The sequence below is a fragment of the Doryrhamphus excisus genome, linkage group LG6 (genome assembly GCF_037039965.1).
Source record: "Doryrhamphus excisus strain RoL-2023G ecotype Guam linkage group LG6, RoL_Dexc_Guam_v1.1, whole genome shotgun sequence".
Classification (NCBI taxonomy): domain Eukaryota; kingdom Metazoa; phylum Chordata; class Actinopteri; order Syngnathiformes; family Syngnathidae; genus Doryrhamphus; species Doryrhamphus excisus.
In genome coordinates, this window is record NC_136362.1 from 13,577,900 (window position 1) to 13,700,332 (window position 122,433).

The 122,433-nt window shown below is 41.6% G+C and overlaps 13 protein-coding genes across 22 annotated transcripts; 9 read left to right on the forward strand and 4 right to left on the reverse strand.

The window, feature by feature from the left end:
• Positions 1 to 17,420: 17,420 nt before the first annotated feature.
• Positions 17,421 to 20,215, reverse strand: ift22 (intraflagellar transport 22 homolog (Chlamydomonas)). Its single transcript, XM_058068991.2, has 5 exons — positions 20,161 to 20,215; positions 19,861 to 19,943; positions 19,686 to 19,772; positions 19,114 to 19,316; positions 17,421 to 19,041 (listed from the first exon to the last, which is right to left on the reverse strand). The coding sequence occupies exons 1-5, from the start codon at positions 20,197 to 20,199 to the stop codon at positions 18,893 to 18,895; spliced, it is 561 nt and encodes a 186-aa protein (XP_057924974.1). The 5' UTR covers positions 20,200 to 20,215; the 3' UTR covers positions 17,421 to 18,892.
• A 303-nt stretch (positions 20,216 to 20,518) lies between these two features.
• LOC131125522 (uncharacterized) lies at positions 20,519 to 30,250 on the forward strand. Of its 4 annotated transcripts, XM_078791496.1 has the most exons (18): positions 20,519 to 20,648; positions 20,900 to 21,065; positions 21,141 to 21,306; positions 21,368 to 21,499; positions 21,604 to 21,678; positions 23,159 to 23,230; positions 23,781 to 23,897; positions 23,963 to 24,148; positions 24,217 to 24,326; positions 24,398 to 24,689; positions 24,792 to 25,871; positions 26,330 to 26,437; positions 27,379 to 27,483; positions 27,667 to 27,804; positions 29,155 to 29,255; positions 29,361 to 29,532; positions 29,609 to 29,734; positions 29,805 to 30,250. In XM_078791496.1, the coding sequence occupies exons 1-18, from the start codon at positions 20,579 to 20,581 to the stop codon at positions 29,970 to 29,972; spliced, it is 3,384 nt and encodes a 1,127-aa protein (XP_078647622.1). In that variant the 5' UTR covers positions 20,519 to 20,578; the 3' UTR covers positions 29,973 to 30,250. The 4 variants fall into 4 exon arrangements, with proteins under 4 accessions (XP_078647622.1, XP_078647620.1, XP_078647621.1 ...); XM_078791494.1 differs by having other exon boundaries at positions 24,398 to 25,871; XM_078791495.1 differs by having other exon boundaries at positions 21,159 to 21,306; positions 24,398 to 25,871.
• Positions 30,251 to 30,420: 170 nt separating this feature from the next.
• Positions 30,421 to 32,704, forward strand: bcl10 (BCL10 immune signaling adaptor). Of its 2 annotated transcripts, none has more exons than XM_078791498.1 (3): positions 30,421 to 30,900; positions 31,335 to 31,612; positions 32,002 to 32,704. In XM_078791498.1, exons 1-3 carry the CDS (start codon positions 30,854 to 30,856, stop codon positions 32,385 to 32,387), a joined length of 711 nt encoding a protein of 236 aa, XP_078647624.1. In that variant the 5' UTR covers positions 30,421 to 30,853; the 3' UTR covers positions 32,388 to 32,704. The 2 variants fall into 2 exon arrangements, with proteins under 2 accessions (XP_078647624.1, XP_057923139.2); XM_058067156.2 differs by having other exon boundaries at positions 31,324 to 31,612; positions 32,002 to 32,670.
• Positions 32,705 to 32,862: 158 nt separating this feature from the next.
• On the forward strand, positions 32,863 to 38,079 carry mcoln3a (mucolipin TRP cation channel 3a). Of its 2 annotated transcripts, none has more exons than XM_058067153.2 (13): positions 32,863 to 33,054; positions 33,403 to 33,640; positions 33,704 to 33,871; positions 33,944 to 34,097; positions 35,032 to 35,113; positions 35,443 to 35,539; positions 35,612 to 35,711; positions 35,788 to 35,900; positions 36,870 to 37,019; positions 37,133 to 37,234; positions 37,306 to 37,428; positions 37,496 to 37,702; positions 37,773 to 38,079. In XM_058067153.2, exons 2-13 carry the CDS (start codon positions 33,407 to 33,409, stop codon positions 37,923 to 37,925), a joined length of 1,683 nt encoding a protein of 560 aa, XP_057923136.2. In that variant the 5' UTR covers positions 32,863 to 33,054; positions 33,403 to 33,406; the 3' UTR covers positions 37,926 to 38,079. The 2 variants fall into 2 exon arrangements, with proteins under 2 accessions (XP_057923136.2, XP_057923137.2); XM_058067154.2 differs by having other exon boundaries at positions 32,864 to 33,054; positions 37,776 to 38,079.
• Positions 38,080 to 38,163: 84 nt separating this feature from the next.
• ssx2ipa (synovial sarcoma, X breakpoint 2 interacting protein a) lies at positions 38,164 to 43,728 on the forward strand. The gene is made up of 14 exons (XM_058067155.2): positions 38,164 to 38,475; positions 39,138 to 39,246; positions 39,405 to 39,568; positions 39,955 to 40,152; positions 40,366 to 40,476; positions 40,535 to 40,670; positions 41,462 to 41,537; positions 41,619 to 41,799; positions 41,875 to 42,019; positions 42,261 to 42,376; positions 42,451 to 42,624; positions 42,707 to 42,824; positions 42,944 to 43,094; positions 43,414 to 43,728. Exons 2-14 carry the CDS (start codon positions 39,204 to 39,206, stop codon positions 43,502 to 43,504), a joined length of 1,704 nt encoding a protein of 567 aa, XP_057923138.2. The 5' UTR covers positions 38,164 to 38,475; positions 39,138 to 39,203; the 3' UTR covers positions 43,505 to 43,728.
• Positions 43,729 to 43,777: 49 nt separating this feature from the next.
• On the forward strand, positions 43,778 to 46,201 carry LOC131125526 (guanine nucleotide-binding protein G(I)/G(S)/G(O) subunit gamma-5). The gene is made up of 3 exons (XM_058067157.2): positions 43,778 to 43,968; positions 45,665 to 45,807; positions 45,895 to 46,201. Exons 1-2 carry the CDS (start codon positions 43,888 to 43,890, stop codon positions 45,788 to 45,790), a joined length of 207 nt encoding a protein of 68 aa, XP_057923140.1. The 5' UTR covers positions 43,778 to 43,887; the 3' UTR covers positions 45,791 to 45,807; positions 45,895 to 46,201.
• Positions 46,202 to 46,865: 664 nt separating this feature from the next.
• gpt (glutamic--pyruvic transaminase) lies at positions 46,866 to 65,637 on the forward strand. Of its 4 annotated transcripts, none has more exons than XM_058067804.2 (12): positions 46,866 to 47,066; positions 51,005 to 51,191; positions 57,221 to 57,310; positions 57,693 to 57,801; positions 58,165 to 58,298; positions 58,385 to 58,628; positions 59,806 to 59,885; positions 59,946 to 60,082; positions 60,162 to 60,336; positions 60,425 to 60,580; positions 63,994 to 64,106; positions 65,076 to 65,637. In XM_058067804.2, the coding sequence occupies exons 1-12, from the start codon at positions 47,002 to 47,004 to the stop codon at positions 65,164 to 65,166; spliced, it is 1,581 nt and encodes a 526-aa protein (XP_057923787.2). In that variant the 5' UTR covers positions 46,866 to 47,001; the 3' UTR covers positions 65,167 to 65,637. The 4 variants fall into 4 exon arrangements, with proteins under 4 accessions (XP_057923787.2, XP_057923791.2, XP_057923788.2 ...); XM_058067808.2 differs by lacking the exon at positions 46,866 to 47,066 and adding an exon at positions 50,437 to 50,525; XM_058067806.2 differs by lacking the exon at positions 46,866 to 47,066 and adding an exon at positions 50,557 to 50,736.
• Positions 47,077 to 49,527, forward strand: fuz (fuzzy planar cell polarity protein). The gene has a single exon (XM_058067809.2). It carries the CDS (start codon positions 47,340 to 47,342, stop codon positions 48,645 to 48,647), a length of 1,308 nt encoding a protein of 435 aa, XP_057923792.2. The 5' UTR covers positions 47,077 to 47,339; the 3' UTR covers positions 48,648 to 49,527.
• Positions 65,638 to 78,454: 12,817 nt separating the features above from the next.
• c1ql3b (complement component 1, q subcomponent-like 3b) lies at positions 78,455 to 82,555 on the forward strand. The gene is made up of 2 exons (XM_058068801.2): positions 78,455 to 79,418; positions 79,916 to 82,555. The coding sequence occupies exons 1-2, from the start codon at positions 78,804 to 78,806 to the stop codon at positions 80,093 to 80,095; spliced, it is 795 nt and encodes a 264-aa protein (XP_057924784.2). The 5' UTR covers positions 78,455 to 78,803; the 3' UTR covers positions 80,096 to 82,555.
• Positions 82,556 to 83,141: 586 nt separating this feature from the next.
• pter (phosphotriesterase related) lies at positions 83,142 to 90,161 on the reverse strand. Of its 2 annotated transcripts, XM_058068798.2 has the most exons (5): positions 89,985 to 90,161; positions 89,183 to 89,640; positions 87,286 to 87,551; positions 85,770 to 85,910; positions 83,143 to 84,294 (listed from the first exon to the last, which is right to left on the reverse strand). In XM_058068798.2, exons 2-5 carry the CDS (start codon positions 89,612 to 89,614, stop codon positions 84,084 to 84,086), a joined length of 1,050 nt encoding a protein of 349 aa, XP_057924781.2. In that variant the 5' UTR covers positions 89,615 to 89,640; positions 89,985 to 90,161; the 3' UTR covers positions 83,143 to 84,083. The 2 variants fall into 2 exon arrangements, with proteins under 2 accessions (XP_078647626.1, XP_057924781.2); XM_078791500.1 differs by lacking the exon at positions 89,985 to 90,161 and having other exon boundaries at positions 83,142 to 84,294.
• A 2,644-nt stretch (positions 90,162 to 92,805) lies between these two features.
• On the forward strand, positions 92,806 to 93,906 carry LOC144898564 (uncharacterized). The gene is made up of 5 exons (XM_078790989.1): positions 92,806 to 93,092; positions 93,176 to 93,248; positions 93,324 to 93,440; positions 93,530 to 93,608; positions 93,672 to 93,906. Exons 1-5 carry the CDS (start codon positions 92,986 to 92,988, stop codon positions 93,755 to 93,757), a joined length of 462 nt encoding a protein of 153 aa, XP_078647115.1. The 5' UTR covers positions 92,806 to 92,985; the 3' UTR covers positions 93,758 to 93,906.
• Positions 93,907 to 96,490: 2,584 nt separating this feature from the next.
• Positions 96,491 to 97,626, reverse strand: LOC144898565 (uncharacterized). Its single transcript, XM_078790990.1, has 5 exons — positions 97,492 to 97,626; positions 97,333 to 97,429; positions 97,143 to 97,262; positions 96,948 to 97,026; positions 96,491 to 96,867 (listed from the first exon to the last, which is right to left on the reverse strand). The coding sequence occupies exons 1-5, from the start codon at positions 97,581 to 97,583 to the stop codon at positions 96,779 to 96,781; spliced, it is 477 nt and encodes a 158-aa protein (XP_078647116.1). The 5' UTR covers positions 97,584 to 97,626; the 3' UTR covers positions 96,491 to 96,778.
• Positions 97,627 to 99,827: 2,201 nt separating this feature from the next.
• mmp16b (matrix metallopeptidase 16b (membrane-inserted)) lies at positions 99,828 to 120,167 on the reverse strand. The gene is made up of 10 exons (XM_058068428.2): positions 119,669 to 120,167; positions 116,826 to 116,974; positions 115,592 to 115,708; positions 111,938 to 112,242; positions 108,108 to 108,269; positions 107,666 to 107,883; positions 107,444 to 107,582; positions 105,782 to 105,932; positions 103,772 to 103,887; positions 99,828 to 102,941 (listed from the first exon to the last, which is right to left on the reverse strand). Exons 1-10 carry the CDS (start codon positions 119,795 to 119,797, stop codon positions 102,580 to 102,582), a joined length of 1,848 nt encoding a protein of 615 aa, XP_057924411.2. The 5' UTR covers positions 119,798 to 120,167; the 3' UTR covers positions 99,828 to 102,579.
• Between the last annotated feature and the right edge of the window lie 2,266 nt (positions 120,168 to 122,433).

The following is a 122,433-nucleotide window of genomic DNA, read 5'->3' on the forward strand; positions in this document are numbered from 1 at the left end:
TCACAGGTCATGCTCAACCCGCCCCACATAGCTGGCCAAACACATGCCTGTATAGAATCTATACACACGAGGGAAACCACGAACGCCCGCATGTACATATGAAAAACAGTGATTATTGCAAGCGATAAAAAGATATTTGAATACAACACAATTAAATACATGGATTTGTACGCTTGTGTCTTTGTTGGAATAGGTGTGTATGCTATGTCAGTTGGTTCTTCTGTTGCAGGCATGTGTTTGGCCAGCTATGTGGGGCGGGTTGAGCATGACCTGTGAACCAGGAAGTGCGGGAATCGGTGTGTGTGCTGCGCTCTGGTGGTGGAAGTGTGAAAAATAAAGTTGACTGGAAGCAGCCATTCGCCGTGTTCTTTTTTGGTATTGAAATCCTTAAGCAAAGATTGATTTAAGCTGCTTTTGTATCGATATAAGCAGACCAAATTGGCTGGCGGGAGATGAAAAGGGCATCGTAGTAACCGGATTAACGGAACTAATTATATCATAAAAGACTAGAAATTTGCCGGGAAATGAAAATAGTATCGTAATAAGTAGTAATTCGTTATAACCGATATCGATATAACGAGACTTTATTGTATGTCCATAATATGTTACCTTGACTTTGGCTGCATTGTATTTTGCATAACCATTTTCAATTCTATATGCCTGTTAGCATGTTGGCCATCAGGAAGACATGGGTTCGAATCTCCGTTTGGGCATCTCTGTGTGGAGTTTGCGTGTTCTCCTCGTGCATGTGTGGGTTGTCTCCGGGTACTGCGGTTTCCTCCCACATTCCAAAAACATTCTAGGTTAATTGGTGACTCCAAATTGTCTGTAGGTATGAATGTGAGTGTGAATGGTTGTTTGTCTATATGTGCCCTGTGATTGGTTGGCGACCAGTCCTCTCGCCCAAAGACAGCTGGGATAGGCTCCAGCAACCCCCACGACCCTCGTAGAGGTAGAAAATGAGCGGTAGAAAATGAAATTCCCTCCAAATCTGGAAGTCAATCAAAATCTTGGGATCTTTTGAAAGTAAAGGTTGCCAACCCCTGATCTAGAGAACACAAAAGAGCATCAGTCATTGGGTTCATATATAAGTAGCTTTGGTGTCAGTTTAAGACAGAGGTTTCCTAACATCAAGACCCATATTAGAAACACAGATCCTTACTGGGACTCAAACTTAGCATGTGCCCTGTATCACCCAAAGACAGCTGGGATAGGCTCCAGCATACCCCTAGAGGTAGATCTTTGAGACTTGGTCATTTTAAAAGTAGCTCGCAGGATGAAAAAGTGTGAGCACCCCGACTATAGACAGTGAATTTAACTTACCTATACTTTAGCATAGTACAGCTAGTATAGCACCACAGATTTACTAACACTGGCAACCCAAGTGAGGAACAAGATAAATGTGACTACTGTCAAGCACGGTTGTGGTAGCGTCATGGTTTGGGGTTGCATGAGTGCTCCCGGCACTGGGGAGCTGCAGTTCATTGAGGGGAAACACCCTTCCTTGGGAAACTGGATCAAAACATGTTATGGAACCCAAACACACCGCCAAGAGGAGGAAAGTGAAGATTATAAAGTAGTCAGGTATGGTTCCTCAAGAACTTAATCCAATTGAGTAGCTGTGGGGCATCCTCAAGCGGAAGGAAGGAAGATGGAGGAGCACAAGATGTGTAACATCCACTAGCTCCACCAGTGATGTCATCATGGAGGAGTGGAAGAGAATTCCAGTCACAGCTCGGGTCAACTCCATGCCTAAGAGGATTAAGGCAATTGTGCTCACACTAAATATTCTTCATCTTCACCTTCAGATTTATGGGCTCCAATGCGCTTGAAGGTGCGTTTGGGTTCGCTATCTTGTTGGAAAGCTACCATACCACCCACATTGTCAAGGGAGGGGATCTGTTTCATGACGTCACAGTACATGGATGCTCCCACCACCATGCTTGAATGTTGAATGAAATGTTTCAGCATAGTGAAACCAAACTTTTCCTGAATAACTTTTTAAACTGGTTAGCGCACAGACGTCACAGCTAGGAGACAAGGGTTCAATTTCACCCTTGGCCATCTCTGTGTGGAGTTTGCATGTTCTCCCTGTGCATGCGTGGGCTTTCTCCGTGTACTCCAGTTTCCTCCCACATTCCAAAAACATGCTAGGTTAATTGGTGACTCCAAATTGTCCATAGGTATGAATGTGAGTGTGAATGGTTGTTTGTCTATATGTGCCCTGTGATTGGCTGGCGACCAGTCCAGGGTGTACCCTGCCTCACGCCTGAAGACAGCTGGGATAGGCTCCAGCACCCCCGCAACCCTCGTGAGGAAAAGCGGTAGAAAATGAATGAATGAATGAACTTTTTAAACTTTGAATAAAGACTACTGTACCAGTGCAGTAAGCATAACTTATACACGTAATACAGTGGGAACAGATATTTAGAAAGGTCACACAGGAATAGGAGCACTATTTAGCATTGTTAAAAGTCCCAGATGAAAGCGGCCACCAGAGAGCCTTAAATTATGTTTTACTAAACGCGAGATCAAATAAACGGCAGATTGGCTCTGGGATCGCTTGTGTGTGGTTAACGGCAAACAGATGTGGCCCATACAGTATGATTACCACGCCATAGCATGAAGCAGACAGGAAAAGCAGTGGCAGCTGCGAGCCATCAGCGTGGAGGCACACAACCGCTCAAACACACATGCATGCGGCCGGATGTGTGCTCACGGAGGAGTGTGTTTATATATGTGTGTGTGTGGAAGGCAATGACACACAAACACAGTCGCTGTAATCCCTTTTATCATGGCGGTCTGGTGTTTAGCGCCATCTTGAAAAGCACATGTAAACACGAGTGTTCTGCATATGAGGCCTTGAAAGTTTCTTCACTTGCTCCTCCTCTGCTGTTATTTCAAGAAAACTTCTCCCTTCCTGCCTTTCCCTCTGCTCCCTCCTATAATGGGTGTGGTTTTTATTTTTTATTTGTTATGAGTGATGTGGAGTCTCAGCACTTGCAGCGCTGACCCAGTCCACACCCATTAACTCAAAGAAGAAGAAGAAGGTGGAGCAAAACAAAAAAAGCCCAGAGCAGTCTGTGCCGGGAAACACTGTGGAGGCTTGTGTTGCATGTGTTTGCTGCCTTTTTTTAACTTTTGGATGTCTTCAGTGTCTCTATGGCTTGTTTTGTTGAACCGGCTTGGCATGAGCGGAACCGGAGTTTGAGAGGTGAGTCAAGTCTGCATTTGGTAGATGCTTGGAAAGGTGGGAAAACAAAAGCGTTGGTATTTATACGTGCAGAAAGTTGAAGATTCTGTCCTTCAAATGAATGCCTAATGTGGCCATATAGTGTTGCAGCCTGATGACCCGACAGACTTTATATTGATTTTTCACACACTGTGAAATGATGCTAATTCTATCAAGACAGATATGCATGAAACTCAAGACTTGGAAAACAAGAAACTCACAATATAAACCAGGAACAAGCAACAAGGCAAGGACCTATTTGGACAGTTTTGACTTGATGAGTAATTTTAATGCTAACAGTTTAGTTCACGGTTGTCCAAAGTGTGGCCCAAGGGCAATTTGTGGCACATTTCTCGAACAATGCATTACAACAACACATCATTAGTAAGGTAAAACTATGAATTAAAACCTGAATTATTAGATTTTTCCCTATGTGGTCCTGGCTTGGTATATTTCAAAGTAGATCAAATGTTTATACCCTAATCCAACATGTCCAAAAAGAAGGAAAGTTGCATCTAAGTCCACTGCAGGCTCTGTTAAACGTACGTATCCTAAGGTTGTTATTTATTGGGTCCCCAAGAGTAAAATAATAAAAGCTTCTTGGTTAATGGGTTTTTAATTAAATTAAAGGGGACCTATTATGTTCATTTGTGGCCCTTTATATTGAGACGTGGACTCCTATAGAGCAGCTACGCATGATAACCCGCACAGAAATTTAATCTTTCTAGATCTTCCAGAATCTGCACCTATTCCAGCTGTATTTCCATAGATTTCCAAAAAGGTTTGTTTAAATTTATTCCACCCGCGGCTCACCTCCGGGCACACCTACTTCGCTGCAATTGATCATTTAAAGAAGGTCTACTGTAAAGTTCCACTGAAAAACCAAAACAAGTCCACGGTCAGTTTTTACTGGAGATAGTGAATGCTTTTTTTTGCAGAGGTTTTTTACGTCCATGTGACTTGAGCTCAATTCATGCCTATTGTCCTCTGTATTGGTAGTTTACCTGTATAGGTCACTGTTATGGGAAAACATGATGCTACGTATGTTTGAGTCCCAGTAAGGATCTAGGTTTCTAATTTGGGTCTTGATGTTAGGAAACCTCTGTCTTAAACTGACACCAAAGCTACTTATATATAAACCCAATGACTGATGCTCTTTTGTAACACATTATGTCCCTAGATCAGGGGTCGGTAACCTTTACTATCAAAAGAGCCATTTCACCCCCTTGCTCACTAAAGAAAAATATACTGGAGCCACAAAACATATTTTAAAAACAATAACATATGAACTTTCGGAAGTTTGAATGGTTCTTAATTTTAAGTTTTAACAGCAGAATACAATGAATAGACGTGCAGTGTGCATGTGTAATGGAGGCCAACTCATAGGTTAATGACAGTATCTTGATTAAAATACCTGACGCCTGGAGCGTCAGGTATTGAGAATGTGAGTGACATGCTCACATCCAGAGCGAATTGCGAGTCTCCCAAGATTTTGATTGACTTCCAGATTTGGAGAGAATTTTGGGGTATCAAAGTAGTTCAGAGGAGAAAAAGCTGTGTTGTGATCGAATACTCTTGCTAGTATTGCGTCTCACAGAAAGATGTGTATTTTCCCCATTCAGGTGTTTAAAAAAATACTTGAGCATTGCAAAGGGAGCCACAACAAAAAGGCTGAAGAGCCACATGCGGCTCTGGAGTCATGGGTTGCTGACCCCTGCTCTAGATATATTCATTTTTGTTGAATTGTGATGCATGCCTCCAACAATTAATTATCCCACAAAAGGCTTATGTTGGTTTTCTCAGTTGATAAGTACATTTAAAGACAATTCAAAATATCACTGATATAGATGGCTTGCAAAATGTGTAAGAAAACAAGCTGAGATTAATCTTAACATGCGTACAGTTTGTGAGTCAGAAACTCTGTATTTATCTTAAATAAATCACCACACCTTCGCCACAAAGAAAGACCTATCTTTTCCTCATTGACTTGTCAGCGACACAGTATTTAAACAATTAGTATTGTAGTTCTGGAGTAAAGGAGATGTCGCAGGACTAGAATTTAGCCATAAATTAGCAGCACTGTTGCACTGCCGACGGGGTTCAAAGTTCATGAAAAAAGTTTTATACACCAAAATTTACAGTACATGTGAACTACCTCCCAGTGAAAGTGAACAGCAAAAACAATGCCATTCAATGTATTAAATTATATTTAAGTGTATGTAAATCACAGATGAAGAGGAGTGCCATAAAATCTCATGAAATCTCTCAAGAGCTTGTTAGGACCAACTCTAGCAGTAAGAATTATTTTGGTTGTTTTACTCAATGCCTCCCTTAGCGCTCTGTAGTATAACTATCTTATAAGAATGAAACATTTTCCAATGAAAAACATGCATCTACCAAAAAAAAACATGTGGCAAGACATGCTTTGCATAGGACTCTATACAAAACTGGCTGCACAACAGTGGCCTCAAAGTGAATTGCACCAGTAGGGGAAGCCTCGGAGCAAAAACAACCCGTTACTGCTATTGCATCATGTCATAAAATGAACGATCCCCAACGACCCCTCTTCACTACTGTTTCATTACATCAAAAACACATGCAGTGCAGCTTCATTTTGTCTTATGCGTGGGAAAAAAAACGCGGTCCTGCATCCCGCTGTGCTAAAATGCTTTGAAGGCAATAAAATGAGAGTCGCAGTGAGACTTCAGTACTTTGATTGTTAGAACAAATTCTGAAGCAGGAGAACAGTCAAACCAAACACAAAAAGGCCATGGTGGTATTTTAAAGGTGATGCCGCTGCAGTTAACTGAAATTTAATTAAATGAGGCGATTGTTTCATTGGGCTCATTCAGCGTAGCGTTTTGAGTTGCTCTCCGCTCTTGTTTGCAGGAAGCTGTTTTGGAGTTTTTACACATGGCCTCATTCACAGCCAAACTTTTTATTGCATTTTTCAGAGCCCTGTAAACCTCCTTTGCTTCATTTATGTGTGGGAATGTTTGATTGCTGTCACTTGGCTCGGCTTTTTAAGACACAGTCATCACCTTCTTTATTTTCCTTTTTTTTGGTTGCATCATACAAAATCTAAATTTTTTTAAAAACAAATGGCCAAGCAGGCCCTGGCCCTCATGTGCACCCTTGGCAAGTTCCCAAAACATGGGACATATCTAGTCATAAAACGTGGCTGTTCCAATCACGGGGTAATCACAAGAGAAGGGCCCTGGCTGGTAGATGCTCAAAGAGGGAGGAGAGCACAGTCATGAGGTCCAATTGATTAATATCCTGGCGCCCCCACATTGCGCTGATGTTTGGGTTAGCAAAGATACTTTCTTCCTGTTTACATTCTTTCAGCCAATAACAGACAAGAGAGAGGTCACATGGAGTGTGCACTTTTTTTTCACATGACCGTAAACTGCATTTGTGGTACACCCTATGGGTTGTGGTTATAATGGTTTGGAAGACTTGCTAGCATGCATGACAGATATCCTAAAGTTCATCATTCATCATTAAGACAGTCAATGACTTATGGACAACTTGGACTTGATAGCAATCTTGCTCAAATATGACAGTAGTTTGCATTAGTTTACATCCCATATTTACAGTGCAACAATTCAACATATCTAAAAAGGAGTAGGAAGAATCACACCCTTTCTCTTCAAAGGGGACCTCATATGCTCTTTCCACTTTTCTGACCTATAAACGTCAGTAGAATTTTGTGATATTGTGTTAAACTATGCCAAAGTTTCAGATAATATGGCTCTGAACTTTCGGTTTCAGTGAGTTTTTTTCCAAGAACCGGACTTCTTTATATGGGCGTTCACTAATACACGCTGTAGACCTGCCCTCCCTAGCTCTTCTGCACTGTGAAGATTTCACCGCGTTAGCGCAGAGTGTGACCAATGACAGCGGAGTGAGTAGAATAAATTAAAACAGACCGCTTTGGAAAGCCACGGAAATACAGCTGGAATGGGTGCAGATTCTGGAAGATCTAGAAAGCTTTCTGTGCTGGTTATTGTGTGTAGCAGCTCTACAGGAGTCCACAACTCAATACAAAGTATACAAAATACAAAATACAATACAAAATACAAAAAAATGCATAATTGGACCCCGTTAGGGTGTGTAGCAAATGTCATGGTCCAATACACCCTGATGTTACAGAGGGAGTTTAGTAAAGCCAAAAATGAATGGAACAGAGTGTTTCCATGGAGTTCCCTGATGCGCTACGTCGGACTTCCTCCAAGCAGCCAGAATCAGGGAAGTCAAACAATACATGACGTAACCCAAGCTTTTAAGATGCTAACGGATGTAGAAGTTCGATGTACGTAAAGGTTCAATACACTTCAGGCCTTCAAAATAAATGCGTTTTGGGCTACACCCTGTTTAATTATGTTAACAAAATAAGGGTGTCTTACACCATGTTTAAAACACCATAGGGGCAACACCATAGGGGTGTACGTTTTGCAGCGCTTCAAGCGTATAAGCTATCACAAAGAAATATAGAGAGTGGTGCCAAGAACAAGGCTGGCCTAAATGCGGAGTAATCTGTGTGTGATCTGACCCCATTTCCAATGTTCATTCTGAAAAAAAGCCAACACTTGTGTTCAATGTCCATCAGTGTTCATCAAGTCTGGGAGGACCCTGAAGACAAGCTCCAGTCTTTGTTGGAGTGTTAACATGAAAAAGCACTGCTGTAGTTATCTATCTAAACTCCCATTTGTCAATGCAATAGATATTGCAGTTTCAGCTGTTGTTCCATGGAAAAAAGTACACACTGAGTAGTTTACACGCACTGGAGTCCCTCCAGGCCAGTGGCGTCTCACACAAACATCGCCTGAAGGCAGCCGCAAGCCCGCAGTTAGCAAATACTGTACTTGAAATGCAAGATTTTTATTAACACTGTCTTGTGATTATGTTTCTGTTCCACGGCGCTTCCAAGGGGTAAAGCAAAATCAGCGTCAATTTCAGTTGGTTAGGTGTGCCCAAACGGGACAGATGGATCCGTGAGCCGGCTGTCACCACTAATGCAGTACAATGGGAATGCATTAGTCCAAAAATACCACACTTTCTCTCACCCTCACTCTCTCTGTGCTGTCGAGGGAGATGGACTCATACACATTAGAAAGTCACTGAGTTCCCGTGACTGTGGCTGTCAAAAGCCGAGCCCAGAAAAACAGCAGAGCCTGCGGCTGTTCTTGTCAGCCACTTGTGGATCCTGATAAACCAGACAGAGGACTGGAATGTGTAAGAAGAACAAAGCATGGATGCAAAGCAAGAAGGGGATCAGTAAAACCCTGCTTAATTACTTCCATATACATTATATCACGTTTTTTTCCCCCAAAATTTTCCATTAATATAACTCTATCACTATCAGTATGAAGGAACATTGAAAGACAAATTCTTTTTTGTGGAAAAAAGACAAAATAATGTGGATTTAAGGTTGCATTTTTATGTTTCAAAAAAGCACAATTAAAAAGGAATATAAAAAAGAAAATGTACTATTACAAAAATAATACTTACACACTGAAACATATTCAGACTATAAAGTTGCAGTTGTATGTGGAAAATCTCATAAGATCACAACAACAACATTTACCCCAAAATAAATAAGTAACATTACAAGATGCTTTCAATAATTAAGGTAATTGAGGTCATCAATAGATAAGCATTAGATTTGAGACATTCTCTGTTGTAATATTATAACCAGAGTTAGTAAATAAGTAAGTAATTTTGTGACAGTAAGATTGTCAGTCCAGGGTGCACCCCGCCTCTTGCCTAAAGCTGGGATAGGCTCCAGCAAACCCACGACACTAGTGAGGCTAGCTGGCATAGAAAAAACTATAATAAACTATGAATTTGTTGTAAAAAATATATATATATGACTTAGGGAGTAATTTTATGACAAAGAAGTCAGCATTTTTAGAGAAGTTTCAATGTTATTTATTTTTCAAAAAAGGTTAGCATAGTGTATTTATGAGAGAAAGTCCGATTCCTCAATGAATAAATTTGAGCAGACTCAAACAGCTGGAATTGTATGACAAAACCATTAGACATTTTGGTCATCATATTCTCAATATATTAATGTTATCATTGTAAGAATTATAGCATAGATTTTATGATTTCTCAAGTAAAATGTAATTTTATGGAGTAATTCCAGTACTATAAAATTATCATCCATCCATTTTCTATACCACTTATCCTCACTAGGGTCGCGGGGGTATGCTGGAACCTATCCCAGCTGACTTTGGGCGAGAGGCAGGGTACACCCTGGACTGGTCGCCAGCCAATCACAGGGCACATATAGACAAACAACCATTCATACTTATGGACAATTTGGAGTCACCAATGAACCTAACATGCATGTTTTGGGGGAGAAAACCCACACAAGCACGGGAAAAACATGCAAACTCCACACAGAGGAGCCCAAGCAGAGAATCAAACCCAGTTCTAAATTGTTCTCATAAAACAAATGTATTTAGGTATATGTATATATCATGATGCAATCCTTATGCTATTTTTAGACACAACACACAGTGTTAACTGATCAGGTGTTCCAACTGAATCCAATATATTTCACTTCACTCAACTCTGTGAATTCCATGCTTTTGTTTACTGTCCAAGCTGGGAATAGAACTGCTATTCCCAGGTGACCCATGCCTGTGGGAACCCGGTTTATAGCTCAAGCCGTATCTTATTTACACATTTAGTGGATATAAAGCAGCATTAGCATTCATTTGGAGTCATGATATGATCGCAAACATTTGTTTTTTTTTGCTGTGTTTGCTTTGCTGTAACCCGACTGCCTGCTACAAAATTCTGCAGTACCTTGTTGCTTTATCTGCCGCCAGCAGCAGTATAGGAAACAGCTGCCTGTTTGCATTGGATAATTGCTCGTAAGAGAGCAGCACGAGTGGAAAGGGTGGAGGAAAAACAGCCATAAATAGAAGCCAGCGAGTTTGAAATGAGTCCTAAAGCCTCCGTCCATAAAGTTGCTTCCCGCAACTCTTACGGAGAGGCCACTATGATACTCCCCCATCTTTATTTCATTGTCGTTACAGATGGAAAATACGATGGACAAAGAAAGGTTGTCTGGTTGTTTTGTTGTCTGGTATGTATAGTTTGTACTATGGAAGAAGTGGGAAGACTTCAGGATAGGCGCAGCAGCTTGAGAAAATACAGAAAAACACCTCAAAAGAACTAAGCCGATAATGTTGTTTAATTTTAAAGGCAAAATCTGATATAACTCCCACTCATATTGGGACAAAACAGTATACAGCACTTTTTGCTGAATTTCTTACTTAACTCACATTGTAGTAAGCAGATAGCGCCATGTTTGAGGGTCTCTCTGTGTCGAGGAAGGGAGATGTTTTTTACGTTGTATTGATTTTAACTGCGGTGGAGTTGAACTTCTTTGGTAGCCTTTTGAGCTGTCCTCAAACATTAGATTTCCCAGTTTAAATATAAGACAACGTGAGAGACAAAGCTAAGATTTGCGTCAGTATACTTCAATAGATATGCAGTGTAGAAAATATGTACATGTTGCATAGCCAAGATGGCAGCTATTGAGGTTGGTAAGAGATCATCACGGTGCACTTTCGACATTGCAAGTGCAACGTCCGGCCATTTTGCCGTACTTCTCATTGTGAACACAATCAAAAGACCAAATGTATGTTCAGGAAGCGTGCAAACTGAGTCTATCAGTAGTGAAAATAACACCGGCCACCGGTCGCAGACATTATTGCATAAAAGCAAGCACAAAGCACTAAAAGACTAAAAGAACAGATTCATTCACTGGACTTTTGTCATTAGGAGAGAGTGTAGTTAGTGTAAATTATTCATAATCCTGATCTGTCACATACTGTACTGTCACAGTGCAGTAGATAGTTTACCAGGAGTTCTACTTGTCCAGGTGCAGAGGTGCCGTGTGTGGGCTTCGATGTGTCAACATTTACAAGTGTGTGTGTGTGTCCCATAATGACCAAGTGATGAGATGCTCTGCCACACACACTGCTGTCATTCTGTCCTCACTTGTAACCACAACATGCATTTTGTTTGTTTTGTGTTTTCAGGTGTGGACATGTCGAGCGACTCTCCCTCTCATCTCCCGTTGTCCCCAAACTGGAATTGTGGGAAAGGGGTTGGTTCAGCTGGAGGGATTCCTGGCAGAGTGATTTGGTTTTCATGTAATGTAAATCACATTGCCAGGGATTTCCAACCTGCTCTGACTGAAACACAACGCACCCGAAGAGGATCAGGAGCACACCGCATAATAAAATACTGTCCAAACTGCTGGCGGGCTCAAAAGCATATAAAAGGTGCAGCTTCTTAGAGCCTGGCTTTGTATAAAAGCCACAACCAGCATCTCAAACAGGTGACTAATCAACACATATGATATGATATGCTCTTCCAAGGGCGTAATTTGCACAGGGGATACGGAGGTCATGACCCCCGCAAAAATCAGATCCAACCAATACTTCTTTTCTCGGTGCATTTCATACACATACTGACGATATCTCCACTAGTAAGCATCATTGGTATTCGTCAGGAAGGACATCTGAAAAAGTGCTCAAGTCAAAATGAGTATGCAGATCAAAAGGTCCGCTTTGGCGACTCCATAATAAGGAAAAAGCCGAAAGACACAAATAAAACTTATGCTAGTTCTGTCAACAACCACAGCAGTAACAACACTTATCACATACTACAGTATTAATTGGCCCTGTACCCTAGAAACCGCCCATGAATGATACGGGAAAAGGCCGAAATGATACTGTGTCAAAGCCCAGGGCAGTGATACTGATAAAATACAGAGTTTAACCATGTCCAGTATCAGCCCCCGAAGCTGTCTGCTCTGGTATCGTGCCCGTGAAAACAACCAATCAGAGAACAGAAAATTTTCTGGAAACAAAATGGTCATTTTGATTAAATAGTACGTGATAATAAGCTCATGATTAAATAGTATGTGATAATAAGATCATCACATGGTTTGTCTGGTATCAGGCCCGGTCTCGGGCTGATACTGGCACACGGGGGCATGATACCTGGCCTGATACCAGACAAACCATGTGATAACCTATAATTATAGTGTCTGCTCAAAAAAAAATACTTAGAGCAAACGAGCATCTTGTCTTTGTAGCAAAATTGAGAGCTACAAGTATCCACTCTTCTGTCTGTGAATGACGCTGAAATGAGCGCTTAGCTAGATTGGCAAAATTGTCATTATCATCAGTGTACGTGTTAATGCATGGTCACACCATGCAACTTTGTTTGAGGGTTTTTTGAGATGGGGATCGAAATGTGTACTCCAATTACATTGCAATAAGCTAATAAGCTAATACCTAATTGCATTGTTAGCTAGCTCACATTAATAGGTGTTCATATTTCACATAAAGATTCACATAAAGATTGTGAATGATGGGCAAAATTCCCCTTTAATGTTACGTTGTTGTGTAAAATACCTATATGGACGAGTACAGAGTAACAGTGTACAGTCGTTTCCCACCCCTTTCACGGCTACACTCTATCACACACACACCTTTGATTCTTTAACTTGGCTTTTCGAGATGCTGAGGGGTAGATTTTTCCAGAGCCAGACCACTTCACATATCCTGCCCACCATCCTCCGTGTCTCCATGCTGATGGAGAGATATTGGAACAGGAGTTTGGACGAGGCGCAGGACTTGGCTCGCTCCGTGAACAGTTCAGTGGCAAGCCTGTTGTTCACAGTGGCTAAGTTCCGCTCCTCACAAGCCTTTCCAGCCTTTAACCACCACTGTTGTAACAGCTGTGAGGAGTCAACGTGGGATTAAGGCTTTTTTTATTATTATTATTATTATTATGAAGTTATGCGCTGCTGTGGCAGTAGCCCACCATGAACCACCATCATTTAGAGAAAGTGAAGTGTTTGCTCATTTATCTTCCCACCGCTCTTCGCCAATAATAATGTTTGGATACAGTACATGCCATTTCATTAGGTACACCTGATCCAATAAAAGAGCTGTTTCAAGACAAGAACCCTTAAATTAATTTTTAGAAAGGGAAATTTAATTTGTTTGGCATATGCATACATGCTTTACCAAGATAATGTTCAGTTTTGATTGGCACTGTTATGTCCAACTGCACTGCATCATATTAAAGGGTGTCAATAATATTTTGGGGGCGGACGAGTGGTTAGCGCACAGCTAGGAGACTCTAGGAGACCCGAGTTTGATTCCACCCTCGGCCATCTCTGTGTGGAGTTTGCATGTTCTCCCCGTGAATGCGTGGGTTTTCTCCGGGTACTCCGTTTTCCTCCCACATTCCAAAAACATGCTAGGTTAATTGGTGACTCCAAATTGTCCATAGGTATGAATGTGAGTATGAATGGTTGTTTGTCTATATGTGCCCTGTGATTGGCTGGCGACCAGTCCAGGGTGTACCCCGCCTCTCGCCCCAAGGCAGCTGGGATAGGCTCCAGCACCCTCGCGACCCACATGAGGATAAGCGGTAGAAAATGAATGAATGAATGAATAATATTTTGGTAAGCTGATGCAGCTAAATTAGAGGAAGAAACAGTTCTAAGTTCTATACCTCTATATTACAAGTAGAACCAGAAAAATAAACATATTGTTATTTTATATACAAAATGAGCATTATCACTGTAAAGGCAGAATTGTTGCTTTGGTTATTATTATTTGTTGAATTGATTAAGTGACCTAAAGAACAAACACAATAAGGGTGTCCACTTTGTGGGTATTTGTACTCCTCCTGAATCGCTGCACACAAAAAGGGTAACATTTGTTAGCGCATGTACCTACTGATTTTCCTACCAATACACCACATGGTGGCGCTGTTGTTAAAACTCAAAGTTAGAACCCCATAAGTCAGCTTGACTTGAAATTTCTCACACAGCTCACTGCCCGAGCCTAATCCACCAAATTTGGCACACACCTTTAGGGGGCTGGCAAGCACAATGGTGGCAAATCTGAGCAAGATTGGTTGAACAACATGGGTGCCAAGAAGCCAACCATTTTACAGGGGCACAGGAGGGTTTTAGCAACTATTTATCCATAAGCCATTGACTATATTTTGAGGATAAACAGTATGTATTACATGTATTCCAAAGCATTTTGAAGCCAACTTCAAATATCATATGTCTTGTACTTCTTTATGTTCATATTTTCCTACAACACATCCATCCTTAGAATAGTCATGTCATCCTCTTGGTGTAATCATATTCTGTAATGTGACGTTTCCCTTCCTCAGTTATTTTGTGGCTTCTTAGCCTCAAGGCTAAAAGAAGGACAGCCATGTCATAAGAGAGGAGGAGGGAATGGGATGGTTTACTCACACAGGAAGGAAATACAGTACAGGAAATGTCTCATCACGGTGGAAAACAAGTATCACTGTAATTGTGAAGTTTGAGCTCAATTACTGTCTGGGTGGTCAACAACAGAAGCAGCATCTGTGTGAGGCTTTGACCGTAGCGCCACTAATACACTTATGTAATATATTTGTCATGCTTAGTAAAAGCCCACCGCCGACAATGTAAGACAACCCAATCTAAACACGGCCCGTGCTACTGCACCTTCACCTTCCATTCTTTCATGAGAAAAATACATTGCAGCCATCAACAGACTCAGTGAGAAATAAATTGGGAGTAGTGCAATCAATCATTGTCACATTAAATAAATCAATGGGATTAAAGCAGCAATGGGGGGCAAAGTATCGTTTGTTCTTGAAAGCTTTGGATAAGTCAACCAAGTCAAATTGTGTTTGTTATTTTTGGGTGAGAGAAAAAAGTCTCATTGGTAAAGTCAGAACTATTTCTGGGTGGGATTGCAACTTATTAGAAAAGACTAAAGCCTAATTAATTCCACAAGGAGGAAAGTCATGCCACATCAGCAAAGTATAAAGACGAGACTATAATACATTTAGTAAAAACAGTCTGATCTGGGAGACTAATTTAATTAGTATTGGCATATTATTAGTATAGGATATGTTTGAGTAACACTTTAATGCTCAACTGTCAAGTGTAAGAAAGAGCCAACCACTGTTAAGTCGTAACAGCGATAAAACAGTCTTAACTTGAATGAAAAAGTCATAATTTATTATTGCTTAATGTGTTTCAAGTACAAAAAGACATTACATACCGTAGTAATAAAAACAGTCTGCCTTAACTTTGCTAACACGTGCCGCATATAGTGGCGCTTCAAATATGGGTCAGCTGACTTGTAGTTTCCTGTATTGCAAGACAGTCACCAAAATCCAAAGAAAAAGTCAAATGTTTTTGTGACTTTTGACGTTTTATGCAACTCCCACTGTAGGTGTAAGAGCCAAGAAAGCACAATTGCAGTCGCAACAAATGACCGTCTCTTGTCAGGTAGACTTGACTTGCACGCAGCAGTCCTATTCTTTACAGCTTGCAGTTTGCTTCCCCCTGTGGTGATTTTAGGGAGGTGCGGCTGCCTGGGCTCAGCCTCCTGTGCCTACTGAGCTGATAACAGTTGGATATTCAACAAGCACTGGCTCAGTTCAGCAGGAACCGGAGTTAGGCCCTCTCGAAAACAGCGACGGATCAGCTCAGCAGTTGCCTACAGTGAACTGATCCTCTGCACTTGGGTTCTGGATTTCAAACACGAGAGATGGAGGAAATCTGCTTCTGTTGGTTGGGTTTCACGACGAGATCACAGGAACAGGGTTTTTCCAGTTATATTACTGACATTTTTGGAACTCGGCAACACCATAAGACATTTTTAGACAGATCATGGGTACAGTGATGCATTTGTGAAGATAATGATAGGAAATCTGCACAGGAGCTGGCAAGATGATTCTTCTACCGCATTTTCTATCGTTTATCGTCACGAGGGTTGCGGGGGTGCTGGAGCCAATCCCAGCTGTCTTTGGGCAAAAGACGGGGTACACCCTGGACTGGTCGCCAGCCAATAACAGGGCACATATAGACAAACAACCATTCACACTCACATTCATACCTATGGACAATTTGGAGTCGCCAATTAACCTAGCATGTTTTTGGAATGTGGGAGGAAACCGGAGTACCCGGAGAAAACCCATGCATTCACGGGGAGAGATGGCTGAGGGTGGAATTGAACTCAGTTCTGATGAGGATGAATATTACATGAAAAAAGTTTGGCATCTTAATAGACTAGACGATATTAAAAGAGTCGAGTTCAACAGCGGCTCAATCTTACAGATCCAAATGACTTCCTGTTACATATCTCTGTATCTTATGTATGTGCTGGCAGAACGAAAGACTTTTAGTCACCAAAAAAGCTGTTCCGTTTTTGTCCTCCTGCTGGTGTGACTCATTCACCATGACTGGCGTTCAACAAACGCAGAGACAATGCAGGGTTATATCCAAAGGGCACTTTATACCGTATATTTATCCTTATCTCTTCTTGCAAAGAGAAACCGACTTAATTATCATAGATATGAATGCCATCTTCAGTGTGAGTAATGTTCTTGTGAGGCTCTGTCCTTGAGAGATCCTCTCTTTGTGAGAGTATGGAAATTGATATATGAATATTTTCTTCCAAGGTTTCTTGCTTTTGTGGATGAGTACTGTATGCTTTGGGGTTTGTTTACTGTGTGAAGATGAGTGCTTGTGGCTACTTGGGTACGTTTTAACAGGGAATTTAAATCTTCATTAAAACATTTACAATACCCATTAGGCTGGCTCATACAAATAAAGATGCATCTCAATATTAGAATATCTCTAAAATGTTCATTTAGTTCAGTCAACAACTTGTATAATTTGAAAAATTGGCAAAAAGTTCAACATGGTAAACTTGTGATTTTTGTGGTAGTGCGGGAATTATTATATTAATATTATGGTTATTCTAATATTTCTTCTTTCTTCTATATTACTGCTTTTTTCTTGTTTTTGTTAATTTTCCTGTTAAATTGTATGTCTAAAATATGCAAAGAGAGCATTCAAAATAAAACCTTTGTGATCTGCAGTGTTGTCCTGTTGAAAAGCCCAGTCATTACCACACAGACGAGGGCCTTCAGTCATGAGGTCTTGCCCCTGCAAGATCTCCAGCTGCTGTTTGATGCCCATGCACCACCCGAAGCTCCATTGTTCCATTGAGAAAAAAAACCACCTCAGATCGGGGTGGGATCTTCTCCAGTAATATTGAAAGCCATCAAGACCAAAAATGAATTCACATTTTTGCCCAGGTTTTGGCTTTTAAAGCCTGTGGTCTGAAACTTTTCATCAGCTGGTGAAAAGCCTATTTCACAATAAATTGCAAACTCTATATTTGGGGGTATTTGATATGACCTTGATTTTCAGTCAATGGATGTTATGCTTGAGACGAGCACCAGGAATAAAATACAATTTTGAAATATTAATTATGCTGGTGTTGGCAGCAGTATTCAGCCCGTTAGTCTTCTTATATTAAAATATTTGCTGGAGGAAAAAGCCCTCTGAGGCATCACTCAACTGAAAGAATGCGCTTTTTATTTTAACAAGGGAATAATTATAAATTGATAAAATAGCAACACTGCTATTTAGTGGTCACAACAAGATACAGCATATGGAAAAAATATTGACTATTTCAAACACGAAAAAGACAGCTGTTAAAGCGTTACTGCGCTAAAGCGGCTAAGTAAATGCAAATTAAAATACTAGTAGGGTTACGTTGTATAATAACCAGTGTTAACACCCTCAGGATTATTCTGCCAGCGATCCTCCCTCTCTCACTCGACTGGCGGCAACAGTGTTGCTTTTGGTAGTATATTTCTTAGCTCCTCATAACAATTACTTGCCCAACTTGTATAAAAAAACACCGCTTGGGATTGCTTCATTGTTGTGCGGAAGTCTAATGATGCAAAACACACCCTTTTACATGAATGTGCACCAAAAATAATCGTCACAATACCATTCAGCTTTGTTTACAGACTTTAGTTTTTGTTGAGTTGCATCCTGAGCACAAAGCCTAGGTTCCTGGCAAAATGTCTCTGTGTTTCAGCTGCAAATGTCCATGAGAAGGATTATGATCAACTACATCTCCTCTGGCGTGATTACACAAAACAATTACCTGCCAGACACAACTGTTGCCCTGTGTTCAATTTATGAAGAGCATTTTGACCTGGATGGATAGCAATTTGCAGAAACAATACCGGTCACCTCAGTGACATGGCTACTTTTTTTTTTATCACAGTGTACAACATTTGGTTTCCTCCGTTCATATGTGCTCTACTTTATTCCATAATAGCGACTACTACAACCCGCAATGTGCATACAGCAAGCATTTAGTAATTTCTACACAATAATGACCCACTTGGCCACAATAAATTCTTGGTTACATCCTGCGTAGAGACTGGTACATGCGCGGAAAGCCACATGCAAGAGAGAGAACTATTTTCCAATCGCATAATCTAAGTCAGTAACTGAATTTTTAAAAAGCCAAACAGATTAACTGGTCGCACATTCAGGAGTAGACAAAAACCAAACAACCACTTAGTCATAGTCTGGAGCCATTACGAGTTTTTTCTTTTGATGTTTACTTTATGGATTTACTCATGGGGATATTTAAAACAAAAAGACATCTCTTTTTAGAAGTATCTACGTATAGTACCTTAAGAATTTGATAAGTGGTCCTTAAATGGTTTCATTAAACACAAACACGTGTGTCGTTTTTGGAGAGGTAAGAAAGGTAGGTGATGCTAGGTGATGATGGACATTTCTTCCCTCTCACGACTTTCTGAAAGTGTATTTACCACTTTTCCCAAGTAGCTGCAAAAAGCCCTCCTCAGGTCCTCTGGTTCTTCCTCAACATCAGAGTGAATAAGTGGAAGTCTACTCAGGTGTGACACTGCATCAAAAATAACATGTTAGCAGTGTAGAAACACCATATGTGTTTCATATGTGAAGCTTGAAGGATTACCTAAAGCCAGTCGACCTTCTTCTGCTGCACTGCCGGGCTTGTGGTGAGCTATGAGCAGACATTGGCTGTCCTGCAAACCCTGGTGGGAGATGAACATGGAGTGCCACGTCTCGATTTCTTTGAGGTGACTGGGAATGTCGGGATTAAAAACCATCACGATGCCGCTGCAGTCTTTCATGAGCGCAGGCCAGCATGACTCAAATCTGCAAGACGAAAAAAGCAGTGAAATGTAAAATGATAGATACTTTATTTCATTATTTAAAAAATCAGTACATAACAAAACAATGAATGAATGGCAAAACTGGATACACAGGTTAATTGTGTACTTTCCGCCATCTAGTGGAAAATAATTAATACTTCTGCCTTTCTTTATATGTCTCTGGCATAGCTAATAACAAAGATTCTCTGTTAGTAGTAAATACATCATAATTTTCAAATCAATAAATAAAATTGGATTATTTCCTGTAGCACACCTGATGATCTCTCATGTCACACTAATCTGCTATGGTACACTGTTTGGGAATCACTGTTGTAGATAGCTTTAAATGTATGATGCAGGTAAGTGCACCCACTTGAAATCACCGGAACAGTCCCACAGCTCCACTTCACATGACTTTATGTCACCAGTGCCTTCTAGTTGGGATTCAAATTCTAATATCCTGCAAGCAAACACGGAAAAAAATGTATTCATTTGATCATCAAAAAGATGTTGTTGGTGTTGGGATAGCCACTGTTCAACCTACATACCTGACAGCTTGAGTGGGTCTGTATTCACCTCCCACATTTTCTGTTGCATCCGACAGAAAGTTTGCAAGGACACTTTTCCCACTCTGAAATAAACAGGAGCAATGTAAAATAAATGTAAAAGAAGAGACCCTTTCTTAGTATGCATAGGTTTACAGCATGGTTTATTTTAAAGTCAAGATGCAGTACAATCTATTTAAATGTTGCTGATCTTGCAACTGACAACTGACTTTTCCTTTGACGCTATGTTCTAGTCTCACAAAAGTTACGCTCAAGACTATAGAAGTTATTTTATTTGCTTACCTCGTTTGGACCAATTAGAAGTATTTTGGCTTTGATCATTTCATCAGCAAGGATAGAAAAGCATTAGCAAGTTAGCTACCTTCGCCTGCAGAGAAGTGCCACGAAACGGTAACAAATGTTATCTTGAAATAGTGTTGGTTTGGAATATGGAATATATAGCTATATGTTCTTAATAGAGCACTTTGAATGTAGTAATGCTAAAAAAAAAAAAGAATGCCGATGCCTTTCTAATAGCTTCGCATGTTAGCCAAGCTTGTCACGCTAAACTTCCGGGTAGTTTCTATGGTTCCAGCTAACAACTGCTCATTGGCTCCTTTCGGACAAACAAGACCGCCTTCTTTTTATCTCACAGCGAATCGACAGCGATAAATTACAATGACGTCATCAAAGTGTTGCCTCATGAGCCAATCATTTTCAAATGATTGTGTCAGGCATTGATAAAGTGGGCGGGTGTTTGGAGCGTTTCCTTCGGCATTACAAACAACGCAGTAAGTAAATATCACTCCAAACAACAATCTGCATGTACGCATTTAATTATTATAAAAAAGACCGCCAGTGGATGTGCAATCATGGTTTTTGTTTGAGTGAAAAGAAATGCTTAAACGTCATAAAGGGGTGTTTACGCTACGTTTCCCTGGCGTCGACATAAGCTAATGCCAAGGCTAAAATGTCGCTAATCACATACCATTCATTGAACATTTTAACTGTTTTAACTGTCTTGTTGTTGCACCGATGACAGGTACTATGTGTCCAGAGGATGAGCAGACGAGTTCAGCCTGTGGTCCCAGCTCCCCCAGGTTGGGTGTGACTCTGACCTGCGGGGACCCTGACAACTCTCATGCATCAACAAAGAAAATCTGGACTAGCAGTGGTCTCAACAAAACCCCAGAGGTGGAAATCCACTGGTGAGGTCCAAGTAGGATGTATGTATAGAAGACTTATGGCACAAGCTTCTGACCCACTAATGTCACTGTCCTCAGTCCATGCAGTCAACACAGTCCACACAGTCCACACAGTCCATGCAATCTATCTATCCCCGGGAACAACAACAAAGGATTTGGATCTTTTGTGAAGAGACTGACAGATGCTGAAGCTGCGATCGTCTCTGCAGCCGCACAGCTTGTGTCTTTCAAAGATATATTGAAAGTATGTCTGTCACGTATTGTGAGCAAGTAGACTTCCAACTTCATGATCTACTCTTCTTTAGGATGCAAGATCATCTACAGCCAACAAGCAGCGGGTTGCCAAGCAGAGAGGACTTTTGTTGCAAAAGATGGAGGACTTCCGGCAAATAAACAAGGACGTGCGGCAAAAACTGAACCAGCTACTGGAGGAGGAGGTCAGTCATCAATTCAAGCTCATACACTGCAATATTCAGCCTTATTGTCAAGTTGATGAGTGCTGGTTTCTGCGACTTTTTTATTATTGTTTCTTTTTAAACAGATGGATCAGATTAATGCAGGCACCAAGATTGATGCTTTGCTGAATAAGATCTTGCAAGCTGAGCATGAAATTGAGGTGTGTTATGTAAGCTTTCATATTTATGCAATATACATTTAAAGGGGACCTATTATGCTATTATTTTTTAATAAGAAGTCTACAGTCGTCTTTGGCAGTGAATTAGTTAAGGGAGGACTTATTGTGCGAATTTTTCGGCCTTTGTATTGAGTTGTGGGCTCCTATAAGCAGCTACACACAATAACCAGCTTTCTAGTTCCTCCATAATTTGCACCTATTCCAGCTTATTTCTTTGGATTTTGTGCTCCTCGTGAAAACGGGCTGTTTTAATTGATTCCACCCACGGCGCGCCTCTAGGCACACCCACTTTTCCTGTAGTTGCTCCCACTCCCAAGTGCTTACGAGGACTTCCCGTGTTGTGCTGCTAGCTGCGACCCCACCTTTATAGGAGTTAAGTCCATTGTTTTTCAAGAAAAGAGGTTACTTCAAGGCGTCTCTCAATGGTAACTAGCTTTAGCATTTTAGCGTTGGGTTTTCTAGAGTATCAGTAATGTGTAATGTGGTCATTACACGTTTTTTTGCGGGACTGCCAGTGTTTAAAAAATTTGGGTAGAGAACTGTGGTGGGAAATGGCTATTAGTAACCCTACTCCCTGTATGCACACTCTATACTGCTACACAGACAACCGCTTTTATTCTTTGACTTACACAAAATAAACACCGTTAGCACACTCATAAATTGTTACTTACTGTTTGCTCTTCTGACTCTTCCACTCGACCAAGTAACGTTGGAAACGCATCAGGCTTCAGCAAGAGTTTGTCGGCTAGTCCAGCTGCATACTGGATACTGCATAACGCCCTCTGAAACTGAGCATTTGGAGCCATCTCAAACGTCTTTCAGGGCTCACATCAAAATGTGCAAATGTCATTATCTGAAACTTTGGCATCGTTTAACATGAGAATACAACATTCTAACTACATTTATCAGTCAGAAAAGTGGAAAAAGCGTAATAAGTCCCCTTTAAGTGTACCTTGTCTGCCAACCACTACAAGGTGTACACCACTGCGACCCTAGTAGGATAAAGCGGCATTGAAAATGGATCACTTGATCTTTTGAGTACCAAGAAATGTGATCTCAGTTCTTCATTTTAGAAAGACATTTTGGATAATTAAATGTGTCCAGCTTTGTAGGAACACTTTATGGAAGGCCCCACAAGGCATGATTGGATGAGTTTGGTGGGGGGGGGGGACCCGCAACATCAGTTCTTCTGGTAGAATGGACAAAAATTCTCGCAAACACACGCCTCCACACAACCTCCCTGATGCCACGCTGAATAATGAATTCACAGCTTTGGCTTTTACATCAATAGCTGGCACTGCTCATCTCTCATCTAAAGGGGATCTGTGAATGCGGGGTCACGCCCAGGCAGGATGTAGGGCAGGCTGGTCTGTGCTTGTCACACCATTATATTTGCAAACAAATATTTTATTTGATTTTCAATTCCTGTCAGGTGTAATATGCTTTTGTTTGTCTTTTCTAGCTTCTAAAAGGTGACCTGAGTGTAGCTGAAAAAAGGGCAGAAGAGCTTATGAGTCTACAGCAACAAGAGCAGGTGATGAGTGCATGTTTGCACATTTCAGTATATCAGTATATCAAGGGACAATAATATAGAATAATATAAAAGTTGCACTTTTTTTCATTTTTTTTTTCTGGTCCTGGGTCGACTTACAGTACACTATCACTCCTGTACCACTGAATATGTGCAATGTAAACATCAACTTATGAAGACAACTGGAGCACAAATGCCCCCTAAAAGAAAATCAACGTGACTAAATTTCTCATTGAGAAAAAAATGTCTCATGGGCACTAAGCCTGGGACAATAATAATGAATCACACAATAAATGAAAATGACCTTGATAATTTTGTTGTTCTCAATATATTGCCACAAGCATGCATGTTTTCCTCTTCTCCCACATCCAGGCAAGAGGGGAGTTCACTCATTGGGTTGGGTTGTGCATTGGGTTCAGCACCTTAGCACATTTCATGTGTCATAGGACAACGGCATGAATGGCATACTAAATGCATACTAAAATGTGGGGCTGTACTTAGTTTGGTGAGATACTGAATATTAACCCTGATATCCCATTCCTGATGACTACAGGAGAACATTAAGAGTGCTCTTAACATGGCCAAGTCCGCTGAGGCCAATCGTGCTCGTACACAGGGGCAGCTACGCAGCAAGGAGGCTGATAACAATCGACTGACGGTGCAAGTAAAGGTAAAAAAATATATTTATTTTTATTAGATCTGCATTCTCTAACGTCAACATCCTCCTTTTCCTAGACTCTTGAGCGAGCCCAGACCCAACACAAGGCGGAGATAGAGGAGTTGAAAGTGTCCTTAGCCTCTCTGACAGAGCAGAGCTCACAGGAGAAAGAGGCCTTGAAGAAAGCCTCGCGAGCACACAAGCAGAGAGCCGAGCGATTCGAGGTCGGCCTTGACAAATGCTTCTTCCATCTGAAGGAAAAGGTAGACGAGGTGTCGATGGGGCATGGAGTCTCCTCTTTGCTGTCGTTTGACTTTTTGTCTTCACGTAGGATGTGCAGCTGAAAGTTTTCCAGCAAGAGAAGGAAACATGGATGCGGGAAAAGGAGCAGCTGAGTGAGGAGAACCACAAACTCACTGCTCATGTGGAGTTCCTGCAAAGGTCAGTAGTTGTTAAATTCATATGCACCTTGGAGCCAGTTTTAACTTTGTATTTTGGGAATTTTAACAAAGACAAGCCAGCGACCCTGCGCTGAAGCTGCAGGTGGACGTAGAGAGGCAGACGACCATGGCGGTGTCGAAAGGAAAAACGATGGAGGTGTTGAAGCTGAGGGAAAAGGAAAGGGACAGAGAGATGGAGGGGGAGATGCTGAAAGGGAGGGAAATGGAGATTCAGAGGGAGAAGGAAAGGGAAAAAGAATGGGACAGGGAGAAGGAAAGAAAAGAGCTGGAGATCCAGAAGAAGGAATGGGACAGGGAGAAGGAAAGAAAGGTGGTGGAAAGGCTGAAGGAATGGGACAGGGAAAAGGAAAAAAAAGAGCTGGAGATCCAGAAGGAGAAGGAATGGGCCAGGGAGAAGGAAAGAAAAGAGCTGGAGATCCAGAAGGAGAAGGAATGGGCCAGGGAGAAGGAAAGAAAAGAGCTGGAGATCCAGAAGGAGAAGGAATGGGCCAGGGAGAAGGAAAGAAAAGAGCTGGAGATCCAGAAGGAGAAGGAAATAAGGGAGGTGGAGAGGCTGGAGGAATCTGGCAGGGAAAAGGAAAGACAGGAGTTGGAGATACAAAAGGAGAAGGAATGGGCCAGGGAGAATGAAAGAAGGGAGGTGGAGAGGCTGAAGGAATCTGACAGGGAGAAGGAAAGAAAAGAGCTGGAGATCCAGAAGAAGGAATGGGAGAGGGAGAAGGAAAAAAGGGAGGTGGAGACGCTGAAGCAATCTGACTTGGAAAAGGAAAGAAACAAGTTGGCGACCCAGAAGAAGGAATGGGAGAGGGAGAAGGAAAGAATGGAGGTGGAGAGGCTGAAGGAATCTGACTGGGAAAAGGAAAGGAAAGAGCTGGAGTTTCAGAAGAAGGAATGGGAGAGGGAGAAGGAAAGAAGGGAGGTGGAGAGGCTGAAGGAATCTGACTTGGAAAAGGAAAGAAAAGAGTTGGAGACCCAGAAGAAGGAATGGGAGAGGGAGAAGGAAAGAATGGAGGTGGAGAGGCTGAAGGAATCTGACTTGGAAAAGGAAAGAAAAGAGTTGGAGACCCAGAAGAAGGAATGGGAGAGGGAGAAGGAAAGAATGGAGGTGGAGAGGCTGAAGGAATCTGACTGGGAAAAGGAAAGAGAACAGCTGGAGATCCAGAAGAAGGAATGGGAGAGGGAAAAGGAAAGAATGGAGGTGGAGAGGCTGAAGGAATGTGACTGGGAAAAGGAAAGAGAAGAGCTGGAGATCCAGAAGAAGCAATGGGAGAGGGAGAAGGAAAGAATGGAGGTGGAGAGGCTGAAGGAATGGGACAGGGAGAAGGAAAGAAAAGAGCTGGAGATCCAGAAGGAGAAGGAATGGGACTGGGAGAAGGAAAAAAAGGCGATGGAGAAGGAATGGTACAGAGAGAATGAAAGTAAACAGGAGGTAGAGAAGAAGGACGAGGCCCCTGCAGTAGATGTGGACATGGAACAACTCGCAGAGGAAAACCAGCACTACAGCATCAGCAATGCAACACTCAAGGTACAAACCAATTTACAGTCCACTTCATTAGTGGGAGGAAAGCGGAGTACCCGGAGAAAACCGACGCACACACAGGGAGAACATGCAAACATTTAGTTTTTTTACTAATAATAGGCTATAGTCAACTATGAAACAGGTGATATACAGGGTGTCTCACACTATAAATAATTGTAAACTAGGTGTTTATTATGCATTGCTAAATTATCTAAATGTAACTTAATTTAAATTCATAATTTTATTGTTGTCACCGCCTGTTCTTAAACTGATGTTCGTTCTGGTGTGGACACAGAGAGGCTTGGCTTCCTATGATACATATGCGTTAATTACGCTAAAACATTTAACATAATAAATTGGTTACCGCCGTTACCGTGCTATTTTTGACAGCCCTAATATATATATAGTATGTGTGTAAAATAACTACAATTGTGTCAGAAATCTACATTTGTGTGTGGTTACAGGTCTTGGCACAGTTTGAGGATAAGCTTGCTGAATGTGAGGCGGCCCTGGTTCAAGAGAAGATTGCATCGCGAGAGAAGGACGGCAAAGTTCAAGAGTATCAAATTCAGGTAACAGCCTCCCATAGTTTCTGGGTGCGTGGTCTACAAAAGCACATTACCACCAGGATCTCTAATTAGTCAAAAGACATCAGCATTAACTGTTAGCTGTGGCTGTAGGCGACCCCTTGGACCCACTGGTCAAACGTCTACCTGCATACGCTTTAAATGTTGTTAGTGTTTGTGAAACTTGTGTGTTACACTTGCCGTACTGTTGTTTGCAATGACATCATTAGCACTATTAATGCTGACTCAGCAGTTTGCGCCTTACTGCTATTACAATATTGGTTCTTTTGCTGCTGTGTCGTGCAAAGTACGTTTGTGGCCAAAGAGAGCTACTATTATCCTCTTCAGTTTCTTTTGCACACTAAATCGTTCTTATAATGAAAGAATTAAGTTGTTTTCTGCATTCATTTATTACATTTTGGGGAAAAAACAGCCTGTCTTTGGGCGGCACGGCGGTCTAGTGGTTAGCGCACAGACCCCACAGCTAGGAGACCAGGGTTTGAATCCACCCTCGGCCATCTCTGTGTGGAGTTTGCATGTTCTCCCTGTGCATGCGTAGGTTTTCTCCGGGTACTCCGGTTTCCTCCCACATTCCAAAAACATGCTAGGTTAATTGGTGACTCCAAATTGTCCATAGGTATGAATGTGAGTGTGAATGGTTGTTTGTCTATATGTGCCCTGTGATTGGCTGGCGACCAGTCCAGGATGTACCCCGCCTCTCGCCCGAAGACAGCTGGGATAGGCTCCAGCACCCCCCGCGACCCTCGTGAGGAAAAGTGGTAGAAAATGAATGAATGAATGAACAGCCTGTCTTCAGTTATCATCTGTTGTTTAGACATGATGAGAGAAATTGAGAGATGTCAAATGAAGAGAATATAACCACTGTACAGTATAGTGTAGCAAAATAAAACTAAGATAAAAAACTTTTTAACATCTGTGTCTTGTAGGTTGCAGAGCTTGAAGCGGACTTATGTAATACAAAGCTCCAATGTAAAAATCTGGCACAAGACATTGAGATACTGCAGGCTGCAGAGGAGGCAAAGGTTGATAAGGTAGTCTTTCTTTAAATATCTCATTATGAGGTATACTGGTACCACTGGTTGAAGCTTTGCAGTGTCACCTGCTTTGTTTTCGACCCATGTTTGCTTGCTGCACACCAGATAAATAATCTCAGCTAGCTTAAGCGACATGCGGCACTCCACCCATCCGTCAGCAGACCAGTTTGATTTGTCCAGGTGAGGCAGGAGCTGCAGGGTCGCGTGGAGGAACTGAGAGCCGCTGAAGTCAAGCTCTTGAACTGCCAGGAAAAGCTGGAATGCTCCGAGTGGAAGTGCTCAGCACAGTCCGAGACCATTAGGCAGCTGCAGTTTGAGGTGTGCAAGCAGAAGAGGTTACCGTAAATTCCGGTGTGTCAGCCGCACGGGTACATAAATTGTATTTACTAAATTTAGAGGAAAAAACAGATTTGTACATGCGTCATGTGTCTACATCATGAGCTATGAAAAAACTCAAAGTACCTGTCAACCCACTGGAAATTGCAGGAGGTCATTACTCAATATAACAGTCTGATGCACTGTGTAATGCTCAACAAACATGTACCAATACGAGTTGAAAATGAAAAAAAAAAGTTTTCCCATAATGCATTAATTTGCATTTCACTGGAGGACAAGCAGCATTGAAAATGGATGTATAGGGTGGCAATGCTGCCTCTATCCATCAGAGGGAGGCCCAATGAATGTATTATGACGCAATGTATTATGGGAAAACTTTCATAGAGTTGATTTTTGTTTTTTTTTTTCATTTGAAACTCTGGCACATGTTTGTTAGCCATAAATAATCACCGCTGTATGAGCTACAGGGTTCAAATTTAAGAACAAAGTAGCAGCTTATACACCGGAATTTATGGTATTTAAGACAGCTGGGATAGGCTCCAGCACCCCCCGCAACCCTCGTGAGGATAAGCGGTAGAAAATGAATGAATAAATCAGCCAGGGGAAGTAGCATATTTGATAACCATATTTAGTGGGCTATTTCTCACTGCCAATCAGCAAAGCAGGCATTGTTAAAAATATTACAATAATAGTATGATAATTTTAATGATTAGAATAATAGTAACGTATTATAAGGTACAATAAAATGCAGAATAAAATATGTATGTATAAAATACAAATTGTAATTGTAATTCTGACCAATAGATGGTGCTACAACCTAATTAAAACCAATGCGTGTTCAACTTGAGCCAAAGAAATGTCCTTAATAGATGATTAAGGAAATTAACAAGGTGAAAGGAAAATACTAAGGAAAGAAAGGAGATTTTTAAAGATAATTATATTTACAACTATTAATTAACTTTAAATAAGAAGTGCTTCGATAAGCACTTAGAAGCTAAGGAGCTTAGAAGTGGCAGCAGAGACTGAGGCTCAGCGCTAAATTGCTTTCCTATTCTATTACCCAAGGCAAAATAGAGTAAAGGATCGAAAATGCAGCTGCAATGAGGCGTGAACGTCACCGGCCTGAGGAGCCTCACCCAATTCACCAGGCTGTGATGTTGAAGTCTGCTATTGCCACAGTATATACAACAAACTTATGGTTTTAGTTCAACTTTCTGACTTATATCATGAATATATCAGACACTTGAAGGCAGAATTCAACACAATAACCAGTGTCAAATCTCCAGTGTCAAGTGAGTGTCAAACAGGGCATTTTCCTTGGAAATTGTTCAGGTGGAGACTCAAGGGAATTTTATGAGATCAACTGTGGAGCTGAGAGAGTCTGCAGAAAAGGCTAGTGCAAGGCTGCAAGAGCAAGTGGACGTCCTTCAAAGGTCAGATGACACACACCCCGACTGATGCTTTTGTGGATGCAAAATAATCTTATGTTTAAAATGACTAAATATGTGGCAGATGTAAATATATGTTTGTGTTTTTAGGAGGGTAGACGAGTTGCGTGAAACAAAGCTGGAGCTTGATGAGAAGCTCAAGGCCAAGGAGGCAGCTCTCTGCCACAGTAACCAGCAGCTGGAACAACGCACGTCCGAATGCAAGGCTCTCAACCAGCAGCTGGATCAACGCTCTGTGGAGTGTGAGGCTTTCAGTCAGCAGGTACACTTGTTACCGGATGCGTTGACAAACTTGAGCAATTAATACTCATATAATATTATAATCTATATTATTTCAGATTACAAAGTTTAAAGAGCAAGCATTGTCCAAAGAAGAGGACCTACAGAACACCATCCACGAGCATGAAGCAGAGAAGAAGAGAATAGATCATGAGTTGAAGCTTCTCCGACAGAGCAAGTGCTCGGTGAGAGTCGCATTTTGATCTCATTTGGCAATCAGCTGAGTCAGCCTTAATGCGATTGTGTTCTTTTTAGGCAGAAAAGCAGTTTGAGGTGCGTCTGAAACAGTTACAGCTAAGTCTGGACCAGTGCGAGAGCCACAAGAAGAGCATGCAGAACTACGTCAACTTCCTCAAGAATTCTTATCTCCTCATATTTGAAGATCAAATATCCACTTTTTGGTCTTCTGGTTTTCTAAAATGAGGGTTTATTTATTTCGATTCTCCGGTCAGGCATCTCAGTGTGGAGTTTGCATGCGTGGGCTTTCTCCGGGTACTCCGGTTTCCTCCCACATTCCAAAAACATGCTAAGTTAATTAGCCTGTGATTGGCTGGTGACCAGTCCGGGGTGTACCCCGCATACTCGTGACCCTAATGAGGATAAGAGGTATAGAAAATGGGTGGATGGGTTTAATTATGTGTTGTTTTTTTTAAGGACTGTATTTATTATGCACTTTGGAGAAAATGTGATTGAATAAAGTATTCATAAAAGTGGTCATTGACGCTTGAAGCAAACCTGAGAGTTTAATCAACATAAACAACCATATAGTACTTGAAAATGGCAATGTATGGTTTACCTGAAATCATGTTTAACAGCAAAACCCAGTGGCCAAAGTAACTCAACAGCCATAATAACCCCTATCGCAAGTATGATCAACATAAACACACCTCCCAAATTAATTTAACACACATACAAAGTCAAATAACCACCACATTGAACTAAATAGTATTCAACAAAAATAAATCAACAAGTAAAATGTAGTTTTCGGTTTCTCGTTTAATAGTGACACCCAGTGGTCAATTCAGGCTACTGCAACACCTTTACGCTCTCAAAAGTGTGACGTCCTACGTCTTGATGACGTAACTTTCACTTCACATTCAGGAAGTCCGGGTTCGTCTTTTTCTCTTTTTTTGAAACCCAAACATTTAGTGGACGCGTTAGCGCAATTGATGTATCAAATTAAACATGTTTGGCACCCTTAAATAAAGTTATGAATGTATTTTTTTGTTTTAACTCTACGACGAACTTGTGTTCGAATTTTGGATTACTTATATAGCTGAACTTTTACTTCCTGGAGAGGATGGATGTGCATCAAATCACTGAAGACGAGATGGCAGAGATTAAAAAGGACGTGAGTACACTAGTTGACTGACAAACAATTAAATACGACACATGAAGTTGTAGTGCCGCAAAAGACATCGACTGGATTCGCCCTTTTTTTTACTTTCAGTTGTAAATAAAAGTGGAATGTATCAAACCACAAATTACGTAAACTACTTTCAGGTTAACGTCAAAATGCAGTATGAATATACATGCATTTTAAAAGTGCAATAATGCTCCATTTTGATTGACACTGCCATTGAAGAATGTCTTTTGTAATGGGTAGCCCCTCCTATTCACTCAGGTAAGCAACATATTACAAACAACCACAATAATTAAGCTTTATGATTTATGGAAATTGCAAATATATTGCATTGGATAGTGCAGGTGTACTTCATGTTTTATGCAACATTTATTCAGACATGAGCATATTTTTCTCGATATTTCTCGCAAGGTGCTGAACAGGCTGCGCCACTACCTCTGCTTGAAGATCCGAGCCAGATGCCACCTTGACTACCTGCGCTCCCGACGCATCCTCACCCGGGACGACGCTGAGGAGATCAACTGCAAGCCCACACAGACAAAGAGGACGGGCCTGTTATTGGACATCCTCTCGGAAAACCCCCAAGGCTTGGACGCTCTGGTGGACTCCATCCGGGAGCTGCGAGTGCAGAACTTCATCATTGCCAAGATCACGGACGAGGTGCAAAAGGTCAAGAATGAGAAGATAGAGACCCTAAAAGGTTTGAATTCCAGTGTTTTTACTTATTTTGAAGTAGGTCCTTATAAAACAGTTGTCATGCGGACGATCAGTGACTTGCGTTTTTGTTGTCGGTCTAAAAGAAGAGGCTAATTGGAGAGAGGCTGTAATTTCTAAAAAGTTTTCCTAACTTTCCTAACTTTAACAATGATTTGGAGTGCATGAGAAAGTGGGAAGGAAAATGTATCCCCTTGAACACATAACAAGTATATTGTTTCTTGATCTGGTGCAACTTAAAGCTGATTCAGCGAGCACATGACATTATCACTGAGTAAAATCCTAATCTACCATTATCTACCACAATCTAGCATTATTGTTTGACCTTAGCAGAGGTATGAACACAATTGAATGCTCTATTATTTCACTCTTCAGCTGGAGTATCCACTTCGTCACCCAAAAGCAACGTCACCAGCACAACCCATGAGCCTTCTGGTACATTCTCAAACAACTCCACCTTGCTCTTCCACCCTGATGGTGAACAAAGCCCCTTCACTTCAGACGGCTTTGTTGATTCACGGTTGCAGAACGGTGGCGATCTCTCCTCCTTAGCCGCCTTTAGCATGGCCGCTGCCTCCTCCACAGCATCCTCCAGCCTTCCCAGGCCAGGAGAGCCGGGAGCTCCCCCGCTTCCTGAGGAGGAGATGACAGAAGATGTGGGATCACCGGTGTCCAACAGCAGCAGCAGTGAGGCCGACCCCAACTTTCAACCCCTCCGGTCACGTTCTGTCATTCCGGCGTCACATCAAAGCCGCTTTTAATTTTTATGCAGTCAAAAGGACAAACAGGTAGACACAGTACATCCACTGCTTAACTTTGTTGCTTATGAATATAATCTACTGTACATCATAGTACATTGTACACTAATAGCTGCTTCTTCTCTTGTGCCTTCTATGGTACCTGTGACGTTCTTATTTGAGGTTTGTAAACATAATTTGAACATTTTTAAGGTATTTTTTTAATGTATATTATCGGATCCTGGTATGAGAGGAGCATTAAATAAAGATGGTGCATTTTCTGCTCTTGCCTGCAGATTTATTTAAGCCTCAAAAAGAGGGAATTGAGTCATTCGTCACTTCAGTAGAATGCACGAGCAATGCAAGAGCTGAATACAATTCTATAAAAAAAAAAAGATGCATTGGAATACATAAACATGTCTTGAATTAAAAAATAATCTAGTCCCATAGGAACATTAAAAACACTTACATTAAACAGATTAGAACAGTATTATAGCATTGGGGGGGAAAGGGTGACATGAGAAGTTCTGTTTTTGTTCTGCTTTTTTCCTTCTTGTGTTTGTAAATTCCCAAACTGGAAAAGCTGAAAATGACGTAGATGTACGACAGTCATGGTCGTGGTGACAGCTCCAGACGGAGAAGGATACACTTGTACTGTAGCAGCCCACTGATGCACAACCACTTCTGACAGGTAAGTTCATATATTTATATGGTAAATACATATACACACATACATATCTATTCATTCATTTTGCACAAGTACTTCTGTTATATGTCTAATAGTCTGCCTTTATTATTTAATGTGATGATTTTCACTGCCTTACAGGGTTCTGACTAGTGCAGCGATGATTTCTTTAAAATATTATTTCATATCAACAGAAAAAGTAAACATTCTTAAAGACATATTTTATTAATTTTTGTTCTGAAGAGGTAAAAGTTCATGTAGGAGAACCAGTTTGATAAACATCAGAATGCCTGGAATGGTGGAACTGACTTACACAGTCACTGCGAAGTTCAATGTTTGATTCCTGTCTGTCAGCGTCATGGAGGAGTCAGAGCCCCTGCTGGCGTCTAGGTCAGAGGAGAGGAGGCCCAACAACAACGGACACTGCAGGTGGAGCATTCACACTCCCAACATGGACCCCAAGGCGGTGGAGGACCTGAGACGCAGGCTCAAGTACTTCTTCATGAACCCATGCCAGAAGTACAAAGCCAGGGGTCGCAAACCATGGAAACTGATGCTGCAAATCTTAAAAATTGTTATCATCACAGTCCAGGTAGCCTCCTTACAGTATGTTGCCTGATTATTATTGTTACGGTGATGATGTCTGTTTCCTCAGCTGGTCTCCTTTGGACTGAGCAACGAGATGATGGTCACGTTCAAGGATGAGAACCTGATGACGTTTAAACACCTTTTCCTCAAAAGCTACAAGGATCATCAGCTGGGAGGTCATGTTTTGTACACTAAAGCAGACGTCGTCAATCACGTCTACTATGTGATTAACAGGGTAAAGGGAGCAAAACTAGTCAAAACTACAACTGGAACTTCATGGAAAAGTTGTTCTTTCTTCTCGTTGCAGTACATCCAACTCCAGAACCTGACAGTAGGCAACCTGGCGTACGAGAGGACCAACGGAGAATACACGCCTCTGATCGTCTGCCAAGAGTTTTACAGGAACAGCAACATTGATCCCGAGAATGAGACCTTTGACATTGATCCACACATTAATACGGGTAAGTAGTGATTTGGTTTATTTCCAACATGTACAGCACATGTTTACACTATTGTGACATGTTTGGAAAGGAGTAGGAAGAAGCAGAGCTTATGTAAGTTACTGATCATGTGTTCACTTTCGATGTTAAACATGTACCAGGTTACCATTTACTAATAATGGTGAAAGGCATCATGATGTGTAATAGTGAGGTTAATATTTATAAATAGGTTATTCACTAATACAATATATATAAATAAAATAAACATGGGCAGAAACATTGTAAAGTCAAACATGCTAGGTTAATTGGCGACTCCAATTGTCCATAGGTATGAATGTGAGTGTGAATGGTTGTTTGTCTATATGTGCCCTGTGATTGGCTGATGACCAGTCCAAGGTGTACCCCACCTCTCGCCTGAAGACAGCTGGGATATGCTCCCCCATGACCCTGATGAGGACAAGCAGCAAAGAAAACGGATTAATGGATAGCCATTTACATTTTTTAAAATGCTGAATTGTTGGCCAGAAATACATCAAATTTGCTCAAATATGCTTAAATAACGATATTGTATATTTTGGAAAATACATGTTAGAGTGAAGCCGCTAAATTTGATGGGTGAAATGGCGAGAGCTACTGCACTTAATTGCTTTGCCATACAAAGCTAAGATGTGGTTGTTTTTTCAGATAACTCAGCATATACTGCCCGACGTTGCATTAGGTTTAGCATCTCCATCCAGCCATTTTTTATACCGCTTATCCTCACTATGCTTGGGTAAAAAAACGGTGCCCCCCTGATGTACATTCATCCTGATGTACATTTTTCTGTATCAAGAGATGTGTCTGTCTATTATTCATGGATTCTGATTCATTGCACCAGTTGGAAAGATGAATCCCCCAAAAAGGGGAAGAACATTTCCATGTCATCAAATCAGTTTGTGTGCATTTCCTCCTCCAGATTGTTTTTCCATCTACCCCATGCAGTCCTTGGACAACAGCAGCCTGGCGATGCCCCTCAACTTCTCTTTGGACTTCAGGAGGTGACTGAATTCATACTTTACAGCAACGCTATTTCACTGTCAGCATGCAGGCCAAATTCCAGCATGTGAATGACATAAGACCAGTCCATGACTTCAGAACATGGACAGCAGTTTTTTTTAGAATACTTACAGTTTATTTATGATGATTTATTTATGATCAGACCAAAGTGTACTCCACATCTCGTCCGAAGACAGGTGGGATAGGCTCCAACATGCCTGCGACCCTAGTAAGGTCCAGCAGTGTACAAGATGGATGGATGGGTGGATGCATGAACAGTCCAGCATGTTATGTAGCATGCTAATTGGCAATCTATGTTCTTTGTGTCCAGGCTGCTGTCAGTCAAAGTTTACTTTACTCTGAAAACCATCAATCTGCAGACTGTTAGGCACCACGAGCTTCCAGACTGTTACGTCTTCCATGTTGTGGTTAGTCGCCACACCTGTTGTCAACACAAATGATGAAATACATATCCATAAATCTCGTTTCTTGTTACACAGATTATATTTGATAACCATGCTCACAGTGGAAACATAAAGGTGTCAGTTGAGAATGATGTCATTATCAACGAATGCAGAGACTGGAACGTGGAGGGCACTTGTAAGTTCACATTTGCCTTGTATGAAGCGCATGGCCTCTACAGCATAACTTGGAAGTCTGTGTTTTGGATTTCAAGCCGGGAAGAATGACTACTGGCTGCTCTTCTTTGACTCGGTGGTCATCCTCGCCTGCTTCACCTCGCTGATCCTCTGCCTGCGTTCTGTCATCAATGGAATCCAGCTCCAGTTTGTGAGAAAGCCATCACACAACACAATATAGAGCAAGGAACCATAGTTGGCAACCTGGAGTCTATCCTAGCTGTCTTCCAGTGAGAGGCGGGTTACACCCTGCACTAGTCGCCAGCCAATGACAGGGCACATATAGACAAACAACCATTCACACTCACATTCATACCTATGGACAATTTGGATTCGCCAATTAGGTTGACATACAATGTATACATCACAGGAGTGTGAAAAAAAGCTTGAGATCATGAACAGGTGGCTGGAAATTCTCATTTAGGGTTTTTTGGTAGACAGCAAAATTCACAGTAAGTCTTCCAGCAAGACAGACCCAGACCATGACACTGCCACCACCATATTTTACTGTTGGTATTATGTTATTTTTCTTTTTTTTTCAATGTGCCATTTTCAAATTTCCTTGGGGAAATTTTGGTTGGCAGCCCACTCCTCACCACTGTTCCATGTTTTCACCATTTGTGGATAATGGCTCTCACTGTGGTTTGCTGGAGCCCCAAAGCTTTAGAAATGGCTTTATAACATTTTTCATACCTCAATTCATCTCAGTTATGTTTTAACTGGGGGGGAAACACTCTTTCACAGATGGCCACATTTCATTTAAAAATTTGGTGCATTTTGTGTTGTCATTGACTTATATTATAATTTGTTTGATGATCTGAAACACATAAGTGTGCCAAACATGCATAAAATAAGAACTCGTGAAAGGGGCAAGCACTTTTTCCACACTACTGTATATCTATTTAAAACATTTTTTAAGATATGCCTTTATTCGTCCCTCAGTGGGGAAATTTGTAGGGCCAACGGCAAATATAATGATAATAGTACATAAATAAATAATATAATACTAACCTAATTTGGTGTAACAGGCTCTGAAGTCCATTTTTAGCCATATCAAGGTTATAAAGTACTCAATGCAAACCTAAATATTCAATATAAAAACAATTTTGGATGTGTGCAGGAGTTCAACACCTTCTTCCACGCCTACTACAATAAAATTGTAAGCATGTCAGACCGCATGGAGTTTGTGAACGGCTGGTACATCCTCATCATTGTCAGTGACACTCTTTCAATCGCCGGCTCTGCCTTCAAAATCGGAATACAGATGAAGGTTTGCATGTCGCCTTTGTTATTTGTTTGTTAGTTTGCATTAAAACACTGCATTTATTTTTTATCATGTGAATTTATGGGATTTTTATACAAAAACTTTCCTGAATTTCACAGTTCATGACTTGCTATGACGTCTGCAGCATCCTCCTGGGCACAGCAACCATGCTGGTTTGGGTGGGCGTGCTCCGTTACCTTGGTCTCTTCAAGAAGTATAATGTAAGAGTTCTCATTTTCAGTACAGTGAAAACATGTGACGAGTAGATGAAACCTGATATTCTTTTGAACAGATCCTTATCTTGACTTTGCGAGCGGCCTTCCCAAATGTGATCCGGTTCTGCAGTTGTGCAGCCATGATCTACCTGGGCTATTGTTTCTGTGGCTGGATAGTACTTGGACCATACCACGAAAAAGTACCCTCACATGAGTTCTGGAGAACAAACTGCATAAAGATTTTGATGATTCAAAAATATTTTCCAGTTCCGAACGCTTGACAAGGTGACAGAGTGTCTCTTCTCGCTCATCAATGGCGACGACATGTATGCCACCTTCATGAAGATGAGGAACAACGGCTACATGGTGTGGCTCTTCAGCAGGCTCTATCTCTACTCCTTCATCTCGCTTTTCATCTACATGGTGCTCAGCCTCTTCATCGCTCTCATCACAGATACATATGAGACCATTAAGGTCAGTTGCCAATTATAGTGTCCACCTCCATAGAGACATTCTTAGCTTGACATATTTTCTTCTGTTGCAGCAGCAGCAGGAAAAAGTCAGAGTGTCCCAGGTCCAGGCCTTCATAGCAGAGTGCAGGGACGAGCCCGGCTCTGGAAGATACAATACTGATGAGGGACCAGATCCCTGTTGCCTCTTTTCTTGTTTTTGTTGTGTATGCCGGGAGAAGATGTAATGTGTGCTTTACACTATAAAGGCTGATCTATATGCATTATACATCGTTGAATTGTACTACTACTAGCTAATTGTGATGTTATTGAACTGTCAGCAGTTCTTCAAACCTTCAAATCTATTTGAATTTTCCCTCTATCTATTTTTCAATACAATATTCAGACAATATTGTCTTTTTAATTAATTGCAACAGTTGTTCCTTCCTGACGTCATTTCCGTACACCTGACGGCCCCTTCATTGGTAATAGTTTTCCGGATTTCCATTTCAACCAATCATCAGTCCCCGCACTGGTTGCCTAGCAACCTCTACGCCAATAACCTTGCCGTTTGGTTCAGGGTTGACTGGATGGAGCCTTCAAAAGCACTACTATCAGCTGCTGTTGTTTAACTCTACTCCGCTGCTTCGAGATTAACATTTTGGGGGTCGAATATTGGATAGTTTGACGAACAAGCTCAGGGGACTGGCATTGGAGTGTTTTTATTTTTTAAGTTAAGAGTTTAGTCACTTTGTTCCACCCTGTTGACGCATTTTACGTCGCTGAAGAGGTAGACAGGTAAGTGCGTGTGTTACATTTTGCTCATATTTCATCCGGTTTCGCTCAGTATAGCTAAACTAGTAACAGCTAAATATTAATGTATGAGCGTTTGTTGTTTGGTGATATTTAACTCTTAAATCCTCTTAAAAGTCGAATTATTGTATGTTGCGTTTGGGTGTGTGCACCGCTTAGCTGGCAGTTTGTTCAAGATAACTATGGGTGGAACACATTTTTGCTGAGCTGGAAATGTACATTCCAACAGCACACAGTAGTTGTTTCTCCATGAAGGTCTCAAGTGTGGAGGAGCTTGATAAGGTAATATTGTTTTTTCTCACTGTTTTGCAACGCACCATCCATGACATGTGTGCATACATTTGGATGATTATTTACTGCATACAATAAAGTAGAGCCGTTTGAACTATTTTTAAGTGGTATTGCTGTATTGTCTGCAGAGAGAAAAGTTATTTAAAAAATTAATACTGAGCAAGACTAATACTCATCCTAAATGTTTATCCCCTGGCTTGCACTGCCGTCATTTTCACTACCATCCCACTTTAAAACCCCGATCCCACCCGAGCTGGAGCACATCTGATGTTTTTAAGCCTGTGTGAGCTACTCTACTGTGCAGTTGCTTTCAGATTATCCGTTGCCCCGTCGATCTCGCATTTTTTGTGTTCCAGGACCGCTAATCCTCTGTGGTTGATAGCCCATGAACTGGCATCCTTGTGTCCTGATGCTTCGATGATATGGGAGAGTGGTGGGCAAACGCAACAGGAGACACATCCATGGGTAATTTTCTCAGAGAATACTCTCCTCTTGTTTTGCTGCAGCCGACCTAGATTTGTGTTCTCGATTTAGAACAGCAACCTGATTCAGTTCTGGAGATCACTGGGGATTTAATCTTCATTGTGATTCGCCTTTGTCTTTCATTTGCCTTTTCCCCCCAGGAAACTATGACATCTCGAGCATATCACATGTGACGATGTCCCCATCAAAGCAGACAAACCTCGTGTCTCTGAACCCTTTGCCGCTGTCTAAAAACTCTTACAATCTGATCACAGTCTTTTGCACAGATGACAACACCCCGCACTGCATCTCGTACATCAATCAGGTACCAAAATGCTGCTTGTTATGACATGTTGTTTTAGTAAGGGAAGGGACCAATGTTCCCAATAGCCTCCTGGAAACGCTTGCATCAAGCAGGCCCAAACCAATTTTTGAAGTGATTCATAAGAACTTTCGGTTAAATTTTTTGAATAAATTACTTTTTCAAAGTGCTTTTTGTCTCACTTCCTCTTGTTGCTATTGCATATTGTAGGTCTACTTGTGAATTTCTCTTGGAGATGAGAAGTATCTACCTACCTAAAAAAAAAAAAAAAATCAGTATCAGGGCTGTATGTGTATTATTATTATTACTATTTATTTTTTAATTTATTTTTTTACTTTGCCTCTATATTTGGACCTCATATTCTAATTTGACACTGCCCTCCCCTCTAGGAGCTTTCGTCCCTGGGTCTGTCCACATGCATCGAGGCCAGCTCATCAGGCCTGAGCGCACCGCCAGCTCTGAATGCCATGTTTGAGCTGCTGCAGATCCAGAGACGCACAATGAGCACTTTAGAGGAGCTGGAGAGGGACCAGATAAAGAAGTCCAGCACCTTGGATCAGATGCAGATGAGCAACTCTAGACTTAAGGCATGTTTGTCAGCTGGTCCCTTGTATAATACAAATTACATGTCTGTTCCCAAATCAACAAAGCTGTAAAGTGAAAAGTGGAAAAACCACAATAGGTCCCCTTTTAAAAAAATGTGACCGTAATGTTGGCACTGTAGCTTCCATAGCTATGCTAATGTTTTGAACATTTGTGTGATCCCCGCTCCTTGTCTCCTTGTTGCTGGTTATCTCCAGGATCAGCTGGAACTGTCCATGAGGGAGAAATCGGGTCTCCATGAGACAGAGAGGCAGTTACAACTCAAGATTAAAACTCTGCAAAGCTGTCTCAAGACAGAGAAAGAGGAGGTAGACGACCACTGTAGTTTGTGTTATAAAACGGCACATACACTGCATTCTTGCGCAGGTTCAGAAACTCCAGAATATCATCGCCAGTCGTGCATCCCAGTACAGTCATGATGCCAAGAGAAAGGAAAGAGAATCCATCAAGCTCAAGGAACGCCTTAGCCAACTACTTGTCGATCGAAAGGAGAAGAAGCTGGGTGAATACTGTATAAAGTTATTACGTCTCACGACAGAGAATGTATTGATGTTCAGTATGATGCCCTTACATTATGTTGAGCCTCTGCATAAAGGTGCAAATTCAAGCAGGAAGGACAAACTAGGAAGTAACCTGCATACAAAACAGATGGGCATACAAATGTGAATACTGTTGTCCCTCTTTTATTGCATTTTAATTGGTTCCACACCCAACCACGAGAATTTTTTCTAGACCACTGCTGTGCTTGGGTCAAACAAAAAGTAAATTCATTTTTTCATTCATTCATTTTCTACTGCTAATCCTCACAAGGCTCGTGGGGGGGCTGGAGCCTATCCCAGCTGTCTTTGGGCGAGAGGCGGGGTACACCCTGGACTGGTTGCCAGCCAATCACAGGGCACATATAGACAAACAACCATTCACACTCACATTCATACCTATGGATAATTTTGAGTCGCCAATTAAACTAGCATGTTTTTGGAAGGTAGGAGGAAACCGGAGTTCCCGGAGGAAACCCACGTATGCACAGGCACAACATGCAAACTCCTCAAAGGTTCATACTCTATGTGCTCCTCCTGCTCAAGCTTGGTCAAGTCGCCCATAAACATGGCATACATCACGTGGTGGCATAGCATGCAAATAACGCAGAGGCGAGGTGCATTCAGTGACATCGGGTCGTTTTTTTTTTCTTGGCAAGACCTGCAACCCACCAGTTGAGAAACAGTTCTAAAGTATAGCCAAATGTATTTTATATAGCACTGTCCCTTGACAAGAAAAACTTTTTCTCCAAATTAGCTATTGATGTGCTGAACTGCCTTGGCCGAGCAGACGGCAAAAGGAGTCACTGGAGGACGACAAAAGTGGCAGTCAGGTATCAGCCTTGTGACCTTTCACATGGTTTTTGACTTTATTCTAGTGTAGCACATCAGTTTGTGTATTTTTTTTTCTGCAGCCACGAAGGGCAGATGTACAAATCCTTGCTCCGTGACTATGAGGCCAGTCAGAGAGCCCTGATGCTGGAGAACGCTGAGCTGAAGAAGGTCTTGCAGCAGATGAAAAAGGAGATGATTCACATCCTTAGTCCACGGCAAGCACCCTCCAGAGGAGCTGGCGCCGACGACAGCCAGGAGATGGTAGCTGGTGACACTGGGGGAAAATATTATGTGAATGCTGACTGATCACACTTTTCTTTTTTTTTGTTTGTTTAGGTGGATTCTGATGGAGAGAAGACTGGCAACTCCAGCAGGGAAACCCTAGACCAGTCATGTGACCAGGCCAGGGAGCAGCTCACAAACAGCATCCGCCAGCAGTGGAGGAAACTGAGGAACCACATGGAGAAGTTAGACCACCAGGGTGTGTCAACGAAACTATAATTCCCATTCATTCTGCATCCATTTATGAAAAATAGATTTTTCAAATATGTTCTCAGGATAATACATACACAAGCTACAGACACATAAAATGCTATGCCTCCAGCATCAACGCTAGATATTCGCTATTGTGGGACGTCTGCATTTGTTGATATGATAATAGATTAATATGGGACACAAAATGGTAATCTCCTAGGTCTTTTCTTCCTAAATTGAAAATCAAGTTGAGTCCCATAAAGAGGTGATACCGAGGGAAGCACACGAGGATGAGATGGAGCGGATGAGGCATGAAGTGCAGCAGTGCAAGGAGTTCATTCACGCACAACAGCAGCTCATCCAGGTCGGTCTTGTTCAGTAGCTTCATCACCTTCATTGGTCAGTTGCAGTCCAACATTTAATATCTCTTCTCTGCAGCAACAATTAAACACATCATTTGACGATGAGACGGCCGAGCTGCTCAACGGCTGCTACACCTTGGAGGAGAAGGAGCGACTCAAAGAAGAATGGCGGCTCTTTGAGGAGCAGAAGAGGAACTTTGAGAGGGAGAGGAAGTATTTCACCGAGGCCGCCATCCGCCTGGGCCGAGAGGTACGGACATTTCACACTTCTCGCCTTTTTTAATTGTGCTGAATGTCCAGTTCTTTCTCTTATTTGTGGTTGCATCCCACAGAAAAGGGCCTTTGAGGAAGATCGTGCTTCTTGGTTGAAAAATCAGTTTTTAAACATGACCCCCTTTGCCAATCGTAGTAGGTGCTCGTCGTCTGATGGTCAGAGTGCCTTATCAATCAGTAAGTGTCATTTCTTCATAATGATAGATAAATTCACCATCACTTCTACCACCCAAGTAGATAAACCGACCCAACTTCCGACGAAAGATCCACTAATATTAAAATCCCCTATATTGTAGGAAGTGAGCCAGAGATCAGGATGTCTTCCCCTAAAAGCCAGCAGTCCAAATCGTCCACCAACACCACTTTCTGTACCCCAAAACCTGCCCGGGGGACCACACCATCCACCACCGAACTTTACCGAACACTCCGGCTCATTTCAGACGGCAGGTAAAAGTTTGCTCTTGTAATTCAGTGGTTCTTTTTCACACTAAGTACCACCTCATTTTTTTTGTGCTACCTCTGACTGTCACTGTTAGCATGTTCCCACCATACTTGCATGGGTTTTCTCCAGGAACTTCAGCTTCCTCCAAAATACTTGGGTTTAATTTGAGTTTTTAAATAGTTGTGAATGGCTGTTTATATGTGCAGCTGTGATTATAGTTAGCTGGGATTGGTTCCAGCTCACCTGGGTCAAGTAATAAAAAATTGATGTGTGTCTCTAATGTTGCGTTTAATTAACCACATCCTCCCATTGACCCCTTTTCAGTTCCCCCAGGCATTTGAATCGAGGACGCCGGCAGGAGGCTGATAACGAAGAAGACCAAGCCAAGTTCAGAACTGGAGTATCTTCTTTGTAGGAGATGATAACACCATCACTTTAAGAATGTGCTCATGAACTCTTCTCATTGTACATATAAATAATTTGCCAAATTAAAGAAAGCACTTTAGTGAGCTCTGAAACAAGCCAAGCAGAAGATTGTACCATTTAGTGTGTGAATCAAATGTTTACAAAGAGGTTAAATTTTAGATGTACTTTAATTGTATAATATCAAGTTAGTAAAATAAAGGTATCTTAACATGGTCTTCTTTGGTGTTCCGAGTTTATAGCACCCCTAGTGTTGGTAAAGCGCAATCGCAAAACCGGAAGTGATCATTCTTCCGGTCGCGTCAGTCGTCGGCAGCATCCAAGGAACCTCACCGCCCAACAAGCGTCTAGTTTTAAAGAAACTACACCGCGAAAATGTCGAGTTCCTCCAATCTTATAGCCATGAAAAAAGTCGTACAGCAGCTACGCTTCGAGGCAAGCATCAACAGAGTGAAGGTAATGAAAGAATCCATTGTTTTCCCCGTCTAAGTATCTCGACAGTTTCCTTGGTGTGTGTGTGTGCGCGCGCGCACTGGCATTAACAGTAACATTAGCATTAGCCGCTAGTCAACAGAACAGGGCCGTTGCTTTTCCACTAAAGAGGAACTTTTATATAATGTTGCATTCAAAGCTTCTATTACTTGTTATAACCGATGCCTTGAGTCAAATTACAAGGTGTAGCTTGAAAACAATGAATGATCATCCTCTTATCCAGTGATATTGGTAACGTGGATAACCGGACAAGACCGTTGTCATAATGGGTTTTGTTGTGTAATAAATCTAATGGTTCATTTTAATCTATTGTAGGCTTAGAAGATTACGTTTTCTTTGTTTCATTGTTTGATTCTCAATATGCCAGGTTTGATAACTTAATTCTAATAGCATGAAATGAATGAAAAGGACATGATCTGATGATATTGCTGAATGATTTTGTCCCTTTTTATAACCATATTCTTTGGATTGATTAAAAAGTGGAATAAATGTATTTAAAAAAAAAAAACAAAAAGTCACATTATTATTATTATTAATCAGCAATTAGTCTAGTCAAGTTAGTAGTATTTATCTCAAATATTGACACCTTTACACCTCAATAACTTTCTGTAAAGTTGTTGAAAATATTTTTGAAGGGATGTTTCCCGTATGATTTTTTTTTTAAACTTACCATAGTTAGATGGATGGACAGATAGCAATTATTTTAAACTTATTAAATGTTTATCAATGAGCAGGACATGTGCCAAGGACATTGTCTGAAATGTAAAGCATTTTGTTACCTGACCTATTTAATCCAATAGTACTATGTGATCACAAACCCCTAATTAATTTGATGCCTGTTTTAGAGTAATACGAATTGTTCAATAATATACCGTAAATAATAAAATAACAAAATAATTATTTCAACTAAAACAAAATAGGTAATCAATTTGTGTTTTATGTGCCTGCCAACATGTAAATTGTACTTTATTTACAAAGAAATCTCTACTCAGTGTGCTTCTTTTGTCATTAAATCCAGGTGGCACGTTCACATGCAACACTTGAAACACACGCTGTGTGGACTCCTATCGAGCAGCTACACACAATAACCCGCACAGAAAGCTTTCTAGCTCTTCCAGAATCAGCACCCATTCTAGCTGTATTTCCTTGGATTTCCAAAACAGCCTTTTAGTTTATTCCACCCACACCCTTCCTCTAGGCCCACTACACTGTAATGGGTCCTATTCCCAAGTGCTCCCATGGACTTCCCTAATTATTGCCGAACCCCACTTTCTAATTTTGTCAGTATAGTACAGTCCTTCTCATATATTTTCTGTCATGCCCCCCCAAGGGTCAGAATTTTTTTTGTGCTCCCTCCGATTTGAAATACTAGAGAAAGTGACAACAGTCAGACTTTGAGCAAGTGGCGATTATTTTATTTTTAGTGAAATTCCTTATCTGAAAGCATGTGTGCTGCACCTCAAAGATGGGGCCAGGAGGCGGGGAGCCTGGTGGCCGCCGCTGAGGAGATCCCCTGGAAGGACCAGGTGTTGCCTCTGTGTATCACCAGGCAGTAGAAGTAGAAAGCCGTCCGCGTGGACGTTGACGTTATTTTTAATGCTTATCACGAGTTTATACCATATGGCACCGTGTTGAGTTTGTGTCTTTTTTTCCTCACAAGGTGTCCCAAGCTGCTGCAGACCTTCAACAGTTCTGCATGCAGAACGCCTTGCAAGACCCCCTGCTCACGGGTGTGTCATCCAGCACCAACCCCTTCAGGCCGCAGAAGGTCTGCTCTTTCTTGTGAATTCACTGTGCTCATTGGTGAGTGTGCACTATTGATGACCCAGAAATGTAGGTCATTCTGATCTTCTCCAATCCCCAATATAATTGATATGCTTGTCCTCACAGGCCTTCGTTTTTGATGCTACAGGGAAAAGTCGACCTCAACACTGCTCCTCATGCCAAGCCATTAACAAAGAAACTGCCACAGAGGGGATCTCTTTGAGTGTATTATGCACATCGAAATCATGACAGAGAGACAACCATCTATTTTTAGCCACAGTAGTAGTAGACGAAGAAGAAAGGAAGCTAGTTTTATTTTTCATGGCACAGTGTGGATTTTTAATTGTGCCTTTTCTATTGTTCTATTTTAATCATCACTCTTCTGGACAATTTTTTGTATTTAATGAATAAAAAGCATTCTTTGTTACTCTAATGTTTGTTCTGCTTTGTGTTACATTCACTGGACATTTGAGAAGGTTCACTTGGATAATGTATTGTTGTTATGATCCAACAATATATTTGTTATTGTGGGTATGCAAATTAAAAACTAAATTATGTTAAAAACTATATAAGAAAAAGAATGTTTAATGTTTTGCTCCTCATTTGGACAAATAAAAATGTTAAATACCTCTGATCCACTGTCAACTGTAAAGGCATCATTTCCTGTTCAAATCAATTCAAACTTTATTTGTAAAGCTATTCAAGCTTAAAATGCAACCCAAAGTGTTGTACAGCTTATTAGTGCTTGTAAACCTTTGTTTTTTTTATAGAATAGATGAAGCATATTTCCTACTAACCAAATACATGAACTGCATGAAAACCTGTATACAGCGCCCTCTAACGGCAGTAAGAACGTGATTTGACACATCTCGCGAGAATTGGGTTTACGACGAATGTTACCCCAACTGATAAATGTACAGTGATACAATGTTTTGTTTGTATTTATAATGGTTTGTTTAATTGTCTTCCAGCTAATGTTCTCTTTGATTCATTTAAATTGGCCTCAGTGTAAGAAAAACCGTGACCACACAGTGGCGCACGCGTACCAAAACGGCTTACCACAGAAGAAGAAGAAAACGAGGAAGAAGTCAGACGTCCCCTTTTCGACAAAATGAAAAACACACGATAAACCGGCACGTTTACTCACGGCGCCGAATTTACGGTATCCGACTATCGCACTGTTTTTCTGTTGTGATAGTGAACATATCGTTAAACGGATTTTGGACCGGCCAAATGAAACGCTCTCCTCCGCCGGTTGAAGAAATGAATCATGGGACCGCGTTGCTGTGGAAACGACGGTAACCTGTCTCCTTAACGCAGCATGTCCATCCCCTTTCCCTTTCCCATCCTCTGAGATGAAGTTGCCCTTGTGTGTCACAAGTATCGGTCATAATTTGCTGCATAATAATGTCTTAGTTTAGCGTTCTTCTGTTGTCGATAAGTTGGTGGTAGCTGCTGATGCTAACGGATGATCCCGCGCTTAACGAGCCAATGAGTTACGAGCTAGCGTTGCTCATTCCGCCTTACAATCACTTCCGTAAATACCTCATTTGACCACTTTTAAACCAAGCATGATGGTTCAGGAGGGGCCCATACAGCTGGTGTGCCTAACAGCCAGCAGTGGGGTTCCCCTTTTTACAAGAGGGGCCTCCAGGCAGCTCCCCTTCTCCATCATTGGCTCCCTGAATGGTGTCCACATGTTTGGAAGTGGACAGGGCGTGGTGTTGTCCAGCTGTGAGACTGAAGGAGGTGGCAAAGTGGTGTGGCGAGTCTTCCAGGACAGTGTGATGCTCATTGCTGTGAGCGGGGGTCACCAAGCGGGCAGCAGTAAAGGAGAGCGTGTGTATCTCCAGCGCCTCCTTGAGAACGTATGGAGCTCCATGGTGATGGTACTAGGGCAGGACGAGTTGACCAATGTGAGGAATGTGGAGCGGCTCAAGAAGGACCTGCGTTCCTGCTTTGGCCTCATCGATGTGCTGCTGGAGGACCAGAAAGAGGGCATCCTGGGCCAGCTGACGCACTGCGCCGACTGCCTGCTGTCTCCGCAGCCGACTCTCCTCCAGGAGGCACTGCAGGGCTTCGCTAAAGCTGCGGACAGCGAATTTGGCTGCCTTCTCGTCCATGGGCGGATTGCGGCTGCCACAGACATGTGGTGGCGCCTCGCTCCGCAGGAAATAGTGCTCCTCTCAGCGTTGATGCTATCACTCTCGGACTCTGCTTCGGCCTCCTGTGACTACCCCGTGTTTCTTCCTCAAGGCAGCCCCACAGTGGCGCACCGTCTGCTCTGTTTCCGGCTCCTGCCTGGCGCTGATGTTTGTGTGCTGTGCGGGCCCACGCCCTCACTACACGGAGCTGAGAGTGGCCTGGTGGGTCGCTTTTGGTCACCCCTCGTGGACATGGTGCGAAACTGTCTTGCCATTGGGGAACGTTGCCTCCCTGCATCCTTATCCTTACGCCCTGATATCCTTGCCTTTCTCCTCATCAACCGGGAGAACCACCGCTCCATCTCCAGTGTGTTGCCCCCCATGTGTGCTCAACCCCAAGGTGATCCTGCTTTACCGCCCAAGGCTCGCTGCTGGGAACTCCTGAAGCTCTTCTACATTTTTTGCACTACGCGCTACTTCAAGCAGGAGGAGGCAAGTCCACTCACAGAGGAGGAGGAGGAGGGAGCCCACCAGGGGAACACAGAGGACTTTGTACATGGACTGTCCCACCAGCCACTACAGTGCTATTTGGTCACAGATGAGTGTAAAAGCTTTGGACTTCAGACATCACAGCATCAGCTTTTTCTGCTTCTTCCCCCAGTGGTGCCAACTTTTGCCCTCCCCACCATCGCCACACAGACTCTCTCCACCATAACAGCAGCTACTGCATTCTGACAAGGGCGTTGCATCTTTGCATAGCACAGGACTTCCACCAAAGTGTACCTTGCTATTTATTTTCATGGTTTTAACTTCTCTTTTATTACAGACAATGATTTGTCGAGCATAACATGTTTAAAGTTGTAGTAGAGACTCAGTATACACCACACTGGCTACAATATTACATCCACCTGCATGTATCTAATGAAAATTACCTTTACAAAGATAATGCTCAGTTTAGAGGTATTAATTTATCTATATGTTTATTACTGTAGCTGTTGCTTTGCATCACGCTAAGAAACAGTTCCATATGACCTGCTTTGCTGTTTGTGTCAGCGATAATGTGAAATGGGAATGGACAATGCTGATTATTGTTTAATATTTGGCCCTTTTAAAGAGAACATCAATTCAAATGTGGCCACTTGGTTTATGTTCATTCTGTTTCATCCTGCCCCAGTTTTGATCATTTATATTAATGCTTTATTAAAGTATCTTTTTGTTATTTGTAATGACAACATTAAGTGATTTTGGGAGTCTATCAGTAAGAATCACAAAGGTCCCATATGATGTCAGGTTACAAAGGGCATCTCCTGTGCAAAATCCCCTAGTTTTCTGTTGGATTTGGGTGTCCAGACCCATTACATTTTGTTGCATTTCTCAGGTTTCGAGTTCCGTCTACGCATAGGGTTAAGTGCACATCCTTAAAAAAAATCCTTATGCTGCGCTGATGTGGACTGTTAAGGCTGGGTTTGATCGGTTTGTAGTACATTAATTCCTGTCTGTGAACGACTCGTCTGGAGGTGGCCTGACGCCATCTCTTCCGATTTCAGATCAACACTTGCAATAAAAGCACCTGTTTAAACACAGTGATTAGTGACAGCTGCTAATACATTTCCATTCTGTCTTTGATTACCTTTGTGTGCTTGCTCTAAAGGAAGCTTAATAGTTGAATGTTGTGGTTGCTCAAAGAGGCCTGACCCTCCCAGAGCAATGAGCCATACAATCCCTCTCTTTATAACCCCCATTATGTTTTTGAAAAATAAATCACATGCCGGAAGTGTTAATAAATCCCAAAGTTTGACCCACCACTTGAAATTTCACACACACTCTACAAAACACCCAATGTTACTTTGAGGTGTTCAGTCGAGTCACCATTACATAAAAGTACACTTCTGTAGGGGACTGACTAGCATGTGTGTAAAAATGAGGTTGGCTGAAAACCATGGCTGTCATCAAGCAAAAACATCTTGGAGAGGCAACTAATTGTCCATGAGTCAATTATTTTAAAACTTTGAGGATATCTATATTACATATATGTACAGCATGTCTTCCAAAGCATTTCGGACCACAATCCATCTGAGTGTCATTTACATGTCATGTGACACCCCATGGCTTGGTCTGGGCTCTTGCTGGATGGACCGTTATTTTTTTTTATTCAAACTGTCCAAAAAGTAGGAAATGTTTTGCAAAGTTAGGTCTAACCAGAACCTTGACGTAATCCAATAGAAAATCTTGTATGGTGACCTAATGAGGGGGCTATGCACAAGGGATGCCCTCCAATCTGGCACATTGGGCACACTCTTGTAATGAAGAGTGTACAGTACAGCTATTCTGTTGACATTAAACAATCAAAACATTTCATGATGCAGTCATCTTAGTTTGCATTTTTCAAACCTGGAAAGTCTGATTTCAACAGGGCTGTGTTCACTGATTCCCAAATAGGAGGAGCATCCATGCTTATTTTGCATTAAAAAACTCATTCGTAGTCTCCTCCCAAACTCCTTCACAGTGGAGTCACTGTATGACTGTCTGTCTTTGGTTTGGAGTTGCATCCAGTCGCGCCACGTCAGGGTTCAAAACTTGTGCAGAATCGGAGCTGGGTGTATTGGATAACGGGTAAAAGGGGAGGGATAGTGGCGGAGCCCACACAGAAAGGGGGGGGGGGATACGCCGTTTGTAAGCGTTGCCATGTGTGCACAATGTATTGCCAATCACCTCCTCCTCTGAAAAAAAGAAAGCAAGAAAAGAAAAGAAAATAGAAAGCTGATGCTGCGAAGCTCCTCGGAAACATCTCTGGGGGGATTTTACCACCTTCTGTTTTGACGAAGTTTGTACTTTCACCCTGACTCAAGTTCAAAGATCTACGCAGAGATTTGACCGTGGAGCCTGCACTTGCTCAGCTTAGTTGAACTAGTTAACTCGTTAATTAACTTCCTCAAAACTCGCTAGGAGAACATGGCCGCAGCGAGGATAGGGTGGCTGTCGCCCCGTAAACTCCGCTTTAGTTTGACCTGGGGACGGGGAGACTCGCTAGCCGTTAGCAGCGGCGGTATTCCCGTGTTGCGTCCATTGACCTCTCCCCCTCTGTCCGCCAGAACTATGGCCGGCCTGAGCCCCACACGATGCGGACTCCCGAAGGAGAGCGTGACCGAGAACGGTGCCTCGCCCCGGGGCAAGGTGCTGACCATCGACACCATGAACCCTACGGTGAAGATGGTGGAGTATGCCGTGCGGGGCCCCATCGTACAGCGGGCCGTGGAGCTGGAGAAAGAGCTCTCTGAGGTGGGTAATAACGATCACTTTTGTATTTTTGCTTTGATTTGTTAGTTCAAGTTTTGGAGCACTTTGTTGCTAACAAAAACACATTTTGGATGAGCCATGTTCTACAAAAAGATGTTCTGGGTTCGTATTGAAATAAAGTCATAAATTAAAACAGTCAACATATTTAAGATATTCAAAGATCCTTCAATGTTTTAAGGACTTCATGCGAAAAGCCAGTCAAAGTATCACAGGAGTGCTGTGATGTTTGTAACTGCTGTAAAGTTATAAATATAGTACAGATTGAACCCCTTTGTTACACAGCAGATGATACCTCTTTCCAACTATGGTAACACAGACAGAGCTAATCCACAGGAAAGGGCAAAGTATTTTATCGTTTCAGCCTCTCATCCACATGAGAAGGCATTGTGGGTGCCCTGAAATGGTATTTTTCAAAAACTGCTTCCAGACCCTGTGATTGGCTGGCGACCAGTCCAGGGTGTACCCCGCCTCTCACCCGAAGACAGCTGGGATAGACTCCAGCACCCCCGCGACCCTCGTGAGGATAAGCGGAAGAAAATGAATGAATGAATGCTTCCAGACCAGTCAGCTGGGATAGGCTCTAGCATACCCCTGTTACCATAGTGAGGATAAGCAGCATAGAAAATGAATGGATGCTTCACTATAAATGTAGCGATACAGTAGGGTTATCAATTAACTGTGAGCTAATCAATTTTATTTTTACAAAAAAAGAATAGCAATAAACTAATTCATTCATTCATTTTCTACCGGTTTTCCTCACGAGGGTCGCGGGGGTTGCTGGAGCCTATCTCAGCTGTCTTCGGGCGAGAGGCGGGGTACACCCTGGACTGGTCGCGAACCAACCACAGGGCACATATAGACAAACAACCATTCACACTCACATTCATACCTATGGACAATTTGGAGTCACCAATTAACCTAGCATGTTTTTGGAATGTGGGAGGAAACTGGAGAAAACCCAGGCATGCACGGGGAGAACTCCACACAGAGATGGCCAAGGGTGGAATTGAACCCCTCCTAGCTGTGAGGTATGCGCGCTAAACATACGACCGCCGTGCAGCCTAGCAATAAACTAATAATAAAATATACACACACCTTCCTCTTTTATCCAGGCTTAATGAAAAGAAAAAGTTGTGTTTTAGATGAGGTCGAGCTCCTCCCCCACGGAATCGTGGCTCGGAAGCTGTGTACTACCGATACACAAACCAATAAACGATCATTCAATTATTTCTGTGATGTTTAGTGCCACCAAACTCCCATCACACATCAACTGCATCCTCCTGGCTGTTCTACAATACTTGATTGGGAAAAGGTGCTTTTACATGCGTTGAATAATTTTGCTTTTGGTCAAGCATCTTAAAAACCAAATGACTGAATGCCTTTCACTTCTGTGATGTGTTGTGCCACCAAACTGAACTGTATTTGATAACCTGAGTCAAAAATTAACATTAACATTATATGCTAGGAGACCAGAGTTTGAGTCCACCGTCGGCCATCTCTGTGTGGAGTTTGCATGTTCTCCCCGTGCATGTGTGGGTTTTTTTTCCAGGGACTCCGGTTTCCTCCCCTTCAAAAACATGTTAGGTTAATTGGCGACTCCAAATTGTCCATAGGTATGAATGTGAGTGTGAATGGTTGTTTGTCTATATGTGCCCTGTGATTGGCTGGCCACCAGTCCAGGGTGTACCCCGCCTCTCGTCCGAAGACAGCTGGGATAGGCTCCAGCATCCCCGCGACCCCTGTACGGATAAGCGGTAGAAAATGAATGAATATCTTGTATTGGATCATATTAGCTTGTGGAGATGAACCTGTTGAACCGTGGCTTTTTTTAAACATATTTACGCCCTTGTTTCAGTGTGAGCTAATTTGTTCAAAAGCCGCCAGGATGTTTTCCCATGATAGCTCATTCTGCCATTTTTCTGGTGCAAATGGAGTGTACAATGGAACCTCGGCTAGTGTACGCCCCAGTTAGTGGGATTTTTTGGTTAATGTAAAAAAAATTACCTCAAGATTTTGCCTCAGTTTGCATACATTTTGCATTAACCTACAATATTCTGCACATCTTGTCCTTATTAAGCCACTGTGTGAGTTTTTCTCACAAAACATCCTACTATAAAAAAGAAAAGCACTTTTCTGGAACTGATCAATTCGATCAACATTATTTCTTATGGGAAAATGTACTTGGCTAGAGTATGTTTTGGATAGAGTCAGAAATTCTGGAATGGAATAATGATGCAAACCAAGGTTGCATTGTGTTTGCTTTCTGCACACTGCACACCCCCAGGCTAAAAGGTTCTGTCTGAATGCCAACGGCACTTAAAAAATCCGGAATGACAAGTCATTGTGTTATCACTTGGCCCGTTGCTCCCATATCCTCTTGGCAAAGTCCATCTGTGAGTTAATCATTGAAGTTTTATCCTAAGTGGGCCTTTTTGACGCTGATTTACCCTCCCGTTTCATCATCTGCTGCACTTCTCATTTGAACATGAATCATCTTCTGTTTGTGTAGTGATCGTAGAGGTGAAAGTCTTGCTGTAAGTGCTTTTTTCTGACCTCTTTGCTCCCCTCTTCACTGCTACTGGTTGTGTACCAGACAGCTGCTGGCTGGTGTACACAGTGCAGGCTGCTGTGAAAAACCAAATATCGCCTGTTGAGGCAGCCCAGAAAAAAATGTATCAAACATTGTTTGATTAGCCTGGCCTCGGGTGGAACCGGCAGGCAAAGACTCAAGCACTGTCTGAGTCTGCTGTTAGTATTGGGTAAAACAAAACATGCCGTTAAACTATTGGGATCGTACTGAAAATAGATTTAAATGGATTTCTAATACAGTTCAATATACAAATATTAATATGTGGCATCAGCTGTGGCTGTAGACAACCTTACAAAATAGCACTAGCTGTATTTGACATTTGATAGGTCAGCATAGTAGCTTTATGTAACTCTGTATGTGCTTTAAAATATCGGTTTTCCCATTCATTCATTAGGTGTGAAACTAACACTTGTCGTACTGTTTACAATGAACCCCTTGGTGGTATTAATGTTAGCTGAGCAGGCTATAATTACAGTATTTATAGTAGATATTTTTAATAAACATTGAGTGATCAAGTGTTTTAAAAAGGTCCTCCGTCCTCATGCATGCATGCATACATGCATGTTGTCCATTACAGTGTTTGTTTTGTCCTCAAGGGCATTGAGCTGATAATCAACTGGGACACACACACACACATACACACAAGGCTCTTTGTCCATCTTCCATGTCCTCTGGCAGCCTATAAAACAGCCTTTTATATTAGTGAACATTATTCCAAAGTATTTCAAACATTGTTGAGCAATTAGTTAGTTCAGAGACAGAGATTGTTGCTGTCAATAGTGAATACGAGTGTATTCACTATTGTCATATTTGTCTCGGTTAAAACAAATAGAACTGAATTTTATTGTCACTTATACGAGGTACAAGCAAATTTGAGCAATCACCCACCTGTACATACATATACAGTGTGACGGAGCGTAGACAGGACAGGATGACTGGGCGATGAAAGAGGAGGGGGGGAAAAAGCAACTCCAAATTATGGCCAAGGCCGCTGCGAGTGAGGGGGAGGCCGAAATGCAGATTAATCCGATGAACTCTTGTACAGTTTGTTTGGTGAACGCTATCAACTCTGGTGTCCACCAGTAAGCGTACTAAGAGTGCTTAAATGAAAGGTTTTTTGTTTGCGAACTTGATGTTGATGACAACTGTAGCAGTTTATCACTAGGGTTTGTTCAGTGCTCTGGTCCGGAACAAAAGTTTTAAAAAGGTACTAGGTACACACATGCAGTACATGCAGGCCACTTACCGTTACACTGGTATTTTTGATATGGGACCAAAGGCTGCACAGTAAAGAACAAAGGCATAAAGTAAGGACATGTTTGGGCGTTCTTTGGGATATATTATATAAGGTAAATATCCATCCATACTGTTTATATGCTCTTTATCCTCATTAGGGTCGCAGGGGGTATGATGGAGCCTATCCCAGCTGACTTTGGGCGAGAGGCGGGGCACATATAGACAAACAATCATTCACATTCATACCTATGGACAATTTAATGTCGCCAATTAACCTAGCATGTTTTTGGAATGTGGGAAGAAACCGGAGTAACTGGAGAAAACCCACACACGCATATTTTTATCTTCTGCACTATTTACCAGCTTTGATTTCAGAAAAATCTTAAACGTTTAAAGGCCTTTTAATTTTAATTTAATTATTAATCATAAATAATAAATAATATGTATAATTGTTATATATTCTTATGACATCAGTGGCTTATTTATGGGGCAATAATCATGGAATAGTGCACCTGCATTGTTTTGTGAGTTAAATTTTTAAAATTTACTTTTCTTAAAATTGTTCAAATCTATAACTGTGAAACTGTAAAAACTTGTTTTCTGGGAGCGAATAATTTGACTGACTTTAGTTCTTATGGGAAAACTGGATTTGGTAAGCGTTCGTTTCGGGTAGGCTAAGCTAGCTTAATTTCATTAAAAAAACAAAAATATATACTTTTAAAGTACTTTCAATATTTTTTCCGCGTTGACTACATAGTTTATTTTTATACTCTGCACTGTTTGCCAGCTTAGATTTCTTAAAAGCTTTGTAAATATACTTCTAAAGAGCGACATCATATTATGTGAAGTGACATGACATTTATAGCAACACACTTATAATAAGAAAAACAATCACTCATCAGTGACCACATTTTGTTATGATTGATGAAGTAAATCTACTGGATGTATCCTGGATATATACTGGATGTACAGGATGTATCCCTCATGTTTATTTAGTCTGTTATGGAGCTTGGACAATAGTCAGCAGTACTCCACTCTCTTGTAAATGTTTGCATGACTGACTCATCAGCGATGAAGGACAAGTAGAAGTCAAATCGAAGAAGCCCAAAGATCCCTCTATCGTGACCGAGGTGACATACTGGGATGACTTTGGGGTGTGACACCCTCCCATTAATTTGATTGGCTCAGGCTGTTCCTGTCTTTGACCAATGAGCCAGCGAGATTCTCCTATGTTTGTAGTCGGACAAACAGGCTGTTTTGATTTCGGGGGAATGTTGGTGAAAATTCCCTCCTCTTCTCCCACTACCCCCGGTTGCAGCTGTGCACAGTGTGTGTGCGTGTGCGTGTGCGTGTGCGTGCGTGTGTGTGTGTGTGTGTGTGTGTGTGTGTGTGTGCATGTGCGTCCTTGTTAGTTTATACACATGTCAGCCAGCCTGGTCTTTTTACCACCCGTCGCCTCCTGTGAACCCTGCAGGGGTCGCAGCTGCTCAAGCCTTCACAAACTTTACATTACAGCCCTGGACCTCATTTATGTTGATTCCACTTTATGGATGTCGTAAAACCTAAGCCTAACAACCCCACCCGCTTCCACCACCCCCCACATCCCCAGCCATCGCTTAGGAGGTTAAAAGGTATTTGTGTTATGTGAGTAATGTGTCAGGAGGTATCAGCAACATGAGGATGGATGTTTGCATGCATGTTGTGAAGACTTTCATTGTTGCTTTTATAAAAATAATTTGGAATTTTGCGCTCATCTGTAGTTGTACTACAATGTAAACATCCTATAAACATTGACAACATGTAAACAGCATATTTCCTCAGAGAAGCAAGTGTATTTATGTAACTATAAAGCAGTGGTCACCGACCTTTTTGAACCTGCACAAGATCTAACACACACACACACACAGACCTAAAAATTGCTAGAATATACATTTTAAACATTTGGACCTTAATGAGGTTTTAAGTAGAGCTACAATATGCAAAATAACAGAAGGGGGAGTGTGACAAAAAACATTCATTCATTCATTTTCTACCGCTTTTTCCTCACAAGGGTTGCGCGGGGTGCAGGAGCCTATCCCAGCTGTGCGACAAAAAAACATTTGTTTAAAAAAAATGTGAATATGTTATTTGTTATTTTTGAGTTGTATTGTTTGTCAAAGCTCATGTTTGTTTGTTTGTCATGCAGGGGCGGAAGAAGCCGTTCGAGGAGGTTATCAAAGCAAACATCGGTGACGCACACGCTATGGGCCAACAGCCCATCACTTTCTTTAGACAGGTTGGCTCTATAATGCACCACACAAACACTGTTTCTTTTTCATTTTAATACCTGGTACAACTAAAGGTACCTTTGTTTGGACAAATGACAACAAAAATAGCTCACAAGAGTTTAATTTCTTGGCGGTACAATGCTTTAGTTTTTTGGTTATCAAGAAAACCATGAAAGTTGCTAGATATCAGCTCTTAAATTAAACTATTTTTGTTATCACTTGATAAGCAGCATCAAATCAATTTTGTCCAAATGTACCTTTAATTGTACCAGTCACTAAAGTGGTTCAATACAAGGGTGGTCTAATGTTTTTTCTATGACTGTATATATACTGTATTTATAACATACATCATAGCGTCCTTTCAACTTCGCACCTCTCTGCGTTACCAAGGTGTTGGCACTCTGCTCTTACCCCGAGCTGCTCAACGACGGCACATTCCCGGAAGATGCCAAAAGCAGAGCACAACGTATTTTGCAGTCGTGCAGCGGCTACAGTATGGGTACGTTGGCGTGAAATTATTACGTGAAATTGCAGTAATCTTACACATTATAGTTGTCTACCCTCTGCTCCGGCTTTTGGCTGTCATAGCAACTTCTACTGCTACTTCTGGTAGGAAATAGCCATATACTGTAATTAACGCAAAAGAACTCCGCAAGGACTGAACATCCTGATTTAGATCAGCATGTCCATAAACTCCCGAATCATTCGTATGCCTTCATTTTGTCATGAATATTCATGCATTTTCCACTGAAAAATGGGTGTGGTTGTTCCCACCTTTATTTGAATCAACACCCTGCAGTTGCAGCATAAGGACTTTGGGGATTACTGTTCTCCTTTCTGACTATTTTGTTGTTGTTTTTAGGTTCTTACAGCGCCAGTCAAGGCATTGACTCCGTACGCCAGGATGTGGCCTGCTACATTGAGCAAAGAGATGGTGGCGTGTATTGCGACCCGGACAACATTTACCTCACAACGGGAGCAAGTGATGGCATTGTGGTAAAGATGAAACCAATACATTTACCACATTTACCCCCCCCCCCAAAAAAACCCTGTTTTTCATTTGGAAATTTTTACATGTTCAGACCATGCTCAAGCTGCTGGTGTGCGGCGAGGGCACGGCCCGCACCGGCGTCATGATCTCTATCCCCCAGTACCCACTGTACTCGGCGGCACTGGCCGAGCTGGGTGCAGTGCAGATCAACTACTACCTCAACGAGGAGAAGTGCTGGAGTCTGGACATCAGTGAACTGCAGCGAGCTTTGGAGGATGCCAGGAGCTACTGCAACCCCCGGGCACTGTGCATAATCAACCCCGGGAACCCTACCGGTAATGCATCTGTTTTCCCCAACATCTCAGCATAATATTTTTTTTGTTGGAACTCCATTTCTAACAAAAATAAACCCAAACATGGATGTTAGCTCCCAAATTAACAGTAGCTTGTCAGGTAACTCAACAAGCTTACAAGAGAAAAGGTCCTTGTCAAGTTTATTAGCGCTCACCACACATAAACTGTACTTTATGTTCAGGGGCTTCCACCAAAAAGAGGCAACAAATATACTAAATTGAAGTGAAATTATTGGGATACCTACAAAACCTTTACCTATTTGAAGAAAACATGTATCCCATGTATTAGGAGTATAACGGTACATTGGATATTTTGGTACAGAACTTTTGCGGCACATTGGTGTACCATCAGAGATCATAAGGTGTTGCACGGTTCACTTCATTGGTCCAAAAATGATTTATTTACTACAGTTAGTACAGTAATTCCTCCCTTTATGACAGTTAATTTCTGCAAAGTAGGAATCCTTCTTCATGAATGGAATTTTTTTGTAGTGATGGCTGTTTACGATCTTCCAAATATATGTTTTTTTATGTTATTAAAGCCATCTAGACATGACTATTAGTATTGCTCAAAAACGGGCATCCGATAAAATTTGGGTTTGTGTCAAATAATTCATTCGTTCCACAAAACTGAAGGAAAAAAAGTCTTGTTGGTTTGTTATTATTGAAAATTTCTTGTTGCTGACAAAGTCGTGTTCCAGTAGCTGACAGTAACTCCTAATTTTTGGTGTGCAATCTTAAAATGTGTTCTTCAAATTTGAAGTTAAGGGCCACTGTTAGGGTCAAGTTAGTCTGGAGCTCTGTATTAATTAATGAATGTTTCAGAGTTTGTGTGGGAGCAATTTTCAAACTTTTTTTTTTTTTTTTCAGGATTGTGTTTATTTGACTTATGTTTCTTATTGTTTCTTATTATTTTTATGTTAAAAAATCATCTTGTCTGCAAAGTAGTTTTACGTAGAGCATGTTCTTCATTTACTGGACGCAAAATAACCGTTCCGCTCCCTTAAAAGTGAGGTAGGTACTAAACCGTGATGGTAGTGTACATTTCCACCACTACATGTGGTTTAACCCTAGCCAAGGTATTTTTGAGTAGAGCCACTAGATGGCAGCAACAGACAACCATGTGGTTCACCATATGTAACAACCCTCCTCTCTACAGGCCAGGTTCAAAACAGGAAGTGCATTGAGGATGTCATCCGATTCGCCGCCAAGGAGCGTCTTTTCCTCATGGCCGATGAGGTAACATCTTATCGTCTAAAAAGCGCCAGACAACATACCATAACCCTCCATCTTTGTCAGGTTTACCAGGATAATGTGTATGCTGAAGGCTGCCAGTTCCACTCGTTTAAGAAGGTGCTGTTTGAGATGGGGCCTGAATACTCCAACACAGTGGAGCTGGTCTCCTTCCATTCCACCTCCAAGTGTTACATGGGAGAGTAAGGGAGGATTTGTTCTTTCATCGGGTGACCGCTCTTCCAACTTCCTTTTCCAGTGAATGTCATGTTTTATTTCAAGGTGCGGCTTCCGGGGCGGCTACATGGAGATCATCAACATGGACGATGAGGTGAAGGCCCAGCTCACCAAGCTGGTGTCCGTTCGACTGTGCCCTCCAGTTCCTGGACAGGCGCTAATGGACCTGGTGGTCAACCCGCCGCAGCCTGGCGAGCCGTCATACAACCAATTCCTCAAGGTACACAAAACTCCAACTAAATATTGTCAAATAGTCAACTCTTCTTTGAGGTTATGCGTTTATATTTGTTTTTTCCTTCCACGTCCAGGAGCGCACAGCCACGCTAAATGCCTTAGCAGAGAAGGCCAAACTGACACAAGAGGTTCTGAACACGGTGCCTGGCATCAGCTGCAATCCAGTGCAGGGCGCCATGTACTCCTTCCCTCGTATCAGCATTCCAGAGAAGGCTGTCAAAGAAGCCACGGTAAGTCTTAAACGGTAAAACATGGACTCCACCTACACATTGTGGTAGAGACTCCATTACATTTGGTCACCGTGAAAAGCCATATTTTGTTGAACCTTAAGGGTCCAAAACCAGTTACAACAGGGGTCGGGAACCTTTTTGGCGAAGAGAGCCATGAAGGCCAGATATTTTAAAATGTGTATCTGTGAGAGCCATATACATTTTTTTAAACATTGAATACAATAAAATGTGTGCATTTTTATGTAAGACCAACAGTTTTAGATAATGGGCTCTAATTACGTAGACCAGGCACAATACCCCACGCCAATGGGGTGTGGCCAGCACACTTTCGTGAGCAGCGCAGTGTCTAATAATAAATCAAATACTTGTTGCCATTAATACAACTTCTGCTGCTGCGTAGTTTTGCACCGTACTCCGTAGACGTATTTCATTCTTTTGGCCATCTTCGTCAGAAGGCTTGGTTCTGCAGCTTTAGCTATTTGACTAAAGGAGGAAAGTTTACATTTACATGTTTTTTTGACATCTCAATGACCGAGGTAGACTACCGCATTACCCAGTAATAATCGAGTTTTGGTGTTTGACCTGGAAAATATCTTCAAGAAAGATGGATATGGTCGGCCGTATTGCAGTAGAAAATAGATGGACGAATTAAAATGCATAAAAAAGTTGTTGATTTTTAATATTATTTTTAACAGTCATTTCTGTGATGTTTACTTTAAAATGTTAGCAAAAATACATTTTTATTGTGGTAAGAAATGCTTGAGAGCCCGATACAGTCATCAAAAGAGCCCTACCTGGCTCCCGAGCCATAGGTTCCCTACCTCTGAGTTACAAGATGCTGATCAACCTCTAATCTGTATTGATTTGGAATTAATCAGTTTCAGGATGCTAACCTTTTATTAACTGTGCAAGTAATGTTTTTAAGGAACATTTTAGCATTCTTCAATGTAAAAATTTGGGTTGGGTATTTTTTGAATTAGAACTACTGCGGCTTTGATTTCTCATTTTGATTCCGGTTCCTAACGATTCTGATGCTTTAAGAGGCAGCGTCATAAAGGTTTGCATAGTCAAAGCATTCATCTTGAATGTAGTAAATGCTATGAAGTTTCCTTTTACAGGAATACACTTTCACAAAAGATGTTTACTTTTGACTAGGACTTTACTTTGTTGACAAAGTTGACAGCTGGGATAGGCTCCAGCACCCACTGTGACCCTCGTGAGGATAAACGGTAGAAAATGAATGAATGAATGTTAGTATAATCTATTTTTATGACACCCGTAGTTTGGTAATACAAACAGGATAAAGCCCACAGCACTCTTATTTTGAAGGTTGGAAGTGTGTTGTGTGAGTTGAGAAGGTTCCTTGACTGTTGCTAACAGAGACAGAATGAATGGAATTTCCTATCGTTTAGTTCCATCAAACTTCCACATCATCTAGCGTATTAAAAGAAAGAAGAACTGTAGTACAGTACTACTACGGAGACAATATGCAAGCTTTGTGCCAGGGATGTCCCAATCTGATCTTCAGGATGGATCCACGGTATTTTGAAGATAAAATCGGCTTCCGCCACGAGATGGAATCAATCCGGTTGCCTTATAACGTCCATAACTCTGGCACATAGTTTGATGCTGTACTGCGCTTCCAAGATGGTTGCCACTCGACACTCTCGACTAGCTACAGCGGTAGTTCCCCCTCACTGTGCCTGGACTGCTGTGTCATGGTACAGGATGTGCCACTGAAGGACAAGCACAGGAATACTCCCGTGCTGCATTAAACATTTCAAAGCTACAAAAAAAAAAGTCAGAAGGCGCGCCGAGCCGCTGAGAATCTGATTAGCCTCACGCATGAAAAGGTCAGCCGGTCCTTGTTAACTTTTCTCGGCATTGGGACATAGGCGGTCCGAGAGGAGAAGCGCCTGGCTTGTTTAGCAGCGCCACCATGGGACGTAGTTAAAGTGAGAGGCAGCGTGTAAATCCATTAAGCGTGCTCGCTCCTTACCGTTGTTTCAAGCTGGAAACTATTGGTTTCATTGAAATTGAGTGTGTGACGTCACAGCCTCAAGTCCCTGAAGGCTGCTGCTGTGTTTAAGTGACTGTGGGAGGTTTGTACAAAAGTTAAAGTGTAGAGAATGTGATGTGCTGGAAAAGTCTGTATACACGCAAAGAATGAAGGTGCCAGGAGTGCATGAGGAAGAGCAAAATAAAATATAGCTTCACCACATGCTTGTTTATTAACAAGTATTTGCATAGCATCATTGCATAGCATACAGTGATGTGATGTGAAAAAGTGTTTTTGCATGTTTGTCACACTTAAAGGTTTCAAAACAAATTTAAATAGTAGTTAATGATAAGTGAAAGCAAATGCAGTTTTAAATGAAACATTTTATTAGTAAGTGAGAAAAAAAAATGCAAACCTACATGGCCCTGTGTGAAAATGTGATTTTCCCCTAAACCTAACAACTGCTTGGGCCACCTTTTACTGAGCAGCAACAACTGCAATCAAACATTTATGATAAATTGCAGTAAGTCTCTTACAGCGCTGTGGAGAAATGTTGGTCCACTCATCTTTGCCGAATTGTTGTAATTCAGCCATATTGGAGTATACATTGCCATTTTTAGGTCATGTCACAGCATCTCAATAGGACTCAGGTCAGGACTTTGACTAGGCTTCTCCAGAGCCTTCATTTAATTTTTCTTCAGCCATTCAGAAGTGGACTTGCTGGTGTGTTATGGATCATGGTCTGCTGCAGAACCCAAGTTGGTTTCAACCAACAGATGGCCGGATTTTTTTGCTTGAGAGCAGAATTCATGGTTCCGTTTATCACAGTCTTTCGGGTCCTGAACCAGCAAAATAGCCCCAAACCATCACACTACCACCACCATATTGTAACGTTGTTTTTCTGAAATACAGCATGACTACAGGAGATGTAAGGTGACACACAGAGCAATGTAGGTTTGGATTTTTTTTTCTCCTTTAAGAATAAAATATTTCATTAAAAGAAAAGACATTTTGTGTTGTGCTGAAACATTTAAGTGGGACAAACATGCAAAAGAAAAATCAGGAAGGGGGCAAACGCCTTTTCACAGCACTGTAGCAGCCACAGAACCAATGTTGTAATAACTAAAAAAGGTGAAACCACTACACTAAGAGCTCTGAGTTTATTATAAACAACAATATGGCAAATGTACCATGCATGTGTTTCACACCAACAACATTTTACAATAGCAACATTTTAATGTGCATGCAGAGGTAGATAAAACTGCGGGATGCTCACCACTCATGATGCTGCCATCATATGGAGTTCATGAAAAAAACATCAAGGCTTTTGATGCCATTGTTTGTTTACATGCTTGAATTTTGCTGCTATAAATAAAATGAATGAAAATGTTAAGAATGATATGTAATATTGTAGGAAAAAGGCCAGCAGCCTGACATGTTTTACTGCATGAGGCTGTTAGAGGAGACCGGAATCTGCCTGGTCCCTGGCAGCGGCTTCGGCCAGAAGGATGGAACCTACCACTTCAGGTGCAGAACAATTTCTTCTTTTTGTAATAAATCATCCATGCTATCCTGTGGATACTCCCCTCTTGATTGGACAATGAATAGTGCTGAAAGAGATGCGGTCCTTAATGGTCTGCTATTGTCCTTCCAAAAGTATTCTTCCAGGCGTATCTTTAATTAATCCCTATATACATTTGCTACATTTACACAGCAGAGGATGAATCGAAAAGTCTTATGTGAAGCTTCTTCATTATGGTGCATTGTACTTATCGAGCCACTTTTTTATGGTGATCCTTCAAAGTCCGTGAAAATCTTTAACTCCTCCACTGCTGATGCATTACTCGGCTAACAACTTGCGCTCTGACAGGCTTCCTATGTATGGTCAATGAAGGGGAAAAAGGTTACTTTACATTAAATGGTGAATTTTTAGAGTTGTTTTTTTATTTATTTGCCATTTCTAATGCTAAAAACATTGCCTGCAGACTTGCTTTAATAACAAAAGTTAATCCAATCCAATCCACTTTATTTATATAGCACATTTTATAAACAGTTTCCAAAGTGCTGCACAGACTAGTAAAATAAAAAGTAAAAATAAAATACAAAAAATAAGGTACAAATTGAATTTAATCCAAAACAAAAAGATCAAATAAGAAATAAAATAGTTAAATAGATATTAAAATATTAAAAACAAGAAGCAAAGCAATAAAAGTATAAAAAATAAAACCAATTAAAATAAAAAGAAAGCACTAAAAGACACTCACTCCGAGTTAAAAGCCAGAGACTTCAAGCTTTCGATGTTGGGGGCCTTTTGTACTTGGGAGGGGCGTTAAGGGGAAGTTAAGGGCATAATGAAAATGTCTAACTCTTTTTGTACCAAGTAACAATCCACAAATATTAGCAACAATACATAATAACTTGATTATTTGACTTCCTGTGTTTAATATGTGCCAGGTTGCTTGTCAAATATCTTTGTGTTTGTCTTCTTGTTCCTAGAATGACCATCCTGCCTCCTGCAGACAAGCTGAAGATCCTCCTGAGCAAAGTGAAGGAGTTCCATCAGAGGTTCACCCAGCAGTACTCCTAAATGTGTCCTCATACACGCGCTCACTGAAGTGTGCAAAAACTTTTGCCAAAATCCCCAATTCCTTGTCACTTTAAAAAGTGCCTTCACGTAGAATCCCTATCACTACGTCGCACTTGGGCCGCCTCCACACATCTGGATTGTGGTGGACGGTCAACAAAAAAGGGCACCCTTTGTGTTTTAAACACAAAAACTGGAAATGGAAGTTGTGTTTTTTTAAGTTTGTCTTGCATGTGGACAGTATGTATGGAAGACAGTCATAGAAAGACGTGCCAAGGTTTTTTTTTCCCCTTTTTAAAAAAAAAAAATGAAGTTACAAGTGAAGTGAAGTTAATGCTGCTTTAAAAAAAAAACACCAAAACGTGAAAAATTCATTGCTGCAGGCAGTACGTGACCTAGACAATATGCAGAGACAACAAAAGTGCTATTTCCATTGCATGACCGTTCAACAAAATAAAAGTCATTCTCCACAACTTTTGTGTTGTTTGGGCGAATGATGCTTTCCTTAAACTGAAAACATACGTAGTTGTCAGTCTTTATATTAAAATATTAGCTTAGCAGGTCCTACATTCATCATTTCATTCATTCCACTAAGCACGTCAATATGACTAATACACAAAAATGTGTTAAATGATGCCAAAATTTAAGATAATGACGTTTGTGTGTTTGGAAGTGACCCCCTGAAAGAAGTTTGGGATGGTTCAAAATACTTGGTTTGAAAAGGCGTGGTAAAACTGCCCCTTTGTGATGTCACAGAGGAGCATGCTTCCTTATATGGGCGCGTCTGTAAGCCAGATAAGCGCTCTGCTCCTCTGTTTACGTTGCCAGCAGTGGCTCATACGGGAAAATACACATTTGTTGACAATTCCTAAAAACGCCACAATCAGACACAAGTGGTTGGAGTTCCTGATTCCTGACCAGCAAAAGAAATGCATTTTAATCTGTCAATGACATTTCACTCTGGACTGTTTTGTGAACATGGGCCAGTATGCAGCTGGACTAGCCAACAGGCCTGCCTGACGCCTTGCCAACGTTGCGTGGTCGTGTGGAAGAGTCAGAAGAGCAAGCGGTAAGTAACAGTTTATCAGTGTCCTAACGGTGTTTATTTTGTGTAAGTCATGGAGAAAAAGCACTTGTCTGTGTAGCATTATATAGTGTGCATAAAGTGTGTTACTTACTTAAATGTTGTATATTAAACAAAGAGCAGCACAATGCAAGCTACCAGAGAAATATACTGTGTTTATTTGTATCAGAGCGCACAGCTATGGTGCTTTCAATGCCAACTGGGATTAAAAACTTAGTGAAACAACTGCCATAAAACCCTGTCCCAACCAGAGGCCCTTAAAAACAGAACATTCCTGTCATAGAAGATCTCTGACTAGTGGTTTTAAACAGCAACACACTCCTGTTATATAGAGGATCTTTGACAAATGGTTCAGTAGTTTCTTAAAAGTAGCACAGCTTTTTGTTTCAAAGGTCCTTAAAAGTGCTCCTGTCATATAGATGATCTTTAATTAGTGTTTTTTTTTGTTTTGTTTTTTACAGGGGGTCTTTAATAGAATGTTAGCATTTTTTGTTGTAGATCCTTAAAAACAACAGGACCACGTGTGTGTTGTGGTTCCACTGTGTCAAGAAAAGACATTTATAATTACAATAGAATTACAATTATTTACATTGTGTAAGCTGTTACTACAATATTGTTGGTGGGAGCAACCTACCCCCCCCCCCCCCCCCTCTTCGGCGTCACAGCAACGACACTGTCATATTCTGTAATCGACACTTCGTGTTATGTTTCGTTAAAATAGCACAACTGTTCCTATTAATTCATCTATCTTGCATTTTTATTGCCCATTATGCAGTTTGTAAAGATGGATGGTACCGTGTGTTGTGTTTAACCGTGTGTGTGTGTGTGTGTGTGTGTGTGTGTGTGAGGGATTGATAGACTGTACAGTGTTCGAGTGAATCACGTAGTTTGAAGGCCCGCTCTCCCTCTCAGCTCCACAGTGGCTGTCAGCTTCAATTATACTTGACAAAGAGCTTCCGGAATCCTAATTACGCTGACTTTTCCTTGTCTGTCGTGGTGAAGGCCCTCAGCACATCATCCCAGACCTCCCTCTTCTTCTTCTCCCGCCAGGAATTAACTCAGGGTCACTGGCCTTTTTTTTTTTTTGACACCAAAGGTCATCATTAGCCAATGTAAGGGGACACGTAGCGAAGGAGAGTGCTGTCATGTGGATGTCTGTGTTATGACAACGACCAGTCTTATTATTAATATTATTATTATTATTGACACTATATGGCGTCTTATATTGGTACATTCCTGTGGATGGTGTTGCGTCAAGGTCAATATATTCACAATTTGACTCTGGTAATGGTTTCATTTTCATTTTATGTCAACATGTACACAATTTACCATGAGTGACATCACATAGTACAATTTACAGTTTCGCATGTCTGAAAGGAGTAGGGAGAAACATAGATTATTTAATCCTACCCCCCCCCCATCATTTTCACATCTATTGCAGTAATTTATTCACTTCCTGTATTTCATCTGTCCCCCACCCTTTTTTCTTTATTAATAATGAATATAGTGATAATTAACCAGTCAATTCATTGCCTATTTTGGTGGAAAATCACCTGATTTCTTTTTTTCCAGCTTTTAAAAATATATTTATTCATTCCTTTTCTACCACTTATCCTCACGAGGGTCACAGGGGTGCTGGAGCCTATCCCAGCTGTCTTCGGGCGAGAGGCGGGGTACACCCTGGACTGGTGGCCAGCCAATCACAGGGCACATATAGACAAACAACCATTAAAAAATATATGTATATATTTGTTTTTTGGAGGGGGGGGCAATAATTTCAGTATTATTCATTAATTAATTTTCTACCGCTCTTTCTTCACGAGGGTCGCGGGGGTGCTGGAGCCTATCCCAGCTGTCTTCGGGCAAGAGAGGATTTCAGTATTAACTTTTCTTAATTAACCTTTTGGATGGGACAGTACAAATGTAATATTTTTGTAATATTTTTAAGTTATTTTCTTTTTTATTTTAGATAACAGAAAATAAAAACATTCCATTTAACAACAAATGTATATCTAAAATGACGAAAATATTTTATCTTTTGTTACTTTTTTTTAATTTCACAATTAAAAATAATAAATTAAAATGTATTCATTAAAAACGTATGAGCTGTTATTTTGTTATTTTAGATGATGAGAATGGATGCAAGTAGTATAATTCTGTAGCATTTAGCAGAGGTGATTTAGCATGTGTTCATGTTTGTTATTTCTAGAGCCACAAAACTTACAATGACACAGTGAAAACAAACCTCATTGAGCGACTAGCAGTCTCACTCTTAATGTGTCGATGACGGAGTGTCCAAACCTTTTGACGGCCAGATACAGAAAATCAAAGCAATGCGGGGGCCACTTTATTATTGTTATGCATTTTTTTATTTTGTTCATTATTGGTGTTAATATTTCAGCTACAAGTTTCTTTTTTGCATTATTTTTCTTTTACTACTACACTACAATGTGCTGCGGGCCAATGAAAAACACGCTGTGGGCCATAAATGGCCCTTGGGCCACAATTTGAACACCCCTAATCTTTGCTATTGGACCCCGGTGCTTCGGGGAACCTTGGTCCCCCTGGGAATCAGTGGTATTGATTGAGGATGGATTACATAGGTTTATCAAACACATACCACAGCCAACACAGTCTAAATACTTTTGGGGGGGGGGGGGGGGGGGGGGGTAAAGCTGCCCCAAATTTAAGGGCGGTCATGAACCAGAAGTAAGAAGCGGTGAGAGCCAGGGAGGGACGCTCCATAGATTGGGTGATAAATCTTGTTCTGATCAGGTTTCTCTGGTGCCCTCACCCCTCACTCTCTTTCTCAGGGTAATTAATCAATCCCAGACTGCGGCCATTGATCGGCCCCCTCTCAGTGTCCCTCGCTATGTTTACACTCCTCGATTGTGTTTGCCACTAAGCCCCTCGATGCTGCTCAATCTCGTCGCCACACGATGTGACACTCCTGGCCCTCTGATGCCATCAACCAAACGCACCATCGATTGACATCTCCGTAAAAATCAATCCACTTATTTTTTTTTGTTTTTTATCATAATCCTTTGTGGTAATATTTATTGCGGCGTGTGCCACATAAGATTTTGTTATGTGCAATCAACGCAGCGGTAGGATTCTATGTCAGGATTTATGGTTTATATGTGTTACTGTTGTTTACAGATGTCCTCACCAGGGTCACGGTATGCTGGAGCCTATCCCAGGGTACACTCCAGCCAATTGCAGAAGCTGGAACATCCATTTAATCACAATGGCCGCCAGGTAAATTTAACTCGAGTGACTTCATCACATGATTCACTTTCACTTTCACTTCAAATCCAGTCCTTTACGTGATTCACTGTGCTCTTTGAAGCGCATGACGTGTGCAGCTCTGAGCCCCTGCTGAAGACCAACGCAGGAGAGCAGCATAAACATGATATTTTCATTCAATTAGTAACTTGAAACACTGCACCATGTTGGAGCCACACTCAAATAAGGAAGTACATACCATCAGCTGGAAAGATGGGGGTGTTGTCTTTAGTCTACCTGTGTATTCTTACAATACTACTGTATGTACACACAATGGACACTTTATTATGCTACACCTACACACCTAATGACATCCAATAGATAATAATCACTCTCAAAATACCAAATACACAAATTATATATATATAAAAAAAAAAAAACAGGACCTATGTGAACAAGGAAAAGCTAAAATACAAAAATCTGTATTATAATAATAGCACTAAATTGATTTTAATGTATTTTGGGGTGATTTGTTTTTATTACACAGCATGTTTTGTTAACATTAACAAATCATGACAGACAGGACATGTTCATTCATTCATGCCGCTTATCCTCACAAGGGTTGCGGGGGTGCTGTCTTCAGGCGAGAGGCGGGGTACACCCCGTACTGGTTGCCAGCCAATCACAGGGCACATATAGACAAACAACCATTCACACTCACATTCATACCTATGGACAATTTGGAGTCGCCAATTAACCTAGCATGTTTTTGGAATGTGGGAGGAAACCGGAAAACCCACACTTGCATGGAGAGAACATGCAAACTTCACACAGAGATGGCAGAGGGTGGAATTTAACTCGGGTCTTCTAGCTGTGAGGCCTGCGCGCTAACCACTTGTCCACCGTGCAAGCTATTTTATGATGTGTACATACATAATTCTCTACTGGTAAAGATAATATTGCTGACTTTTGATTGATACCATCAGAGAAACTTTAAAAAAAATGGCTTACTGTTTGTAAAAATTGGTATAATTTATAATTGCACATTGTTTGGTTAAAAGAACAAATCCTTTCAAATTAAATATTGTGTTTTTTTTTATTATAAATAGTTTTTTATTCTTTGTGAACTCCTCATATTTACTAGTTTATACATAATGTAATAAATATTACAAAATGTTTACTATTGCACATTTTGTTTGTTTTAAATTCAAAGATTTATTTCTTTTACTTACTTTTGTTGACTTACTATTACACATTCTGTTTGGTTCGAATGAACAAATCCTCTAAAATGAAATCAAATGTACCGTTGGAAGTGCTGTAGTTTCTGTTTGTGTTGATGTTGCTAATGTTGCTGCTGGAGAGTGTTTTACATTTGGAGTCTAAAGCAGAACAAAACAACAGAACAAGTGAAAAAATGAGGCAGGTAAGGAGTGAGATCCATATAATAGCGAGCGGTCATTTAGTTCTCACCTGAAAACAAATAATTGCATCAAATAACACAATCAACTTGATTTTGAATTGAATTAATATAATAATAAGCAAAAAAAAAAGTTCCTGTTCTGTAAGTGAAGTAGTGCTCAGCTCCACCTCCGCCATGATTGCTCCTTCATGTCCAACCAACACAGCATTGGAGCAGCTTTGAGTGGGTGGTGTGGTAACGCAATCTGTTCTCCCCCCTGCTGGGCGGCACTGTTGAGTCCAGCCTTCTTTCTGGCCTTTCTGCAAGGAGGAAAACAAGGGAAGGAGAAAAAGGACAAACAAAAAAGAATGTGAGAAAAGAAGAGAGTCTGCGTGCGTATGTTGTTGTGTTAGCGAATTGTCATAATTCACTTTTGGATGGCGTCAAATTCCAGCAACTCCAGTTGTTTTGATAATTAATGTGTAAAAAAATACTTTTTTTTCCGTTAAATTCAAGGATGTTCATGAAGCCAAACACAAAGTGACTTAAAGGGGACCTGTTATGCTTTTTCCCACTTTTTTGACCTATAAATGTAGTTAGAATGTTGTATTCTCATGTTAAACCATGCCAATGTTTCAGATAATGAGGTTTGCACATTTGGAAGTGAGCCCTGAAAGAAGTTTGGGATGGCTCAAAACGCTCGGTTTAAGGGGGCGTTTCAAAACCTTTTCTTTGTGATGTCACAGAGGAGCGGGCTCTCTGCCCTCACCCAAGCTCTGCTTCTCTGTTTATGAGGCAAGCTTAAACAGAACTTATTGGAGCTGTCAACAGCATTTCACACAGGACTGTTTCTGTGAACGTGAACATAAAATAATCGCCAAACGCATCACGCTCTTGCCGGGAAAGGTGCATTAATGTCGGACACCCTGTGGGTCCACAGAGGTGGAGAGAACCACAGCGCTCTCTGTCTGGAACATGGTGGTCCCACAAAAAAACATATAATGACCACATTTCTACTACCGATGTGCCAAGATTGTCTGCAGTTGTCTGAGGGTTCAATTCCACCCCCGGCCATCTCTGTGTGGAGTTTGCATGTTCTCCCCGTGCATGTGTGGGTTTTCTCCGGGTACTCCGGTTTCCTCCCACATTCCAAAAACATGCTAGGTTAATTGGCGACTCCAAATTGTCCATAGGTATGAATGTGAGTGTGAATGGTTGTTTGTCTATATGTGCCCTGTGATTGGCTGGCGACCAGTCCAGGGTGTACCCCGCCTCTCGCCTGAAGACAGCCGGGATAGGCTCCAGCACCCCCTCAATCCTTGTGAGGAAAAGCGGTAGAAAATAAATGAATGATGTCATGTTCCTTTTCTGTGAGGTCTCCACCTTCCCTGCATCCCTAAAGTATATGTTACAACATCGTATACAAATATTATGCAAATTAGCCGATGGCATCATCTAGCCAATAGCTACTTTTCTTACTGAGGCTCTGGTGCTCTGGTGAGCTTAAAAGTAAACAATCATGATGTCGAACATGTGGGACTTTTTGTGTGCCATTTGCACCAAATATTTTGCAAACATTGGGGAAAAAAAACATCACTATCGGTGCAATGTGTAACCCGGAATGGAATTTGCACCAGTGGGATGGGCAGATTACACATTCCCCAACATACTTTGTTGTATTTCACAGGATCACTTTGACTGTTTTATGCTTCTTTAAAGCGTTATTTTATACAGATATGGTGTAATAGTTAAAGAGCTGCCGACTCCAAATTGTCCATAGGTATGAATGTGAGTGTGAATGGTTGTTTGTCTACATGTGCCCTGTGATTGGCTGGCGACCAGTCCAGGACAGATCACAGATGGGATAGGCTCCAGCATCATTGCGACGTTTTTCAAAAGCAGAAAGTTATTGATATCAGTTTGGAAAAAAAATGTGCACTTCAAATAATCACAGTGGTTGACTTATTTTTACACTTCTATGTCCTCTTTTTTTCCTTCTCCTTGTGGCTGTGAAATACTTGGTGAACAACCCTGGATAAAAGGACTGGGACAGCACTTCTTTCAATGTAAGTCTGCTTACACAACTTCATGTGTTGTTTCTTCATCTCCTCCTCACCTTTGTATGTGTTGCAGAAAAGCCAAAGAAAAAGCCTGTTTGACACCTAGTTGGCCTCTAGGTTTTGTTTAAATAAACCTGCTGAAACAACCCTTTTAAACCTAGATCTCTATCTGTACTTTGTTATTTATAGAGTATGCAGGAGTCCCACCGTCTGTCTTCTCTTCCTCCTCTAACACCTTCTGTCATCAGGTTTTTTTGTCCCCTACCTTCCTTAAGGTGTGTAATATAATCAACTCCTCTCACCTTGACACAGGACACTTCATTAGGCACACCCGTCGAATCTAATTAAACCCAACAGCTGTTTCTAAAAAATATATATTTTTATATCAGTATTTTTGTCATTGCTTGTCACCCACTTTGTAGCATTTTCCATACCTTAATAGGATATTATCTCAATTATCAATGAACAGGAATCTGATTCAACAATATGTTTATTATTAGAGATGCTCAACTATTTTCTTCTGCTGAAAAAGCAGATCTCTAATCCCTCAAACTAAAGTAGTCAGGTAATGAATGACCACTCTGCTGTGATGCCACAGCATGCATTTCATAAATTAGACAAATACTGTAATATGGAATGTATGTTAAAACAGGTCGAGGTGTACCTAATAAAGTGTCCAGAGAGGTCTAACGAGGTCTCCACTTAGCTTGCCATTCATCCGAAACGCTCCTTGAAGAACCCATCTTCAAGTTCTGACCCCTCCCAGCCTCTCCAACCAAACGAGCCAAGTCAAGACTTCCTAAACGTCATCCATATTTCATGCAGCATCAATCTCTTTTTTTCCTCCCATCTTTTTCTGGACTTTCAAGTCTGACCTGACATGGCTATTAGACAATTGCAATCGGCTCTGTGGTGCATGTTTTATTCATGTCCTCTGAACATCTGCTTGTCAGGAATCATCAGACCCCCCCCCCCACCCCCATCTCGCCCTCCAGGGACTGCTGCCTTGACTGGCTGTAAATGAACGTCAAAAGCGTCTGTCAGGACCACTGGAGGAATCTTTCATCACTTTTGGGCTGAGGTGAGTCATGTACATTTTTGATGCACCTCCCCCCCCAAAAAAGTCAAGAATGGACAGCGCCCCCCCCCCCCTTTCCCTCACACTCAGCTGGTGTGACAATGAAATAAACCTCTGATCCTAATGGCGCCGTGTGTGTTTTTGACACTGTCTGTGGCTGCTGGCTCACTGGAGCCTTATGCCAGGGAGTGGGGGGGATGTGTGGTGGTGGTGTTGTGGGGGGGGTGCTGACCGCTAACAAGTGCTCACGGACTGACTCACAGCCGCCACAGTACAGTATGTCACACTGCTCCTTTATATACTACATTCTCTTTCTCACTTTGACACTCTACCCACAGAAAATGTGTTCCTTGCCGAAAGGTGAATAACAGTGACATTTTTATGTGGAAAATACATAATGGGGGCAACAAACACTTACACAGGGGGGGTGTCCGAACTTTTTCCCACCGTGGCTGAATACAGAAACATTGAAGGAGGCTGGGGGCCACAGATTTTGTGCATTTCAAGATGCAATATGAAAACATCCTCGTCTTAGCTTTATACCATGGGTGAAATTGATCAATTAATCTTCCCTGGGCCTTCAGAATCAGAAGTGCAGGCACCTAACACACAATTAGCAAAGGAGTGTGGGGAGGGGGGGGGGCACTCAGAGTAGCACTTTTCAGTCCTTGATTAGAACAAAACTGTTCAACAAGCCAAGTTGAACCCACAATGGCTGACTGAGGAGGAGCAATTAGCATCAATGGTAAGCAGATGTATTTTACTTAAAGGGGACCTATTGGGGCTGTTTTGTATTGAGTTGTGGACTCCTATAGAGCAGCTACACACAATAACCTGCATAGACAGCTTTCTAGATCTTCCGGAATCTGCACCTATTCCAGCTGTATTTCACTCCATTTCCAAATAGTCAATTTTTATTCTGAGCACGCCCACACTCCCAAGCGCTCCAGAGGACTTCTGGACTACAGCCGAACCCCACTTTTACTAATTTTGTTGGTACTTGAATTGATAATAAATGAATAAAGCCTTTGGAGAGCTACTTGAAAAGTTGTTATGAGCTACTGGTAGCTCATGAGCCACTGGCTGGAGACCCCTGACTTACCATGTATAAACTCAACGAGTTTATAGTAGAACATGGGCCTGTGTTTACTGCGTGCAGACAATCTTGACAGAACAGTGGTACTGAAAATGTGGTCATTACACAGTTTTTGCTGACTACTCGGGTAAATCCACCAGTTGTGGTGGAAAAAGGCTATTAGCAAAGCCAGGTAAGGTAAGACACTCCCTTATGCACACTCTATATAGCTACACAAACAACCGCTTAGGACGGAGGTGCGCTCACTGGTATGTCACAGTGAGACAGTGTTAGAAAAAACTGAACCCAAGCATTCAGAGTATCCCAAATTTTTTTCAGGGCTCATTTCCAAATGCGCAAACTTCATTATCTGAAACTTTGACATCGTTTAACTCAAGAAAAAAAACATTCTTACTACATTTATAGGTCAGAAAAGTGGGAAAAGCATCTTAGGTCCCCTTTAAAAGGTTTGGAAGTGTTGGAGTTCAGCATTGCACTTTAAATTTTATTTAATTAGTTTTTTAAATTAGTGACAAATGCAAAAAAATCTGGTAGTTAAATCCCAACTAAAGTTCCAGGTACTAAAGTTCACACAGAATGCTGCAAGTACTAAATCATTACAGTACAGGCTTGCTGACTTGAACACCAGGGTATGCAATGACGTATAAACACGTACTGGACAGTGACAATTGTTTTCAACACAACAGGGTGGCAGAATGACTGGTATTAAACGTCACATCCATGTCCCAGCATAACGGGATACCCTCTCACACAGGCACTGTACCGCCTCTGTTACTACTTTTATACTTTAGATTTTTTTGTGGCTGTTAAAAAAAAAAGCAAAACAATTTCCCAAAAGATGCAGCCAACGCGTTGGGGGCCTTCCACATTGATTAGTGCCGCTTTAAAAAAAACGTCTCCATTATTCATCAAGCATCCATCTTCTTCACTTTTGATCCCTGATGATAACTTATTAAAAGTGACACCCATTACTCATCTTATTGCCATTTGCGGCCCCCAACTTGTGTTTTATTGGATAAAATTAAACATGGCCCTCAGTAGTATGTTACACAGATAACTAAGAAAACTGGAAATGACGAAATACTCCCAAATATGATACCTGCAAACCAAAATGGCGGACTACGTATGTGTGTGTTAGTGTATCAGTTCTTTGTTCATTTCTGTGCATTGTGTTATGATAAACATGTGTAGCAGATTTTTTTTTATTGGGGGTTGCATCTGTCATGATTCACTCTGCTTGGTCCGCTTGTCCTCTGCTGAGGACACCCCGCCCCTCATCAAGCCAGCACACCTGGAGTCAATCTCCTATTAGGACTTCTTAAGCCATGCGGCCTGGCAAGACGCTGTCAGATTGTCCTACTGCTTACCCTGTATTGTTCATGCCTCGTGACTCCTGACACTTTTGCCTAACCTCATTATTATTAGTACTGTTATTTTCCTCGCCTCTTGTTAAAAATGTAAAGAATATCACTTTCCAACTTTTCTATACATGCCATCCTTTAGAAAAGGTGTGCCCCCCTGCATCTAATGAGATCCATTCAAAAAAATAATTAAACAGTCTTTACATCAAATGTAATGCCAAGTCTTTGGTTCCAAATATATCTCAGTATAATACACAGCATAAAAATGCCCCTTTTTTTTTCTTTGAGAGATGATTCCGAGACAAGTACTTTAAAGTTGCGGGCCATCTATCTCTCCACCTGGCAGGGAGGTGAGTGACAGGCCGTGCATGCATGAGCACATCATTATTCCCCCTCCCCTCAACAAGCATTGTCCTTTCATCGCTCAAATGTTAGACTTTTACAAAAGAAAAACACAGATGAATTCCTATTGAGATGTTTTGTTTTTAATCCCAAGAATCGATGTGGGCGGGTCGGATCATCACACAAGCCCGTGGCGGGTGGGCGGGTAGGAGATAAAATAGAACGTTTCCAGAATTAGCATCCTATTTACGCAGACCAAAAGTCAACAAATTGGGGTTTCTGTCTGAGGCGCTAAAGGCTAATTGGTAATTGATGAAGTGATGGCCCACTTTGATGCTATGCTTGCATTCATGTGTGTGTCTGTGTGGAGTCATCCTTCACTGCCTCCTCCCAGTCACTCCCTCCTTCTTTTCACTTACTCTATAGATTTTCCTCACATGATAAATTGGACTCAGGGATCTAGTGAGGTGTGACCAGGTGCCAGAGAAGTAGACCTCTTTTTTTTGGTCTTTAATTAGGCCTCGGATCTTTGTGACCAATCTTGTATTGCTAATAATAATCAATAGGTTAGAATTATAAATGATCATACTGTTAGCACATCAGGGGTTGTTGATGATAATATACACTTACGGCTTTGATGTGTCAATAGGGCGGGATCCTGGCGTGAAAAAGGCTGCCGTCTCTCCTTGTCCTTTCACAAACATGTGGAAAAATTCATTCCTCAAATTCATTCATTCATTTTCTACCACTTTTCCTCACGAGGGTCGCGGGGGTGCTGGAGACTATCCCAGCGGTCTTCGTGCACCCTGGACTGGTCGCCAGCCAATCACAGGGCACAATTTGGAGTCGCCAATTAACCTAGCATGTTTTTGGAATGTGGGAGGAAACCGGAGTACCCGGAAAAAAACCCACGCATGCACGGGGAGAACATGAGGGTGGGATTGAACTCGGGTCTCCTAGCTGTCAGGTCTGCGCGCTAACCACTTGATCGCCGTGCAGCCGCCTGCATGAATAACAGATCAAAATATGCACAAAAAATATGTCTGTTTCTATATATTATACATAGGGCTGTCAATCGATTAAAATTATTAATCACAATTACCCCATAGTTAACTCAGAATTAATCACATCGCAGCCCGGCCTCAAATTGGTACCAAAAAAAACAACAGTACAGTTAGTATGACTTGCATATTATTATATATAAATTCTGCCTAGCTACAAGTGGCTCCATTAAAAATATCATAAAAGAGCTTTCACTATGTAGTCCAATTATTGTTGGACACAAATTGTGTCCATGCAACAAGACAAGTAAAAAAATAAATATATTCCCCCAAAATATTATGTGCAAACTACAGTTCCATTCACATTCTCATACAATATCATTATTTACATCTGCTTTCAGGTTGGGCCATTCCAAAAAAAATCATTTTTAGCCGTGCTTTTGCGCGCGTGGAATTATTAAACCCCAACTGAACCCCTAATTGTTTTGTTTTTTTTAATCCACAAACTTCAAAACAGCTGAAATGCGCCCACTCTAATCACGCCACTCTAATCATTCCTTATTGTTGTTGACTTCCTGTGCAGTGATTGAAGTAAAGCATGATCCATCACTTCCTCCCCTCCCTCTCCAATTTAGGAGCAGCTAACATTTCGATTCTGTCCCCCACGCACACGCAGTCAGTCAGCGGGTAGAAACAAGCGCCCTAACGTATGTTGAGTAGACTGAATCGTCGGTGTTTTTTTCTCTTATTATTATCGTCGAGGTGGAGGTGGGGGAGGTTAGAAACAAAACTGACGAGATGCACCAGTTGGACGGATGCTGCAGCGCGTAAAAAGCTGTGGATGGTTCCCCTCTGCTCGCTTAAGGGGCAATTTTAGTGGCAAAAGTTGCAGAAGCACACCGGCTGCGGTCCACTTCTCCCCTACGCTCAGGCACCGCTCACAAGCAGGCTGGAAGACCACCAGGCTCAGAGGACGCATCTTCGCAGGGCGCAGATGATCGCAACTGGTGTTTGTGGCGTGGCGCTGGTCCTGGTGCTGGTGGTGCTCATCCCGGCCATGGTCAACTCCGCCGGAACCCCCGCCCGCTACGAGATGCTCGGCTCCTGCCAAATGGTGTGCGACCCCCACGGGACGACCGCCACGGCTCCGGCGAAGGCGGTCGGTCCGGTGAAAGACACCAACGGCCTGACGCAGTCCCTTCCTACTTTCATCCAAGGTCCGCAAGGGGAGCCGGGACGCGTGGGCAGGATGGGTCCGAGGGGTCCGGTGGGCGAGCCCGGTCCGCCGGGTCCCGCTGGTCCGCCCGGGGAGAGAGGCGCACCCGGTCTTCCGGGTCCACCCGGAGCGAGTGGACCTACTGGTGCAATCAGCGCTGCCACTTACAACACCGTCCCAAAGATCGCCTTCTATGCAGGACTCAAGAAGCAGCACGAAGGATACGAAGTGCTCAAATTCGACGACGTGGTCACAAATCTGGGGAACCACTACGACCCTGCCACGGGCAAGTTCACATGTTCGATACCCGGGATTTACTTTTTCGTTTATCATGTGTTGATGCGAGGCGGGGACGGAACCAGCATGTGGGCCGACCTGTGCAAGAACAACCAGGTGGGACCAACAACACAACATCAACACAACACACTTTGCCTCCATCTTTAGTGTTTATGTCGCATCTGTTGTCACTTTCCACTTTTACGCACAGCCTTTACGCACACGAAGCTTGTCATTGGCGTCAATTGAATGGATCAAATACACTGCTAAGCTGCTAAACTATAAACTTATAGTTCAAGGTTATGTCATTAGATATTTAAAAGTATGTTTTCCAATATTTCCAGGTGTATCATCAACTTTCAAAGTGTAATATAGTAATATACGTACATACCAGACCCTCTATTAGGTGCAGAAAGAACTGAATATGTGTGTATTTCACATCTCTATACATATATTATGTAGAACTGCATTGCATATGACTCATGTAGTCCACAATAATTACAATAATTAAATTGTGTTCATCAAACCTGAGCATTATAATCTCGTATTATGCATAATGTAGCATATTTTTGTTAGTGTGTTTTGACCGTCAATGTCAAATTCTCCCCTGTCAGGTCAGAGCTAGCGCCATCGCCCAGGATGCCGACCAGAACTACGACTACGCAAGCAACAGCGTGGTCTTGCACTTGGAGCCCGGCGATGAGATCTTCATCAAGCTGGACGGGGGCAAGGCCCACGGGGGCAACAACAACAAGTACAGCACCTTCTCGGGCTTCATGCTGTACGCCGACTGAAGAACCGGCCACCCTCCCGGCTCAACGCTCAACGCTCATGCTGCTCACATTCCATATCTCGGATTAGTAGAGACAGAGCTTCTTCTCCATGTCGCCCCCCCCTCCCCAACGAACGAGCCTATGGAGGTTGTTGTACAGTGTCATCACACACAGAAGGGAAATTGTACTGCTTACAGCTCATTGACATGTCAATCAGCGTGATTGGTGCTGCTGCTGCATGCTGTGTGATGAGCTGTGAAGCAATACCACCTTATTGCTACCACATATCATAATGTAGCCGCTGCCATCTAATACAGTAAATACAGTACATGTGTCTTCACCCCACCGATAGTCCTACGCACAAACTCTACTTCCTTTTCCTCTTGGTGAAGTTTGTTTGACAAACAGGCATGCAACCGGTATGTTAACAGGTATGTTAACTCGGTGGTGATGGAGCCTAGCCAAGCTGTCTTCAGGCGAGAGGCGGACTACACCCTGGACTGGTCGCCAGCCAATCACAGGGCACATATAGACAAACAACCATTCACACTCACATTCATACCTATGGACAATTTGGAGTCGCCAATTAACCTAGCATGTTTTTGGAATGTGGGAGGAAACCGGAGTACCTGGAGAAAAACCCACGCAAAATCCACACAGAGATGGCCGAGGGTGGAATCGAACTCGGGTCTCCAAGCTGTGTGGCGCTAACCACTCAGCCTTTTCTGGTGTATTTTAGGTCAAATCAGTCAATATATCTGGAAGATCTGGGTTCTAATCCCTGTTGGACACCTGTGTGTGGATTTGCATGTTGTCCCTGTGTGTGCGTGGGTTTTCTCCGGGTACTCCAGTTTCCTCCGACATTCCAAAAACACGCATGTTAGGTTAACAGGTGTCTCTAAATTGTCCATAGGTATGAATGTGTGAAAGCTTATTTGTCTATTTGTGGCCTGCGAGTGGCCCAAAGTCACTAGGATAGGTTCCAGCATACCCATGTGACCCTGGTGAGGACGAGCGGCATAGAAAATGGATGGACTTATTTATTACCTCCACCAAGTGCAAAAGGTACAAACTAAATGCGCTTGGCGGGAGAATACGTAGTCACATGGTGAACACCAAGGAAAGAAAACAACACTTTCATTCCATGTTGTTAACTTTCTTCCTTTCTCTATGTCACCCAAGCGTGATCAGACACCTTGATAGCGAAAGTGAAAACTAGGCATTGTAAAATGCTCACAAAGTGGAGATCCTCTCCATGTGGTGTCATTAATGAGACTTCCTGTTTCTCCCTCCCTTGCAACGCCCCTTTCAGTGTGCATAGCCAACTTGAGAGACACAAGCAAGGGGTTGTTGTCATTTATATGACTGCTTCATTTCATCATTTTGTTACTGTGTCATTTGTTCTGTGTACAATGTAAGTGACTTAGGTGTTCATTTACATAAAAGTTATGAAAAAGTCCACATCGCATTCATTGGAACTCGTACATAGAGCAACGTTGCAAGATTACTTATAGATTATAATAACCCTATAAATTTTAGTGAAATTTTAGTGTAATCTGTCTTCAAATTGGGCTGTTTGTTCACAATGGAATAATTCCAGAACAATTCCGGTAATGCTTTCATGAGAAAATCGTAGCCTCTTTCACACAGATTCCACAGAATAGGGAGAAACCAAGTGCTGACATGAAGCCGCCCAGCCAAGGTGTATGGATATTTTTGCAACTGTGTGTTCGTTCATCAAATTCAAACTGGCATCACACAGTTGGAAAATGATATCACAAAGCAATAGTAGCCACTTTCACACAGCAACGTTGAAAAACAGCCTAAACAGAAGATGTTTAGGCCATCCATAGCAAAGGTGGGCTGTTTTGGAAACAGTGCACACTGTCACTCAGCGAACTCACATCCCGTAATTAAACTGTTGTGACATGCGATGCACACAATTATTGAAAGAAATAAAAAATAAGTGTTCCGGAATTCCGGTATTTACTTTTCACGGCAAAATATCCACGGATGAACTCTCAATTGAAGTCAATCATTGTACGTCAGTGTTGTTTATCCACTTCATGGACTTCAGCCAGTGGGGAAAAGGGCGTATGAATCCCGGATGGAAGAGGCTGTGTGTGAAATAAGTGTTTGAATCCATTTGCTGCCATCTTGTTACCATAATTGTTCTGCATACATACTGTAGCTGCATCATTTGTTCACTTTGGCGAGTACTGTTGTAGTTTTGTTCAGTAGCCCGTACATTAAAACTTCTTCCTGTTTACATTTTGCTAGCAATATTTGAGGAGAGCGTTTTCACACCGTATTCTAAGGAGATTACTCATATATCAATTGACTTTTTAAAACTTGCAATAATTGATTCCATAATTCCATAATTGATTTGAATTGGAAAAATATTGGATTAATTTTAAAGTAGAGACATCAAAGATTCCAGAAAGGCAGCAGTTTTCCCAGTCAAGATGCTATTCCATTTTCTCGTCCATGTCAACATGACAACTGATCAGGTGGTCACAGATACACGTCCTTGACTCCGCCGCTGACACGCATCGATCCGCCCGCCATCGCTTTCTAATCCCCCACTTGGCAACGCCCCTCTCCAGATATGAATATCATATATAATTTACAGCTTTGCTCCCTTAATCCTCTCGCAAGATTAATCAAAAGTTGTGCCCAGGCGCAGTCGGCGGTGCGACGACGGCGGCCATTGATCATGGCGGGAAGTCACCCTGTGAAGCCACCTGTTCCCAGACGAGAAGAGAGTGTGTCCTTCATCTGGGGCTCCCGTTAGACGACCCCTCGACGAACCGCTGAGGGACCAACGGGTTGTCACGCTTTTGTAGCATACTGATTAGTGACGGGCTTGTTGTGGGCCTCCATGTCCTCTGGCTAGACACAAACGGAAGCAAACATAATGTATGCGTGTTGATTGCATAAACACAAATTCTAGTGAATGAATGCTTACAATCAGCTCTATATGTATATATAATCCCAATCTGAAATTAATTCCCGTCAGTCTCATTGGACTATGGTTAAGCACGAAATTATTCAAAATCTGGACAATTATTGGTTGAATTTAACTGGAAATGGCACAAGAACGGGCAAAACGGCATCAGATGTTTAAAAAATAGTTATTCTTTGGTACATTTTGGCCATTTCATTTTAATACAACAGCTTGCACTAATTTTCTTGCATCAATCCCAGCCATTCCACAAATAAAAATGGGCTTTAAATGAACATTTGTGCAGCACAATAATAATTGAAGCCTTTATTCAGGGGTGTCCAAACTTATTCCCACCGGGTCAGTATACTGAAAAATCACTTTCATATTTTACATTTTCTCAACAAACCCATCTTATATATATTTAAAAAAACAGCTTTGTGTTCTAGGTGATATTACACAAATCCTGATATTTTTTGCTTTGACTTTTTTTGCTAATTTTTACATTTAAAAATGTTATTTTCAAATTTATTCTTGTGAATTTTTTTCTCGTTTTATGACTATCCCAAAATACTTTCCCCACCAAATTTTTCAAGTTTATTCAAATTAAAATCTTTATTTTTAGTTGTTTTTCATGACTTTAAATAGTCTTTTTTTTTACAATTTCAAATTAAGGCTTCTATAATATAAGTCAACATATTATCATAAAATTATAACTGTTGTTTAAAAAAATAATAAATTAACCACTTTTTATTTCTTAATGTCACAAATTCATCCTGCTACTATTTTGATGTTATTCTTTTTCAATTACTTTTTGTTTGTTGTTTTCCTGTATTTTTAAAATGTGCCAAGCGCCATAAAAAAGTAACTGCGGGCCACACTTTGGACACCCCTGCCCTAACTTGAAGGTCTGATGGGATAAAACAAGCATTTGTCCATTCAAGAGACCCTGTGATTTATTGAAGGGTTGACAAGTACATTCATTACTGTCACACCCAAGATCACGGCTCCATTAAAGAAAAAGTATTCCATAAAAACACACTGCCTCGCCTCTTTTTCCCTGCCTCATTTGAAGGTCAGCCAGCGTTTGGGGTTGTCCACCAGGATCTTGTCCACCTGCAGCTGCGTGATGCCCCTGGTGAGCATCTTGGGCACGATGTTTTTTAGGATGTGCGAGTAGCCATGGCCACCGTACTTAGTGAGACGGTTCTTGGTGTGGATGTCGTGTGCGATGACGATCTTATCTTCATAACCCTCTTTGATAAGGAACGCCAAGCTGGAGGAAGAGAAGAAGAAAGATGGAGAGCTCTGACCTTTTGGGGATTAAATATCGGGACCCTGAATCACCCGCAGCGGGGCCAAAGAATGTTGCAGTTGCCAGCCATTTGATAAATAAAGTGGAAAAACACCATTGAATAAATCTAAGTCCATCTAAGTGGTACATTTTGCCAGGACGTACAGGAAGTTCACATCAACATGTTCCTTCCATTCGTCATTTATAATGATATATATTGTTTTAAGTATGCAAAACTACAATCATTCTCTATACAATTTAGTTTTAGTTCATATTATGGAACTGATGACACAGATTTACATTATTCCCAGTGGGAAAAATTACTTTGGTTTTTGTCTGACCCTTTGGAACTAATTGATAAGAAAACCAAGGTTCCAGTTTACAGTTAAACACAATATTAATTAATTAATATGTTTGTTTTTTTTGCTTAAAGACAGGTCATCTTGTATTCAAAGACAGCTTGTGCCAAGAGTTTTTACTTCCTGGCAACACAAGATCTCTGCAGAGATCAACTGGGAAAAAAGTACCTCCAACATTGTTAGCAAGTTGTATACACTCCTGATCAGAAAACCAGTATCAGAGATGAAAAAAAAATGGAGTTGGGAATTTATTGTAAACAGCATTAAGGTGAAATAGGATGATCATCAGCTGATTGAAGGATTAAGACTACAGCCCTTATAAGCCAAAATTTTGCCAAAAATTTGAATTCAAATCATTTTCTTGCCCTGTGATTGGCTGGCGACCAGTCCAGGGTGTACCCTGTCTCTCGCCTGAAGACAGCTGGGATAGGCTCCAGCACCCCCTCGCGACCCTCGTGAGGATAAGCAGTAGAAAATGAATGAAAGAAAGAATGTAAAAGTCAAGAAGTAGACAAAAAGAATGAGTTGAGGTGGAACTTCAGGTTGTGCAGGGGTGTCAAATGGGAGCAGGCTTTGTAGAGATGGTGCAGGGGACCATCTCTCATGACTAAAGCCCCTCATCTGTGTGGTAATGACAACGCTGCAGTTCATAACGCCTGCCTGAGAAAGGACTTCTTCCAGAGGAATAACTCCACTGGTGTGGACTATCCTGTGTCTTCACCTGATCTTAACCCAAGTGAGAACATTTGGAGATGGATGGCATAGGATGTTTACAAAAATGGACATCAGTTCCAGACAGCGGGTGCCCTCCGTGAAGCCATCTTCACCACTACCAACAATATTCCATGAGCCTCCTGTGGGTCTCATGGTTTTTGGCGCTACGCTCTTAAACCTTTGATCAGCTGATGAACGGCCTATTTCAGTTGAATGCTAGTTTGCTTACTCAAAAATGTTTTGGTCTCACTCCCATTTCTTATTTTTGTATTCAAAGTACAATTTAGAACCTCCTGAAGATCCAACAGTGAATGTTCTTCGGGTTCTTGCAAATCTGTGGACTTCCTTTAGTGACAATGCAAAAGTATTAGAATCAGCTCTCACGTCTTGACTCTCTGGCTGTCGCTGGGCATGTCCAAGTCCAGGTTGTAGGGGTAGTTGAGCATCTCGGTTCCAAACAGGTCGTATTCTAGGTAACTTCCCAGCTCGGCAAACTCCAGCAGTTCGGCCTCATCAAAGATGGTCCTGACAAAGGAGTCGTTGTTAATCTATTTTCTTAACCAACACAATGATTTACCTCGGCTGTATGTTCAAAGTACAAGTTGTAAACCTCAAGTGTGTGTTCCCATCTACATACAAGTATGACTAAAGTCCCATTTGTAGCAGCAGAGGTGTTGAAGCTCAGTTCCGCTTGCCATTGTATGCTTTGGATGATCTAGTTTTGTGTTTTCCACTGCAGGCTGGTTGTGTTAATAAAGTGACATGGTAGCATAGTGTGACATAGTGGGGCACAACAATGGCTGTTCTTTACTTGTCACTTGTGACTCTTTTATCCTAAGACAAAACATGTGTCAGAAAAGGCGCCTTTCTTCCTCTTCCTTTTTTTGTAGCCACACAGAAGCAAAATGAAGTGTACTACTTGGCTGCAACCAGAAGAGGTGGCGTTAATTCATCTCAACTAGTTTGCAGTCTAAAAGGTCCCTTGTATGCCTCCATTCTGCATATATATTTATATGTATATATTTATATTTATGATATATTAATTATAATTATTATTATAAATATTCATTCATTCATTTTCTACCGCTTATCCTCACATGGGTCGCAGGGGTTGCTGGAGCCTATCCCAGCTGTCTTTGGGCGAGAGGCGGGGTACACCCTGGACTGGTCACCAGCCAATCACAGGGCACATATAGACAAACAACCATTCACACTCACATTCATACCTATGGACAATTTGGAGTCACCAATTAACCTAGCATGTTTTTGGAATGTGGGAGGAAACCGGAGTACCCGGAGACAAACCCACGCATGCACGGGGAGAACATGCAAACTCCACACAGAGATGGCCGAGGATGGAATTCAACCCTGGTCTCCTGGCTGTGAGGTCTGTGCGCTAACCACTCGACCGCCGTGCCGCCCTCCATATTAATTATATTTATTTCTATTATATATATTTATATTTATTTATGATATATTAATTATAATTATTTTTATAATTATTTATAATATATATATAATATAATATTAATTATATTATATGTATATAACATATATATTATATTCCATACAACCTGTGTTGTCCAAAAGGAAGAAGGAAAAACTAAATGATCAAACATAGAGCTCCCATGTCTGGAGCTGACAGAGCTTTATTTTAAGATGTGTAGTGAAGCCTGTGTGGGTTTTTGTGTGTGTGTGTGTGGTGGGAATAACACGGGTCTGGCCTCATCGAGCTGGGGCGAACCAGAGGTGGTATCATGACCATGAAGAAAGATGATGTCATCAAAACCTGCAACTTTTGAGAGTGACTCTTCTCTCAAAAGTGAAGCACGTTTGATGCCTCTGAACTGAACATGTGATCCATTTAGCATAATGAGGGACCTTTAACATGGCTTCTTACCTGTCCAGGTGAGACATTACTGTTTTCCCGATGTCACCTCCCGCCTCCTGGAGAATGCGGACCACCTCAGTTGGAGCAGCGGGATGGCGTCCGGGATGTATGATGACGGGGCAGCCCAGCTGGGCCTGTGTGTGCGCCACGGCCTTCAGCACCTTCCTCTCGCTCTCCGTGATGGGCCAGCCAGTTCCGATCTCTCCGACCACGCCACAGCGGATGTCAGTGCCGTCGGCGCCGTGGAGGACCTCGTTGATTATGACATCGGTCAACTATCAAGTAAGAGAAAATTGGGCAAAATTGAAGAATCTTTTAAAACAAAAAGTTGTTTCTGTCTGATGCGTGTGAAAGCACATGACGAGCATGTTGAATGACAATCTGGAAATCTGCGTGCCGCACATTCTCACTGCGTGACTGCGCAGAACCCTGAACGAGCCTGCTCGAATCAATCACTCACGCACACAAACACACAATCAGGCACAATGTGGTCAGCATAACAAATGGAAGCAGCGTGTTCCTCTTGTCTTATGACTGACATATGCACAGCTTGAACGGCGTTCATGTATTTTTATTTCATGCAAAAACTGCCAATTTTTGAAAAAAATGCATGAATTTTTTGTAATAATACATAATCCTGCTATTAATAAAATATTAAAATACATATTTACCTCATAGCCACTTTAATGAAGAATGCATAGTTTGTGTACTACTGAATGTACTACTAAATGTACTGCAAAAAAGGTAAATAAGGATAATTCATAATGCTGCCTACAGACACTCATAGATACTCACAAATACTTAAACTTGCTGATATAGTTAATCTTCAAACAGCTAAAATAATGCATAAGGCTAAAAATAACCAATTACCTAAAAATGTCATCCAATACTTCTCTACAAAAAAGGAGAAATATGATCTCAGGGAAGAACTAAATTTGAAACACTTATATGCTAGGACTACGTTAAAAAGCCATAGCATTTCAGTATGTGGAATCAAACTATGGAATGGATTGAGTAAGGACCTCAAACAATGCACAACGATGAGCCAATTCAAGAAACAATACAAGCAGTTGATGTTTGCTAAATACAAGGATGAAGAGTCTTGAACCAGCCATGATGTGCTATACATATCACTATATTGACACTTACTATGGTACCCATTATGTCATTGGATGGTCATATCACCTCGTACTTCGGTATGTGACAAAAAAATGTAAAAATTCATTCATTTATTCATTTTCTACCGCTTTTCCTCACGAGGGTCGCGGGAGCCTATCCCAGCTGTCTTCGGGCGAGAGGCGGGGTACACCCTGGATTGGTCGCCAGCCAATCACAGACAAACAACCATTCACACTCACATTCATACCTATGGACAATTTGGAGTCACCAATTAACCTAGCATGTTTTTGGAATGTGGGAGGAAACCGGAGTACCCGGAGAAAACCCACGCATGCACGGGGAGAACATGCAAATTCCACACAGAGATGGCCGAGGGTGGAATTGAACCCTGGTCTCCTAGCTGTGAGGTTTACACGCTAACCACTCGACTGCCGTGCAGCCCTCAATTAAAAAAAACAAAACAAAAACTTTAAACCATATTAGGAAAGCAGGAAGTGAACAAATGTAACAGTTACTGATTGTAAAAGTACCAGATGGAGGGGTAGGATTTAATAAGCTTTGCTTCTTCCTACTCCTTTTGGACATGTGGAACTGTGAACTGATTATGTGATGCATTCAATTGTAATCTGATGCATGTTCAAATGAAATAAAACCATTACCATTACCATTACCATTACTGTAAAAGCAAGTGTTCCAGTAGAGGAAATTAAACCCGTGGGTAATGTAATGTAAGATCCATAGGTTAAGAGTGCATGTGTCACTGGACTATATGTAGATGTCAACACACCTCCTCCACACTCATCTTCCTGGTGGCATCACTGTGCGTGCAGTCCACATAGTAGCCCGCTCCTGCCACAATATGGACCCCGGTCTCCTTGGCCAGCTTCTTCAGGGTGGGCAGGTCCCGGTCAATGCCCGTGGTGGTGTTCTCCACGATGGAGCCCCCACCGGCCTTCCTGTATGCCAGCAGCTCATCACGCACGGCGTCCGTCTCTTGCTGCAGAAGCAGGTTCTGGTGGCAGCTGTAAGGGTTTTGCCTGAGCCAGTGCATGTGCTGCATGTGGAAGGGATCCTCCGCCACCTTCTCATCGCCCGGCGGCGGAGGGAAGTAGCAGCACTCAAAGGTCATAGACAGGTGCTCGTGGGTCATGGTGCGGCCCAGCTGGTCCGGGTCCAGCAGACCCAAGACGGTCTGGACCTTGCCGCTCAGCTCCGGCATGGCAGATCCTCTGTGTTTCCTGCAAGCTGAAGGAAATGCAAAACAAGCAGTTATTAATGTTTGACAGGGTGTCAGACGCCGCAAAGTTTTTGCATGTTTGATTGACAGGTGAGTCTGCAGAGTAGACAAGCTCAACAGAGCATGCAGGACAGGAACCTTTGGACTTCAGAATAATAATTAAACAAAACTAGCAAAACTAGCGTCTTAACTTGCCGCTATATTTGGAAAGCTACTTGCGCTCTTATTACAAGTTCCATAGATTTAGCCCACGGACACGTTAAAAATGCAATACGTCGTTAGGCAGAAGTTGAAGTTTTATCGACTTAAAGCATGAAATGTGTCTAAAATAGTGTGGAAGAACGCTGCTGACCTTTATTCCGAATCCTAACTGTCGGATCCTACCCCCTTGAATGACGCACGCAAACCCGTTCACTGAGGATTAGTCGTGTCATCGCGAGACTGTACGAGAATTAGAGTTACCTTCTTGATATCAAGGATTCAAATTTAAGATTAGGGTGAGCGAATCCAACGACAAAGAACGGAACAGAGTGAAACTAGCATGGAGCTGAAAGTCCGCCATGATGTGGGCGGGGCTAGACGGTCAATAGAATACTGTTAATACACTTCAATAACAATGAATATATGTACTTATATATGGGTATAAAACTGCAGAAATATGACCTACATGTTGATGTCAATAAAAACCAGAGTAGCAGTATGAAATAAACTTCTTTTTTAATTAGTTTTTTCCCTCTTTTCAGTGTTATCAACAATTAACAGCCAACATACAAAATAATAATAATTAATAATAAATAATAATAATTAATGAGAAATAATAATAAATATAATATAATAATAAATATAAAAATAAAAATGTAATTAATAACTGTAATTGATAACATAAATAAATCTAAAAAATAAAAAATTTACAAATTATTTTTACAAATATTTTTCCTCTCTTACATCGTTGCTAGGGCAAGCAACATTGATACAGCTGTATTTAACATCATTATTTATGATGTTAATTTCTGTATAGCTGTACTGTAATATGAATATTAATATTAATTTCTGCCAATGATATCATTCAAAATGGATGAACAGTATTTTATCCATCCATTTTCTTTACCGCTTATGGTTGCGGGTGTATGCTGGAGCCTACCCCAACTGAGGCGGGGTACACCAGCCAATCACAGGGCACATATAGACAAACAACCATTCACACTCACATTCATACCTATGAACAATGACTCTGAAATTAGTCAAAAATAGACATTGCATGCACGTGGAAACATATACAATCAGAATTTGATTGTCTAGGCTTTAGATGATGCAAAGAATGAGAGATGATGGCATCTTTGTTTTCTCGCAGATGGTCTCCACTGCAGCATTTGTTGCAGGGTCGGCCTTGTAATCGGTCACCATTGCACTTAACAAATGGCCGAGCAGATGACCACCGCCGTTTAAGGCCTCAATGCCGTCCATCGAATCAAGCAGCACAACAAATAGGACATTGTTTTTTTGTCAGTGAAGCAATTGAAAATGCTCTTTTGACAATAGTGATGGCAACTAGGATGCAAATGAATGCACATGACAAAAGTTGTTATGTTAAATGAGTTTTGGAGCAGCGCTGTTACTCATACACTGTGACTATCATTCCACTGCAGGGTTCCTCATTAGTGGCAAAAGGGAGAGTGACACTCATTTTTTATCTGTATGGCCGCCGTCTTTCAGACAGACATCACCACTGGGACAGACTCGGGGAGAGGGATGAATAACCCCCACTAACAATATCCTCCAAAAACTCTCACGTCCCTCTGCGATATAGCTCAAAGCACTGACTGCAATATTGCAATAGAAGCAAAATACATGAATGCATAGTTAAGTAGTATACTTAACTATGCGTTTATGTATAGTTAATGATATGTTCTATATTTAACATGTCAGTTTACCAGTCAACAACATTAAATAATACGTTACATTACAAATACTGTTTTATATTCAAATATTGTATTTGCTTCTTTTTGGCTACATTTACAATAAAGAATCTAATCTTAAGGTTTAGCAATACGCTGATTAAGAACTGATTTAGTTGGACTTTGGCGCCACCTGCAGGCCACAAGTATGTACTGCACACTTTCTACACTTTACCGGAGCACCCGGTACATATACATTCTTAGTAATAAACACACATAAATACATCATGATGTTTTGCTGACGTGTTTAAAATCTTTCCCAGGTGAGGCCCTGGTGTCCCATGTCGGGGCAAGGTGTGATCCCTCTTTTCACTGTCTCTCATAGTGTCTTCTGAATCACTCTTTGGTACATCACCTAACAAACCTGGTGATTTGATTTTTATAGCATAGCATAGCATAGCATAGCATAGCATAGCATAGCATAGCATAGCATAGCATAGCATAGCAGACCATAGCATAGCATAGCATAGCATAGCATAGCATAGCATAGCATAGCATAGCATAGCATAGCATAGCATAGCATAGCAAAACATAGCATAGCATAGCATAGCATAGCATAGCATAGCATAGCATAGCATAGCATAGCATAGCATAGCATAGCATAGCATAGCAAAACATAGCATAGCATAGCATAGCATAGCATAGCATAGCATAGCATAGCATAGCATAGCATAGCATAGCATAGCATAGCATAGCATAGCATAGCATACAATGCCCTCCTGTTGTGGTAATAAGATTAGAAAGAAGGTAAATTACTAACAAAGTTCCTGGTTATTTGATTAGCTTTTCTTGTGCACTATTGCCTGGTGGTTAGCATGGTGGCCACACATATTTCTGTAGAGTTTCGTAGAGTCTTTTTTATATGTGCATAGGTTTTCTTTGGGTACTGCCTCCTTATACCGTATATGGATAATATATACAGTATCTTCTCTGTACGTGCCCCCCGTGATTGGCTGTCGACCAGTCCAGGGTGTACCCATGGTGTATCCTTGGATAGGGTTCAGCTTATCCATGCCAATAATGAGGTCAAGCAGTATAGAAATATGCATTTTTGATTAGATTTTATGGCAACATACAATTGATGGACTGATTGATGGGGTCACTGTAGGAAGTGTAACATTTGACCCTTTAATGCGAAGCAAAAATGTACATTGACATTTTGCACAAACCAGTAATAGTATCTTCAAGCACACAGATGGACAAAAAGCAGTTATCTGCGTATGCTTGTGTGACAACCGGCGTGAAGTGTCATGCTAATCATTTTTGCATGGCACCACATGATAGCCCACTTGCTTCTCGCTATAAGCGTTCTTTATAAACGATCTCAAACCACAAACGCTCTCACACAGTCCTGCCTGACCAACCTGCAAGCAACACGCCTGCTTTTGTTGCTTTATTATGTCTTCTAACATCAAGTCCGGAGCTCTTGTCCTCCTTTTAGGATTCTGCATTTTGACTTATGGCGCCCCGACTGACACAACAAATGCCTTCTGCAAAATCGTCTGGTAAGAATTTATCATTTTCCTTTGCATGCAATTTCATTTTAAATGATTTAGTATGTGATTAAAGTGTCTTTTAACCCATACAGGCTGCTTGGCGTGCCGTGTAGCCAGGCTAACATGGCCATTGTGACTCACATTAAAGCCATGGGCTCCTACAAAGTAAAAAAAATGCAGGAATAAAATGCATACACATGTGGATTAATCTTGATTAATACTTTTTCTGCATTAATACAGCTGGGCTTGGTGACTCCACTACAAATCCAGGCCAACCACACATCAGCTGTGGGTCAGGTGGAGAGCATTAATTTCACCATGTCTCCTATAACCACAGGCCTCGGCTGTCGAGTAGATGTAAGCCGCATACTGTAGCTAACCATGTTTAATTATCATTCATTACAAAATATTCATCTAAGTATTTATTTTGATGGATGGCTCTCCAGGGCTCATCAGTGTCGGCCTTCTGGTTCAGCCTGTTCGATAACGGCACCAACTACTGCAATCTCTACAACGTCATACAAGGTACGCTCATTATTTGTATACTTTTTACATCTTTATGCTATTTTGTGTTTCCTGTCCACACAGGAAGTGGCCTCACCAAGGCTCCCGGATTCACCGAGTACACCAATGAGTGGCTGTGCCTCGGATACGGTCTTTCTAAGTGCAAATAAACAATAGCTAAATGGTTGGGCATTTTTTTTTCAAACGAGAAGTGTCCTCTTTTATGGCACTGTCATTTCTTAATTGGTTCTTTTGCATCATGCACTCACTTTCCTGTGTCTGTTTATTTCATCAAGTGTGTTGAATTAAAGTAACATGATCCCAAGAGTGACTTGTTTAGCAATTATTCACACTCAACACAACACAACACAACATCCTTGCTGTCCACAATAATAAAATCAATGAGTCAAGCTGCACCAACACAGACAATGACAATTCAAAAACACCCACAACACTTTCAACACTATTTTAATTTAATTTAATTTGAATGAAATGTAGCCTGTGGCGCACGTTATATGTCATAAATTGCTCACATGTGATATATGATACACATGTAAGCCAAGAAGGAGTCATAAATTGGGCAAATTTGGAGTTAAAGTTTATTGTAGGACATTGTGTCATCATCATTATTATTAATAGTGATAATAGCATACTGATCATTAATAGCATTCGCAGTGCGGCAAGACTTAACAACAAACAATTGTAAATACTGTAATCTATACTGTATATAATGTTTTTCTGTGCAATATGTATTATTACAGTTATTATTACAGTGTTTTCCTGCTTTTTTGTACTACTTTGTTACTCTTTTTTTACTCCTTCTTTTGTAAGTCATGTTTGTTTTTGTCCTGTTTATGGTGTATGAAAATTTGATACTGCAGCCGTTGAATTTTTTACAAAGTCATTTATTAATTAAGAATCAAAATCTCTTAACTAGTAGAATGTCACAAGATCTCTCAAGATTAAAATGTTTCTAATTCAGAAAAATAACTGTATCACAAGCACCAGGCCTGGGACAATAATAAATAGTAATACTTAATTAATCACATAATAATAAGTGAAGTTCAAAACTTGCCTCATCTTCTTCTCGTAGACCCAATCTCGGTTATCGTCATGTCTTATGAACCGAGTGTCTTGTGACACCCTTACCCCCCCCCCTTTCTTTCTTGTGTCATGTCCTGCTAAAAGATGCCCCATTCGGCAGATGAAAATTATTTTAAATCAACATTTACATGATAAATCATCAAGTATATATTCAATTATCGGTACATTAAATTACATCTAAATCAGGTTTGACATTTCAAATATTTATTATTATTGTATTGAGTGTAAATAATGTTGATAAAATTTAAAATTTGGAATATTTTTTTACCTAAAACAAAATCATCCTTGCCCTCATCATCTGCACTTGTTTTGGTCTGCTGCCCCCTGTTGTCTCTTTTCTGTCCTGCAGCCGACTCCTGCCTTGTTCTCCTGGTCTGCACACCTGTTGCCCATCGGCCATTAGGCCTTCATATACCAGTCCACTTCCATTGTTCCCATGTCAGATAGTTTGCCTTGTCATGCCTCGCCCTGCCTGCACATTGCATGCTTGATTTTGTACTCTTTTGTTTGTACTTTTAGCTTCCAAGTGACAGAAAGTCCCTTTTGCTGTACTTTGTTTTTCCTCCTCTGTGAGCACCTTATGTTTATTATTAAATACTTTTTTCTACATTTACCTTGGTCGCTGCTCTGGGATCCTCAAGACCCAGCACAAGTGCCACCCAGCGTAACACCTTTTTTGTTGCACTTTATTTGTGAAGAATCTGACATGCAGTGTGAAATAGTTTGGACAAAATGTTCATATTTGCAAAGTTTTCCACATCAGGTACACACATTTATCAGATTTATTATTATTTATTTTTTTCCAAACAGATTGTCTTTTTTATGCTTGATCGTGAGGACCTGGCCTCACTATTCCCTGGGTCACATGTTGAGTGATTTCTCAGTAAGTAAGGCTATTCTCTTTGTTTGCTGTACTGTATGGGGACTTTTGTTTGGTCCTCAGTCAAAACAAGCCTGGTGGCATTTCTTCCGGAAGGATTAGATATGCCGGGATGGTGCCAGGTCAGGAGTTGTAGGGGGCGAGACATTTTCCTTAACCCTCTTCGAGGCCATTGTGTGTGAAGAATTAGTGCAAAATGTGACATCCAGACTGAGGAAATGAATGTTTCCAAAAGATCTTGACTGAAATTGTTTGCCGTGAGAGCAAAGAGAGGCTCCAATCTTGCTATCATTGAACAATATATATAATGATGAGGACCTGGATTTTAATGGGAAACATGACAATTAACACGTTTGTTAGTGAGTTGTTAGTGAGTTGCATGCAAGCATGTATAAAGAAAACACACTTGTGTTAAATTACACACACAAAATCAAATGAAATAAAATGATGATGAAATAATTCATAAATAGTAGAATTAGAATAATTACTTACACTACGATGACAACACAAAAAATAACAAAAGTATAATGAAATATATAATAAAATTCACTTGAGCATCTCTGTGTGGAGTTTGCATGCTCTCCCCGTGCATGCGTGGGTTTTTTCATTCCAAAAACATGCTAGGTTAATTGGCGACTCCAAATTGTCCATAGGTATGAATGTGAGTGTGAATGGTTGTTTGTTTATATGTGCCCTGTGATTGGCTGGCGACCAGTCCGGGGTGTACCCCGCCTCTCGCCAGGGGCTACTGGTATACACTCCTGCATACTCCCATACTCTATTGAGGATAAGCATTATAGAAAATGGATGAATGGATAATTGACAAAGTTGTGTGATATTTTTTGTGGGTGCCACTGTAATCATGGTTTAAAGACATGAAATATATCAACAATAACCAGGCAAAGCGGCATTTTCAATATTGAAATGTTTATTTTTATGAAGAATTCATCACTTGGTCCATCAGTCTATAAAATGAATTCATATTTTTTCCATAGAAACAGTTAAAAGAAGGAGAAATATGAGCTGTTAAAAGTCCAGGAAAGTCCTACCTTGGTGCAGCCACTAGATGGGATTAGAGTTTAATCTTTAAAATGCATCCACAAATGCATAAATGTATACAACAGTTGTATGGGATTCAAAGAAAAGTAATTGTTGTTGAAATGCAGCCAAATAATAAAAAAAATTGCTTATTTTTTGGGGTGTGTTTTTAGGCTTTGCAGGTGGCGAGTCCATAGCCCAGGCAAGCCCACTCATTGGTCATCTCCATGAAGCCTGGTCCACTCGTCAGTCCACTCGCTGGGTGGCAAGAACACGTTAGCATTAGTTTGTGGTGATAAACAGCATTGAAATGTATCCTGATTCTGAAATGTACTGACCCGAGAGGAGGTCATAGAGGTTGCAGTAGTTGAGGCCGTTATCCAGAAGGCTGGTGAATCCCAGAGAGACGGATTGGCCCTGGACACAAAGGACACTTTTCTATAGTTCCATTTTCATTGCAATTACATTCGTAGTAGTTCAAACCAAAAAAATGTACATGTACAACAATGCATATGTAGGATATGATTACTTACGGACACACGACAGCCTCCAGTCAGTATGGTGGGGCTGAAGGTGAAGGTGATGTTCTCAGCCTGGAGGCCATCAGTGGAGGTATGGTTGGCGTTGAGGGCCACAGGAGTGCCTGACACAAGCTAGAAGGGACATTTTGACACTTTAGAAATTCTGGTATCTCTTCCAAGCAGGAAATGGATCATTTCTTACCGTGTAGTGACATTTCTCACAGCCAAACATGGGGTTGAAGGCCTGGATCTGCTGCACCACTTTGGTGCTGACTTCTGCACAGGGTGCACTGAAGAGCCTGGGAGCACACGTTCCCAAGTTGAATGCATTGTTGTTCAAACAAGATATGCAGTAACTTACCAGAGAGTCCTGCAGAAGGCGTGGTAGGGCACAGGCACAGGAACAGCGTCTGTGAAGAAGACAAGTCCGGCAATGAGAATAAGACTCTTCATGGTTCTCGTGACACTTCTTGAGGAGATGGCTGTGTGGAGATGTATCTGGAATCTGTGTTGGGACGAATGCTTTCTGCAGCCTGCTTTATAAAGGCCGTCAACACCGATCATGCGGTCTGCTAAAGCGGCATTGCAATTGATTGCGCTTGAATGTGCGCTGATGACCCGACATGGCGGTCTTGTGCTGGTGACGCTTGTTATGTGAGGCCTTTAATGATCAGTGCAGCACCTGCACACTCTATCTTCAACATAGAAGCTTGCTTGCCAAGGTTAGGTTTCCAGTATGGTTTGATTGATTGATTGAATATTTCACTTCAGTATATATCACATGTCACAATTCATAATTCAACATGTAGGAAGAAGCAGAGCTTATTTAATTGTACCCCGTTTTTGTTTCCCATCATTTGCTCATACATTATAATACAAATAGAACAATGTATTACAATGAAGTTTAGGTCTGTAAATCTCATGGACAAATTTCACAAATTTAGGTTGTTGTTATGATTTGGGGCAGAATTAGAATTGAGTTTAATATACACCATGTGAGCTCTCTCAACTAATCAGCAATGGAAGATTGCTGATAGAATAATAAACATCAAAAAATTCCACTGTACTAATATAATGACCAAATAGTTTGAATTTACGTAGTAGTTACGTAGTTTATGAGATATGGTCTTTATCACGGCAATGATAAATGTACAGGAATGATGCAGCTCAATAACTGTATCATCCTCATGATTCTTCAAGCAGCATTAACTTAATTTTTTCACATGTTGCGGCCATGAGGCGTGAAATGAGGCGTGCTAAAGCTGATAATTCCTGACGCCTGATATGGTGGGAGGCCTGATGAGTCATTCGCACAATGGGCTGACACTCAGCTGACCCAGACGTCGCCTGTTGGCTCCTTGGATGATCAGGCTGCCTAGTGAAAGTCCGGTGTAGCACTGCATGCACATGGCTACAATGTTATCAACCTTAACTAAACATAGTCACAGGGAGTTCAAATGTACACAGATATTCAAAAAATATGGACAAGTTGACATCAGACTGTTTCAAGGACTGAAGTGGTGTACATTTCCTCCAATGGGAATCCTGAAGACAGCATTGTGGGAAAAGGTACAATACAGTGTTCAAGATCATTTAAAAATCATAATATATATACAGCTAGGAGACCCGAGTTGTCTGTATGTGCCCTGTGATTGGCTGGCGACCAGTCCAGGGTGTACCCCGCCTCTCACCCGAAGACAGCTGGGATAGGCTCCAGCACCCCCGCGACCCTCGTGAGGATAAGCGGTAGAAAATGAATGAATGAATATATTTTTTTAGATATCTTGAAATGTTTTGTTTTAATTTTGATTGCAGGTTTATGATTAACGTGAATGAATCTGGCTTTTGTTGAGTCTATCACTTTAGTGAAATAACAATTAACTGTTTCATTTATTTTTCAAACTTACTGTTATTGTTATGATTATTATTATGATTATGATTTCCACCACTAACTACTGCAACCTCTCTGACCTGCTGTCAGGAGAGCTCCCAATCGAAACCCGACTTTTACATATTTACACTTTTATGTAAGCACATTATAGCGCGCAAACTTCACAGCTAGGAGAGCAGGGTTCAATTCCACCCTCGGCCATCTCTGTGTGGAGTTTGTATGTTCTCCCCGTGCATGCGTGGGTTTTCTCCGGGTACTCCGGTTTCCTCCCACATTCCAAAAACATGCTAGGTTAATTGGTGACTCCAAATTGTCCATAGGTATGAATGTGAGTGTGAATGGTTGTTTGTCTATATGTGCCCTGTGATTGGCTGGCGACCAGTCCAGGGTGTACCCCGCCTCTCACCCGAAGACAACTGGGATAGGCTCCAGCACCCCCGCTACCCTTGTGAGTAAAAGTGATAGAAAATGAATGAATGAATGAATGAATAAGCACATTTTTAGGTATAAACATATAGTCTCATATTGCAGAAATGTAAAGATTAAACTTCATTATCACATCCAGGCTCCTTGGAGATGACCAATGAATGGGCTTGCCTTGGCGATGGCATGGCATGTATTTGTCCAAAAATAATAAGACAAGCAAAATAGTATTGGGGTGCATGTTTTGACAAATATTCATCCTTTTCTGTGTGAGTAGAATCACTGGCACATCCCAAAACCTCCAGACGTCCAACATGTTACATAACTGAGTGTTATCTTAGTATTATCCTCTTGCAGTGACTCTGGTGACACAATCAGGCACTCACTCGTTTCATTTATTATGCACTTGTTTTTTTATTTATAACACACAGCATCATTACCCATAGATGGATTTAAAAAACAAACAGAATACCTCCAAGCAGACAGCATCCTCCGCCATTATGTACAATAGTAAGGTTTACTTCTATCACACAAGCTACTTCCTGTCTTAGCCCTAATGCTTGTTGTTGACATACTGTAGTTTGGCGCTATTACATTGTAAGTATGCTGCTAAGTACAGCATTGAGCCACTTGAAAGTTCTGATATGAGTGATAACATGAAGGAACTATTGGTGTTATTAGGTAGGTCTGCCGAGGCGAGGAAAAAAATCAGCCACAAATTTCTCCCTGTACAACAATTACAACCTTTCACCGCAGATCAACATCAAGCAGCTTGGATTGGACATCACTCAAAATCACCAGGGTTCCAGTTCTGGCGTGAAATTGTCTTTTTCTCCTTTAAAATGATGATGCCACGCAAAAGCTGCGGCCATCAGTCATAAGGCCCGGCTTCTTTTGCTTATGTTTCCACGTCAGATATGTTATAAAATATGAAACAATAGATTGAAACCAAGGGGTGAGGATGTTTCAAGTAGAAGAAGCACAAATATATAAACATTAAAAAAGTTCATAGTGATTGCGCCCTCATCTGGCGAACTCCACCAATACACCGACATACAGCATTTCTTATCTTGTGTATTGCATTTATCATACATTTGCTCCTCAAATGAGCCTAAATATAATTTAACTTTGGTTAGACATCTATCGTATAAATATTGGATTTTATATATGGAACGTCACAGGATATTTGTTAGAACATTTGTTTGTTTTTTTTGTCAAATATACTCATTAATTGTAGCAGTGTTAGCTTGCTTGTAGAAAAACTGGATTAGTCAACAAGTGCTTTCATTATGACGATACTTTTTTTGGCTTATTAATTAATCCTGGTTATTGTTTTATTATATTTTTTTGTAATTTGTTGCAGTGTAGTATAACAATAGCGTCATTAGTTGTGTATGACATGCAGGTAAGTATCTAGGCATTATTTTTACCCTAAAATGTTAGCTTTTATCTGCTTTCTTTGTCCTCCGCATCTATTTTTTTTATGCAGAATGTAAAAAATGTATATATGATTATGAATTGGCAAAGCTATTTAAAATGGATGAATGTAGTCAAGCTGCACGGTGGACGAGTGGTTGGCATGTTGGCCACACAGTCAAAAAATCGGGAAGACCTAGGTCTGAATCGCATCTTGGGCATCTCTGTGTGGAGTTTGTATGTGTTGTCCGTGCATGCGTGGGTTTTCTCCATTCGAAAAAACATACATGTTCGGTTAACCGGGGACTTTAAATTGTCCATAGGTATGAATGTGAGCATGAGTGGTTGGTTGCGAAGACAGCTGGGATAGGCTCCGGCATGTCTGCGACCCTAATGAGGTTAAGCAGCATAGAAAATGAATTGGAATGGATGGAGAAGGGAATTGTAGCTTGAAGAAGTAGGTTTGATCTTGCACCAATTCACCATAGCTTTAAAAAATGAACAGGTTGATTATAACTGCGCCCGCAAAGTGAATGTATTACAAAGCATTGGAATTAAAGGTCCCTGATTATGTCAAATGTACTTTTGAATGATATTGGTGTCCATAGAGCTTCTACTATATGAGCACCAAAAGTGAGAAGAGGCGCTCAAACAACCACACCAAAGAAGACCATATCTTAAAATGACGTAAGTTTGATCATTTTGTTTTTCTTTATAGAATGAGCTAACTTAGCATGATGCGACTCTTAAAATGTGAGTGTAGTATTAGCATTGTAGCTCACATAGCTATGCTAGTGCTAACGTTTGTGTCCTCCCTAATTTTACCTGCAATCCTACCTGTTGTATGTAATATATGGCAGACTTACAGTGTTTATGTAAAAAGTGAATAAATCACACAATAGCGCTTCTTGGAGACAAACACGGCTCATTGGCATTAAAGCTACAGACTCACATAATGGGGAGTTCCCAGTAGCTTACTAAAAGCACTTTTAAACGGTATAATTCCAAAATCAAAGCTGCATTTTAGACAATACACTTCCAATACACTATTGTGGGATTTAATTTAATACTGTAATTTAATTATAATAATGAATAATTAATAAATAATTTGAATACTGTAATTGGGACCTTTAATGTCTTTGCTTGCAATACAGTCTGTGCCATTTAATGTCGCTAATGTTAGTATAAATATGCTTTTTAAAATTTTTTGAACATATCACACTTTATCAACTGCCTGCTGTCTTCACAAATTATACAAAAAAAAAATCTGAATATGTCCCCAACAACAAAACTGATTCATCATCCTCTTTGGAAGAAAAGGCCCTAGCAGTCCGTCACACAATGAATATTCTTTCCCATACATTTAAAATAAAAAATAAAACGCACAGCTCAAGTTGATTCTATTAAGACTGAAAGTAAAGCCTAAAATCTAATTTGTCGGTGCTCTTGTTGGGGCTCTTCAAGCAAATGTGCAGAGACGATAGGTCCCACTGACATACAGGAGCTTAACTCAATTCATGTTTGTTGCAAGTTAGAGAAAAGAGTCAAAGTAGATAAATACATAGGACTTGAGAGATATGGCTCCCTCACTGTGTGCCGTCTCCTCGCGCTTTGCACCGTTTGTGCAGTTCTGCCGCCATTGTCGTGTACTTCACCCAACAAAGGGGGAGGGGAGGGGGCAATTTTTAGACCTTTGTCAAAGACTCTGCATCCCTCCCCTCACACCCACTCCTGCATGGAGCGCTTGCAGTACAGTATGTGGCGTTGCGTGCTCTTCCTACGGAACTGGAACACGGTGTAAAGCAGGACCATCATGCACAGTGCCAGGACACAGGGGATGGCGATGGCCACCGCTTTCTCCGTGCCCCCCGCACTGTCTAGTTTGATAACCACGTCGGCGTCGCCGTTGTCGTAGTGCCGCTCCTCGGCCGCTGGCGGGCTCCAGTCCCAGTCTGGGTCTGGGGGGAGGCCGTCGCAGCCCATAAAGTCCCGCAGGATGGAACGCGGGTAACCGGGCTCCACGCGGAGCAGCTGATTGTTGAACTTCCAGTACTCCTTACCCTTGTAAAAGTACGTGAAGCCTACAGGGAGAAAAAAGGGTGGGTTATTTAGATACAATGGAATGAGGCTACCCATGCAAGTTGTAAAAAATGCAAATAATTAATGTGAGTGTCCCTCTTGACAGTCATTTATCATAAGGGCCACATTTCATACTAAAAATATATATGGACAGACTCGCAATAACCTCCACCTTTCCACCATAACAAAATAATATTTCATAGAAAGAAATAATTCATAGAAAGACTTTCAATGATCCATAAAGTCAAAACCCATGGCATGCTAATGAATGTGATTGCTCTTCCTGTAAATTATAAAGTTATTACTACTTAACACCATGTTTCACAATAGAAACAAATACAGTGGAAATATGCGTGATAATCCACAAAGTCAATGCCCATAGTATCCTTCCTCATGCTCATACACGGGTGTATATGAACGAGCATAGATACGTCATATAATAAATAGGAGCGTTCCTTCTGCCAGTTACTAATCATAACCATCACCTTTCATAGTAGAAATAAATAGAAAGACTTGTAGTAATCCACCATGACCAATAGGGCACCACCACACGTTACAAATTACCAAATATGGTTCCTTAGCCACCGTTGAAGCACCTAGTTGATGTGTCACGTGACAGCGCCGATCAAAGCTCCATGACACACAGTAATCACACACTAATGCAGCAGGCTGTCTTAGCCTCAGCGTAAACAAGCAAAGCAGCTTAATGGCGACGGTCAACGTTGCGCTCTCAAAAGCGGCTTTGAAACAATTGCGCCGTAAAACTGTACATGCTCCAATCTCACTAATGGGATTTGCGGCCGAGTTAAGTAAAGTAAAGCTGGCGGTGTACCGTTGGCTTTGTCCACAAAAGCCCCCTGTGGTGAGTCAGGGATGCCCTTCCAGATGGTGATGGGTTTGGGATAGCCTGGGTCCATGGTCCTCATCTCTTCATTGTAGCGCCAGTATCTGCAACACAGGATATGAATATATAAATATTCCCATTTGCAATTTTCCAATTTTCCCACTGTATGGGCAAAATTACAAGTAACTTTAGGGTGTTTAGCCGAATCACCGCAACTGAAAAGCACATGGATGGCAAGCATTAAACAAAACGTCTTTGCCGGAGCGCAACTATTAATTGTCCATAAGTCAAGGACCATTTTTCCAATAGTTTAAAAGTCTAATAGAATAGAATGTTTTCTCAAATTTACTGCACTACTACTGTTACCAAGTCTTCGTTTACAGTGTAGCCCACTCAGCAACCCACCTCTGGTCCCCCCACCCCTCTTTGCCTTTGGACCTTTTGGACGTCTAGGATCCGTCCTTGGGGGCGGGGGGTACTGTCACGATTGGGCTTCACCCCCTTGTGACAGCTCTCTTTTCCTCTTTTCCTTTGTTCCTGGTTTATGCCCTTATTTTGTATTCACTTCCTGTGTTGCTCTGTTCTGTTTGCCGTTGCTTTCCATTATCTCCCGCACCTGTTTCCCATTTTCTGTGATGCCTACTTAGTTCAGGTGCGTGCTGCTTTAGTTGTTGGGTCATTGTCGTATTTATGTGCTTTTACTTGGTTGTTGTCATAGGGCAATCTATCTACAGACTGGGATGAAAATGATCAAGGGGCCAATTCAGGCATGATGAATTTGTATGCTTGATTTTACAGAACCCCCCCCCACTTAACTCAATTAATTAACAGAAATGGTATTCATGGGGGAAGTTGGAATCCACACACAGAAAGAAAAGGCGCTAATGAAACGGTGTAAAACATGACGTCAATGATGATGTGCACCAGCAGGTCAAAGCATGACTCTATCATGATAAAGCTGTTTATCATCTCTCAGCACCACATTCCCCTCATCTTGCTGAGGTGATTTCTGATGACAGCTACATAAACATGCCACTTCTGTGTGTGTGTGAGTGAACTTAAGGCGATGATGCACATGCTCGGAAAATTCTGGCTTTTATCAGCTGTTAAAGGGCCACTTAAAATAAAAAAAAATGCAGAGGCAATACAGACAATTCCTGCGCTGACATAAAGGATCAAACAAAAACACAAGTTGCTTCACACCAAGGACTCTATTTTCGTAGACCAGGCGCCAAAAGGGTGTGGACAGCACTCAAATTTTGGTGAGCGGCGCAGTCTGGCGCAGCGCACCTACGCCTCCGTCCTTGTAAGCCAATTTAACATTGCACAGGTTGCGCTTCGCCTGCACCAAAAATAGACCAGTTCGAAGCTGGCAATCTTTCGGCACACATTAGGCGAACTGTTTTTCACTGCGCCAAGTTGAAAATGTGGACCCCTCCCCCTGGTGTGCTGCCACACCCCTCTTGGCGCAACCCAGTCTACCAAATTGGCTACGCACAGTGGTGCGCTGGTCAAAATTACCACTGCGTGGGGTGCACCACACTTCGCCACACCGCGCCACCTTGCGCTGCGCCATGAAATTAAAGCCCCAAAGGCAAACATCCGCCTCCAGAAATCTGTAAAGAAATTATTTGGTGGCTTTTTAATCAATGCATGCACGTGGCTCGGGAGGAAATATGTTTCATCAGGACTAAAAAAAAAATATGTTTGACTAATTGTGTACAGCTGAGGGCAAAATTAGCTTTGGGCCAAATGGGAGACAGCGCTGCAAGAATGATAACTGTAACTGTAGGATGATTATATTAGTTGGAAAAATCACAAAGCACTATTCTATTTTTTTTATTATTTTTCTATTTCTATTTTTCTATTATTTTGGCTCATATGCATTTCTTTTGGTCTGGCGAGGGATTCCAAGCGGCAAGTCAATGAATGACTTGTTCGGGCTGATATTTCAGAAATCATAGACTCTCATATTACGTAGTCTTAGAGTCTGCAGACCTGTCTCCTTTGAAGAAGTAGGTCTTGGCCACATCCTCCCACCAGACGGCAGTCTCAATGCTCTGCGTGGGCATGCCGCTGCCAAACAACGAGATGTCCTGAGGGTAGGACGGCTGCAGAGTCGTGTCCTTGAAGACCCAGAAACGGTTTCCTGAGGTGAACAATAGAAATGTTACAGAAGACATCATCATTATATGACTCATCTGACCACCTTGGCTCTTGAATGATCTGGATATTGCTACATTGTACCGTAAAAACACATAGTAAATAATTACACACTCTGATCCCATGGGGGACAGATCTCTTGTCAATCTGTCTGATGGACGCTTTGTTGCCAACTTACATTCATGCTCACAACTGTGAAAAAACTGTGAAATACAACATGATTTTTTTCAAAGGTACCTTCATTTTTGTATTGAATACAGAGCAGTGATTCAGTTAGCAAAATGATATAGTTATACAGCACGTATATGGTTTTGGTAGAGGTGCTCTGATCAATCAGCCACCGACTGGTATCGGCTGATATCAGAGAAAAAGCACTGTATCGGCCGATAATTGTTTTAAAACGCCGATCATCTGCGCCCTCGCTGCTGCATTCATAACAATCATGTTTTCCGTTTGTAAGTTTTGCATTGTGCACACCGATTTTAGCAGTGGTGCCAAGCTAACGAACAAGTCAACTGCATTTTGTCTCCTCTCTGGAATGCCAAGGGTACAGAAGAATAGTTTGGCTTCGTCTGCGCTTCAGAAGGCAGCGGATGCGGCTGGAGGGACACGGCATAGGCGGGCAAACCTGTTTTCATTCAGGTTTTCAGTGAATAATGTGAGAAGACTAGAAATAAATGCATTGTGAAATACAAAACATGAATTGTGGAAACTAGCGTTTTGTTCATGTTCTGGTAAAACGAGCATATTGGCTTTGTTTGGCTTGAAATAAGTTATGAAAATAAATGTTACAAAAATGAATAGCTCTTGGACATTTTCATTTTGAAGATGCAAAGCCCTCTGTTGGAATAGTTGGAACAGTGAGGTCAACTCCTTTATTTTTATTGTCGACTGCATAACTTAGACAATACAGGAGCTTTTTGTTTGAAGCCGTTGATGTGGAGGCTTATGATTTTCTGTTTTAATGGAATCACGAATGGAATTAAGGAATTGGCCAAGAAAAATGAAATCGGTTAAATGTGGAATCTTGTGGAAACTGACCCTGTGAAATAACATCATTCATAGCGGCATGTCCTCACAAACAGCCCCCTCCTGAATGAAATATGTCAAGATGGCAACCGGAAACTCTTGTCACCGAGCGTGAACGTTAACCACGCTGTGGCCGTTTCTGCCATACTGTGGTTTCTGACAAATGATGGCCTCCGTCAAGGCTGCCTTTATCACCAATTCTGTTTATAATTTTCATGGGCGGAATTTCTAACCACAGCCAAGGCGTCCCAGTTTGGGGATCTCCTCTCTGCTATTTGCAGACGATGTGGTCCTGATGGACTCATCAGGCTGTGACTTTCAGCATTTACTGGGGCGGTTTGAAGTGTGAAGCTTCTACGATGAGACTCAGCACCTCCAAATCTGAGAAAAAGGCTCCTCTAGGCTCCTCAACTGAGAGGGCTGCCCCCGCTACCCGGAGAAGTGGAAGAAAATGAAATGGAATATTACCTTTGAAAAACACAAATTTTCCTTCACTGTTTTCATAGACGGCATCAATTTTGGGAGGCAAGCCTTTCCAGAAGTAGTTGATCTGCATGGGGTATCCAGGAACCACAGAGTTGTCCCTCACCCTCCAAAACCATTGGTCCTAAAGAAGTAAAAAAGAAAAATCATCATTATCATCATAATTTTCATTATTAGCATCGCTTACTGCGTCTCTCCTGTATTTGCCTTGAAGACAAAGAGTTCCTGGCGGAGGATGGCCAGCGTGTTGAAACCCCCATCACAGATGTTGGGCTTGGAGTTTGGGTTGGACGGCTTGGCTCCTTGCGGAGGGCGATGAGGCCTTGCGTGGCGGTCGTGCTTGCGGGGGTCTGAGGGCAGGTGGAAGCGGGGAGGCGGTACCGTGGGCGGAGGCCGAGTCGGCTGCGGGGCTCTGTCTGGTGGACCTGGAGACACAAAGACAAGGGTCATTTTTTTGTCTTAAAAACAATTATTATAGAATGACAACACTTTGACTAGTGTTTTAGTCTTAGGTACTTATAAACGACACAGAACAATCAGTTGATTTCGGTCTGTATTTTAAATTATTGTCAAACTAATTGTGGTCAATATTTGCATAAATAATAAGCTATAACTTTCTCACTTTCGTAAATAACGTATACACTTTTACCGTAGATCTTCTGGATGCCCTGCAGGTCATCATGAGGTAGTTTGAAGTTCTCTGTGTCCATGTACTGATAAAAAGGAGCCATGATAGCTGTGGGGTCGTTGGAGTGTTCCAGGCCGAGGGCATGACCCAGCTCATGAACAGCAACCAGGAACAGGTCGTTTCCTAAAGACAGGATGAGAACAAAATAGTGGTTTGATTACACTCCAATGAAATAAAACACTACTTTGGATTAAGTTTATCATATGCATTTAAATGACAGATGTCTAACTATAGGCTGCACGGTGGTCGAGTGGTTAGTCGAGGGTTCAATTCCACCCTCGGCCATCTCTGTGTGGAGTTTGCATGTTCTCCCCATGCATGCGATGGTTTTCTCCGGGTGCTCCGGTTTCCTCCCACATTCCAAAAAACATGCTAGGTTAATTGGCGACTCCAAATTGTCCATAGGTATGAATGTGAGTGTGAATGGTTGTTTGTCTATATGTGCCCTGTGATTGGCTGGCGACCAGTCCAGGGTGTACCCCGCCTCTCGCCCGAAGACCCTTGTGAGGAAAAGCGGTAGAAAATGAACGAATGAATGAATGAATGAGTGAATGAATGTCTAACTCTTGGCCCCGCCACATTGTAATAAAATAATGGAAAACCTGGAAATAATGCATGTAAAAAATTTGTACTGTATGCAATTGGAAATTTTTATTTTTGTTGTTATGGTGACTCGTTGGCTGGCAGAGGTTTTACACCACTGTATCTTTGATGACTGATGTAGTGCAAAATCAGTCTTGGTTGGAGCGGGGCGAGCCTCAAACTGAGAGGATAAATGTTTGGATCTTGCACCTCCTCAGACTTGAGCTGCCCCATCTAGTCAGCATGAAATGAGGAAACTGCTTGGATGAGAAGTGAAATGCCTTCTAAGAAAACCTGAACATTTCAGGCAAAGCTGCAGCCCTCCGAGGGCACCCTGAACTATGATGTGAAAACAAGTTTGACGGCCCTGCTTTAAATGATCCCACATGTCCGACAGAGGGCGCCATCATGGCTCAGTTTCTCCTTTCTCTCTTTTCATGAGTCATTCTGCTGTATGTTATCAAAGCTATCCTTCTATTTATTCATGATGTAACACCCTGAAGCCAACTAGTGTTTGCCTGGGTGACTGCAAATGTGCTAACAGCTTACATTGTGTTCAAATGACTTGTTGTTTTTCACAATAACGCAAAAAAGGTGCAAGAAATGAGTCAAAAACATGAAATGTGTCAAAAAAATTTCAACATGTAGCTGAATGCCCACGACTTTGAGATTCGGGTCACTGTGTTCTTGCTGCCTGTGCATGCAGTTGTATGATAATGTGCTCACAACTTGTGACACAAAACAGTTAGTGGAAGGAGAAGTGACGCTACATGAAAAGGTACCGTTTATAAGTCTGTGATTTCTGCACTGAGCAAAGAGAGCGAGGCTGTTTCGTCTCATGACAGCACTTTTCTTCTTTTTGAGTTGTTACCGACATCAAGCACGAAAGTGTGAGGTCCATCCATCCATTTTCTACCGCTTATCCTCACTAGGGTATGCTTGAGCCTATCCCAGCTGACTTAGGGCGAGAGGCAGGTACACCCTGGACTTTTGTGGGCGAGTTTAAGAGCCAATATGCTAATAATAAAGAAAAGTAGTAATACAAAAGTATGCTTGCTGACTGTATTGTTTTACATAATGGCCCATAGTTCCGAAATTGATATCACTTTACATAAAATTTGTCGTTGCACATTGAATTGTTTACCACAAAGAGATCTCCCTTACTTATTATAGATAAAAACTTATTCCTATCTGCGATGTGATTAATTCTGAGTTAACTATGGGGAAAGTGTGATTAATCATTTTAATCGATTGACAGCCCTATGTAAAATATACAGAAAGTGTGGGTGTTTTTAAACGGGCATATTTTTTGTGCATATTTTGATCTGCTATTCATGCAGGTGGCTGCAAGGCGGTCAAGTGGTTGGTGCGCAGACCTCACAGTTAGGAGACCCGAGTTCAATCCCACCCTTGGCCATCTCGTTGTGGAGTTTGCATGTTCTCCCCGTGCATGCGCGGGTACTCCGGTTTCCTCCCACATTCCAAAAACATGCTAGGTTAATTGGCGACTCCAAATTGAGTGTGAATGGTTGTTTGTCTATATGTGCCCTGTGATTGGCTGGCCACCAGTCCAGGGTGTACACCGCCTCTTGCCTGAAGACAGCTGGGATAGGCTCCAGCACCCCTGCGACTCTCGTGAGGATAAGAAAATGAATGAATGAATGAATGAATATTCATGCAGGTTAGGTTTCAGGTCACTTGAAACAGAGGATGAGCGAGGAAAGCAAACAGTTACGTATATACTCACATACAGTACAATTCCTTGATGTTATTGTTTGGATTGTTTTTGTTGTTGTTTTATGTTGTATTTACTTGTGGCATTCGGGAATATTTCATGAGCATCCACATGTATTTTTTCCCATTTCCTTCATTATCCATTGTTTTCATGATGCCTTATCACAAAAACGACCTTCTTCCGGCTTCTGATTGGCCAAAATCACCCTTTTTTAGAGGTTACAATTCCCCCTGCTGCTTGACAGCCTGCAAAGGCCTTCTCATATAGATTTTGTAGCAGGAAATGGAGAACTAGCTTTGAAAAATACATGCAGAAAAAGATACTGGAAAAGAGTAAAGGGCAGGTTACAAAGCTTCTCAAGTCAAATGTTAGCCAAGGTAATTGGTTGTGGTTCTAGAAAATAAAGTATAAAAACTACCATGGTCAGTGTATGTGGTCAGCATACATACTGTATGTGCAGCTCGCAGTACCAACCCGACTTGGGCAGCCACACCATATCTCCATAAAGCACGTGACTGAATTCGTCCCCGGGAGATCATTGCCCTTTAAAATATGATATCCACTCTCGCCAGCCTCCACTGACCCAGGTGCATCAGCTAAAAGGTTATATCCCCTACAAACCTCCCCATGCACGGTATGTACAATATGTATGTATGCAACACAAGCAACCTTTTGAACCAAAGCCAAAGAGGAGACCCCACCTCAAGGAGTCCTGAGTGAGAGTCCGGGGTTGCCATTAGTGAAAATGTCAACATGCATCATTTACCATTACACTGCTGTGTAATGCCCATTAAAGACTATGGGTGGCTTTCAAGACCCATAAGAGGAAGACTGGAGTGTTCCTGAATGAGATGCTGAGCAGGAGCACGCGAAGACAGCTGGGATAGGCTCCAACACCCCCCGCGACCCTCATGAGGAAAAAGCGGTAGAAAATGAAAGAAAATGAACGAATGAATTTTTACCATTGTGCAACTAATTCAGCAAATCAAAAAAAAATGCCACAAATAAACTATGCTAACATGTTTGTAGTCCTTCTTCCAAAAATCAGTGCATTTAACAATTTAACAAAACCACTCAAACAAGCAAAGATGACAAAATGACGAAAGCCTGCATTATAACATGTTACAGTTTTCCGCAAGCCTCTAGCAATGTCTCCAAATAGATGCTCTTTCGCTCCTGTCATTTTGAGAAAAGCAACAGACAGACAAACAGATGGGGTGACGCGAACACAGCACGGTCTGATGGCCAGAAAAGTGCATCCTGTATCCTTTAAGATTGGTCCAGCTGGACCAACTGCCTCGCCTCCACAAGATGTCCTTATTTGTCACATTTTGCTGTCCATTAGCTGCCCACTTTCTTCTTCCGGCAAAAGAAAAAGTGACAAATACCAGCCAGGCAGCAAATATCAAACACCAATTCCAAAACAGCATGACAAGGATGATGTTCTGTATTAAATATCAAATATTCCACTCACCATCATGGTTGGGATTCCCAAGGGTCCAAGGTTCGTCCGAGTCAAAGTGGGTGTCCCCTCCTATGCCTGGCCCCGGGAAGTAAGCATGGGCGAGGAAACCACCCTCTCCATCAAAGGGCGAGCTGTCGCCGTGGAAACCCGAGGCGAAGATGATAGTGATGTCCACGTCGCGCCTGCCAGTCTCCAGGGCGCTGTAGGGGACAGCTTCGAAACGCAGCGGGGTCACGCCCTGCCACACGTCGAAAGCCCTGCGGATGGCGTCGTGGGTCTCGCGGGCGCCCACCTTCGGCGTGACATTTTTAATGCTGTGGAGGTTGAAGAAAACTTTCGATGTTGATAATGGCACACATGACAGACCAGCGGTTGTAAAGTCAGGTAGTTGGCTAAAAAAAGTCCTTGCATGGAGGACAGTAACTACTCCCACTTACCATCATGGGTTAGCTTCAAATACTTTGCTTGTATCCCTTTAAAAATGCATGAATTGACTTTTTCCCTCTGGACTGGTGGCCAGCCAATCACAGGGCACATACAGACAAACAACCATTCACACTCACATTCATACCTATGGACAATTTGGAGTCGCCAATTAACCTAGCATGTTTTTGGAATGTGGGAGGAAACCGGAGTATCTGGAGAAAACCCACGCACAGGAAGAACATGCAAACTCCACACAGCAATTGAACTCTGGTCTCCTGGTTTTGTGGCCTGCATGCTAACCACTCTATCACTGTGCAGCCCTCGTCTTCTCCGGGAGAAGGGGCAGTGCCTTGTTTCATAGTCTATAGTGACAGTGAAGCACGTAGCAAGATGATATGGCTATCGTTGGACAGGCACAGCCATATCTATTTGTAGTTTCACTGCTCTACCACAAGGTTGTGTGTGTTTTGTGCATAAATGTATGCTTTACATGGGAATGTTGTAATGGACACTTCTTTGCAGTGGTTTGCTTCACAAGATATCAGAAAAAGGCAAAAATGTAGATGTGGAATCTGTGGTACTATGTTGTTTTACATCGATCTGCTTTCATGAATGACTTTGGGAATTAAAAAATAGTCACATTTGACAGACTGAAATCAGGATATTTATAGTACATTAAAAAAAAACGTTTTACTAAGTTACTCCGCAAAGTACAGCATAATCAGTACCACTTTTTGCCACCCTAATGGATGGATTTAGGCATCCTGTACTTTCCCAATTCAGTCACCCAATTAGTGGCACCTGTAAAGCCTCTTAAGATCACACTGTATTTGCAGAATTAACCCAAATGTTGAGTAACAACATTTTTCTACTTCTATCATTTCCAAAGAGAAACATTTCAAGGTTTCAAAGTCCCAGCCAATCGGGATTGACTTGAAATTTCTCACAATAGACTCACTGTAACTTGAGGGTAAGTATTCATCCACTACATCAATTTAGTATAGTCCCATCATACAACTACATCTGTGTTTCCATTCCGGATCGATCCAACATGATTTAAAGGGTAGGAAATGTAAGCACGGCAGGCTTCATATGGTTGTGTGGTTTCTTAGGACTTTTAATGATAAGGACGTTAAACGTTACTCGATTCAGTCTGCCTGTCTGGAGTCATCGTGTTCTGGGTTTGTGGTGGTCATGGATTGATTCACTTCATATTTAACTCATCTGTCCTAATTTAAGTGACATTTATAGGAACAATATGCAAAGTAAAGATGTTTTTGTACACCTCTAGATGGTAATTGACGGACCAGTAGCAGTGACTCTTACTGATGTCATCATCCAGCATTGTATGTGCACTGCATTCTTGGCAGCTGCTTCACCGTTCTTTGGAATAGCTGCTCTGACTTCTTCTGGTTAAAAAGTTACTCAATCGCTTCGGATCGTGTCATTTAAATAAACCAATATCACCCTTGAGAGAATACACAGCTTTAAGCACATGTGTGTAAAATTTGAAAAGCAAGATGTGATTGTAAGGCTATGGGCAGGATGAACTGCCCGCAAGTCATAGCTTTCTTCCAACGCATTTTGAACACAACCCACAAGGGCACCACAAATGTCATTTAGCAAATCGTACCATTCATTCATTCATTTTCTACCACTTTTCCTCACAAGGGTCACAGGGGCGCTGGAGCCTATCCCAGCTGTCTTCGGGAGAGAGGCGGGGTACACCCTGGACTGTTCGCCAGCCAATCACAGGGCACATTTTGGAGTCGCCAAGTAACCTAGCATGTTTTTGGAATGTGGGAGGAAATCGGAGTACCCAGAGAAAACCCACGCATGCACGGGGAGAACATGCAAACTCCACACAGAGATGGCCGAGGGTGGAATTGAACTCAGGTCTCCTAGCTGTGAGGTCTGCGCGCTAACCACTCAACCACGCAAATCGTACCATAGCAACCTAAACAGAACTGTTAAACTTGCTCTAACAATCAAATGACACACTTTTGTTCCGAGAGTCTATAGCAGGGGTGGGGAACCTTTTTGGGTAAGACAGCCACAAAAGCCGGGCATCTCTGTGTGGAGTTTGCATGTTCTGCATTGCATTTTCTCTGGTACTCCGGTTTCCTCCCATATTCCATATACATGCTAGGTTAAGTGGTGACTCCAAATTGTCCATAGGTATGAATGTGAGTGTGAATGGTTGTTTGTCTATATGTGCCCTGTGATTGGCTGGAGACCAGTCCAGGGTGTACCCCACCTCTCGCCCGAAGACAGCTGGGATAGGCTCCAGCATGCCCGCGACCCTCATGCAGTACAGAAAATGGATGGATTTTTAACACTGTGATTTCTGTAATATTTTATTTTAAAATGTCACCCAAAATAGTGTTCAGAAATGTCTAAGAGCCAGATGCAGTCATCAAAAGAGCCACATCTGGCTCCCGAGCCATAGGTTCCCTATACGTCTTTAGGATAGAAACAATTTTCCCTTTCAAAATGAAGGCGAGAAAAGTAGTTGACACAAGTATTTCAAGGCTGGCAGCATGGAGTGAACTTTTACACAGCGTTCTTTATCAGTGCCTGGCAGGCAGAAAGGAATTGGGAATCTTCTCTCTCTCTCTCTTCTCCCATCTTCATGAATAAAGTGCAGTCTGTGGCTCAGCACTGATTGACATTCTATTTGGAGAGCTCTCTCATCAATTCAAATTAAGGGAGGGAAGGATTTGAATAAATTGACGGCATTATCGTTGACGGCGGCTGAAACCTGTCAATTTAGCAGCCGTTCCGCAGACCCGTTTATCGACCCTCCTCAGAAGCCATTAAAAAGGAAGGGTAATCGGGAAGAGATAAGATGAGAGTTGGAACATTTTCTGCTGAAATGAGGGATTCTGCAGTTAGGAACTCTATTCCTACACGAGCATGAGTGCTGAAAATTGTTAACCGGCGGGTATGAAAAGGTGCCACCAGCTATGTGCAGCACAGAAATAGAACATAATGACTGCCGCTGCGCTAACACACACAAACAAATGTATGTGTTAAATCCCGCCTGTGTGACGCTGACTATATTTTCGTGCGTGTTGCCATGGCAACATGTGATCACAGGCTGACGATGACAGAAAAGAAAAAAAAATACATCACTGGCACACATTACCCTCCCTCTCCTCCTCCGTTTTCCTCCTCCCCAGTAAGTAGAGCTAAGCCTCAATGGTCGTCATGGCAACTGTATCCTCCATCTCTCACCTGTAGGTGATGTGTGTACGCTGCCACTTCTGTCCTGTCAGCGCATATCTTCGCCTCCGTGACCTCGAAGCACTCTTGAGTCTGTCTGGATTGCCGCAACGGGGCCTTTGCATCCAACTTGAAATAGACAAGAAGAAGAAGAGGATGTCAACATCCTCATCCTTGAGACAAGGCGTACATACAACACATACAATACAACGTATAAAATATTTGTCGCCATACAGAGTGGACCACATTAATGATCGGACATCTGCTTGTGAATGAGCTTTGACTTTTTGGATTATTGCAAGTCTTTCCGTTTGTGTAGGGTAGCGGTTGTCAATAATAACTGGTGGGTGGAGAGCTCTCATGAATTATAACATCTGTGTTGGTTGTGTGCATGTGCTAGTAAAACAGCACACCATGGGCTTTGACTTTGTGCATTAATGTGACAGTTTTTGTGTATTTCTACAGTGCAAGGTGTTGTGCAACAGTGCAACATGGACATGTCATATATGATATGTTTATGTTAGGGGCATGCATGTGCTCGTGCATGAGTGAGCATGCCGTGGACTTGTGTATTATGCTTTTGTCTATTTTGACAGTTCAGGGCGGGGTTATCATTAATAACTGTTAAGAGGCGCACTCGCATTAATTATGTGACATGTCTATGTTGCGCACATGCATGGAGGGATGCTCACATTATATATTTTGTTATTATGGTGGGCATGTGCATGTGTATGATTGACTTTGAAGTCCTTCTGTCTGTGCAAGGTGACAGATATCATTAATAACTGGCGGGAGAATGCTTGCATTAATTATATTACAATGTCTATGTTGTGTGTGTGTGTGCATTTACTTGTGCATGAGTGACCTTGCCATGGATTATCTTGAGGGTTTTTGTTCATTTCTATTCTGTCAGGTTGCGGTTATCATTAATAACTGGTGAGAGACACGCTGGTTAACATACACAAAGAATTCCATACTAAAAAGAACGATTGTATTTCTCTATCTATCTGTTGGCAGAGACAATGGCTCTTTTCCTAAAAAGTCATCAATTATCCCAATGTGCAGTGAACAGACACAGACACCAAAAACAAAGCATCAAGTCTCACCGAGGTGTGATATCACTGCATCATCATGCAAAATGAAGATGAAGGAGACGTGTTAAATGCTTTGCCATCACGTTGATTCATGACAACATGGACAACATGTCTGATTTGTGTCTCATACACTCATACACGCATTTACTCACTCCTTGGTTCTGTCATCCAGCGTCCCGGTGACATTGAGGCCGTAGGCACGCTGCATGGCGGCAATGGCCGAGTGCATGGTTTGGGCAGAGCGCAGGACAGACATTTTGGGTTCGGTGCGTGGAAGGTAGCCGTACCTCTGTAGCCATCCCTAGAGGTAAGAATTTGTCTCATTTAGACTGAAAATGACACAAAAGCCACACCATAGCAGTCACCAGTAAATGGTAGGACAGATCCATTTGTAATGCCATTTATTTGGACTCCATTCTATTTAGCATTAAGAGTGACTTACCACTTCAGATTTTGGACTGGTTTGTTTATCCAGACTGAGAATGTGAACAAAATATATACAGTATGGTGACATAAGAGTACATTGTGTCAGGACCCATAGCTAACTAGTTAGCTCAATAGCCAGTAAAGTAAAGGAACTGAATAGATTCAATGGGTGTAACAATGGTTGCTTTTTAATACGGAGGAATTTAGCTAGAGGAGACAAGGGTTCAATTCCACCCTCGGCCATCTCTGTGTGGAGTTTGCATGTTCTCCCCGTGCATGCGTGGGTTTTCTCCGGGTACTCCGGTTTCCTCCCACATTCCAAAAACATGCTAGGTTAATTGGCGACTCCAAATTGTCCATAGGTATGATTGTGAGTGTGAATGGTTGTTTGTCTATATGTGCCCTGTGATTGGCTGGCGACCAGTCCAGGGTGTACCCCGCCTCTCGCCCAAAGACAGCAACCCCCGCCTCGTGAGGAAAAGCGGTAGAAAATGAATGAATGAATGTTTTAGCTAGAATATCTTCCACTTATTATGCTTCATCTTTAAGGACAAAAAAGCAAAATAATGACAGAGTGACAATGTCAATCAGCCATATTGAGTCAGATTATCTTTTATAACAGAGATGTTTGTGGATCCTTAAAGATGACTTTTGGGAACATGTACTGATTTCTAAGGTCATGTTGGGTCAGACATTGGTCAACGAGTTAGCATTTCCCCCCCAAAATGTATAAAAATAGTATAGTTATACTAGTATAGTCATTGGGAGACTAGCGATATGTGTATACGTGCTTTTCTTCCCATCACTCACACACCCTACTAACCAGCAGGACCACTGGAAAAAAGTGTCTTAGTTTCAATTTGCGTACTTCCACACTTACACTTAGCATTTTGAGTGCATACGTGTGTTCACACAGAGAAATACAGTAAAAATGCAGTTTGACCTCATTACCATTATCAAGATCATTTTAAGACAATTGTTGACCAGCAAAGCAGAAAAAAGTACAGCAATCCTCGTTTATCGCTGGTAATTGGTTCCAGACCTGACTGTGATGAGTAAATTTCCATGAAGTAGAATTGCTTATTGAAATGATTGGATGATTATATTTGGAATATTTTCGTAGTTAGACCATAAACAAGCAGCTAATGTCCTGCTAAACATTATTAGAGCCCTTTAGACATGAACTAACACCCCTAGTCACTTTTACACTCCTACTACCCAATACAGTAACATAATAAGACTTCATACACCATTTAAGACATAAATAAGACTCGTGTGTTACTATAAATGTGTTCCCAAGGAGAGCTGAGTGACTGGCGGACAGAAAGTGACGTCAGGTTTTCAAAGTTTGCGTTGGTAACGCCATAACAATCGCCCGTATTTTTATGAGGGATCATTGTGCCTGTGGTAAGATAAATCAAACCTGCAATAAAAGCCTGTTGTTCCGACAGTCGAGTCTGGTGTTTGTGTGTCTCACCAGACATCACAGTAAAATTACTGACACCGAGTGACCATTGTAGAATACTACATTTCATCAAGATCTTTGAATGCGTCTTTTTAATGCCTTGTGTATTTGTTAATTTAGCAATTTCATGTAAAATGCTTAACTTCTTTTTTAATTTAATGCTTAATTTAGGCAAAAAATACTTAATATTTGCCTAAAAATGCATACTGAAGCCGCAAAATTTGAAGTGCGACTGTGACGACTGTATAGTATATCCTTTTTTCTGCAACCTATTTCACTCATATGGACAACATGATAGAAAGACATTCACTTTGTCTTTAAAAATATCACTTTAAAACCAAGGTCTTGAAAAAGAGAGTTCATCCTTTATTCGGGGTTGTCTTATATTCGGGACAATACGGTACATCCATTTTATCCATGTTCTGACATTGGGAGGAGGTTGCCAGGTGTCCACTCCATCCATCTGTCCCTCTGTCCTTCCTTCCATCTATCCATCCGTCCATTCACACGGCAACCAGCTGCCTCAGCGAGCAGCCAATCAGCAACGTGCCTGCTATGGCTAATCTGTCCATCCCTCCCCATTCCTCGGACTGGGCTCAGCCTTGTTTATCCTCGGCTGCCTCGCTGCTATGTCAGTGGGTTTCCTGTGTTTGTTTAAAAGACACTATCTCCCCAGATGTCAACGAGATGTAAAATTGAATAATGGATGCATGTGTGTGTGTGTGTGTGTGTGTGTGTGTGTGCCTATGGGAATGCCATCCCTATATTTCTTCTCTTTATGTGGCGAGGATGACTATAGATTGATGTGATATGCGATTTAAAAAAAAAACAAGAACCAACACCAAACAAGAAGAACATCCTGTTATGCAACTGGCATGTGTGTGATGGCTAATCCGTCAGCTCCATCAGCTATGATGCTGAGGCATGTGTGGCCTATCACTTCATCATCAATGAATGCATTAAGGCCAGTCTTCATGCTATCACACACACACCTTCATCCCATCTGGGTTAGAATCCCCATTCCATCACCTCCATAGTGTGCTCCACATATTTTGCTGCATGCAGCCATGGAGCCTAAACAAGGGAAGGGCCGTCTGTTCTTACCTCGACGCTGAAGAGGTGCTGCTCCTCTCCGGACACTGAGCAAGAGATCCAAAGCAGAAGATGCAAGCAGAAAGCTGCCGCCTGAATGCAATCCGATGGTTTCCTTGCACTGGAGGCTACTAAGGTCATAATGACCTGTTTATATCCCGAGTGTTTTCTTCTTCTTTTCTTTTTCTTTGCGTAAGGAGAAGCCGCCCGTCTTTCTTTGGCTCCTGTTTCAAACGAGAGGCATCAAGGCGTTTGTCTGTGGCTTCACAAGGCATGCAGAGAGAAATGCTCCCGATGTCATGCACAGATTAGGCGGCATGTTCCATCCGCTGCCCTCGCCATCCTTATTTACATCACGGGCTCCATTTAGGCACCAGCATCAGCATCATCATCCTCATCATCATCATCACTGGGCTGCAGGCAGTCTGCGCAAAGATTGGCCGCCTCCTCTTCTCGCCTTTCACGCCTGCGCTTTGATTTCGCGCATGAGAGATGAAATGCGCTGCTTTTCAGGCTCCAAGGAGTTCTGATTGGTCCTCTTCATAGCATGTACACAAGCAGGATCGTTGGAAAACAACAAAAAAAACAGCACCCATTTGTTACATTCACTTACAACAAGGTTTATTTCATCACATTTTCATAGGAAACATTATGACGAGGCGGTAGAAATTGGTCTTATCATTTTTGTCACACAGATTCTGGATTTTTGAATGCGTATTTGAGCCATCTAGTAGACGACTGACAAAGATTTCCTGGACACGTGACGCTATACGTTTGCCCTAGTCTGCCTTGTTGCTAGGCAGAATTCGTGGACAACACAGGTAATCCTTTATTGATGTCATTAATTAATTGCAGTTGAATGACACGAACATAACACTTTTTAATTGCATATTGGAAACTGAAGAATGCTTGAGCACTCTATGATTTTTACTTACTCTTGCATTTTTTAAAACATTTATGCTGAGTTATACTTATGCTGTGTTATTTGCACTTGCTTTGCAATTGTAGGACATTTTTCTCCACCCATTAACTATAGTGCAACACATTTAGCGCACAAACGAGAAAAATATGTTGATTATGTTGGAAGTTAAGTTGGAAGAGTACTATTTTCTTACCGACCTTGTAATAGTTTTAATAAATATTAAATGACAAATTTAGTGTATGAAGTTGATTAATGAACATTAATTTAATCTGGTGGGGTTTAACTTGACAATACGTAAAGGTTTTAAGTACAACATAACAGAAGTTGAGAAATGTAATAGAAATTGCAGCTCTCTTAGTACAATTAAGTTAAAACATAAATGGAAAAATCCACCTTTGTTAATATCAAGCAATCCCCAGATATCATGAAGACATGGTGGCTGTATATTCATATTTAAAAAAAAAAAACAGGAAAATATTCCAAACATTCCTTTAAGGCCTAAAGCTACTACAGTATCTGGAAACACAAATGGCCTGCAATAAAATAACCTGGCGCAAGATGGCGGTGTTTCCTGGTTCACAATGCCTGCCAGCCATTGGCTTGACAGAGAGACCCCAAAAGGTCCTCAGAAGACATTAATTGAACCTGAGTACAACTGAACTGAAACGTCCCCCCAAAAAGGGAGGGTGGAAGCCAATCTGAAGATGCGTTCATGGTCTGCTTGACAGTCAGATGAATGACCGACTTTGGAGTTTTGATGTGGTGATTTTTTGGTGCATTTGGACAGGGACAGGACTAGCCTTTTACTGGAAGAGTCTTGGCACAAGTTTGGGGAATTCTAACCATTCGTGGTTCTGTTCCCTTGTTCTTACATTGGTGGAATAAAACATTGATCAGTTTATTCCTTCTCCAAATTCATTTTTTGGCAATTAACAAAACAAATGAACCTTGTGTTTAGTGCTACATTATAGTGGTGGGACCACTGAAGGCGCTGGGACTCATTACCGTTATTATTATTATTATTATTTATTAAATGTCATTATACTTGCTATGCAAAGAGTAGTAGTAAGCACGTGCCTATACTCTTTACTCATTGACTCCCATTTCAACCGCATATTATTGATGTTGTGAATGTGTAGATAATGTATACATTAAATGTTTATACTGTGGTTTTAGGTGCTGGAGGTCTTAAAAACATGAATAGTATATTCAAAATGAGTTGGACCATTTTGGGACCTAAGTCATTTTTAAAAATCTAATCAAATAATAATAAGGTTGTAATAATCCCAAATATTCACAACATGTACTTTGCACCCAATTTTTTATAAATGGGCTCTTTCTTTTCTTATCATGCTCACATTCATACCATACAACATGAGAATTCATTAATAGTGTCATGATGTGATAAGGTACACCTGAAACCCACCTCACTGGTAAGCGTTACGCCACACATTTTGAAACAGGATGTAACCGCAGCAGTGGGAGGCGGGGCGAACGGATAAATTCCAATGTCATGAAGGCAGCCTCATTCATTCATTCATTCATTCATTCATTCATTCATTCATTCATCATCAACCACAGGAAGGTGTTTGGTGTTTCTCAGGCAGGTTTCCATGACGACAACATGCTCTGACAAGCAGCAGAGAACACGAGCTCAGAGAGTGAAACGGTTAAAAAAAAAAAGTCGTGCAATACATTTTATTGAGTGTTAAAAGTCAACAATGAGCGTGTGCCTGCAAGTGTTTTAGTGTACACACAATTAAAACGCATCAAATATTTGCCTTCAGCTGAAGACCAATGCCTGACATCAAATCACGTTCTACATCCCAAAATCTCAGACTATGTATGTCTATGT

Excerpts from the sequence above, each read along its gene's own strand:
- LOC131125522 (XM_078791494.1), top strand. The coding sequence starts at position 20,579 with ATGATTGTGTCAGGCATTGATAAAGTGGGCGGGTGTTTGGAGCGTTTC. Across the intron at positions 23,898-23,962 it reads GACTGACGGTGCAAGTAAAG|ACTCTTGAGCGAGCCCAGAC; the intron begins GTAAAAAAATAT and ends TCCTTTTCCTAG. Across the intron at positions 29,735-29,804 it reads TCCGACAGAGCAAGTGCTCG|GCAGAAAAGCAGTTTGAGGT; the intron begins GTGAGAGTCGCA and ends TGTTCTTTTTAG.
- ift22 (XM_058068991.2), bottom strand. The coding sequence starts at position 20,199 with ATGATCAAAGCCAAAATACTTCTAATTGGTCCAAACGAG. Across the intron at positions 19,773-19,860 it reads AGACCCACTCAAGCTGTCAG|GATATTAGAATTTGAATCCC; the intron begins GTATGTAGGTTG and ends GTTTGCTTGCAG. Across the intron at positions 19,317-19,685 it reads GACTGTTCCGGTGATTTCAA|ATTTGAGTCATGCTGGCCTG; the intron begins GTGGGTGCACTT and ends TTCGTCTTGCAG.
- bcl10 (XM_058067156.2), top strand. The coding sequence starts at position 30,850 with ATGGATGTGCATCAAATCACTGAAGACGAGATGGCAGAGATTAAAAAG. Across the intron at positions 30,901-31,323 it reads TGGCAGAGATTAAAAAGGAC|GTGCTGAACAGGCTGCGCCA; the intron begins GTGAGTACACTA and ends ATTTCTCGCAAG. Across the intron at positions 31,613-32,001 it reads GAAGATAGAGACCCTAAAAG|CTGGAGTATCCACTTCGTCA; the intron begins GTTTGAATTCCA and ends TTCACTCTTCAG.
- LOC144898565 (XM_078790990.1), bottom strand. The coding sequence starts at position 97,583 with ATGAAGAGTCTTATTCTCATTGCCGGACTTGTCTTCTTCACAGACGCT. Across the intron at positions 97,430-97,491 it reads GCCTTCTGCAGGACTCTCTG|GCTCTTCAGTGCACCCTGTG; the intron begins GTAAGTTACTGC and ends GTGTGCTCCCAG. Across the intron at positions 96,868-96,947 it reads CCTCTATGACCTCCTCTCGG|CGAGTGGACTGACGAGTGGA; the intron begins GTCAGTACATTT and ends CTTGCCACCCAG.
- pter (XM_078791500.1), bottom strand. The coding sequence starts at position 89,614 with ATGCCGGAGCTGAGCGGCAAGGTCCAGACCGTCTTGGGTCTGCTGGAC. Across the intron at positions 85,911-87,285 it reads GTAATGTCTCACCTGGACAG|GACCATCTTTGATGAGGCCG; the intron begins GTAAGAAGCCAT and ends CTCCTTTGTCAG. Across the intron at positions 84,295-85,769 it reads GACAGCCAGAGAGTCAAGAC|CTTGGCGTTCCTTATCAAAG; the intron begins GTGAGAGCTGAT and ends CTCTTCCTCCAG.
- mmp16b (XM_058068428.2), bottom strand. The coding sequence starts at position 119,797 with ATGACCTTAGTAGCCTCCAGTGCAAGGAAACCATCGGATTGCATTCAG. Across the intron at positions 107,884-108,107 it reads GGGCATCCAGAAGATCTACG|GTCCACCAGACAGAGCCCCG; the intron begins GTAAAAGTGTAT and ends TTGTGTCTCCAG. Across the intron at positions 102,942-103,771 it reads TTTTGTGGACAAAGCCAACG|GCTTCACGTACTTTTACAAG; the intron begins GTACACCGCCAG and ends TTCTCCCTGTAG.
- mcoln3a (XM_058067153.2), top strand. The coding sequence starts at position 33,407 with ATGGAGGAGTCAGAGCCCCTGCTGGCGTCTAGGTCAGAGGAGAGGAGG. Across the intron at positions 34,098-35,031 it reads TGATCCACACATTAATACGG|ATTGTTTTTCCATCTACCCC; the intron begins GTAAGTAGTGAT and ends TTCCTCCTCCAG. Across the intron at positions 37,429-37,495 it reads TTGGACCATACCACGAAAAA|TTCCGAACGCTTGACAAGGT; the intron begins GTACCCTCACAT and ends AATATTTTCCAG.
- c1ql3b (XM_058068801.2), top strand. The coding sequence starts at position 78,804 with ATGATCGCAACTGGTGTTTGTGGCGTGGCGCTGGTCCTGGTGCTGGTG. Across the intron at positions 79,419-79,915 it reads ACCTGTGCAAGAACAACCAG|GTCAGAGCTAGCGCCATCGC; the intron begins GTGGGACCAACA and ends CTCCCCTGTCAG.
- gpt (XM_058067805.2), top strand. The coding sequence starts at position 50,865 with ATGGCCGCAGCGAGGATAGGGTGGCTGTCGCCCCGTAAACTCCGCTTT. Across the intron at positions 58,629-59,805 it reads CAACCCCGGGAACCCTACCG|GCCAGGTTCAAAACAGGAAG; the intron begins GTAATGCATCTG and ends TCCTCTCTACAG. Across the intron at positions 60,083-60,161 it reads TCCAAGTGTTACATGGGAGA|GTGCGGCTTCCGGGGCGGCT; the intron begins GTAAGGGAGGAT and ends TTTTATTTCAAG.
- LOC144898564 (XM_078790989.1), top strand. The coding sequence starts at position 92,986 with ATGTCTTCTAACATCAAGTCCGGAGCTCTTGTCCTCCTTTTAGGATTC. Across the intron at positions 93,249-93,323 it reads AAGCCATGGGCTCCTACAAA|CTGGGCTTGGTGACTCCACT; the intron begins GTAAAAAAAATG and ends GCATTAATACAG. Across the intron at positions 93,441-93,529 it reads GCCTCGGCTGTCGAGTAGAT|GGCTCATCAGTGTCGGCCTT; the intron begins GTAAGCCGCATA and ends ATGGCTCTCCAG.
- ssx2ipa (XM_058067155.2), top strand. The coding sequence starts at position 39,204 with ATGGGAGAGTGGTGGGCAAACGCAACAGGAGACACATCCATGG. Across the intron at positions 41,800-41,874 it reads CCGACGACAGCCAGGAGATG|GTGGATTCTGATGGAGAGAA; the intron begins GTAGCTGGTGAC and ends TTGTTTGTTTAG. Across the intron at positions 42,377-42,450 it reads CACAACAGCAGCTCATCCAG|CAACAATTAAACACATCATT; the intron begins GTCGGTCTTGTT and ends TCTTCTCTGCAG.
- fuz (XM_058067809.2), top strand. The coding sequence starts at position 47,340 with ATGATGGTTCAGGAGGGGCCCATACAGCTGGTGTGCCTAACAGCCAGC.
- LOC131125526 (XM_058067157.2), top strand. The coding sequence starts at position 43,888 with ATGTCGAGTTCCTCCAATCTTATAGCCATGAAAAAAGTCGTACAGCAG. Across the intron at positions 43,969-45,664 it reads CAAGCATCAACAGAGTGAAG|GTGTCCCAAGCTGCTGCAGA; the intron begins GTAATGAAAGAA and ends TTTCCTCACAAG.